The following is a 141,569-nucleotide window of genomic DNA, read 5'->3' on the forward strand; positions in this document are numbered from 1 at the left end:
AACCTTGCATATATAATTTTTTTTATAAAAAAAAAATCTGACTCACAGCGGAGCGTAGGTCACATAACTAGTAACTATATTAATACTCATATTTATAGTTTTAAAACTTGATATAAGAATAGATGCAACAGGACAAGACTCTGGCTATGAGTTGATATCTATTGTTAGTCTAAAAAAAATCAAAATAATATTATTTTAATAAAAAATTAAAAAAATTAAAAAAAATCATAACCAGGGAAGACCTAAATCGACAAGACCACCATGCCAACTTGAATTTTTAACAAAGTCATTTATTTATTTATTTATTTATTTATTTATTTCAACTCATACTGGTTTTGATTCCGGACCAACCGAGTTCACGGTCAACTTCATAGCGTATACGGGTTTTAAAACGCTGCTTATATTTGACCGCGGAGACCCAGAAGCCTAAAAAACACGCTTTTGCATGTTGCCCGGTGATGTTGCAGGGAAATTTGATTTTGATTACCAAATGCACGTTGAAGCGTGGTCGAGTCCAGAAAGTCTCAACAACAGTAACAAATGCTAAAAATAATTATTATATTAATAAATCGATGAATGTTTGGTTATAATTATATTTGTGTAGCCACGTTTAAAATAAACATTAAATAGTGTAATAATAATTTTACTCCTCTACCTTAAAAAAAATTAAAAAACTAGATTTCAAAGGCATTAAAGTCCCTTCATCACTTGTGTATTTTTAAATTGATAGAAGATAATTAAAAATTTTTCTATTTTTATTGCATAGTAAAATGACCAGAATACCTCTTAGATAAAAAAAATCAAACCCGATGTGAAAGGGTATTTTTGTATTTTCACAAAGTTTTTTTTGCTATTATAATCAAAGTTGGGGGGCACTTTGGTATTTTTAAAAATATAAAAAATAAAAATAATTCAAATGAACAATGAAACTACAAAAATACCCTTAAAATAAAAAAAAAATTAAGTCCAATATCAAGGGGCATTTTAGGATTTTCACAATATTTTTTATATATAATTAGAAAGTCAACCCAGTAGCAATTCTATATTTATCTAAATACAAAAAAAAACCAAATAGATAGGCATGCGTGCAGCACACTTGAGAGCGTGTTAGAGGCACTCATGCCCTTTGAACGGTGTATACAGCACCTCCCAACATCCAAAAATATCATTTTGTTGTGCCAATAAAAGTTTTGTTGGTGTGACGTGTGTCTTAGTTAGTGGTCGAGTTTAATGCTAGTAGGCCTTTTTTCTTTTGTTCTTTCTCCTTCCACAAAAATTATAGTTTGACTCTCTTGGTTGTTGATATTTTTATTTATTTTCAACTTTATCCTTCAATTCTAATTTATCAAATATTATATTCTTTAATGCAGTCCTCGTTGTTTGAATTTCTATTTTTTATCCCTGAATATTTTGTAAAAGTTTTAGTAGTTTTCAATTCACATTCAATTAAAATTAATGGAAATAACAATTTTATCCTCCAGCCTCAATTTATCAAATATTATATTATAAATGTGATTCTCATTCTTTAAATTTTTAATATTTATGTTTGGTTTTTTTATAAAATTTTTAATATTTTTTAATTTTATTATTCAATCTAAATTGACAGTATTACTAATAGTATTATTTCTTCAAATATCTCTAGAAAAAAGATGGGTATATAAGTATTTTAGAAAATATAGTTTCAACATTAATTTGTTTTTTTTTTTTATAATTGTAAATTAGAGGAGGGTATGACGTATGATTTACTTTCATGATTGACAAGTATGGTTAGAATTGTCACTTCCATTTTTCACGGATTTTCTCTCCCTCTTCTAAAAGTCATGGCCAGTGGCAACTTTCCTCCTTAAAATCATTATTTCTACAGAGAGAATAATCATTTCTATATTTGTTTTATTACAATAATCTTATGAAAATCTGAAATCAAATTACTACTATATATATATATATATATTAGTTTATTTTTTTATTGAAAAAAAAGAAAAAAGAAAAAAGAAAAAAGAAAAAGAAGTCCACGATGGAGTTGGAAGAATATAACAACAAAATCCAAACCCAATATCTAAAATAATTATCATTAAATGTGGCACCAATTTTATGAGGATAATTTTATATAGAAATTCACACGAAAGAAAGACACCTTCCATTCATTTTTTTTATGAGACCTTCCATATATTCAGAATTACACATGCCTATCCCTACGTGTAAGGTTTGAAGATTTTCACAATTAAAGGAAAAATTAAAATTCGTTCATATTTTACTATTAATACTTCCAAAAGTTTTTGCAAAGAATATTTATTTGAAAGTGTGATTATGATTATTTTTTAAATAATATTTTATATTAAAATATATTAAAATAATATATTTTTATTTTTTAAAAATTATTTTTGATATCAAAATGAATTGAAAACATGAAAAATATATTAATTTGTAGTAAATAAAAAAATAAAAAAATTTTAATTTTTTTAAAAGCGTTTTTAAAATACACAAACAAATAACTTTGTTGATTCTTATATATTTACTTTGAGAAAAATTATTTTTTAAAAAGAATTTTTTTAAAATTCATGAGATTTTCTCGGTGTAAGAACAAATTCTAAAATAATCTTTAATAAAATTAACATTAATTTATCATAAATTATAACTATATTCTTAACATACATGTCTGTAATATTATTATTGTAGTTGTTATTATAACAATTCCGTTATTGTCATTCAATAATTATGAAAACAAAGAGTATTTTTTAATGTCTCAATGTTAATTTCTAAATTTAATCATTTAAATTACATAAGGAAAAGAAAATACAATAAATTAAATCGTTATCATTTTATTACATATTAAATTACTCAATTTTAATTTAACAATTTAAATTTAAAGAATACTGAAATAAATACAAAAGAATTTTTTAAAACACAAATCAATTTGGTAGGTTAATTTAACTGCCGGCGGGTTGATTTAAACTCAACTAATCTAATCCTATATATATATATATATATATATATATATATATATATATATATAAAATTAAAATAATATTATTTTAATTTATTAACCCGGCCATGTTTTAAAACTACGATCGCAATACATATCCTCCTTCAATTAAAGTCTAAAAAAAATCCCAATTATTAGTATCAAGAAGCAAATTTCATATAAAGTCAGTACCATATTAGAAAAAAAAAAGGAAAAAAAAAGAAAAAGAAAAAGAAAAAGAAAGAAAAAAAGATAAGGTTAGGAGGAGGAGTGTTACTCTCTACTAATAAAGGGGGTTCTTCTTGTTAATCCTCCAACCAAGCAGACATATTTATAGGATAGCCCTCTCCCTCCCCCTGACCTCCTCCTCTCCTGCATCAGCATCCACAACCCATCTCCCTCCCTGTCTCTTACACACCCTAATCCCAGATCTCTCTCCAACAAAACCAAACATGAAAAACCCGGTTCTTCTTTTGCCTTAGAACTCTCAGATTTCCACAGAAAAAAAATGTCAGCTATTAAGAGCATAATTAACAGGTCAAGATCACACAGGGTGGTCCAGTACAGCTCAGCGCCAGACCTGAGTCTGTTTGGAGGTGGATGTGGTGCAGAAACCACTTCATGTTGGGCTAATTTGCCACAAGAATTATTAAGAGAAGTGCTTATTAGAATAGAAGAATCGGAGAGCAGTTGGCCACCAAGAAAAAATGTGGTGGCTTGTGCTGGGGTTTGTAGGAGTTGGAGAGATATAACTAAAGAGTTAGTTAAAGTCCCTGAACTTTCTGGCAAACTCACTTTCCCGATATCTGTCAAGCAGGTAGCTTTATGTACTTTGGTTTGCTTTAATTCTGAGTTTTTGTAAGTTAATTATAAACGGGATTCATGGTTTTGGTTTCTGTGTTTTGATCTTTAATTTATCTGGGAAAGTGTTTTTTTTTTTTTTAAGTTTAGTGATTTGATAATGGATTGATGACGATTTGAATTCATTTCTGGGTATCTATAGTGGGTTTTAATTGGTCTTGGCTATTGTTAAATGATTGTCATTTTGAATGGATTTATGAGATAAATTTTTTGTCTTGAGATTTGTATGTTATTCTTACCTTGCTTTTGTGAAGAATGTTATTCAGACTTTGGACTTTCGAGTGATGGTTAAGGTTGCAAACTTACAATCAAGTAGAAAATGTTTGGGGCTAAAGATGCAACAGAAGAATTCATTTGTAGACCACGATTTTATTTTTTATTTTTTTCACTGGTGATATTAGATTTGTGGTTTGTTTAATAACTGTGATTTGCTCATCTCCCACAAACTTTTTTTCTAATTGATTACTTTTTTTCTAATTGATTACGATTTAGGCAGGTTGAGTGGGAAATGGTATGTCTGTTAAACGATGAGCAGTGGTGTTTATTGAAATCTCGCTTGTTTAGGATATTTCTATGCTCGGGTTTTCAACCATTTAGTCCAAATACTAATTACAATGACAAGGGATTTGGGACCGCTTGTTTTCAGAATAAGACAATTCCACTACCTTCTGCAAGTTTTAGGGAGGAACTTACTCGAAAACACCCTTAAAAGAGTAGGGCATTCCCTGTTGGACCTCCTTTTGCTTCGACGGTGTAGGTCCACAATGATGAATAGCTTCCACTTTTGTGTAGTGATGCTGATTTTGTTTCTTCTTTGATATCTAAATTTCCTCACCATGGTTCAACGTCTGTAACTATTATGCCCTGTGGTAAATACATTGGATTGATGGTAGTAGTGACAACCGTCCAATTGATTTAATGACAGCATGATTCTGATATGGAATTGGCGTTATTGTTTGTAATTTGGGAATTTTTTGCCTGGCCACCTCATGAGTCTGGGTTTCACGATTGGTTTGTTCTTTTCTCCTCTTGGAACTCCTTTCGTGCATTGTCTCATTTGATTCTTATTGTTTGCAGCCTGGTCCAAGGGATTTTCTCCTTCAGTGCTTCATAAAGCGGTGCAGATCCGCTCAAACATACCGTCTTTATCTTGGTCTAAATAATGGTGAGTAGGATCTTAATGGTGGTCAATATGTTCCTAAGTTGCCCATGTAGCGAACTAGATTCATGGTTCACATTATCCGTGCATCGTTGTTAATCCTTGTTTTTTTTAAGATTGTTTGCCGAGGCAGTCAATTTGACTGACCACTGAATTTTAAGAGGGCCTGGCTTTTACTGGTAGCTTTTTGAGCTTTGGAGAATTTAACTTTTTGAATTTGTTTGTTTCTTAACACAGCATTAACTGAAGACGGGAAGTTCCTTCTTGCTGCGCGCAAGTGTAGACGCCCCACCTGCACGGATTATATCATTTCTCTAGATACTGATGATATGTCAAAGGGAAGCAATGCTTATGTTGGGAAACTTAGGTATGATATAATTGGCCTGCAGAATGAGTTTTCTTGGCTCTCTTACTGGCTGGAATCTTTAACATTTTCTCTCCTTCTGTGAAGATCCAATTTTCTCGGAACCAAGTTCACGGTCTTTGATGGACAGCCCCCTCATGCTGGAGCCAAGATGACAAAAAGTCGCTCCTCAAGGCTAGTAAATTTGAAACAAGTTTCTCCAAGAGTCCCTACTGGCAATTACCCAGTGGCTAGCATCTCATATGAATTGAATGTATTGGGTTCCAGGTAAAGATTTAGGCACATCCGACAATTTACAGACTTGTCTTTGGAAATAAGTGAATGGATTGCTATCTCCTTCCTGTTTTGGCCGTTTCCATCAAATAAAATTGTGATCTGCATTAATTTTTTGGACCATGAATCACTAAGCATGCTTTCCTAGAAGCTTAGCTAATTATTTTAAAACTCTCACAAATCAAGCAGGGGTCCTAGGAGAATGCATTGCATTATGGATGCCATCCCTGCTTCTGCCGTTGAACCTGGTGGAATAGCTCCCACACAGACCGAGTTTTCTCATCACAATGTAGATTTCTTACCATCACTGCCCTTTTTCCGGTCAAAGTCAAACCGAGTTGAGAGCTTTCAATCAGGATCCTTGTCCAGTCAGAGAGAAGGAGCTTTGGTGCTGAAAAACAAGGCTCCAAGGTGGCATGAACAGCTCCAGTGTTGGTGTTTAAACTTCCATGGACGGGTTACAGTTGCTTCAGTGAAAAACTTTCAGTTGGTTGTTTCCCCAGAAAATGGACCAGCCGGGCCAGAACATGAGAATATCATCCTCCAATTTGGCAAAGTTGGAAAGGATTTGTTTACCATGGATTACCGCTATCCAATCTCCGCATTCCAAGCATTTGCACTGTGCCTCAGTAGCTTTGACACCAAAATAGCTTGTGAATGATGACTCATGATTGAGCAGGTTTGAATTTGCCTCTCTTAGAAATTGACACTCATTGGACCCTGATTTTGTTATAATTTATTGAATTGCAAAAGAAAATCTGAACCTTCCAGAACCATGATTTTACTGGAGCATAGTATAAGCTGCAAAAGGACCCTGCTCCGCTGCACAAGTATGAAATGTAATCCTGAAAGTAACAACAAAAGCATGTGTCCTTTTGTCTATGTCATGGATATTTCATTACTAGGTAATAGGTGGTCTCTTGGAATTGGATTGTCGAACTTGCCAAAACTTTTAAATGATTGACCTTTAAACCAGAGTCACCTTAACTGGGCTGCTAAAAGAATGACACCCTTTCTTCTGCCTGCGTGTGTGTTGGGGGGGGGGGGGGGGGGGTTTACATTTTGCTTTTCGTTCTTTTCCACCTCCTTCTACTTAGTCTCCTGCTGTTCAAAAGCCTTATTGGCTTTCCTGAATGCAATTGCTTAATGCTGTAGAAGCATGATCATAGGCATCTCTTTATTGAAGATAGTATCGGGGCTATATGTCCAGTGATGGGTCTTTAGTGCCACCTGCAAGCCTTTTTCCTGGCCATCAACAAGTTTCGGTCTGTCATGCATGTCCAGGTGGGATGGAGTTTTCTCCATTGATGGCGGTGCAATAAAGTTTGCGGGGGTGACTGATATGCAAATGAAATGCAGATATGCTGCTTGCTTGTTTGAAGGTTTTGAGATGATGGCGTGGATTCTAACTCCTATTCAAGATGTAGAATGAGATGTGGCATTTATTAGGACCGGAAGTGTCATCTATAATGCTCTGTGTGTATATATTTTACTCAGCGTTTTCTTATCTTTTTATTTTATTTTCTCCTATTTGCCTTCTTTCTTTCCCTTTAACTTGTTTTTATTTATTTCGTGGCCGTGTAACTATTTGTCACTTTAATTATTTGTTGAGACTCAAGATACCAACTCTACTTGCTTATTTGTTTCCCTATCCAGAAAAGAACCCTAAAATAATATATGTTAGTACATATCACTAATAAAAAAATAGAGTGGTTTTTTTTTTTTAAAGAGTTGATTTATACGTAAAAAAATATAAAAAAAGTCCCTTAAAATTGAAGTTGCATGTGTTCAATTGGGACAGGAATTTTGAAGTTTAATATCTTCGATAGTCAAAAAGGTTTTGACATTTAGGGCTTTAAAACTCTTTATAGTTTACGCGGGCAGAGCTCAGCTTTGCATATTCACACCATAAACAAGGTGGTGGTTGCCATTAGTCATGTTGCGTTTATACCATCTTCACTACTATCCTGATCGACAAAAACAGGATGGAAGAAAAAACAATCAAAATTATATTACAGTTCCATCTTGAATAACAGAGTTCTTTAATATGACCGTAACACCAGATCGGATGTAGAAGCCTTCCATGGATCTATCGGCCTCTTGTATGCCCTGAAAAATCCGTTCACAAACAAAAACTGGCAACTAGTAAGCAAGCTTTTCGACCAAAACTGTTTGATAAATGACAATTTCTTGATACAGTTGCCAAAAAACTCAGGGGGTAAGCAATTGAATCACTGACGATTTAAGATTTAAGTTTTTCTGATATTTAAATTTTTAAATTGAGATGATTATTCGTATTAAATTCTTAACAATAAAGCAATCTTATTCTATCTAATTGATTTAACACAAGTTAAATGAAAGATAAAATCATTTTTTGTTGAAACATACCTCTGAATTTGCAATAACGACATTCTTCCCAATTCTGGCATTTTTATCAATTATGCATTCTCTGCAAAACAAAATCGTTCATGCTCTAAGAGACAACAGGAAACATAAAACAGTTCCATTTAGCGCGTTCAAAAGACAAGAAAGGTTTCATATAAGCTTGTTCTCACTTGATTTTTGTGTTTTCTCCTATCCCAACCGGTACACTTCCTTCCGCAACCACTGATGCCACTTCAGCTTCCGTTTCATAAAAGTCAGCACCAAGCATTACTGTATCCTTCATTTATTTGGCCGTCACAGAAAATAAGTTTACATGGGAACATGTGTCCGCTCAGAACAATATTAGCACACAACAGAAATAGCAGAAACTGCAATACTAGCATGTTAAAACTTGGATTTGCTCGGAGGGTCAATCCAATAACATGCCAACCCGAAGCCTAGCTTTGGTCGGTTTCATGCCGAACTTATTTTTTTTAATCAAAACAATGTTGTTTTGATGTTTTTTTAAAAAATATTTAAAACTCAAATCAATCTACCGACCCGTGAGCTGACCTGCCGAATACACGCCATAAGTCTTGGGCCAGGTCAGAAGTCAAGTTGGTCTTATAACAGTGTTTTCAGAAACTAGCTCATCGATGCTATAATTAATTGAAATAATATTATAATATTATTGTGTGCAAACCTGTAAGTGGGCATTTGAGTTAATTCGAGATCGGATACCAATTACACTGTGTTCGATGAAGCAGTTGTTTAAGAAACTTCCATGAGATATGATTGAATCAACTATCTGCATGAAAAAAAAATTGGGATAAAATGACAATGCACTCGTTTACTTTACCTTATAGCAGCGTAGCACAAGTAACATCAGGAGAACACTTGAACTGTAACTTGTCGATTAGGGAGCTTTAAGAGGCAACATGAACGCCCTTCTACTAACCTTGCTATTGTCAATCTTGGACGGGGGCAGGTTTCTTCGTGATGTATACATTGGCTTTGTTGCATCATAGAAACTAAACCTTGGAGGCTGCAAAGTTATTAAGACAGCATCATCATGTCTCTCAATCATGAATATCAGTAAATCACGAGTAATGCTACAGGCATTCAGCAGCAAAGCAGCAGTTTGCATTATTTCTAGATTGTATTGTAAGATACTATCACTCATAGCCTTGATAAATTTCTTGTTTTTGCTGCTTTGATATATAGAATCGTCAAGTTATGATTACTATTTTCTTGAATTTACTTCTCCCAGTCCAAATGTAGCCTATTTGTGCCCAAAAAGATTAGGAAAAGTGTGGAGATTTGTTCAGGTACTTACATGCTCAGTGAGGGCAAGATTTGCTGCAAAGAAGGATCTGATGGTTCCTATGTCTTCCCAATAATCATTGAAGAGATACGCCTGCTCAGAGTCAACATTTTTTAAAAAAACAATAGTGATTTGTTGCGTTTGGTTAGTGTCTGGAATAGAAAAGATAGGTATAAAAAAGATAGAAAAATATTTTATTAAAGAGACAGAGACGAAACTTAAAATAAATTGATTTTTAAAATAATTTTAAAGTGATCAATTTCTGTTTTGAAAAAATAGTAAAACATGTCTATCTATAACTACTATCTGGTATTCCTACTATTTCCGTCTCTTTGATCCTGAGACAATAACGAAACCCTAAACGTGCATGAGTGTTCATTACATGTAAATATAGAGGCATATTCTCTTGAGATATTGGGGGTGAATACCTTGGGGTGCTCTAACACTGGTTTTGAAACTGATCAAGTCAAACTCCAGAAGAATTCAGTACATACCTTCATATAAAATTCTTTTGCCGAAGCTGGAATTATCTCTGATCCAAAGTCATTTGCAGTTGGAAAACGCCACCTGACTCAACAACAATTTATAGCACTCAGTAGTCCTTTACTCATGATAGGTATAGCGTATGTTTGTGTGCATGTTTACATGAAAGAGCATCGATTTTTCTTTCCTTTTCTTGTTATTAAATCCTGGTAAAATCATACGAAAATATAAAAATAACTTCAAATGCTCAACATCTGACGATCACTGATAATGCAAATGGCTAGTAGTACCTTAAAAGGTTCAAAAGTATCTCCTTCTTGAAGACATACACTCCCATTGAAGCAATGTATGGTTTCTTTAAAGCCTCTTCCTTCGAAAGCCCCAATACTGTCGTATCGACTTCCTGAAGTGTAAGTAAATGTAGCGTAAGCATAAGTGCTTAACCACTCAGATTTTATAGGTTTGTTCAGCAATGCAAAATCTGAAACTTACCATTGCCTTCAGGTCAACCCCCTTCGGTTTTTCACTGAATGAAAGGACTCTCCCCTTATTGTCAATCTTCATGAGACCAAAATCTGAGGCCCGGCTATCATGTAAATATTGGAAAGTCTCAAAAACACGATCCATCAACTTTGAACATGAACTCAGATATTAAATTTGCCATGAGTAGATATAAGCAAAGTGACAAAAGGGTAAATATCAGAGTCGAGTCCCCTGAAATGAGAAATTGCTATTGTAAGAGCTTAGCTTGGATTAAACTTATGCAGACCTATCATCCATCGGTAGACAAGAGAGAGTAATATCTGCACCACCCTGCCGATGATTCTGGAAACGAGAGACTAACATTAAAGTCTGATACTTATAGATTAAGTAGAACTTGATTTCCACACTCAATTTTAGTGAATAAAAACCATGTCAAGTGAAATGTACTTCTTCTCACCTGCACAAAGTCCATGTAGTCCATTCGATACAAGTGATCTCCAGAAAGAATTAGCACATCCTCAATCTCCTTGCTTCTTGGGCCCTTTGAAGTTAAAGTAAATAGTCAAAACATATGTGTAACATCCTGAAAAGTTTAAGATTTGTTCTAAAATCACCAAATTCAGGATACGGGAAGATAGCAGAGACAAAAGTATAAACCTCTTAGCAGCGATTTTTCATTGAGGTAAAGTCTCAGTGGTCGATAAACAAGAGGCAAGTTGTAATTTTATCTTCCAAGGCAACATGAATTACGATATGGCCATAAACCTTCCAGTTGAAGTGTTTCATATAATGGAGTTACAGCTTCTTCCACTATTGGAACTTAAAGGATTCATATTATCCGAGGGAGAAAAGAAATCTCAAAAAACAAGGAGGCACGAAGGGTAGTCGCTGGTTCAAAAACTGGTTATTGTGTAATCTCTTGCTACTTCTGTTCTGCCTCTGCTTCGATGCAATACAAACTAACCTGTTGTTTCTATATACAGCATTCCTTATGAAATACTCTTCATCTTCTTTTGATGTAATAATCAAACGTTTATAAACAGCATGCAGGCTAGTTTATGCAACAAAAAGGCGAGAAAAAGAAAATGTGGATATGTCCTCGACTCAGTGAATCACCCTAATTCCCTTTAAGGATTCTGAGAATGGAAAGCCTTACTGGCAATCTGTGCTCTTTAAGTTTCCAACTAAACCGGTACGTGCTCGTGGTAGAGAGTAGAAATTTATTGTAGCACCAGGTATCCTCTATTTTTTAACCTTCCTAGTCCTCTTCTGTACGTTTTCATACTGTAACAGGGAAGAATTGCATTGCCTGTGGTTTGAGTTGATTTCAAGCTAGTAGGATTTCACGTGCAGATTACATCTAATATATAAATGATTACCTCAAAAAGCCAATGAAATTGCCGCACAGCATCAGCGGTGCCCTGGAACCACTTTTTACCTGCCTCTCCAGGAGTTTGAGTAGCTGCCAGGGCCTGATGACAGAGAAACAAACTTTGACTGACTTTTTATAACATAAATTTTATTCCCATTTCATCAGAACATTAGCAAGCAAAGCATGTCCATGCTTGAGTTTATAGACAGTAATCACTTGCTATAAAGTAAAAGGAGAAAAATAAAAAAACAAAGTAGTTACCTCTACAAAACCATCTCCAAAACTGACTCCATTACCGAGGTTGTAGGCACGAGCAAGATGCCTATTTAGTGATGCTGAGTTGTATTGAGTGAGGATGTATACCTTGTTGATTCCACTATTGATGCAGTTGCTCATTGGCACATCTATCAGTCTGTATGAACCTCCGATTGGGACCTACAGATATCAACAGTAAATATCCAACTATGGTATCAAACCATATATTTTCAACTATAAGCCTGCTCTTTCAAATTTGATAGCCCCACAAAACTTAACGAATAGGAAATGGCTCCCACGAAGCGTATGTCAAATTTAATTAATACACATGAAGTCGATGACGATGAAAAATGTGATAAAGAGAAAGGCTTACAGCAGGTTTGGCTCGGCGCTTTGTCAGAGGGAAAAGACGAGTACCGGCTCCTCCACCAAGAATAACAGCCACGACTGTCCGTGGATCCCTTTTTTCCATCTCTAGGTCCCTCAACTGCGTAGTGCGATAGCCAAATGCATTAACTATTAATTGGAAAACAAGTTTGTGTGTGTGTGTGTGTGTGTGTGTGTTTGCTAAATTAAGAAAGGCGTAGCTTAATTAATGAGCTAACCCTGGACTCCATTGCTACATCAGTAGTAAGAGACATGCAAACTTGTTGCTTAGAAATTCTAACAGCAAGAGTACTAGTTCCTTGATGAAGTTGGTTTAACTTCAACTTATTTCCCATCAACTCTCCATTGCCAAACTTCACAAGTCTCGAGCAATATCTCCTCACTCCCAATCCTCTGGCGCCATGCAACTGGCCAGCAGCTGCAGCTGAGAGGGAGAACCGGACATCGGCAGAGACTGTCATTTCCTCTGAAACTCAAGGAGAAAACTGGAATGCAAAATCAGTAAAGAGCTTGCATGTGATGCTTGCAAGTGCAGGCCATTTCGAGGGTCCTGAGTAATGTGGAGGCTTCTCTCTTGTATGAGGCTTGAGAGGGGGAGTTGCTTGCATGGACTGCTTGCTATTGGAGGATTGATGCCACGTTATCCAAAACCAATAGCATCCACCAATTTGCTTGTATCCGGGAGGATTTTCCAGTGATTCCTAGAATGTCCACTGCCCCCACCAATAATTACGAACCCGAGGGATATTCCACAGTTTCTGCTTCTTTAAAGATTTTTGGTCTCCGTGAAAGCTAGACCATGAAATGATTAACGGTTTTCTTTTATCGATTATTTGAATTTTCCTCTCAAAATTAAATAAAATTGACCCCTAACAATGTAGGTGGAAGCACAACAGCAAGCATAGAAAAGTAGAAAATAGATTTAAATAGGGTTAGAATACAAAAAAAAAACCTCTAAAATCTTATTTTTATTTTTGAATATTAATGTGGCCATGTTTATCTCTCTAGAAAGTTTAAAAATTTTTATATAGGCATGAAACAGAACTTACAATATAGAAAAAATATCATCATTTCTTACCATATGACCATCATTTCTTACTATTTTTTTTTTCTGTGTGTAAATGATGTTCATGGTCATGAAATATAGTAAAGAGGAAACATAAAAGATTGATCATAATAAATTTTTAACTATACTAATTAGGGCCAAGTCAACTCAAAATATGCTACTAAACTTGTAGCCAAGATTATATGATTGAAATAAAATAATTAAAAAAATAAATAGAATTATAAAGTTTTATTTTACAAAAAAAAACATGTTAATTTTTCAAACTCGTAATTTAAGTCATTAAACTCGAAACACCAAATCTAAAAAAACCATGAAGTCTGATTCTCAATCAATTAAATATTGAACAATAAAATTGAAAAAAATCATTTTAATTATACTAAATAATTTTAAAAATAACAATTAAAAAAATAAGAATCAAAGTTAAAATACAAAATAAATTTTATATTTAATTGAATGGTAAAATTGAAAAAAAAATCAATTTACTAAAAGGGATTTTTTTTGAATAAAAAAAATGAGGATCAATATTGATATAAAAAATATTAACAATATTGTAATTAAAGGGTGAAATTGCAAAGAATAATAACTTTTACAAAATGACCAAGAAAAAAATAAAAATCAAAACTAGATTGAAAAATATAATACCATCAATTTAAATTGAAGAATGAAATTGAAAATCACTAAAAGTTTTACAAAATATTAAAGGAAAAAAAAAGAAATTCAAAGAATGAGGACCACAATGGAATATAATATTTAGTAAATTGAGATTGAGGGATGGAATTAAAAACAAATAAAATTTATACAAAATGACCAATACAAAAAAATTAAAAATCAAAAGAAAAATGATTAAAGGTTAAATACCAACAATTAAAAGGGTTAAATTGTAATTTTTTTGAGAATAAAAAAGAGAAAAGGAAGAAAAACAAATGCCCATTGTCACCAAATCAAACCATCATCAGTGACACACGTCGCACCAACAGAAAAAAGATACAGAAGTGTTTCCAATTATATGATAGAAGAATATTTTTAAATATTACAAGAAGCTGTACGACCAATTAGAGCCTGGAAGGGCTTGGGCACCTCCCAACTTTTTATTTTTTGTTTTTTTTTTAGCCAAATATAGAATTAACTCTGAATTAACTTTATAATTACAAAAAAAATATTGTAAAAAAACAAAAACACCACTTGATCTCAAGCTTTTTTCTCCTTTTAATTCATTGTTTTACTTTGCATTTTAATTATTTATTATTTTTTCTATTTGAAAAATATCAAATTGTTCCCTAATTTAAATTTTAATAATAATAAAAACTATATTGAACACACGAAAATACCCTTTGACATAATTTTTAAATTTTTTACTTCTAATGGTATTCTAGTTGTTTGATTGTGCAATCAATATAAGAAAATATTTATTTGTCTTATTCTATTTAAAAATGACAAATAAATAAAGTAAAAGGAATTTAATATTCTTGAAAGCTAGTATTAAGTTTTTTGGATGAAGAGAAAAAAAGTTATTATATTCGGGTGAACAATATTTTTAAGTGTGAATATAAAAGTTTATTGTATATGCAAGTTTAAAGAAGGATTTAAATTTACATTTTTTTAAAAAAAATTTCTAAATTCTAGTTTTTTAATTTCTAAATGATATTATAGAAAAATTTACATGTGGAAAATAACATTTTTATAAAGCTAGCACATTTTTATCTTACATTTAATTTTCAAACGAAAGAAGATATGCATATAAATGCTTACTGTATATGTAAGTTTAAAGAAGGATTTAAAATGAGTTAAATTACTATATTATATTTTTTTAACATTTTCTAAATTCTAGTTTTTTAATTTCTACATAATATTATAAAAACAATACGTGTGAAAAATAATATTTTTATAAAGCTAGCACATTTTTATCTTACATTTAATTTTTAAACGAAATAAGACACTAGGCATGGAAGCTAAATGTGAATTTTTTCTAACAATATCACTTGATATGTGGCTTGTACGATGCCTTATGCCAATAATTTTCTAATATAAAAAATATTTAGACAATATTGATATTTAAAATAATAATAATTTGAGACTCGGATTATTGATTTAATTGAATTCAATAAATTTAATTAATTTAATAATACTATTAAAAATAGCATTGACATTAAATAAAGCAAACAATAAAAATTGACCATTACTATAAAAAATAAGCTTTCAATATTATACTTAAAGGAAGAATTTCTTTTAAAAAACTAAATTTAACAAAGAACAAAAAATAAAAAGATCCAAGATAATTTAAGTTATTTTCAAGATTACTGAAAAATCCTATAGAAAACAAAAAATAAAATAAAAATACAGCTTAATTTCCAATTAAATAAATATTTAAGGATTAAACCGAAAATACATGAACTTATAAAAGGAAGAAAAAAAAACCTCCTAAACTTAGGTCAATCTCTCAAAGTTATAACTCGTGAAATCCTAAACCTGGACACAATTAAGAAGCTTAATTCCTAACCAATTTGATGTTGAAGAATAAAATTAAAAAAAAATATCAATTAAAAATTTGTCAAAGTAAAAAAAAATTACAATAAAAAAACAAGAATCAAATATGCTAGGAAATAAACCGAAGAATGATGAAATCGTATAAGAAATCACTTTTAAAAATTATCTCAGATAAAATAAATAGCAATTAATAGAATGATGAATAAATCTGATAAATAAATAAAATTAAAAGAGGATGAAAACTAAAAAGAATTTATAATTTTATAAATTATATCAAATAAAATAAATACAATTAAAAGAACTTGGACCAAATCTGAAGGAAAAAAACATTGAATGATTGCTTTGAAAATTTAGATAGTTAGGTGTATAAATCTAGGAGAGAGAAAAAAAAAATTGGTGGCACCAAATTATATATTCATATGCTACACACGATGACTAGGGATAGATAAGCTATCAAAACAATTCAAATGTCATAACATAAGATAATGTTTGGCTATTAAAAAATACCTCACGAAAGAATACATGCCTTGTTGTGCTTTAAGAAAGTGAACATAGAAAAAAAAACCCTAAAAATAGTTAAATAATTTTTGTTTTTAATGAAAATTTTATAATTTTATTATACTTTAAAATGTGCAAAGACTAATAAGCACTCTGTGAAAATACATTTTTATCTCTCTAATAGCTGGTTTTATGATTTTCTCATATAAGGATAAAATGATAATTGTATTGTTGCAATCCATTATGTAATATATTTTGGTCTATAGTGAAATATGAAGGGAGTGTTTGGGATTGTGATTTTAAAAATTTTAATATTTTTTTTTGTTAAAATAACTTTTTTTTATATTTTTAGATTGTTTTGATATACTGATGTCAAAAATAATTTTTAAAAAATAAAAAAACTTCATTTTGATACATTTCTAAATGATAAGCACTTTAAATCATCACCACCATCACAATCTCAAATAGATCCTAAGTCATTTTAGTTCTTTTTTTAATACGAACTAAAGTATATTGTATACATGATCATCAAAGTGGGGCACATGAGCTCCCCTAGCTGATGATTTTTTTTTTTTTGTCATTGCACTCATTTTATCAAGATTTTTTCAATACTACCGAGAATACTGTATACATCATTTTTTGCCTTCTTCCTTTTCCTCCATGGAGTGTGTATCAGCACATGTTGATCATTTATTTAAAATTTCACATTTCTTCACTATGAATTTTAAAAAAGTCAAAATTCTCACGTGTGACTTCCATCAAACTGTGCTCTTTTTTTTTTTTTAAAAAAAATAACTGACTGTTGCTAGTTTTCCAAGAAAACATTAAAAATAAATGCGTGAATTTTCAAAAAAAAAAAAAAAAAGGGGGCAATCGTGTTTTGCGGTAAGCGGTGTCGTTTTTAGAAAGAAAAGGAAGACGCGCGGCATGCAGGCAGCATGTACGAGAATCGCGGCAGTATTATTATTATTGTTGTTGTTGTTGTTGTTAAGGACCACTAAAACGGCAGCGTATAAATCTGATGGCGGTGGGTTGGACAACGCTTTTATGAATAAAGAAAGTGGGAGGAAGAACGTCGCAGATGCACGGTAGCTGTCGTTAGTTACCCAACAAACAAGAAAGGAACAATCTATCTTCCAAGCTGCTCACTTCCTCATTTACTAGGAGTAGTTTCTTGGACTCTTTCTCTTATATACATTCATCACCGACGCCGTTCTCCTTTGAAAAACAACAGTAGCTTCAATTAGCAGCAGCAGCAATGGCATCTTCAAGATTTTCTCTTCTCTTCCCATTCTTTGTTTTCTTCATTATTCTCTGCTTGATCAGTCACCCTGTCATTTGTGACGGTAACCATTTTTCTTTTCTTTATTTTTGGGATTACTTGGTAATTATCTGCTTTCTTTTATTTCTTTTTTACATTATCTAATTTATCATGTGAGATCTGATTACTGATTCTTGATCTAGAGATATCTCTGTGTTCTTGTTTGTTTGAATCTGTCGTTTTAGCTGTAGTCTTGTAGATTCAATTCTATAATACATATGTGCATTACAATTAATCTGGATACTTTTAATTCATCTGTATTGCTTACAACTTTCCAAAACGCTGGAATTGGTAAATGGCCTTGAATTGATTTCATTTCTACTCAAATCTGATGTCTCCAAACGGGCTGTTGCATTATGCAGTGAATTTGCCTTTGCAAGATTGCTTGTTATGACCCAGTTAACTAAGAAATAGCTGTAATCCAACTAGTATTATAGTTTGCTTTCATGATTTGCATTGGCAAGCTCGTCAAGTCTTTGCTTAATTTTTTCTCTCCCATTAATCTGTTTTTCCGTTATATTTTTATGCAATTTGCTGATACTTGTTCTTCAGGTCAAGAAAATGGTTTTAAAAGTTGTTGTCCTCTTGCTATCAAAAGCTAGTTTTTGCTGCTTGTTTAGAATGCACACGAAGTTGGAAATGATCCCAGATCCCAAGTGGTCTGGGCTTTCTTTTCAGTACAGTCCCATGAGTCTATTGCTCCATGTTAATTTGCCCAAGTTAATTTTTTCTTCCCGGCTGATATCTTAACACTAAGCTTCTCATTCCACCACTTATTTGCAGGTGATGAGGAGGATGCCCTTCTTCAAGGGATTAACAACTACAGGACATCCTTCAATTTGACTACCCTCACAAAAAATGATAACGCAGAGTGCCTTGCTGAGGAGATTGCTGACCAATTTAAGAACCAACCTTGTACAAACACCACGGGTTCCAACACAGTACCAGGCACTGAGCCGCAGTTCCCCAATTACCCGAGCCTTCTAGCCAAATGCCATTTGAATGTCTCCAACACAAGGGATGGAGCTGTGATGCCTGCTTGTGTTCCCCACCTGGATCCAAGTCTTGTGCTCACTAACTTCACACGGACTCCATACTCCGATAACCTTAATGATACTAAGTTTACAGGAGCTGGGATTGGTTCTGATGGTAACTGGATCGTTGTTGTTCTGACCACAAGCACACCTGAGGGAAGTTATGTGACTTCCAAGACAGACGGTTCGGATTACAATGCAGCCAATTTGACCGCCAAGAATACTGGTCTAATCTATCACTTACTGTTTTTGCTAATAGGTTCTCTCTTCTTGTTGTGAAGAACCAAGTGCATGGCTAACACTAGCTCACATGAACGCAACTCGGTTGTCCAAGGATCCAAGTCTTGTATTCCCTTTTGACATTTCAGAGGGACTGATTATTTGCATCGCTGTTTTTTCTTGTTCATATCGAGACAATAGCTGAAGATTATGTACCATATTTGATGAACTCTTATTTTTCGAACATTATGGGTCGCATTTGATTAACATAAGAAACACAATAATTTTTAAAATATATTTCAAAATTTTCATAGAAATATTTGTTTTATATTTCCTTGTAGGTTTATTGATGAACTAATATAAGTATTGGATTGGTTAAGTACTTTTAATACATAGTAATTCTGATTTTTTCTCAAGTCCTCAATTGGAAGATGGAAAGGAGCCTGGAAGAAACATTGTGGAAAAGTTTTCGAAAACATGTTTATTAATTAAAAATTAAATGTTGTTTTCTTGAGAAAACACATTTTTTATTTTTCTAGTTCAGTGAAATACCAACAAAGGCTGTTTTCTTAATTCTTCATCGTAAAATTCACTATGAAATTAAGGGATTCGTCTGGCTTATCAATTTTTTTTATCTTAATTTCTTCTATTATTTGAAATATAAGTAAAATAAGGATATTAATTGTTTTTTATTTTAGAAAAATTGTACTCAATAAACATTATTAATTGAATTTTGATTATATCCAAGAAAGGTATTTGAATTAAGAATCTGAAATCCATTCTCTAATTTATCACTTGTAAGGTAAAATATTTTATTTTATTTTATTTATTTACTTTAAATTATTTTTTTGTGTTTTCAAATAGTTTTAATGTAATAACATTAAAAAAAATTAAAAAAATATTATTTTAATATATTTTAAAAAAATATTGTAGCAATCATTACTACAATATCGAACAAGCTTTTTAGTGCTAAATATCCAATTAGTTACTAAATTGAAATATATAGTTTTATTATGGAGTTTGATTAATAAAAAAAAATAAAATTATTTTCAAATAATTAAAACACTTATATAAAACAATTATAATTATGGCAAAAATTATAAAAATTCAGACGCATGGATACCTATTGATAAGAATTCAAAGATTAAATACTCAATTGTTACAATCAAATAATTTCAGTCACTCAAACTTTAACTCTTAAGAAAAAAAAAAAACACTTAGGCGAATATGCCCAAGCACCTCCCGTCCCGACTATCGAGGCCATACAACACACCAGCTCCTTAGCTTCAGATCCAACGGTCGATATCAACCGGTTACAAAAGAATAGGAATCCTTGAGACCATCCAACACAACAGCAGATCCAACGGTCCATATGAAACGGTTGCGAAAAAGTAGGTAGGGTTCTCTCATTTTTTTTTCTTTTTTTTTTCTTTATATTTCTTTATAGAAAACTCTGCTGGTGCAATCCAAAGCTCTCTCAGTATATTTTTGTTTCAATACCATTTATTCAAAAAACAAAAAATCATGGGAAAAGGCCCAGGTCTCTACGGCGATATTGGCAAGAAAGCTAGAGGTAACAGGGATTTCATTTTTTGCTCACTCCTTATTTTATTTTCATTTTGTGATTATTTTGATATTTTTGTTCTTAATTTCTCGAAATTTCCAGATCTTCTCTATAAAGATTACCAGAGCGACCACAAGTTCACTGTCACTACTTATACCTCAACTGGAGTTGTAATTTTCTCTCCTTTTCCTTTTATTTTTTTTATTAATTATATTTTTTAAAAAAATTGTGGTATTGATGTTCTTTTTTAATTAACGGACTGCCCAGATGAATCCTCATGTTTCCCCCCCCTTAATATTCCATGTAGAAGTTGTAATCTTAGGCCTGGGAAAACAGTTAAGTTGAATAATTTTTTTATTGATGAGAAATGAATTGGTCAATCTCCATTGCTAAGTGCTGGACGATTAATTTCTTTGCACTTAGAGCCTGTTTTTGTGTTTCAGATGCATTTTTGAAAAAAATTGAATTTTATTTTTAGTTTTTTCTTTGCTTCAAATTGTTTTTCCTGTGTTTTTTTAAATCGTTTTGATATGTTGATATCAAAAATTAAAAAAAAATATTTACATGCATTTCCAATCGAAAATTATTTTGAAAAACAACCATTATCATAATACCAAACTGGCTCGTAGCAGCAGGATTTGGATTCTATATTATTTTGATAATTTTATTTGCATTTATGGATTTTTTGTTCAGCATCTCGTTGTGGCTGATTTAATTGAGCTGTTTGTACAATTCACAAACAGTAAAGGAAAATAAAGCAACAACCATGTGTGTGCAGCCTTGAAAATAAAAGGAAACACTGCCACGATTATAATTGCATTGATTTGTTTAGTTTACGATGATTAATTCTTTCGCAATTATGGTATCGGTGATATGGCATATGGGTTTCGAATTGGCGCGAGACTCTTTAACTCGTTAAATATTACATCTGAGAATGGACCATCTGTTTTGGATGTGCAGATGTGAAATCCTTTAGATTGGATATTTAGTTTTGATGTCTTCTATCAAGTTAATTGCATTGAAGCATATGTTCTTGTTTCTTTTGAAAACAACCTTCTATAATATTATCATCTGACATTATATTTATTTTGCATTCCAGGCACTCACTTCAACTGGGATCAAGAAAGGTGATCTGTTTTTAGCAGATGTCAGCGGTCAGCTAAAGAACAAGAACATCACAACTGATATAAAAGTGGACACAAACTCCAATGTAAGACATTAAAGCTTGCCTGCTCTCCTTCTTGTTCTTTCACTTTTAACAAATCAGAAATGATAATTATCTGTGCTTGTGATTTGTATATTATGCCCTTGTTTGATGATCCTGTTTAGACTTCAAGTCACTATCAGAGGTACTTTCTTCTCTTTTGTGCTCTGGGTTGGTGAGCTATGAAGCTCTACATTTCTTGAGTACTGGTGTAAATTGTTTGAAGATGGGACTTTTGTATTCATCTCAATTATATTGTCAAACACGTTGTATGTGATCTCTTATCCCAGATATGGCGAATTATTGCATTAATTAACCAGTATACCACCATGATTCAATAACTCCTTTTCATTTAAGGAGGTGTTGGTAGCGGTGAGCATTTAAAAAAACTACTAATTTGGGTAATAAACTTTTAAAAATTGCAGAAAATGGGTAATTCGGGTTAAACAAAAAAAAATCAGGTTATCCAATAATAATTCAAAAATTTGTAAAACTAATAGGCTTGTAATGTTCCTTAAACCTAATTCTTATGTAGTCAAAACTTTGGGGAAGAAAACTTAATGGGGTAATAGGTAAAAAATTCAGGTAATTTGAGTTATCTGAATTACCCAAATTGTTTGATCGGGTAAAAGAAATAGGGTTAGGTAAGGAAAAAAAATATTTTGGATAATTGGGATAAGTATTGAAAATGGCAATTTTTTCCCCCCTTGAATACCCCAATGCTCACCCCTAGTATTTGTTTTACAAAAAATATTTTTCATTATAATTTACATTTGAAATATTTTCCGTAAAACATTTTACATAGAACAAATTTTATGATTTTTGGTAAGTAATGAATTGAAATTATAGTGGTAGTGAAACAATGATGATGTGTTGTGGTGGTGGGGTGGTAGAGGTGATAGTGGTGGTGATGGGATGGTGGTGGTGAAGGTGGTTGAAATGGTTGTGATGGCTAAAGTTTATTACTGTTTGTAAAATATCTTACAAAATTTCATGAACTGAAATTTTTTTCCAATAAACGAACTAAGTTTGTGGGTTGACCAAAAAATATTTATGTAGATCAAATTTTATGTAAGATATTTTACGTGAAACAAATCTCTCTAAATACAGCGTTTACTTCAGTTGACTATAGATGTGAAGGATAGAGCATTGCAGGGTTGCTTTATATTACGTGTATTGCTGTCTTATTTGTTAGATTGTTCTTTAGGACGATACCTCATGCCTGTATTGTTGGACCAAAGCATGATATTACTATAAGGTTGTAAAGCAGTTTGTTTGCATTCTTTTCAAAAGATGAAATTCCTTTTGGCATTCATCGCAGCTAATTAGAATAACTTTTTTCCATGCAGTGAACATTCGTTGGATAATTATATAACTAGTAATATGATGCTTTGATTGTGCAATTGATAGTTGTGTGTTCATCTGTAGCTTCTCACAACTATTACTATTGACGAACCTGCTCCTGGGCTCAAGACCATCTTTAGCTTCAAAGTCCCTGATCAGAGATCTGGCAAGGTAAAAGGGTTCTTTCCTTGTTAATTAACTTTTATCTTGTCATTTTCAGTTGTTTCTACTTCCTGCTTTGCTTGGCTGTTGGGAGCATCATTATTTTGCGGTTATGGTTATTGATTGCTGGTCTGATTTTTTGTATTTGTCGTTAAACATTGAGGTCATGGTTGTCTTGTCTATTTGGAACTTCCTACTGCATTAATGGGCAGGCCACAGTGTTAATGAGGCTGTTTTTTGCCACCCTATGATCTGATTTAATTTCTTGTGCTAACAGGTGGAACTCCAGTACCAGCATGAGTATGCTGGGATAAGCACTAGCCTTGGGTTGACTGCAAATCCCATTGTTAACTTCTCAGGGGTGATCGGGAGTAATGTTGTTTCTCTAGGGACGGATCTCTCATTTGATACTGCTACTGGGAACTTCACTAAATACAATGCAGGGTTGAGTTATACAAATGCTGACCTGATTGCTTCTCTGACAGTGTGAGTAATTCAACGCGGTGAAAGAAGTTACATTTTAGTTAATTACTCTAATAGCTGCTACTTTCTGTTGCATTCATTGATTATGTTCACTGAGCATTGAGCTCTACCTTTTTAAAGACTGGCCTGAGAATTCTTTTGCTGGCACTATCCCATTAACGAGCTTGAGCTGTAGTTCAATGCAGAGAAATGCAAGTTTTGAAGGCATTTGCTGGTGAATAATTATTTACTGGCAGTATTGCTAAAGATGCTCACTGAACTAATTTCTCTGATTTTTGTGGAAGGTCTACTCTCTTGTATCATCTAGGACAACCATTTTTACTCTGAACTTGGGATAGCTCGAGGTTAAAGCATTAAAGTCGAGTTATTTCAGCTGTTTGTGCATATTTTTTATTTGAAGTCTCCCTTTGCTGATGGGAATGTTTTTGTTGATGACCACAGCAATGATAAGGGAGACACCCTTACTGCTTCCTACTACCACACAGTGAGACCATTGACCAGTACAGCCGTTGGTGCAGAGCTGACCCGTAGTTTTTCAAGCAATGAAAACACATTGACCATTGGCACGCAGCATGCACTCGACCCCCTGACTACAGTGAAGGCTCGGTTGAACAACTATGGGAAAGCGAGTGCTCTTATCCAGCATGAGTGGCGCCCCAAGTCTCTCTTCACAATCTCGGGGGAGGTTGATACGAAGGCAATTGAAAAGAGCGCTAAGATTGGATTGGCCTTGGCTCTCAAGCCCTAGACCAGGCAACTGCTGGTGGTGTGACTGTATCTCAGTTGTTTTGTTCGTTGCAGAGAGCAATAATACACTGAAGGATGACAGACTTCCCATCAGTTTCTGTGATGTGTTTGGGTTTCACATAGTTGACGGTTATGGTCTCTTAGAAAATAATTCTAATTGGTGTCAGGCACCAATTTACTCTTCAAAATTTTGCATCCGCCCTCAACAAGAGGGTATACATGTTCTGGAGCAGAGTTGCTGCATTTGGATATTTTTGGTTTAACCATATTAAATTTTTTTCTTTTCATGGTTGTTGAGTATCGCTGAGTCTCCTCTCATGTCTGTAATATGGTTGTTGGAGTTGTTTTTTAAAGTTTTTTTATTTAAAAATATATTAAAATAATTATTTTTTTATTTTTTAAAAATTATTTTTTATATTAGTTCATTAAAATGATCTAAAAATATTAAAAAAAATTATTAATTTAAAGTAAAAAAAAATTCTTAATTTTTTTTAAGAACATTTTTGAAATACAAAATCAAGTAAATAGGATTTAATTTAACACAAGTACATTATTTATGGTAAGTATTTATAAAAATTTATTATCATATATCAATAATCATGATAATCATATTATATAGATTGATTCTAGTTGTGATAACTATATCTTTAGTGTCAATTTTTTTTTTAAGAAAAAATTAATTTATTTTTTAATTTTATTTTTTAATATTAGATTTATTAGAGAATAAATTTTTTTGATTTATTTTCTATGGAGTTGTTTGAGTCTTATGATTTAAGTCTTGACAGATTAACTTGGTAAACTTTTTTTATTAATTTGTTTTTTGTCATTTAATATTGGATAGATTGAGAATTGATCTTTATAATTTATTTTGAATTTTTTTCTATCAGGTTCTCGGTTGCATGATCTAAGTTTAGCAGGTTGATTTTGTTTTTTTTTTTTTTAATTTTATCTTTTGAATGTTATGTTGATTGAGAATTGAGTTTTAAAATATTTTTTTATTTATTTTCTATGAGGTCATTATGATCCATGATTCAAGTTGTAGATTATACTGTTAATTTGAGTTTACTTGAATTGATTTAATATGCTGTTGTTTTTTTTTAAAAAAGATTTAATAAAAATTGTTCGGGAATTTCTTAAGTCAAATTATGTTTCTTTTAATTATTCAGATTACTTTTAGACTTGTAGAATTAATTGGATCATCTTAGTTGGTTTCCAGAAGTTCTATTTTTTTTTTCTTCTTGAAACCATTGGATATTTTTAAGACATTTTAAAAAAATTTGAATCCATCAATGAACACTATAGAGTGAGTAAACAATATACTAAACCCTTTAAGAACTTATCCAACAACAATTATATAATACTAGTTGCTATGCCTGCGCGTTGCCGCGGTCTTATAGCGGGCTTGTGCGTTGTCATGGATTTGTAAAAAAAATTAAAAAATTGTTTTTAAAAAATTATATGGAGGAATACTATTACAATCCATAATGTTTTCAAGAAAAATTAAAGTATAAAGCTAAATTCTCAACCAGCTAAATATTTAAAAAAATAAAATAGACAGATAATTTAAAAAAAAATCATAAAAAACAAAAGGAAAAAAAATCATGTAGGGAAATACTGCAGCAATCTATAGTGTTTTGTGAAGAAATATACAATTGTAATTCTTAACCAACTCAATATTAAAAAAAATTAAATCAATAAAGATAATTTTGAAAAAAAATCATAAAAAAAACAAAAAGGAAAAAAAAAACTATGCAGAAAAACACCATAGTAATCTATAGTGTTTCATGAGAAAATCTACAGTTGTAATTTTCAATCAGCTCAATATTAAAAATAATAAAATCAATAAAAATAAATTTGAAAAAAATTATAACAAAAAAAATCATGTGGGGAAACACTTTAGCAATCAACGTTGTTTTAAAGAAAAAAATTACAAAACTAAATTTTCAACCAGCTCAGTATGAAAAAATAAATTCGACAAAGATAATTTTGAAAAAAAAATTGATAAAAAGATATGTGGGGAAACACTGTAGCAAGAAAAAATCATATGGAAAAACACTGTAGTAATTCAATGTTTTTTTTTTCAAGAAAAAAACTACAAAGTTATATTATCAACTCGCTTAATATAAAAAAACTAAAATTGACAAAGACAATTCTGGAAAAAAACAAAGAAAAAAAAAACTATATGGAAAAACATTGTAGCAATTAACAGTGTTTTAAAGAAAAAACTACAAAGCTAAATTCTCAATCAGCTTAATATTAAAAAAATAAAATTAACAAAAATAATTCTGAAAAAAAACAACAACAAAAAGACAATTTTGAAGGAAAAAAAGCAAAATAAAAATAAAGAAATAAAGAAAAAACATGTGGGGAAAGTTAAAGCTAAATTCTTAACCAGCTTCAATATTAAAAAAAATAAATTCAACAAAGATAATCTTAAAAAAAATATGTGAAGAAATATTGTACCAAAAGAAAAAACATATGGGAAAAATACTATAGTAATCTATAATGTTTTTTTATTAAAAAACTACAAAGCTAAATTTTCAAATAGCTCAATATAAAAAAAACTGAAATTGATCATTTTGGGAAAAAAAATCATAAAAAAATCAGTAAAAATAATTTTTTAAAAAACATACAATTTTTTTTTAAAAAAAGTCAATCATAAGAAAAGAAAAGACGTGGGGAAAGCTAAGTCCTTTCCCCGTTTTTAGAGTATTGTTAATAATAGATTGATTCTAGTTGTGATAACGATATCCTTATCCATACGTGTCATTATCTATGTATTATGGTTATCATTGTCGGTAAAGAAGTCTCCCTTTTGTCGACCTCTTAATGTGACAACATATGGAATGATTTTATTAAAGCTCAACTCTTTATTTTAATGCTACGTGGCAGATTTTTAGTGCTTGCCTCTTGAATCTGGGAAGGCAATAATTTCTAACCTATGACCTCCCTTCCCCTTCCAACGGAGGATCAAATAGGCAATTTTTTTATTAGTGTTTTAATTAATTTTATATATTTTAAAGTTAATGAATATGTAAGTCTTTAATAACTTTAAAAAGATATAAACTCGTGATCATTGAAAATAAAATCCAAGACCTGACCAATTAAACTACTTCTCAAAGTTAACTTTTTTTATACTTAATAATGCCACAATGTAACCAACCCAATCCTTTAAAAAAAACTTGATTTTACAAAAATAAAACCAAAGCATAGAAAACAAAGTGCATAAAACCATAAAAATCTACAAGTCAAAAGATTAAAAATCCATACATAATATTAAAAATTAAAATTATAACATAAAAAAGTTAAAAATAATCAGATCGGATAATAATATGAGTGAAACACAGCCCCACTCGAGTGAAATTTTATTCATTTTAAATTAAATCATATAAAAATTTAATTTTTTTAGATTGAATAATATTAAATATCAAATAAATAGAATAAAATTATCATTTTTTCTTGCCTTCATGGATGACTAAGTTGGTAAAGTGAATGAAAACTGAGAGATATACTCCTTATGTTATATCTAATTTGATTCCCTTTATTAACTAATATTGATGGTTGCGGACCCGCAAAGTGTAAATCTTGTTCGAGGTATAAAGACCTAATTTGATATAAAAAAGAAAAGCATCTCTAATGTTGTGTTTTTATATATTAGCATAATTTCTTCATATTTTATATTTAAATTTAATATTATGTATATGTATAATTTTAATTGAAAAAATCAATTAACTACTCAATTCACAAAACAAATAAAACTTAAAGACCCCACAATTGACAATTAAGTACTGTACAAGAAAGCATTAATCAAATAATCGACATTAGGATTGACGGATCTTTTCTCACATTCCTCCATCTGATATTTCAAGATCTTTTCTTTTGTATTACATGTGAACATAATCTTGAAAATTGAGTTTGGTTATTTCAGATTTCATCTATTTTTACCTTAATTTTTAGTTAATTATTTTTAGATTAACTTGGTAGATTGATACAAATTAATCTATTTTTTATTTTTATTTTTATTTTTTATTGGCTATTTGTAATTAATTATTTACTATAATTGATAAAAACTGAATTCATTTTATTTTTTAAAATATCTCTAAAAAATAAATATTTTTTAAAAAACTAGTTTTAACATTAATTTTTTTTTAGTATAGTAAATAAGAGAAATTGGTCTCTAATTTACTTTTATAACAATTTTAAAGATTAATATTTTTAACACTAGAAAATATTTTAAACAAGAAATCTCATTAATTTTTTTAATTAGATTCAATTTAAAAAATCCCAAATAACCTATAATATCATTTTTGAAAAAAAATATTATCGGTCTGATCCGGGTGTTATGCCCATGAGGCATGAGGTATGTTATGGTAAATTTTAAAATAAAATAATATAACAATCGAAAATTAAAAATAGTGTGCCAGTAGGCACGTTTGCGCTTTTTGGAGTGAGATCGCCATCCTCGTCTATACCAAAAGAAGAAAAGCCTATCAGGAAAAAAAAAACCTTCGGACCGAAAAACAAAAGCCATTCTCGTCGGAGAAACTAAATTCAACGATGACGACGAAGATGCTCTCACTGTACTCAACAACGATGACGGAGAAGATGCCCTCACTGTACTTATCAACGATCAATCCTCACTTTTCCATAATCTCATGGAAGAAAAAATCATTTCCCGTGACCGGAAGTCGGAATCTCTTCACCACCACCGTTCATGCCTCAAGATCTAAAGTTGATCATCAGATTTCCAGATCTCAGGTGATTGATTGATTAATAATCAAACTGGACAGATTGATTAAATCGATAGAGTTAATTAATTTATTTATTTATTCAAAAAAAAATGACAGGGACATGAAGAAGAATCATTATTGTTGATGAGGAGTGTATTAGGAAGCATGGAAAGGGTTTATTTGAAGAGAAATCCAACAGCAAAAGCTATACTAGACTTGGTTAAGTCGGTTGATGATGCTGACCATATCTGCTATGATCATCTTGCTTTCAGGACCTTTGGGGTATCTATTTTTTTTTGTAAATTACATAAAACTTGAAAAGAAACTAATTGATTTTGATAATTTTTTTTAATTTGATTTGACTTATTAGTATTATTATTATTATCATTATAGGTGAAGGGTCATGGGATTGAGTCCATGGCAAGTTTCTTCCTGGATTATGGGTATAAACAACAGGAGGAGCTGAGATTTCCTGCAAAAAAGTTGAAAGCTCTGTGGTTTTCACCTCCCAGTGGCCTCCCGCATGAGGATGCTGCCACTGGCAGTGGTGTTAATGGCCCTTTGCCAAGAATTTTTATATCAGAGCTTCTCGTTGATCAATTAAGTCCACAAGCTCAAGTGAGTAGTGCTAATCAAGTGATGGTTGGTACTTCATTGTATCATTAATTATATTAATCCATCCTCTTCTGTGTAGACTGAAGATTTAATTAACTTCATGTGTTAGGAAATTATTGAAAAATACATAGAAACATCAGGCAGTGGATACAAGCATGCAACTCTTGCTAGTGCTCTGGGGTCGTTAACATGGAAGAAGCCCTTCTTTTCTGACTTTCAGCAATTGGCAAAGTAGTAATTTAATCTTTTGACTTGTACTTCAATTTTCTTTTCTCAATACAAGATTTGTGTTTTAACTGGTGCTGTTATATATTTTTTTTGATGCCTAGGGAGAGTGAATATGCTGCCTGGACACTTGTCAATGGTTATGCACTCAACCATGTCACTATTTCCACTCATCGCCTGAAAACTCACTTGACAAATATCAGAGCCCTCAACCAGTTCCTCCAAGAGAATGGATTCAAACTGAATTCTGAAGGGGGTGCTCTCAAAGGTTTGGTAACTCTTTTTTTTTAATCTTGCGTCCCCGTGCTAGTTTTCTTGTAAGCTAAAATTGTAGGAAATTATCTTGTCTAGTGCTGCTGATAATAATTATGGGTGAATGTTTAGTACTAGATTTCCTGTTCAAATAAAACTTCACCTGAATGGATTAAGAGATGTTTTGTTTGGTTTCTATAACTATGACCTCAATCCAATACTAGAAATTTTAGCAACTTCATTTTTTTTTCCTGCTTCCCATGCATCTCAGCTACTTTTGAATTTGTTTTAGCACTGCCTGCCAAGGGACCATAAATAATGGTCTTTCTCAGAGATTGTGGAGTGACTTCATCTATACTCTTATTGTCATAGATCAAGTATAGTATGTTGTTCTAGTTACTGTACTAGTTATTTATAATTGGTTTCGAATTGCATACTCCTTCTCTGAGAGGTTTGATAATAATTAAATGATTTCTTTTCCTCAACTGCTAGTGAGCCCTGATGGTCTCCTGCTTCAAAGCTCAACTGTAGCCGACTCAATCTCTTTCAAGTTTTCTGATGGCTTCACTGAATCAGTTCCCTGCTCATACATAGAGTTTGCCGAACGCCTTGTGTTGCCACAATATAAAAATCTACGCAAGGAAGAGGTAAAGGATTCCCTTGTGTTCTCCTTGAAATGATATTTTCCTTCACTTAGATTCTCCCAAGCCTATTGAGATCACTGCCATATCGAGGATTGTTACCAGAGCAGTCTGATTGATAGACATCAAGATCCTCATTAATCTGACTGTCAAGAAATGAATTGTTTCCTTTATGCTCAATTACGAGGTAGTAACTTCTATCACCATCTTCAACAGGTCAAGGAGTTTCACAGGCGAGATGGGTTTGAGGTTGGAAATGCAGATAAGATTTTTGAGAGCACATCCAAAGAGCAATTGACAAGGCGAACTGGGTGAGATGAATCACTATTTAGACGACAAAGAATGATCGCTAGAAGTTACTTAAGAAGTGGTCTTCAAGGCTGAGATCCTTACATAAGTACATATATCATGACTCACAGTACATGAATAAACTTTATTCACAATACCTATATTATTGGACGTTTGTTGTAACATGCTATAATCTTTTAACCACCCTTCTCACCATTTTTTGTTGATTGAAAGAGGCAATTTATACCTGTCCGGCTGAATAACGTCGAGTTATTATGGAACATGGAAACAATCCCAATCGGATTTTTCCGATCGAGTTATGAAAAAGATTTAATCAGACAGGACCTAATATTCCTTAACATTTTCTGGACTGTAGAGGGCAATCGACTAACATTTTGCGCCATAAGCCTCATCATTATCCCGTGTGTGAAGGATGGTCATCATTCTAAATACAACATATAAGGACATGTTCCTCCATTGCCTTCTCAGTTGTACAAGAACAAATGCTTTCACAGAAAATACATCTATAGTAAGAAAAGGGTGAAAAAAGAAATGAATGAAAAGAGGCAGCTAAAAGAAGCAGATACTTCACTGATCCTGTGCTATGGTTTGCCACTGGGTTTTGGAGATTGGTGGGGATATTGATGGTGGAAAGGAGAAGCATGGGGACCATGTGGTATTGAAAAACTCCTTTGTTGGTGCCCATTCCGAGATAACAATCCAGCCTGTGAGCGGACACCATTTTTGGCATTTGGGCTAGACCCAACCCGGTCACCTTGCATGGTCTGGAAATAATACGATGAGCTTGCCATGTCCTTGAGGTTGGGCAGAGGCTTCAATGTGTCGACCACTTCACTCATTAGAGGCCTGGCTTTGGGATCCCTGCTAAGGCAATGAGCAGCCAGCTGTGCAGCTTTCTGGGCTCCTTTTATTGAAAAGTGACCTTGAAGTCGAGGGTCTATCAGCCGGTAGAATCTTCTTCTCTCTCCTAGATATGGCCTCGCCCACTCAACAAGATTATGCTCTCCATTAGGACGGTTCTTATCCATGGATCTCCTGCCGGTTATCATTTCAAGCAAGACCACACCAAAACTGTAGACGTCGCTCCTTGATGTAAGATGTCCTGACAGAAGTGTTTTAGCCTGTTTAGCCTTGATGTAATGATGATCACATGCAGCAGCAGAAGAATGTTGCGAACCTTTCCTACCTAATATGAACTGAACTGACTACCTGGAGGCACATCAGACTAATGGACTGCATACAATCGGATGCCTACTACAGATACATGCAAATCCAATATTGTCTGTCATTTTTACCTATTATCTAGAATATAAAAAAATTTACCTAAACAAGGACAGAAGGATTTGTAAAGGTACAGAGAAGGAACGGTAGGATTAAATGCCCTTCTCTGGTTCAAATGTGTCAGTCTAGGAGAGGGGAAGGGGGACCAGAGATAACTGATGAAGAGGATATCTTTAATGAGGGGAATGTAGTTCCTTTCTAATTTTAAATTAAGGGTGTTTTGTTATTTAAGAATAGAGAGATTGAGTTGGATTTTTTACTGCTTTCGACTCCCAATTTGAGGGTTGATAGTTCTTATTATATGAGGGGCATGCACCTTTCAAAATCCTCCCCTTCCCTCCCTCCCTTTACACCAAATCCCCCCCCAGCCAGTTTTGTCAGCCTCGCATGGAGTTTGATTCAACTCAGGCACTGAACAGATACAGAATCCTAATATAAACACTTTGGTACATGCAGAGAACAGATACAAAATCTATCCTCCTAATTCATGCAGAAAAGCTTTAAGTTTTTCCCAGAGCCAACTGGAATATGCCTGTAACGCAGGCAATTAGGGTTAAAAAGAAAGCTAGATATGCTTATCTAGGCTTTTAGGGAAAAGAATAAGTCTTTCATCAAATTAGGATGAGAAAATGACTGAGGGATTAAGAGAAAATCATGCTTACCGGTCATTACATACTCTGGGGCTGCATAACCATAAGTTCCCATCACCCGGGTTGATACATGGGTCTTATCTCCCTCAGGAGCATCTTTGGCAAGTCCAAAATCAGAAAGCTTGGCATTGTAATCCTGATACAGAATTTGATTAGTAGGATGCACCAATTAAGTGAAGAGGAGGAAGAGGAAAAATATTGCTATAGTTATATTATGTACCGCATCTAATAATATATTGGAGGTTTTGAAATCACGATAAATCACTGGCCTTTCAGCTTCTTCATGAAGAAAGGCAAGACCTTTGGCAGCACCAAGAGCGATTTTCATTCTTATAGACCATGGAAGAGGTAGGGACCCTGCATATAAAATTTCCATAAAAAATGAATGATGTTTAATAAGCAAATTGCGCAACACAGCAAAACCTGGCAATGTCAATACAACTCTAGCCATGTAAGAAAAAGCATCTGCGTATCAAAATCATATATATGAAAGAGTGGTAATAAAACAGCTCCATTTTATAAAATTCAGCTGTTTCATTGTGTTACTATTTCATTGTTAAACTTGGCTGTTTGATAAAAATCTAGAGAAATCTGATACAAGTTTGATGATTTGCTACAACTTTCAATAACTTTGTGGCCTTAGGTAAACGTGACAGAATTCAAAATTTTCACAGCTCATCCTGAGCTTCATCACCAACGATCTAGCATGGATTTGATTCACTTCTGCAAAAACCGTCATCCAACATAAACACATCCAGTCTCTATAGAATAATACTAATACACAAAAGATTCATATTTACATACAAGCATCCACTGATAAATAGAGATATGTTCATGCATACACATAAATACACACAACCAATCTCCAGTGCAAGCATTGCTTATCTGATGTCCCCAGCTATTTTATGTAAATGCTTTTGTAATTTCTATTCTGGAAAAGTCCATTACTGTAGAGAAAAAGGGTAGAGAGAATAATTTTTCACCGCACATTTTAAATTACTTTCATACTAGAAACCATAATTTTTTTTAAGGGAGAGAAAAAAGGGCCAACAAGAAAAGCAAAAGGTGGTTGCATACGTCGAAATAGGTGGTTCTCCAAGCTTCCTCGAGGCATGAACTCGTAAACTAGCAGCCTTTGATCATCTTCAATGCAGTAACCAATCAGTTTAACCAGGTTAGGATGAACAAGATCACCAAGGTAATTTACTTCAGCCTGCCACACAGATCCAACAATTAAAAGCAAACCTAGGAGTAAGAAATCCAAACGATTTGGAAACAAAATTATTGAAAATGAAAAGGCATGGAAAATATGATAGTGAACTTTTATATGTGAAGTAAATAGATTAGGAAAGTCTGGTACCAGCCATTCTTTATGACCCTGGAGCCCATCATGATTAAGGGTTTTAACAGCAACGGTAAGGCCAGTACCAGGTTTCACCGGAGCAGTTCCATTTTCTTCAATCCATCCCTTGAAAACACAACCAAAGCCACCTTCACCAAGAAGACTCTCAGGTCTAAAATTTCGAGTTGCCAGCTTGAGATCATTAAATGTGAACTTCCGCAGTCGAGAAGCAACTTTAAGCTCCTCTTCAAGTTTGGAAAGGGATGAATTACTTTCTGTGTTGCTTGTGGTTGACGATGAGACAACAGGAACAGCTGGTTGGTCTGTGCTTGTATCATTTATGGATTTACTTTCTGTTGATTCACAAACTTACACTATTAGAATACAGACTACTGTAAAATGAAATCTTAAGGGATGATAATCATAACAATGAAATAGACAAATAAAGCACCGTGCGCTACAAGCCCTTCTGGATACAAGCACACCAGCTTTTCAATGAAATGCTAAACTGCATGCCACCGTGTGCAGGTTTGACAAAGAGATGAGACACCCAACCCAGATCATAATTAAAATGGTAAATAAGAAAAAAATTGAAGCATAAACTACAGTGCAGCATGTACATTTATATTCAACAAAAATGAAACTACACGGTAATACCATATATCCTTGTAATGATAATCGTGGTTTCTTTTAACTTGAACTCTCCACATACACAAATCATAGATTCCCACATTCTGCTATTTAAACTAACCATGATAGTCACTCTTCCAACCTCACACAGCCCCTATCGCAGGTGCCTTTGAAACCAAAGTATCTGTCCTTCACCTGGTAAAATTTTCCTTAAATCCATTGGGCAGCTCAGCAACCCAATCTTTACCACTATTATCACCACTAGAATGTTTCCATTACACACCTACCAACTCATCAGTCATGCTACCATCACCAGCACACTAATGATTATTCCAAACTCACTGCCATTTTCCTGAGATTCTGGAAATGGCTGCAATCATTTGAAGGAGTTTGTTTCAAATAAACTGATGAAACAGCTGGTCCTACTTTCTGCCAAAGCCATGAACTATACACATCTTTTCAACACTAATATGGGATTGAAGCTGATTCGAACTAAGGCAATGTTTTCAACAAATAAGAAAAAAATCATTTCTAAGATGGAAAAAAAAAAAAGCAACTTCGATAAACTTAAATCAGATTATCTACATCACTAAAAGGTTAAGACTTTGGTCAAGCCTGCTTTTGGAAACGAGGAACATAATTGTTATAATAAAAAAACTAACAAGGAAATCATGATACCAAGCATTTATTGCAAAGCTCTGACCAGAACACCAAGGTAAAAAGAAATTAAAGAACCAAATCTAACCAAAAACATCAAGTCCATCAAGTAAATGAATGACTCAGTCCAGTACCAACATGGAAAAATTCCCCTCCTTTATTTTCCGCTTGAACTAAAAATAACGGCTTCCCCAAGCTAGCGGATATAAAATAAACAAAAAACTGTTAGAGATGACTCTCCAAATAGTAATTCTGCATGTTTGCGATAAACTGCGGGAAAGAAAACAACTTATGTCTAGCATGACCTGAAGTAGTTTCTGCAAAATCTAAGGACTCCAAGTTTTCATAGAAAAACCTTCACCCTGTCAATGGATCTCACAGCCAAGTCAGGCTTCGGTATTCATGCAGCTTGTAAATGGTGCAAGCAGTGAAAATAGCTGTTGCTAGTTCCTTTTAAAGTCACTGTTATGCACACACGCACGCACATAGAAACTAAACATTCGGTTGCAAAACCATTCTTGGTTGAACAAACATCCCAGGAAGGAAACCATGCCAATCTTAACTGACAAACTGATTGAACTAAAACAAATAATCCACATTGATCAAACCCCAAAAAAAAATTGAAGTGAAGAGAAATCGGAATTACCAAAATGGGTACTAGTCCCACTAACAGAGCTGTCAACTTTGGATCTTGACGAAATGCAGCTCCCAACAAGCCTTAACTTGACCCAACATCCCGCCTTTGTACCATCTTTCTTCTTCCTCTCCTTTGATTTGCACACATCCCAAGAAGACTTCACTTTACCTTCTTCACTGCCTAAACCCATCCTCTCCTTTCCTCTTCAAAAACCCTAAATTCCAAAACCCACTTTTCATCAAACCAACACCCCAAATCCCACCACTTGCCACATCCAAAAAAAAAAGGTTTCAAATTTAGCAATTTCTCTTCAATACCCACAAACCCAATTGAAAAAGGAGAAAAGAAGGGCTAGATCACGTCAGGTACATAAAAATTGATAGCCCCTTTTTAAAGATTTTTAAAAATAATCAAACTGTGGAAACCATTGAGACAGACAACAACATGGTTTGGTCTTCTATTTTTCATATTTCTAATCAGTTAAGACCAGGAAATGTCCGCTGCTCTCTCGATAATAGCACGGAGGATTAATTGTACATTTAGTCCTTTTACTCTTTATATTTTCATAATGTGCCCACCTTACTATTTTTATTCTTACTTATCTCGAAGTATCCCTCCATCCAATTTACGGCCTTTTGTTTTTTGATTTCAGAAACGTTTTTAAAAAAAATTAAATTTTTTTTATTTTTTCATTTTAAATTAATATCTTTTTAATATTTTCATGTTATTTTGATATATTAATATAAAAAAATTTAAAAAAATAAAAAATATTATTTTAATATATTTTTAAATAAAAAATACTTTGAAAAGTAACATAACCAGTTAATTACAAGGTTGTTTCAAAGATGATCAAAAATGTTCATTTATTTCACTGTTTTATAAAAATAATTATGATTGATGAATTTGTTAATTACAAGGTTGTTTCAAAGATAATAGAAAAGATTCATTTATTTCACTGTTCTATAAAAATAATAATGATTGATGAATTTGTTATTCTAGTTCGTATAAAAATCTTAGTTAATTAAGTAAAAATATATACATGTAATGTAATGTTATTGCATCATTATTTATTATAAAAAGAACTAGTTATTTGATCCATGTTTTACCACGGATTAGATAATTTTTTTAAAAAAAATTAATTATACATGCAAGTTCTTCCAACGTATTTTTATAGATAAAAAACTTTTAAGCACAATTTAAAAAATCTATGCATACTTGTAATCAAATAAATCAAAAAATAAATATATTAATAAGTGAAAAAAAATAATCATTAACGATAATTAAAAATAAAACTAGAAAAATAAAATAAACATGTAAATCAATATGTTTAATTTCACGAGACAAGACATTTACCCGATTGTATTTGCTAAATTTTTTTATTAAAATATTTTTTTTATTAAATCAAACGATAATAAAAATAGATACACATATTAAATTGATTGAATAAAAAAAATATTATGTGATATTGCATATATTATAAATATTAAATTGATTGAATAAAATAATAATAAAATATTTTCTTATTATTTTTTAAGAAACTGTTTGGGAACGCTGTGCAAACCGCGTTTCCAAAAAATGAAAATTTTTTTTCTATGCTAATTTCAAAAATAATTTTTTAAAAATAAAAAAAATATCATGCATACATTTCAGCATGAAAAATTATTTGGAAAGCAACCTTTACCACACTGCCCAACATACTCTAATGAACGAACAACCTGTTATTTGTTCATATTGTAAGAAAATACACAGATGATATGTTGTCTATAGGTCCAGATTCCAACCACCATTATATTGGCTGAAAAAATAGTAACAATATTTTATTTGCTCTAAAAACTTTTTATAAAACTATTTCAACCTAAAAAACTTCATTAGCACCCTTTGAACACCTACAAACAACCCGTCAAACCAAAAAACACAAAAACTCAAAATCAAACTAGATTAGATTTATCTCCCTTGATTTATATTTGTTTTTTTTTGAAGCAATATTAATGTTTTAAAACACCACCATCAAACCTATCTCATTGTATGAAAGCCAAAAAAATCTATTTTGATGGTCGGAAATGACTTGAATAATGACTTTCTCCCATCATAAAAATCTAGTGACCTATTTCTCCCTCTTTTCTTTTAACCTGTAGTGAAAGATTATATGGATAAATTTTTGTACAAAGAGTGATTTTTTGAAATTTAAAGGGATCTAAATTGTATAAATTAAGTTATATTTAAAGATTGAGAGCTTAAATGTATTTTTCATGAAATCCCTAGCATGTCACCCATGTTTGGCGTCGTTTTTATTTTGATCCCTCTTTTTTCAATTTCATCCTTGTTTAAGAAATAAAAAAACAATTGGTCTTCAATTATAATCAAATCACCCAAAATAAAATTTAAAGGACCAAAATAAATTATTAATAAATAAATAATAAATGTATGGTGTGTTAAATTATAAATAAATAATAAATTATAATCAAATCACCCAATGTTTCTTTTTGCGTTTCAAAAGCGTTTTTGAAAAAAATTATAATTTTTTTATTATAATTTTTTTATTTGCTTCAAATTAAAATTTTTTATGTTTTTAGATTATTTTGATGCGCTGATATCAAAAATAATTTTTAAAAAATAAAAAAAAAAAATATTATTTTGATATATTTTTAAGTAAAAAACACTTTAAAAAGCAACGCAACCACACTCCTAAACACACTAACAACTATCTACAGTAAAAGAAAACATATCTTTTAATGTTTTTTACAATAAATAAATAAATAAATAAAAGATAGTGACAGGTGCTTGAATTGCTTTACAAGTATCTATGTTCATTTAAAAGGAAAGAGGATAATATTATTCCAACCAGTAGATTAATTTTCACAAACATCAAGAAATAAGATTCAATAAAATTTGTAGATAATTTTGTTAGATAAAATTTGATAGATATTACAATGGTGAAAAAGTCTATCTTTAACTGTTGAAATGGAATGATTGGCAGAGCGACTCGAGGACGTTATAAAATGAGATTTTATATAATATAAAATATATGAATATTTATTCTGTTTTTTTTAACTAATATAAAACTCGGACATACCGGATCGGATGGGATCGGATGGGATGATATTGACAACCATTGGTTAACTGGCACGAACATCCTTGTCTTTTCACTTTTTTAACGAGGGCCCTTATTAGTTAATATTCTTAATTTGACCCCTTTTATTAAACTCTGTTACTGAATCACATCCTTTCGTTTACTTTTACACGTTAAATATCGATGGAGCTTGACATTCAAGTCCCACCGCTTAGTATCTCTCATCTATCATGATTTACCATTTTATTTTTTATTTTTTTTTACAAATTTTATTTTTTTCTCAATGAGAAAAAAAGCTAAAATGATGAATAATACAATAACATTCATTTATAAATGTGAAAAAGCTTTAAATTGATTTTTTAAATATCTTTATCTTGATGTATTAATATTAAAAATTAAAAAAATATTTTAATATATTTTAAAATAAAAAACATTATTAAAATTTTTTCTTGATGAGAAAAAAAGCTAAAATGACGAATAATACAATAACATTCATTTGAAGGAAATCCTCCTTTCCCCGGAAAATTTCAGTGCACCCCTTTTGTATTAGTAGTAAACAAGGTTTCTGAAAGAATATAATACACAATTCGATTTATCTACAAAGAGTACAGCCCTCTAAATCTCTTCACATGGTTGAAGATAAACTCTGGTAAGCAATGGAAATTAACAAATACATCTTCAATCCTAGATGATCCTTGTGGAAATGCTGGAAGTTGCATTTATCTTCAGGGCGTGCTCAGGAATACAGGTTAGACCTGCACAAAAAGAAGTAGTTGCCCACAAGAAGTGTAGATCTTGATAGAAGCAGAACCTGCCAGCATGTAGATTATAGCAGTACACAGATTGAATACGAGCAATTATCGCAGTCAACTCCAATAGTGAACATAAGCAACAGATGACAACAATTCTACTCCAATATGATGCCAGCAGCTCTTATATCTGAAAGCCAAGGTAAGGTGAATAACAAACAAGGCCAGTCAAATACGGCGACCTTCAGGATCAACACTGATAAATATGCATGCTTATGCATTTTGTCAATGACCCAAACGTGGAGAATCATCTTCAATTCCCAAAACATTCAATAACATTACAGGATGGCATTAGCTTTCATGTTTTATTTGAAGAGATGGTGAGAGCAGACAAGTTATACACAAGAAAATTCAGCATTTGAGAGCAAGAGGGCATACATTACGCAGAAGACCACTTGGAGCATGCAGTTTAAATATAGAATTTTTTACTTTCTCAGAAAAATATCAGAAGACATTCTTGCAAGAGATATCCTTCTATGCCTATTATAAAGGAAGAGGATGGCAGTTTGCATCAATATTGATCAACATTTTTTTATAAAAAAAAATGAGAATTCAGTATAATAATTGAATGGTTCAGCTTTTAAAGGAGAGGGTGGCAGTATTTGTCAAAATTGGTCAAGTTTTTTCTGGAAAAAAAAAATCAAGTAAATGAGAATTCATTTATAGTTAATGAAAGGGTTCAGCTTTTGACAGCAGAAGAAAAAAAGAACAAACCTATTTTATACAATCCAAAAAATTTATGAAATCCACGATATATGTAAGTTGATGATACCTTTCTCCTTAACATCTATCTGTAAAGTGTCGAGGGAAATTATCCCATCAGTCAAAGGAAGAAGCTCAAGCTTGATGGTAGTCGTAGATTGAACAGGAACACATCTGTATAATCACCAAAGTTGTAAAAATATGTCCAGATCAGAGTCCAATAAAGAAATGAGCTTAAGAGTGAGATATACATTACCCTAATGGAACTCTACTCTGCAGCCACAGATGCGTGCAACCCAAGCCTGTACTCGAAATAACATCAGATATGGGAGAAGACTGTTCGATAAAAGAAACAGACTGAACTCCACCATCACTATTCCATTTCATATTCTCTGACATGGTAGTCACAGAGGACAGTGCCTGCACTGCAGAGCCATATTTCTCACCAGTTATTATACCTGCAGACTCGGACAAACCAAGGATGAGATTAGAAGTCAAGGATCCCACTGATGGAGGTGAAGTAAGTGAGGCAGGCACCGTCAGAGTTAGATCTTCAGATGTCAAATTAGAAGCCTGTAGTGCTAAATGGGAATTTGACAACAGCTTCAGAAGATGAGAAAAAAAAAACATTTTAAACAAAGTGAAAAAAATGCAAAAGAAGAACAACCTGAACAGGAAGCTGAGAGACTTTCCCATTGGTCCAGAAGATTGTCCCGACATTTCAGACGCAACAGAGATCAAAAGATCCCTTGAGATATTTGGTCGCCAACTAGTTGGCTGCTTAAAATACAGCCTTGACTCTACATTCAACACAAAGCATGAAACAAAAGGTTGGTGAAAGTAAATAAACAAGCACTTCAAATAGTTTAGATGGTGAAGCAAACCACAAAAATAATGAATAGCAGTGTAGTTAGAGCGACATGATACCATGATTGCATGCTGATCAGCATTCAACGCACTTCTTCCTTCCACAATATTTCGTACAAGATGAAGACCGCATGATGGGGATAGCCTTTTTTTGTGAACCTTGGAATCCTTTTCAGAAGATGCTGGTTTGAGAATGAATGAGTGCTCCTCACCTCTCCTGCCATGGAAAAAACTTAAATAAGCTCATGGTAAAGAATGAAACTCATGAATCAAGATTGTTTCCCCCAATGAAGTTATACAAGATACCAGTCAATATAGCTAACACTCTTTTGAGTGTTCCATGTATGCACTTATAATTCAAAATTTACTAAGAATTCTATGGTTATGATCCAGAATAATAGTAAAAATAGGTAACTTCTGTAAATTCAAAGAAATGTACTGAAAAAGTTTCATTCATAATTTTACTTGATCATTCCATATATCACACACATGAATAGCAGCATACAATTGCAATCAATCTCTTTTCTGCCTTTGCTCGTTTTCTCTTCTTTTCCACATAAAACTGAGAATTAACAGCATGATCTTATGCTTTTTTCCTTCTCAATATATATCAGAAAAGGGCATTATGAAGTTTTTGTAGATGATGATTCTCAGGCTGCTGGGAGACTACTAGCTCAAGTCAAAAACATGAACCAGAAGCATTGTCACGCATCACTCCAACAATTTCAAAACAAATATTAATTAAGCCATAAATTGTCATTGAATCGCTCACTAAGCACCCACCGAGAGATAGAAGCAAGCTTCAGCCTAATCCAGGATGATTGAGCCAAAGGAGTGAGAATGAACAAGTAAATTGGATGAGAAAGCAAACGAGAAATAAATTTATCTTTCTTGTGTATAGAAAAGGACTTTTCCCAAAGTAAAGCCAGATTGTCCAATCAACTCAAGAACATTATCAAAGATGTACAAACCACCCCCCAAAAGTGTAAGCAAACTGGATTAACCTTGGCAAATGCAGTTGAACCAACAAATAAGAGTACATAATGATACCTAGAATAACAATCACCTGAGGGCTAGATTTGGCAAACTGTGGTCATTTCCAGCTTCAGTGCATGCAAGTGGTAATGATGAAGGAAGTCCATTCTTTGAGGCTTCCTCGAAAACAATAGTTATAGTATCTATGTATACCACAATATCCGGTATATGTTCTGGAGAAATGTTCTGCAAAATAACTTTTAGATTTATTAGTATTGGTGGGATTTGGCACCAAATATATGAACACATTACAAAATTTGGCACGGTAAAATTCTTGATGCACACCTTTATCTGAACACAAAGAAGGTCATCCGTATTGCAGTCAGCAGCAAAAGAATGGATTTTACAGGTTGAATTATTTCAAGTTTCCTCCACCATCTCCTTCCTGGAACGTAGATGCCTTGCAACCCACAGCAAACAGAAAACCTCTCTCTCTCTAATGACACGCCCCGGAATGATAAGCGCTCTTCATGTTTTTGACTTTTCCATAACTTCTGAGATGATTACTGATCCCAATCTTCAAGGTCAAAGTTGGAATTAGAGCTTTGGGCTTTAACAGGTTGCGGAGGTGGAGCAGAATTTTGAGGCAGTGATGACATGGAGTAACTTCTAAAATGAGAGAAAAGCTGAGAAACAGAAGAGGAAGACTTCTGTGATGCGGATCCAAATCCAGAATTGGAACTTAACCGAGGAGGAGGTAATGAGCAAACAGTAGAAGATAAGGTGTTATCCACATGAAGCAACAATTTCAATAGTTCTCTACATGGGTCATAATTACTGCAATTTAAGTTCTCCTGGTTCTCAGGAAACCAATTTCTCTCCTGATATTTCTCAAATTGAAGAATCTCAATGATCGGGTCTCTGAAAAAATGTACACCGACATTAACTTGTACAAGCACCAACACCCTTCCAAACAAAGAAACGTAAGTTTGTTTGGAAGTGTGGTGAAGATTGTTTTTTAAAGTGATTTTTGTTTAAAAATATATTAAAATAATATATTTTTTTTAAATTTACTTTTGACTAACACATTAAAATGATCCAAAAACACACATAAAAAAAATTTAATTTGAAGCTAAAAAAAATTCAAAAATTTTCAAAAGCAAGGTATTACCACAATATCAAATGGGGCCGGACCAACTATATGGGAGCTGAATGCTGGCTTTCAGATGAACATCAACCAAAAAAAATTGCACGCAAAATAAGTAAAAGCAATGTGATTATTAGGCTTAAAATACTGTTTTAATAACCTTTTTCCATATATTAGCAAATAAACTGCACCACTTAAAATATTTTGTTGATTCTACAGAAATACCCCACAGACATTCAGTTTATAAACCATGACTTAAACTACTAGGGAAACATGCAAAATCTTTCACAATTATGGACTCCAGAAAAATTACGCATCTAATACCAGAAATAGACTAGAATACTGATATTTAGAGAAATATATGTTCACTGCAATACTTTTGGAAAAATAAATTGCATTGCTGAATGCACGGAGTGATCATTTTCTATCTAGCTCATAGAAAACAAAACAAAATTTGATCAGTTCAAACTGCAGAAATGAGTTTACAGATTCGATATGCTATTTATAAATCATCTAGTTCAAAACTTCTAATAGACCATTTATTATTCAGTACTGCAAATCCAGCATATCAAAGCAGAATTTTCAAACATAATGCAACTCTATTGCTAAATTGGCGTGTTGTTTGTATACAAAAGCAACTTGCAAAGTGTTGGCATTAATTATAAGCACCCAGCAGGGAAATAAGAGCATAAAAGTCAAAGTCTGCACTAATTTTCAAAAGGAAATCAGATGGGAAAAAAAATTATAAGCATAGAGGTTCTTGGTTGCATACCACTATATCTCCATTAGAAAGAGAGCAACAGCTAACACCATTTCTTGCGGCACTACCAGAGACATTGGCATCAAAATTTCCTCTATCAATAAGAGCACTAAGATGGAATGTGTTATCTGCAGTTTTATTGGTTCTTTGTGATTTGTTCTGACTATCCATCTCAGAGTATTCTGGGTCAAGCACAGTTTTTTTTTTTTTTTACCAAAGTGGTTCATCCAACTCTGCAATCTTAACAAAAAAATTGGAGTTCTTAAATTTCCAATAACACTTCAGTTTGTCTTTTGTAATCCTCTATTCTGAGAAAGGATTCACTAGCAGAAATATCCTTCTGTGGATCAGTCTTCTGTTTTGATGCAACATTGTCATTAAGGCCTATTACTTGACTGTTACAACTTACTTCCCCTTGTACAGTTACGAAATCACTTCCGCCTTCCAAATCTCCATTTTGTTTCTCAGGGCTTTGCCCTATTCCATTTTTAGACATCACTGCAGCAACTTTAAATGGAGTGATAATTTCCGTATCCTGCTTGTATGCTGATAAACTTGCAAGAATATGAACTTGTTCACCTAAAATAGACATGGATTTGAGGTGTGTATAACGGACATAGAATGTCCCAAATGGATAGTAACCAACACATGATAAAAATGGAAGAATCAACAGATTAAGAAATATATAGTAACAGGAAAAACAAATGACCTATCCAGGGAATGTAATGAGTGTATATCTGGTGCATTCTTCCAGTCATCAAGAAGTTCCCCTGCAAAACCATATCAAAAGCTAAATATGATAGAAGAAAACACAACAAAGTTATTTAACTACATGGAGAAATCATGTCATTGAATAAAAAACAAGCATAAAAAAAAAACTGGAACCAAAAAAGGGCAAACCTCAAATATACCCCCAGCCATTGGGATAGTATCAATTTTGCCCCCAAACAAATTTTTTGTATCAAATTTGTTCCCAAATAATTTGGATTCATCAAATGGGTCATTCTGTTAGAATTCCTTAACTGAAAACATTAAGTTCCCTACAAAACGACATCATTTATTACAAAAAAGGTACAATTTGGAAGGAATTCATGACAAAAAATGAATGGAAAGACTTGATTGAGAGTTTCTAAAACTTGAGGGACAAAATTGATTTGTTTGAGGCCAAAGTTCTGATGCAGGTTAGAACTTAGAAGCCCACATAGTAGTAGAGAAACACAAAATCACTTATTCTAATTGCCTGGTGGCATGGGAGGTATGGTACAAATTCTTTATCAGATTACGTCTTGGACAACACAGCAAAGCTGAGGAAATGATATGAATGCGCTAAACAGATTTTGGGTGAGGGAGGGAAGGATTGTAAAATTTTGTAGAAATTTATGATGTTTGAAATTGTTTGCATCAGCTAATAAGATGGAAAATTGAGAATCTCCAAGGATCAAGCTTGATCAGAGAAACTGCTATGGAAATTGACATAATAGATTATTTGACCTCCTTATGGAGGTTTGCATCAGGGCACTTTCAAGGTGTTTAATTGACCATGTTCAAAGGGACCAGAGAATAGCGTCTCAATGTTTTGTTTTGTTCTTTTCAATACCGTGGGAGGACAATTCATTCTCCTTGCCGTTGCTACCCATTTATTACCAATAATAATAATAATAATAATAAATAAATAAAATACATACAAGGAAATAAACCTGAAGCAAGCTCAAAAAGAACAGCCCAAGTTTAATGATGGAAGACAAGAACACTAAGTGAAAGTTGGTAGACCAAAATATCCAAATTAGCAACCCAAGGTTTTGATTGACAAAGAGGCCCATCACTAAAAATGCTTTAAGTGTTTAAAAATTCAAATTGAATTTTTAAAGGTTCAATTAAATTTATTAAGGGTTTAATTGCAAGGAAAATCAACTTTTAAGAGTCAATTTTGATGTCAATTGAAACAAATGAGGTTTAGGGACCAAAACTGAATTTTGAAAAGTTTAATTAGTCAAATCAGGGGCTTAATTGCATAAAATTCAAAGTCTGGTGAGCAAATAGGGACTTAATTGAACAATTTGTGAACCAAAGACCAACTTGCAAAACACGGGCGACTTCAAGGACTGAAATCAAGAGAAATCGGAGGTCAAATCAAAGAAACTTGGAAGTTTGGTGGTCATCTAGGGGTCTAATTGAACAAATCAAAGACTAAGGATCAACTTGTAAAAGGCGCTCAAAATTGAGGCTGACAAATGAATCTAGCAATAACACAATTGCATGAAATTAGGAAGTTAGAGGGAAATTATGGGTAAAATCAAATGAAATTGGAAGAATAGGGATCAAATTGAAAATTGCCAGATCCTAAATCAAAAAACCCTAATCTATAGGAATTAGTCAAAGCGGCGTCGTTCAAGATACTATGCATCTTCTTCTTCAGTTTTTGGCTAATCGAGTAGGTACTTTTAGACGAATGAAAGTGAAGTTTCTGACCACCCCGAAAGCTACAACCACCATCATTCAACTGAGAAACACCCCCTCTACAACCCCATGCCTTTAAAATCAAACATTGACATCCCATATTCTCCATTGATCTCAGCAACATCTTATCCCTAGTCATCCAACATTACAGTTTCAATCATCACTTTGTTTGAGTGAGCACTTTCAAGCGTTTGAACGTGGAGCTACAAATCTTTAAATCAAGCACGAATGGATCCGATCGAAAGGTGTGCACCTCCTCTACCAAGTTCAAGTGGTCTCATGCAACATTGACGTCAAAGTTGCTCCAGCGAAGCTATGAAAGTAATCAACCCAGTCAGCCTTGACAAGGACATCCATTTATAGAAAACCACCTAACTTTTTCATGTGCTACCACTTAGAAACCCCTGGAAGGTGGATCAAGGGTATAAAACCTTTCTCTCTAGATCTAAAGGCAGAAAACACCCCACCTTGGTCTCCAAGTTTCCTAAAAAACCACCTAAACCCAAAACCAGCTAGGTTTTAGTCCGTGAGAACCCAAACAAACCCATCTAGAAGACCTGAATCCACCTACAAAAGGAAGCGATTCAGGAGCAGCAAAGGCATCAAGAAAAAGGGGAAGGAAAAGAGTAAAAGAAAGAAGAAGAAAGAAACTTCGGTTAAGGTGCAAGGATTCCATCCAAGAGGATTTGGAAGGTTCAACCTTGTCTAAGGAGGCTTGAAAATAAGAAGGAAGGAAGGAAATACCAAGAATCGATTCAGGGGATTTCTAAGCTAAGAAGGTATATACATTCAAACCTTAAAAGTGGAGTCCATAAGGCCTGCCAGATCGATTTCTTGTGTTCAATGCGAAGTTTTGAATGTCTTGATATGTTGTTGATTGCCTTTTTCCATTATATTGCATGGTATTTTGATTTAATGGATGCCAAAAGTAGCAGCAAAAAGCCCCGAGCACCTTCTATTAATGAAAGATAGCCCCTGCTTCTGGGTGGCTGGTTTGGCCTTTGAAGTGATAATGGTTGGATTTTTAAGCTCATTTTGTTCAAGGATGTTTTTTGTTTTTGAGTTGGTAGCTTTTGGGATTGAAAATCAATCCATTTTTTGAGTTTTAGTATTGTTTTGTTGTTTCTTTGGCCTTAATTATATTCATCATCAATAATATGGTCCGTAGGAATAAGGAAAACATGCTTTAGAGGCTAAAAATTGTCATTCTGGGTTTGTTTTCTGGGTTTTGGCAGATTCATCCATTGAATCTTGTCTTAGGTGTTAGTTTTAGAGTTCGTTCGGTTTAAATCCCAATTCACACGGGTTTGTCCACCACTGTTAGTAAGTAATCTAGGAATTTCATGCATCAATAACAAGTTTTAGCAGGTTTTAATTCTAGGGTTTCCATTTTGAACCGAAACTCATTTAAACAAAATCATGTGGATTTGTTGACCATTGAAGCAAACAAACCCCTAATTCTTGTTCTATGCATGATGGCGAACAAAACCATGTCCTCTTTTGTGTGAGATCTGGTCTAGATTGAGGTTTGCATTTATGAAATGGGAATGAATGTTATTCATTTTCTTTTGTTTTTTATGTTTGATATGTTTTGGCTGAAATTTTCTTAAGTTTTTATGTTTTTGCGAAGTTTGATATGTTTTAGTTTTGGTTTTTCTATTGGGTTTCTTTCTGAGTCAACTCGGTCGAGTTAACCCTGTCGGGTCCATCTGACCGGGTCAAAGAAAAAATTCAGATTTGCCTTCGGGCTTTGTTTGGATGTTTTTTTTATTTGGGTTTAAGGATATGTTTAGGAAGACCTCTTTTAATTTTTTTTGGATAGTTTTTATTCCAAGAAGCCTACAAATATACAAAAAAAGAAGTCTTTTTGTGTGTTGCATATGATCAAATCTCTCAAAAATATAAAAAATTATGTTGTTTAGAATTTCCATATGAAAAATCAAAAATACATATTTGCATGCATTTTGGGATTTAATAATCAATTTATTGAATCCATGAGAATTTGGCTAATATTCCAATAATCACCAATTTTTTAATTCATAAGAATTAATGGTTAAACATTATAGTATAAATGTTGAACCTCCAAGCGAGGCTGATATTTAAATATGAGGAGTTAACCAGAAAATTCTCATAATTATTCTAAATATTCACTAATTTTAATTAAGAGTATTTTTTACCATAATATACAAATTATGAAAAACCTTTTTCATAAGAATTTATTTGGGTATACAAGCCCTTAATTTCAATCCTAAGCTATAGATAGACAACCAATCAAAAAATCATCAAATCCTTTAAACCACACAAAGCAGTTTACCTCAAATGGGTGCGTTAAGGGTGCTAATACCTTCTCTAGCCACAACCAGTCCCTTATCCTTTGAATCTCTGATAAAACCAGTATACCCGGGCTTCCTAGCACCCTAAACCAAACAACTAGGTGACGACTCCCAACAACCCCCGACGCCTCTCGCCCACATGCGACACTTGCCATGCTCATCTCCTCTTGTAGATGAGAGACTTCATACATTATTCTTCTATCATATATGCATGTAATTACAATATACATCAAATAAATAGTGGAAGTAAAAAGAAATCTCAAGGGGTGGGTTGGATGAGGGCTAAGTGATACAACCTTCCTGATGGTGATTCCAACCTAAACCAACCCAAATCACACTCCGACTAGATACCAGCCGACAAATATCTTACAATATTGATTTTTTTATAAAGGATCTATAATTTTTTTTTCTTTTACTCGATGAATAATTCTGGCATTACCTTCCTATTTAGATTAAACAAAAGAAATAAGATGTGCAAGTATATTAGGGCATGAAGCTTCACAACTTTATTAGACTTGACGCCACGGATACATGGCCATGTCAGATGATAAAGCAAATAAAAGAGCAATTAACAGATTCCTAGAAAATGCGATAGATATGAGAATCAATCTAGCACAGTACTTTTCTTGATGAAACAAATTCTGTGGAAAAAAAGAATATCCTCTGAAATTTTCCAATTCAGTCTCGTTAACAAAAAGCAAGAAGTTTGGCTCTTAGTTAGTAGCACAACATCCCGTGCAAAAAGAACCATGCATCCAGGAAAAAATGCCTTAAATCCTGCCCATCTAATAATAGTTTGAGGAATTCCCTTCCAAGATCATCAGCAAACCCCTGAATAAGTATTAATTGAAACTCTAAACATAAAAATAAAAAATGAAAAATAGTTGAAACTTAAAATAGCGGACAATATAGTTCTCACTTCCTAAAGTATGCTAGGATGTCACATATTCAGATTTGATTAGCTAAGAAAACAAGTAAATTTGCCGGACAAAGGAACTAAACACAACTTTAAAGAAACCAAACCCCTAAACTAGCTAGAGGTTGTTGATGGAAATTAAAAGCATTAAATAACATATAGAATTACTAATCACCCATATCCTTAGACAAGGACCACTGTATAATGTATATTCAGCGAACTTTAATGCAAATTCTGCTTTATGGAAAAAAACTTGGATCTCAAATCTCCCTGTTTGCAGTTTATTCGATATTAGAACCAGTAATAAAGTTTGGTGGGAACACTATTAAAGAACGAACCTTGACATTTGGGGGCACTTCTGCTTTTCAGAACAGCAGAAACAAATGGTTTTCCAAATTAGAATTGCCACTTAGGACATTATTAGGTTCCAACGATATGAACTAGAAGCAGGCAAAACAGCAAAATACTAAATATATTATAACAGGTGATGAGAACAAGAGGCTACTAAGGTACCATGATTCAATTTTTTAAGAATCAGAAGCTCCAAGTCATCAAAACCTAAAAGAAATAAGTTATGGGAAAAAAAAATGATAACATTTTTTACTGATTTAGAGTATATGAAGATCGCTTCCATTTTCCCACACCATGCACTTGAATTTTAAATATGGGCAGAGATGCAACATTGGCTAAATAATTAGCAGCATGGTAAAGCCAACTTTCATCTTTAGACCAAAAACTCTATTTCAATAACAGTGAAGTTCGCCGATGATCGAGTGCATGGTGATCTAAGAAGACGCATTCCAAATAACCATTGCTGCTATCAAAACCAAGAACCACTGATAAAACAAAATGCTCTACAATCTCAGATTATTATTATATTTTCCCAAGCAACAAGAGGGTAATTGGCTATCAACAGCACATGTTCCAAATGCATAATTAATTAATTGAAAATGAAGTCAGTGGTTGTAGTACCGTAAGGGATAATGATCCATCCTTCTTCTTCAGAAACATCAGAGTGGTTCTCCAGGACAAGTGATGATTCATTCTTTGTATCAACAACAGAGGCATTTCCACCACCAATAGCAGCAGCCATATCACCATCTTCGGCTATAAGACCCTCCAGAGTCGCAACTGCAGCAGGAGATTCATCAACATCAACAGAAACCGAAACCTGTTCTTTGACAGTCACGTGCTGAGTGGTAGGACGCAGCAGAAAATTCATTTCCTCTGTAATCACAAGCAATATTAAGGAAGAATTGAATTGGATTCAACACATTGTTGATTAGTTATTGTCATAATTACCTGATCGATCGATCGCTCTTTATTGCAGTCGCAGATGGATGGATCCAACCACAACGAAGATTGTGGCTAGCTGCCCTGTCCTTGCTAGCTTTCCTTCATCTCTAAATTATTAATTATTATTAATTAACAAAACAAAAAAATTAAAACGTGGGGCCATTTACCGTACATCATTTCACTTGTGCACTCCACCTTGGAGCAGTGCTATTTTTTTCATTTTGTTCATCATTTTTTTTTAATTTGATTTTTTATGGCTAAATTGATGTTTAAAATAATTAAAATTTATTCAATCACTCAATTTTATCAAGTATTGTTTGGTTAAACACTATTGGTTAAACACTATTGATTAAACCTACTTAGATCATTATCCATGTTATAAATTTGAGAGATTAATTCGAATTAACTAGAGTCAATAAAAAATATAATCATTCTAGTATGTATAAAAAAAATTAAAACAATGTTGATCTGATTTTTTTATTTATTGAAATCAAACAGGATTTTAACATAGTTATATCTAGTTAGACAAGTGTTGGATTCAGAAGGTCTCCAAGTTACCTCACCGATTGAGTTGGATTTAGTGACACTATTAAAAAGTTATCTACGATAACACACTAACTATGTATTGTTCCTGTATTTGTTATATATCTACATCGAATTTAGTTATTTTTCATTAAAAAAACAATAATTATTGCAAAAAAAAGATCAAGCAAAAAAATAAGGTGTCTATGAGATAAAAGAGTTTTGATTCGAGAAATGTCTCTTGCCCCTCTTAGAAACCATCCGGAATTTTATTTTATTTTTTCAATAGCTTTTTTATTTTTATTGAATGAAAGATATATAACAAAATAGTCACATTTGTTCATATAAAAAAATAGAATGGAGAGATTATACTTTTTTTTTTTCAATAGAATATTGGTTATTAAATAAAATTAAGCTTTCTCTTTTTAAGGTCTATTTTGAAGTGTGGTTGTGATTGTTTTTCAAAATACTTTTCATTCTAAAATACATTAAAATGATATTTTTTATTTTTTAAAAAAATTACTTTTGAAATCATCGCATCAAAATAATTCAATATATAAAAAATATTAATTTTTAATAAAAAAATTTTTTTTTTTTAAATATGAGTTAACCAATATTTTCAAAAGCTCTCTTGAACAACAAGGCTTGCCGAGCCACTAGTCCCAAGTGTTTGTCCTGCCATTATTTATTTTTCCTTTTAAAAAATTAGCTCAAACTACATAATTATATCTAGTTTATGTTTTGTTTTTTACGACAAAATATCATTTTTATATAAAATTACAGAACAGCTTTTTTGGAAAACCTTATGTGATTCTTTTTTATTTTGTTTCGTTGGATTTTATCTGTTATTTTTTTACGTAACTTTTTTATTACTATTGCATGATTGCAAAAGAAACATACCTTAAAACGTTACAATGTACTATTCTTATATTTAAAAAAAATCCATGGTGTATCATTAAAATATTTTTTTTAATTAAAATTCACTTTTATGATTCTAATAATTATTGCAATATGAGAATTACATTAATCTTTTAGCTTTTTTAATGAAGTCTTTATTTATATTAATATCTCTTTATAATATTTATTTACTCATATAATTTTTAATTTATTTAATTGAAGGCAAATGTTATATGCACGCGCACACGAGTATCATCAACCAGTCTTTTTTACTCTAAAAATTATACTTTTTATAAACCAAAAAGTCAACACATGCATGCACCCGCACACAGATACATGTATACACACACACTGGATCGGTAGCCTCCACAACGCTGCTAGCTAGGCTAAATTCTTTTTAGCCCAAAAAAAAATTAAAAGACGATTATGTTTTAAAGATATAAGAAAAAATTAATAATTGAGTTATGTTTTGATTAATTTGATAATAAGATTAAAAAATAAGGCGGGCAAAACAATAAAAAAAAATATATTGCATTGGACAAAACTAGGTTAATACATGAAATCCATGACTTAAACATGAGATATATCCAAATTATGTGTCTATTTTGCATCCTAGATTAGTAGGTCAGGATAACTCGATAAAAAAATGACGATAAATATAACTAAAACAAACAAATATAGATTAATGTATTTAAAAGTACAACACAAGTTTTTTATCCGACCATGTTAGATGAATTTATTTATTAAAATCAATTTATAATATAAATTAATAAATACATAAAATTTATTAAATAAAATAAAAAGAAAACAATACTTGTAACGTTGCACACATTGAAAATATCATGAAAAAATACAAAATTTTAATTTTTAAGAATAAATTTAATCTATATGAAATATAAAAAAAATTACAAATAAATTATATTAATCTTAAAAAAATTAAAAACACTTAATATAATTAAAAAATAATCACCATTGTAAAAAAGCTAAAAGATCCCAAAAAAAATGACATAGGAGGTGTAATAATAAAAAAAACATTTTAAAAAGACATAAAAAAAGGTATTGCTTGGGAAAACAGTATCAAACAAGGAAAAGCTCATGCATGTGGGTTTGTTACTTTTTTTATTTATTTAAAGGGCTCCACCTCTGTTGTTTATTAAAAAGAAGAATTAAGCAGACGATACATTGTTTGTTGTAATAGATGACATGTTATTTATCAGATCAAATTTTAAATATTATTATGGTTGCTGAAAAACTAAGCCTACTAGTTTTTTATTCATAAAAACATTTTTTTAACACAAAACACTCTACAAGCACAAATGGAACACCAAGAAACCAACATTTCAACCTAACAAACCCAAAAAATCGATCAAAACCACAAAATCAACATGGAAAAAATAATTTATACTTGTTTTAGATTTTATTTTTTAGACTATAATGAGGCTTAAAATAACTATTACAAAATTTCTCTCATCTAGTAGAACCTATTGATATCAATTTTAACTTGTTTGGTAGCTGAAATCATCCCTAATGAAGAGTGTTTTTTTTCTTTTCACTGGAATTCGATTACTTCTCTCTCAGCTCCCATGAAAAAAGAACTAAAAATAACGACAATGAAATTTTATATCAAAACATAATTTTTTCCAATTAAAAGGATCAGTCTCATAATAACAAAAAAAAGTTGGGATATTAAAATATACTTTCCAAACAACTTGCAAAGCCACCTCCTATATTATTTGTGTTTTCCACTTCAATCTCATATATTGCAATTCAATTTTTCTAAAAAAAAATAATAATTAGATGTTAATTTGAGCCAAAAAAATATTCAAGTGTATAAAAAGAAAGTTTAAAACTAAATTAAAAATTAAAAAAATTATTACTCCAACACACAATAATACATGAAAGGATGAAGATTTTTTTATCCTATAATAAAAGCATTACCCTTCTAACATATATTAATATTAAAAATAAAATTTATAATATTGCAGATAAATTATCTTGTAAATCTAGTATTAGGGGATATCATGGTAATTAAATTCTCTATCTTCATTACATGAATGGTCTGTTTGGAACAGTGTTTTAATAGTAATTTTTGAAAAATTAAATTTTTTTATATTGTTTTAATATATTAGTATTAAAAATAAAATTTATAAAATAAAATAAAAATATTATTTAAATAATCATTTTCAAAATCTAAGCACTTCTGGGAAGAAAAGCAACTGACCGTGTTCTTTCAACTAGCTTGTCAGAGTACAAATCACATCAATCACCCTTCGACTGATTAGAATCTTTCTGTCTCTTAAAGTTTTCGACTTTCAAATTGCAAACTCTTACACAAACCCGTCAATCTTTCTGTATCAAAGCAGGGTCCATCCTTTATCCAAGGGCCAAACTTCAAAGTTCAAATGAGCATTACCAATTTCTCACCTCCATAAGTCATTATTCATTTGATCTTTGAGAGCGTTTGATGGGTGTGAGCTTTCTTCGCGCACCATCACAAACTTTCCACATGGCATGTATCCTCGTGGGGACACTTCCACCTTCTTTCCTCGTAAGTTACAGACTTCTGTTTTTATTTTTAAATGTTTTTTTAAAGAACATTTACATCACATTCCAAACACCAGTGACCTTTTTCTGATTCCTTTATCCGAAATATTATTTGGTTGTTTAAGAGACCAGAAAGAACATCGAAGGCAGGATTAGGCTTTAGCTTTCATGGGGGGTGATAAAGACCCTGGCAGTTCTAAAATGACCATTTTTGTTCGAAACGGCAGGCTCCCTCCTTGTGAATCTCTCTGTATTCTCACCTCTTTTAGCACTCTTCATGGTACTCACATTCTTTGAACTTAATTTTCTTGCTGCCTTCCTTTTCCATCTGATAAGCTACGATCTGTTTTAAGTTTCATGCTTTGTGTCTCGTGGGAACTGTAATATCAACTCCTTTTCTTTGCTGTTTCAAGTTTGTAATTTATCTGTTTTCTGCTATTTGGTGATATATGCTAATGCTTTATGAGTGAAATCTTTCGTTCCGAGGTTGCTTATCTCTAAATCTCTATAGATTCCAGAGACTTACCTTCTTCTATTAGATGTCTTGAGAAGAATTTTCCCTTGTGCTAGCCTACAAAGGTACTACTACTAGTTTCTTTTCTTTTACTTTTTATTTACGATGCCTTTCATGAACAGAGTGCTTTTGTTATTTCATCATACTGTAAAGAAAAGATTGAAGCTTTTGCATAGAAATATAGAATTCTCACTTTAGAGTTTAGGCCAGTGGCATAAATTTCTGTTTTTCTACATCTTGGAACTAGCCTTGTCGTGCATACATGGGCTTTCCGAAGCTAGTTTCGCTTACAGATTGAAACAAATTTGGGCCATGTTCATTATTAGCTTTTTTGGTTGGACTGACGCTAGATAGCGACTATTCATGACCATGCTGCAAGCGATAACAGTGTTTGCCATCATTTGTTCCAGGTGCAAAATCTATGGTTAATTTTAGGAATGATGGAGGAGACACTGTAGATATGTCTTTTTTCCAACCACATGTCAAAGAAGAAAGTAGCGATGAGGATTATGATATGAAAAGAAAAGGCGGCTTACAGCTGCTCAAGTCCAGTTTCTTGAGAAGAGCTTTGAGGCGGAGAATAAGCTTGAACCAGAGAGGAAGATGCAGCTTGCTAAAGAACTCGGCTTGCAGCCTCGCCAGGTTGCAATATGGTTTCAAAACCGTAGAGCTCGGTTCAAGAACAAGCAGTTGGAAAGGGACTACGACTCCTTGAGAATCAGCTTTGACAAACTCAAGGTTGATTATGACAAACTCCTCGAGAAGCAGAATTTGAAAAACGAGGTAACCCTTACCTGTAAGAACTCAACAGTAGCATCCAGCAACTAATTGGCTTTCAATTATGATTTTTTCACTAAAGCTTCCGTTTTTATGATTCAACAGCTTCTTTCACTGAAAGAAAAATTGCTTAGCAGAGAGGAAAGTATGGAAAGTTCAGAACCATTTGATGTCATCCATTCACCGGATGCAGAACTTGAGCCTATTCCTGATACAGTGTGAAAATGTTTACGCCGTTGTGCCACTGGCGACACCCAAACAAGAAGAAAGTTCAGCTAAAAATGATGTTTTCAACTCAGACAGCCCACGTTCATTTTTGGAGCCTGGTGATTGTTATCGTGTTTTCGAGTCAGACCAACCGGATTCTTCCCAAGTTGAAGAAGATAATCTCACCAGGAGCTTTCTACCCCCTGCGTACTTTCCAAACCTCTACCGAGAGCCACCTGCAAGTTCATGTAATTTTGAATTCTCAGCGGAAGATCAGCCTTTTTGGTCCTGGATTTACTGAGTTATCATACCATCCAGTAAGCAAATTAAATTTCACTGTAGTGATCAAGTACTTAGCCCCATATATCAGAATATCACGACATTTCATGCTTGGCCTAACTCTAGGGTTAATATTTTTGCCCTGCGTTGTTAGAGTGTGTTAGGTATTGTGGTTGCTGTTGTGGTTGTGGTTTAAAAAAAGTTGTTTTATAAAAAGTACTTTTAGTTGAGGTTGACTTGAAAAAATATATGTTTGGTTAAAACTGTGGTTGAAATTGAGGTTGAGCAAAAAGTAGTTCAATGTGTTTGGTTAATAATGCTTTTGAAATTGAAATTATAAAATAATTTTAAAAAATTATCATTAATATTGATGATTTTTAATTTAAATATTATAGATTTAACTATTGTTATTACATTATGAAATAAATAATACTTTATATAAGATATTTTTTATTATTCCATTAAACTATCTACAATTCCATCACATATGAAATACATCCAACAAGGACTACAGTTTTTTTTTGTTTCTTAAGCACGCAACATCAGGAAAAATATAATCAGGAAAAAAATTGGGATTGCGATTAAATTCTGCAAATGTTACGTTATCAAGCGATCTATGTCTAATTTATATAGTATCATTGAATAATGTTAAACACTAGTTTTTTGAATAAAACACAATTAAAAAATAAAACACAATTAATTTATTTTACCGTGTCGGACTTGGTTCAATGTATTTTGAGCTTGAGACCGGTCCGACCGGAACAATATAGCTGGCTACACTGTTCCTTTTAACAGTGTCGGGCTTGGCTACACTCTAACCATAATAAAAAATGTTGTTCCTTTTAACAGTGTCGGGCTTGGCTACACTCTAACCATAATAAAAAATGTTACTAGAGTAGTCTTTCGTTTCTTTTCTGAACAAATAAGAGAACCTAATGGATTGATTAGCAATAACAGTGGATAGCCATGCTCCACTGTTTAATTAGCATGAACAGTGGAGCATGGCTATCCACTGTTCATGCTAATTAATTAGCATGAAGCGCGCAGGAAGCAGCATTCGTCTGCTTTTCTGAACCCTGCGTTTTAAACGTAAAAACAGTGTGGGACCCATAAATAGTAAGTTGGTTTTTTCCTTTACCAAACGGGTTGCATCTGCGTTTTATTTAAAACGCAGACACATCCTCGTTAACAAACACCCTTTTAGAGCAACTCCTGGGATGTGCTCCATGAAAAGTTAAAAATTAAAAAATATTATTTTAATTCTTTAAAGCTTATTTTATTTCATGCTTAATTTATGTGCTTCAATTCAAATAAAGTGCAAAATAAAATATTAAAATGTCTTTTCTCTTCTATAGATGTTATTTTTATATATTTTTTAAAAAAGCTAAAACCAACAAATTAAAGCTAAAAAAATTCAATTAAATATAGTCTTGTGGAAAGAAAATGACATCAAACTCATTAAAAAAATATTTATTTCTCTCACTCCAATATAATTGGTTTTTTAAATAGTTATTTTCTATTGAAATATACATGGTAAAAAAATTTATATTTATACTATTTAAAATATTATTTTATCAATTAAGCTCTTTAAAATAGTATATTTCCTTGAAAATGCTTTTATAAGTCATCATAGGCCAAATTGATTTTTTTGTGGTATAAAAAATTAATCGTAAAACGCTGCCAATATACTTTAAAGAATAAAAAAATCATGGCTAAACATCATAAATTTTTTTAAAAAATAATGATTATCAATTCTTAATAATCAAAACATAAAACATAAAAGGATAAAATTGAAAAAAAAATCTTAAAAAACAAAACACCAGCAAAATCATGTGAGGTTGTCAAAACTTGCAAGTAGAAACATGCGGAAAAGGTAATATAATAGAAGGCAAAATAAAAAAAATAAAGTTTAATTTTAAAGAGAATTGAGTTTTAAAGGACAAAATAAAAAAAGAAAAAAAGAAAAAACAATCTAAAAAAACATGGGTCATTGGACATACCTCTCACCTAGATCTTGAGATAAGGATGGCGTGATTATAAAGAAAACCGAAGAAAAATAATGAAGTTTATTTTTCAAAATAAACAACTTTAAAGGATGTAATCGATAAAAAAAGAAGACATCAATCCTTGTTAACTTTTAAAACTTATGACCCTAACTAGTGACTAAACTAGAAGCACTGCATATAGAAAACTACAATTTTAAAACTTAACTTGATCTAACAGGTTTACTTGTGACCCATGACTTAGACTAGACCGAGTTTGAAAAGAAATAGGGAGAGAATAAATCCAGTATAAGACGGTTATAAACCTGAGTTGATCGGTGTTTCAGTTAACCCGGAGCAAATCCAGTCAAAATAGGGTCAAAACTCATTAACTATTTTTTTTTTTCGAAATAATATTGTTGACTTTTTTTATATAAAAAAATTTGGTTGACTTGAGTTAACTCGCTCAACCAATGACCCGATAGTTGTCTTGGATTAACTTTCGGGTAGGGCTTAGAAACAATGAAAAAAACCAAGGAGAGCTAATCCCAAAAAATCAAATGTCGAAAGATGAGAGAAAAAAAATCAATGGTAAAAAAAAATAGCAATTAAAAGAATAAAAACCTCATATGAGAAGAAAAAAAAATTGAGAGAACAAATTAAAATTTCGAATTGAAAAAAAATCAATTTAACAAATGAATAAAAAAATAGATTATAAACCAAGGATAAAATTGAAAACAAATTAGATTATGATAAAAAGACTAAAAATCAAAATTAAAAATCAAAACATTGAGGGTCAAACCTTAAATATTATCAAATATTGAGTTGAGGTGCCAAATTGAAAAAACAAACAAATTCACAAGAGAATCTAAACAAAAATAAAAAATCAAGAAAATGAAAACCAAACATGAAAAAAACATAAGATCATGGATCCAATGATGAAAATGAAAATACATTAAAATTTGATAAAAAGAAAAGCCAGGAATTTAAATTAGAAATTAAAATATTGAAAGTTAAACCTGAAACATCATAAAATAAGAAGACAGATTTGATATAAAATTCAAAAGTTAAGGGATCGAAATGAAAAACTAAATAAATAAAATCTGATATAATTAAAAAAACAAGAACCAAATATGATAAACTTAACAAATAACACACTTTTATGATTTTTTTGCAAGGGCTACACTTTTTCCAAGGTTAGAGAGAGAGAGAGAGAAGAGATGAGGGGGGAAGAAAAATCATCAGAGAGGGGGGGGGGGGAAGAAAAATCATCATAGCAAGACGTATTAAATGTCATCCCAAAATGTAATGTTCAGTCATTGGGAGGTGCTGCACGAGCTGTCCAAAAGATGCAGACACCTCCTACATGCTGGTGCTTGTAAAGCACGTGCTAACAACTTTTTTATTTAATTTATGTAAATACCAAATTGTTCTTGACTCCACACAATGTTAATGGAATAAACATAATAAAAAAAGACTAATAAAAATCATATGATCTTAGCTTTAGATTATTATTCAACTCTAAGGGCACTTAAGCAACTACACTGTGCTAAGAAGTGAAAAAAAAACACGATGCCCGTGTTAATAAAAAAAACATCAATACTTTTATTGTTAAGGAAATTTAACTTTTAAGGATATTTTAGATATTACAATATGCAAATAAAAAATTAAAAGACCCATTTGTCCTGTCTAAACTTGTAGTAGCAAATGTGTTTCGGAAAATATTATATTATCCTTGAAATCATTCTATAAAACCTAAATTGTTTTAGGGAAAAATGATAGTTTTATTATAGAAATTCACAGGTATAGCAAAACAATTCTTTTTGCTTTTGTTATGACGTTAGCTTTCAAGTTGCTTGAGTTAAAAATAAAGAAGAAGAAGATTAACCTACAGTTCATTGATGCTTAATTAGCATTGGGTATTTTGTGATTTAAAAATAACCTTTTGAGCCTCCATATATAGTTATTATGAAAATCTGCTTGATATATATTATTTATTGATGTGTGTGTGGGGCCCGCTCATGGGTGTAATTGTTTAGAAAAAAAAATACATGGTTTTAAAGGTAAAATAGAAAGTCTTCCTAAATTCCTCATGAATTTTGAAGGAGGAACCAGATACCTTGTTTTGAAGGATGAAGCTGATACGATAGTTTGATTTTATTTTCAAGTGCATGATTGAGAAATTAAGGGGGAAAAAAGGTAGATTGATGGATTTTTTTTTTCTTTTTTCAAGTAGAAGTATATTAATGTTACCTATATTTTCTTTAGAATTATTAGTTCATTTGCAATTAAGGGGAAAAAATAAGGGAAAAAAGGTAGATTGGTGGATTTTCTTTTTTTTTTCTTTTTTCAAGTAGAAGTATATTAATGTTACCTATATTTTCTTTAGAATTATTAGTTCATTTGCAATTAAGGAAAAAAATGTAATGATTTTTAGTTTTTATTGTGCGTCATCTTATAAAATACTATTAATTGCAATAATATTTTTTTAAAAAACAAATCTACGTTTTTTTTGTCTAATTTCATCATTCAACATTTTATTTATTAAAAATTGAGTTTCATGATTTGTTAAGACGTGCTTTCTATGTTGTTATCTCAATCTCATAATTTATATCACCGATTTAGTAGGATAACACATCTGACTTGAGTTTTTTTTTGTTTTTTATAGTTGACCTTTTCTTTTTTCAATTTCATCATTCAACATCTTCAATATTAGGTTGATTAAGAAACTGGTTTTGTCATTTATTTCGGTTTATTTTCTATGAGGTTATCATAGTCTTACAAGTTAACTCGGGTTGTTTTATTGTATCATTTTTTCAGTTTTTTTTTTTAATTTCATCATTCAATAATGAGTTTATCGGAAATTGAACTTTATAGCTTGTTTTCCATGGAGTTGTCCCAGCTCATGATCTGGGTCGCGAGTTTGGCAAATTAACTCGAATTATTTACTTAGTTTACTTTCTACGAGGTTATCTCATTCTCATTACCCGAGTTGTGAGTTTGGTGGATTAACCAAGGTTGACTCAGGGTTTTTTTTGAAGTTGATTTTTTTTTTCATTTTCATCATTTAACACTTGGTTGATTAAGAATTAGATTTCATAATTTATTTTAATTTACTTTTCATGAGGCCATCTTGTCTCACAACCCAGATCATGAATTTGATAATTTATTTTAATTTACTTTTTATGAGGCCATCCTGTCTCACGACCCAGATCATGAATTTGACAAGTTAACTCAAATTAACTTAGATAATTTTTTTAGTCATTTCTTTAATTATTTTTCTCAATTATATCCTTTAATTTTTGATTGATTGAGAATTGAGTGTTATAGTATATTTTGATTTGCTTTATACGGAGTTATCATGGTCTCATGACTCGGGACATAAATTTTAAAAGTTAACTCGAGTTGGCCCGGGTCGATTCAATATGTTGTCGTCTCAATTTGTTTTTTAAATGATGTCGTCTTGAGTGGGTGAAACCATGTTTTCGTCGATCGTCTATGTTGTATTTAAATTCACCAAATCAACCGGATCATATCAAATCAATTTTTATATAGTTTAGTTCCTTTTCCAACTAGAAATATTAGCTACGTATAAGAAAAAAATTTCATCTGACTCGCAACAATATAACGCTAGCAAACCTTCTGGTTGAAACTTAAAAAAAAAAAAAAGGAAGAAGAAGTAAAACCACAATGTTTGCTTTGCTATTTAATACATTGCGTGAATCTACAGCATTAAAATAAAAAAAAAGAGAAAATGATTGTAAAACTTTAGTTAAATGTCTAGGTTCTTTAACCCGTAAGTATCTTTTAACAGAGCCATTTAAAGCACACCCCTTCTCAATGGAGATCATATAACCAATGCATTAAAATATAAAGGAAAGAAAAAACAAAGAGAGGTTTGAAAAAGAGCAAGAAAGAGATATTCTGATGCTCCCCAGAAGCTAAGAATCACGTGAAGTCTCGCATCATCCCCTCCAAATCACTCTAATCCTACTAATCAATCTCAGCAATTTCACAATCTCAGCAATTTATTTTTATAAATGTATTAAAATGATATTTTTTTGTTATTTTTTTAAAAATTATTTTTAATATTAGCACATTAAAATAATTTAAAAATATCAAAAAAATATTAATTTAAAATAAATAAATAATTTTAATTTTTTTTAGAAAAACACTTTTAAAATGTTTAAACAAATAGAGCTTTACAAACACCTGGCATTCTATTTTAAATATTGATGTCGTTAAATTTAAGTGATTTGCACTAAGATGAAATTTAATCGAGTTGATTCTAATTTTGTTTTTGTACGTATAAAAAATGTATAATATTTTGGACAAAATAAGTGATTATCAAGTTTGTAACTCCATCAAATAACTCAATAACCCGAGCTTTAAATTAAATAAGTATTTGGAAGCATAATAAATCTTTTTATAGTATTAAAAACCTAAAATATTTTAAACAATAGAAGTGATTATGAAGTTTGTAACTTCATCCAGTACATCAATAACATGAGCTTTAAATTAAAAGAATGTTTGAAAGTTCAGTAATTTTATTTTTAGTATGTTTCTTTATGTGATGTTCTTTTAATATTTTTTTTATAATATTTATATTAAATCAAATATATATATATATATATATAATTATTTTAATATATTTTAAAATAAAAAACATTTTATACTACACTACAAAACACATTTTAAGTCGGACAACAAATCAAATTTTACGACAAGATTTTATTGTTATTTTGTTTGAAGGGGGAAGTAGTTAAGTGTTGTCTCCTTCTCCTGTGACAAGCAAAACAGATCAGACTGGATCTTGTCACCAATCACAGGGCCACTTGCACCTCATCCACACACCCTATCCAAATAAATCACACTTGCCCAATCACATGCTTTATTTTCTTTTTCTTTTTCTTTTTTATTAATAGAAAAACTCTATTTTGCCCCCTGTTTTGTGTGGGAGATTCAGTTTTCGTCCTTTTTTTTTAATTATGACGACTGCTTTGCTATTTTTCTTTAGCCTTTTTCTTATTGGTATTTCATTTTCCTTGAAATGTTATTATAACGACTATTTGATTTAGTTTTTATGATACAGTGATTAATCAATTAATTGCGGTAAACTACAGGGACTAGTTTATAACTATCTCTCCTACTTCACTGGAATGCGTGCGCCGCTTTCAAGGAGGTATTGTTCGTTGCTTGTTCTTATAACACACTCTCTTACCAGTCTCTCTTTCTTTTATCTAACCGCGCTCCAATTGTTCGTCGAAATGCCTGAACCATGCTCCACTCAATCACTCACGCACCTAACTACTCCGTAGATTTGATCCCTCGGGTCTTTCTTCCCTCCATGCAACTTGAAGCTACATCTAATAGTCATAATCTTCTCAGAAAAGGAAAAGTAAGCAACCAAGAGTTACGCTTTCTTGCAGTGAAGGAGACGAGTGGATTTCTTGAACTGAAAAGAAGCTGGTGGGGTTCTGGTGGTGGGTTTGTAAGGAGGTGTAATAGAAGGGATTGGGAAAGTTGTGGGAGCGATATTGCATTGGAGACTGAGATTTTGGAGTTCATGAAGAATTCAGAAAATCCACTGATGTTTCCCAGCAAGAAACAGTTGATTGATGCTGGAAGAATGGATCTTGTTGACGCTATCTTGAAGGAAGGAGGTTGGCTCGCGCTGGGTTGGGATTTTGATGATAATGCTGATGATGCTGATGTAGTGGATTGCTATTCTTCTTTAACGGATAATAAAGAATGCAGTACTGCAGAAATTCAAGATAAGGCTTTAGAGTATAATAAAGGACAAAGCTCTCAGGTTTCTTGCTCGTCCTCTAGTATATCACTGTGAGGCTTCTAATTTTTGTTAAACATTCTTGTTTTTAGTTTCAATTGTTATTTCTGTGGATTGAGAGTCAAGTGTTTTTAGATGAGCATGAGTGCAACATGAAGTTGAAAGCTCTCAATTTTTTCATTTCCCCTTCGTTTGCTCGTTGCAAAATATTCATGCTTTTCTATCTTCTTCTTTTTAGTTTTTTCCTTCCGTATTCTTTTCTTCATCCACTTTTCAGTTTGTCAATTGGGAAACCACTTATCCAGAATTAAAAGAAAACTAACAGATATTCATGACTTTTAATGGCCATTTCCATGCCAAATTCCCACAAATTCTTAAGTTATCATTTTCTCATCAATTGGTAGATATTATGGGTAGTTTTTGATCCACCAATTCTGTGCTCTCAGAGAAACAGCGACTGAGGATGATGCTGGGATTGGGGGTATACTGTATCGATTAGAGAAAGAAAGGAATATGAATTTAGGGTTTGCTTTGAAAGAGATTGAAAGCACTACTCGTGTCCAAAGTAGCGACATTAACCATGATTGGCTCCCTAAAACCACAAAGAATGAGGTAAGTTTTAATTTTTAATTTAAACCGGTTACCTGTAATTGTTCTTAAGTTCCATGTCTGATAACGCAGCCATATGTGGATTACTTGCTATTGTAGATGTGTGGGTGCATTTGTAGAATTTTTAATGTATCCCATTTAGGTCATAAATATATCATCATCTCCACCACTTCAGTTATAATTTAAAACGTAATGTGAGTACATGTATACATGTAGCCTTTTGGTATGAAAATGATTTAGTAGCTGGACATTCCTCACAAAACCTAACTCATACTGTTTTTTTTTTCTATTGTAAAAGACAGTTGCTGGCCTCAATGCTAACAATATACCTGGATTATTAAACCCCAACAGTGGTGTAATCAATGATTTGGGAGGCGAGCTTGATCATAGCACATCTTTCTCAAATACTGATGGTTCTGGAAATTCGCTAAATCCAGATACGTGGAGAATTTGGAGCATTAAGAGGGCAGGGTTTTCAGACATGCAATTTGAAGGTATTATGTGAGCTGATGTTCAGGAGGTTTGATTGCATTACATTTTGTATCTGCTAACTTCTGTATGTTTATCGATGTACAGCTGAAGAACTTAGCTCTAATAGAACTCATACAGGAAGCGAGGAGAATGTTTTAGGAGATGAAATACTTGACACAAAGGAGGGTTCTAGTGAAACTGTCAGCAGAAGTCAAGAGAATTGCTCTGATGGAGGGATTAATCAGAATCAAGTACGAAGTCGACTACGTGATCTGGAGTTAGAGCTTTCCTCCGTGCTGCAGGCATTGAAGTCAAACACCAGTGAAACTGTATCACAGAAAGTGGTACCTAAACTATGCCCCCTTTGAATGCAATTTGTTTAAAACTAGATTTTGGAACCCTTCTCTTTTTATACTTTTTTTTCTTATAAGAAAAAGCTGGAAGTCAATGTGGAACTGAACTTATAGCTGTTTATTGTTTGTTACACATTGATAAGTCAATATAAGCTGATCCTGTGCCTGAATTCTGTCTGGTGTTTGTTTGCACCTTATTTGGTAAGTCATGCAATGCATCTTCCACATGCTATTTAATGAAATAGAAAAGGAGATAAAGTTTGAATAGAAATCACCTCTATGTCATTTCTTTCCTGAATAGAGAACACTTGTGAGGGATTTATTTTGTTTCGTCATCAATCTCTCTCTCTCTCTCTCGCCCCTTTCTCTGCTGTCGAATAAATAGTTGAACTACAAAGGTATTAGTTAACTTGGTCAATCAAAATTTAAATGTAAAAGAAGTTCATCACATATTCTGGCCATCAAATTGGAAAAGGCTTTCTCATCTTTTGTATTTTTAGGATTTAATTTAAAGGAGCATTTGCTAGAATAAAGTTTTATTTCTTACAAAAAAGAATTAAGCTTGCAGATTAACAATCTTCATTTTTGTTTTGTTTTCTCAATTCAGGTAGATTTGATCGTCCATGTAGTTTCTTTAGAACCTTATCCAAAGCATATCTTGAACTCTTACAAATCATGTTTTATACTCTTCACCAGGATAATGGAAGCTCCTCTGGTGATTTGCTGAAGCTTTCTGATTCTTGGGAGTTCCAGGAAAATGAGATCATGAATGCCCAGGATAAATTACGGTCAATAAGGGCAAAATTGGCAGTGCTGGAAGGGAAGATGGCACTTGCAATAAGGTATGCTTAGCTCTCTTCATCTAATGGCACATAGAAAAATAAATGGTACATGGCTCTAATTTGCTTTATCATTAATGCCATATTTCTATTTAAACAGTGATGCACAAAAGTTTGTGGAAGAGAAACTGAAAAGGATTGATGATGCTTCTAGAGCTTTGCAGCTTCTCCGTGCTGCTTGTATAGTTTGGCCTAGTTCTGCCTCAGAGGTGCTCCTATCTGGATCGTTTGATGGCTGGGCAACCCAGGTTGGATCCCATCTAAATTGATTGATCAGAAACTTAGAATTAATGGTACTGGCTCATCTAAATTATAGCAAGGAGATGTTTTGCAGCATCAAATGCATTTGCATTTATTTTTGTACTAAAGCGAAATATCCTACATAACTTTGCTACTCATATTGAGAGACGTAATATCAAAAGCCTACAGCCTAATGGGATGTTGGGACTTGGTAGTTATTTGGTTGTCTGGCACTGTACTGCCCTGTGTTTGTGGACAAAACATGTTGCACAACACAGGCAGGCATTATTCATATTAGTTGGGCTTAGTTGAATAACAAAAGCTGTAGTTTACCCAGAGAGAGTTGGGTCTGATGGAACGGTTGTTTCCCACGAATACATGGATTTTGGTTTGTAGATTTATTGATCCTTGCGATTGTTCTGCCCGCCTTTCTCTATTATGTTGCAACCTCTAGTTTGGGCACGTGATGATATAATTTAGGCAGGGTGGGCTGGGGAGAAGGACATTTAGCTCCAACCCATGCTAATGCCACTGGCAGTTCTAGGTTTGACCCCACACTGCCACCAGCCTGCACAAAATAAAGAATAAAAGAGACCTCTTGGTAGTAAAATTATGTCTAACTGTTTGAAATATTTTCATATTTCTGGGATCATACACTGTTCCTAGAATTGGACAATTATCTCCCATATTTTTGAGAATTACGGGTTGAAAGCTGTCAAGACTGCTTATTTTGTGTTAGCTACTGTTACAGATCATTTTTATCTTTCCATTTCTGTTGCTTTACTTGTATTTTTTATATGTTGTTGCCTCGGCAACCAGATCTAGACCTATGCATGTCATCCGTTTGCTTTACATATAAATAATGCAATGGCATGCTGTTAAATTTCCGCATTTCTCCTATTGATTAAACATGTCCTCAATGTGATCATTTCAGACGAGAGTGAAACTTGAATTTCTATTTTGCAGAGAAGGATGCAAAAGTCTAGTGTGGGTATCTTTTCTTTGTATCTGAAACTGTATCCGGGCAGATATGAGGTAAATCTTTTTTGCCAACTTACATAATCAGGTCCCTTGAACACAGTATATCTCAGCACTTTACCTTTGTGGTACAGATCAAGTTCGTTGTTGATGGTGAGTGGAAGATCGATCCCCTACGCCCTATTGTTAACAACAACGGATACGAGAATAATCTGCTCATTATCAAATAAAAACACAGAAAACATGCAACGATGGACACGAGAAGATATTCAAAATCCTAAGAAGGTAAGGAGGCACGCTCGGCAGATTGCTTTTGTGTTCCTCCTTTTCTTTTCGACTCTTCTCTTGTAAACATATTGATTGAGTGAGACATACCATTTCTTTCTCTCGTTCATTCTCTTACTACAGGATTAGGATATGTAAAAAGCACTGCAGACACTTATTTTTCTCACATGTTTTCTTTATTGATGTATAGACATTGTGTATTAAGATGCAATTTCAGGCCTGTATGTTTTATATGAAAGATGATTTTTTTAAAATCATTTCTTAAGATTTCACGAGGTTGTTTACTTTTAAAAAAGTTTATCAACGAGAGAAAAATTTAATTTGATTTTTTAAAAAATATTTCTTTTTATTTTGGCCGGAAAGTATTTTTTTGAAGTTATGAAAAATTCAAAAATATCTTGTTATTTATTAATTATATTAAATTTGATATATAATTTTTTTATTGCTGTATATTTTATTTTGAATTTGTTTTTCAATTTTATCTTTTAAAATTTAATTTAATTTGATTTTCATACTAATTTTAGTTTTTATTGATTTTAATTTTTATTATTTTTTTGATTAAATTTTTTATCTGTTGATCATTTTATACCAATGGTATAACTCAATGCTTTGTTAGTGTAGTGTTTTCATGCGCTTGTTAAACTAGTCATAGGTCCTAAATGTTTATGGAAAGATGTGCGTTTTAGGATTTGTTTTTATTTAGGATTTGTTCATTTCATCTTTTCCTATTAGAAAAACATTATTCATTTTTTACTTTATGTTTATCTATAAATATTACTAATTGTATTTGTCTTTCTAATTACATCTAACTTTTTAATCACTATATTTATTAATATAACATTCAGAATTTATGTGACATATATTTAAACACACCAAGCATAGTTTTAAAATCCAGTATGGTGGATTAACTTGGGCCGGTTTAAAAAAAACATAAGAGAAGTTGAAAACCCTAGTGACCTGATCAAAAACTCGGGTTGACCTATTGATTTAGTTGATCTGGTAAAAAATTAAGTTGCAATCCATTGATTATTTTTTATAACAAAAATAATATTGTTTTGCTTTATATATAAAAAAATATTTAGGGACAACCTATGATAACCTAGTGACCTGGATAAAATCTATGATCCGGGTTTTAAACTGAATCGATTACCTGATTGAATTTAAAAACTATAATGCCAAGTTATTTAACATAATTAATTTTTAAAGACATACTTGATTTGACATTATTAATCAATCTCCAATGCATCCCATTTATATATATACAAGTTATTAATATTTTTTTGATGAAATATTTTAAAATCCAGTCTGGTAGATTGACATGTAATTGCTTATATGATGGTCATTAGAGACTTACATGGTTGTTAATTTTAAAATCTATAAAATTAGTCGAGGTACACGCAAACTAGCTCGGACACCAACGTGAAACTAACAAAAAACTTAGCAACTTGAACCAAATGAATCTCTCGAGTTCTTGCACCATATACCATTTTTAACGTGGATTCCAAGCATTTTGAATAAAATAGTGGGAATAATATTGATTAATGGATGAAGTCAAGAAGAGGGTGTGATAAAAAGTTTTCTTTTATCTAAAAGTTCATGTAGTCAAGAAACATTTTATACATGCATAAAGTTATAACATGGTATTTTTACTATTCATAAAAAAATTGTTCATCCTCTAATATTTTTATGTGAATTACAATAGTGCAATTTTTGATAATTTTCAATTTGACCATTAATTTTTTTTTTCACAATTGAACTATTTTTTAGATCAAAATAGAGTTTAATTGCATTTTTTTTTAAGAGAGGGTTGAATTGAAAGAAAGGAAGCTGAAGTGAAAAAAGCATGTAGCATAGGTTATGGATTGAAAATTTCAATCATAAATTCATCTGAGTTACCCATCTATTTTATCTATTAGATGATCGATCCCTTGAATTTTACAAAATTCAATTTGAATACCAAACTTTATTTTACTAATTTTTCAGTTCCTTTTTAGTTGGAGGAGAGAGATGAGGTTGTTGGATTCTAGTTCAGAGAAAGAAATTGTCCGCTGGTGAGGAATTCGACCACCAAAATAATAGTTTTTTTTTGTGTCAAATGGTTCTATATGATGAAGAGAGTTAAGATTACGTGTTTTTTTTATATTGAAAACACTTGAAAAGTCAGATTTGAGCTAGGGAAGTTTTTGTGTTTTCAGGTGGATTTCAGGTTTTAGGGTGGTTTTTTACGTTTTCCATGAACAAATATTGGTTTAACAAGGTCTTTAGGGGTTTCCCAAGTATTTTGGGCAAAAAATAGGTTGAAAATGAGTTTCTAGGCAAAAAAATAAAAGACTATGTTTTTTTGGCCACCATAGTAGCCGCCTAGCCGGATTCTGGGAATGAACAGACGACATGTCATTTTGTTTCCTGATGAATGGGGCAGACGACGCACTGTGCGCCCAATTAAACTTAAAAAAAAATACAGGCCCATGCGTTTGGGCTTGGTCTAATTTAAAAAAAAAATGAAAAAAATGCATTAGTTGATTTTTTTTTGAAATAAATTTTGGGTTTATGTTTTAATTAGTTTGTGATTATTTTTTAATGATATTAGATGTGTTTAATTTTTAAAGAGGTAGGTATGATTTATCTGTGATTTTTTCTAAATTTTTTATATGTGCAGCCTTGCATTTATTTTTTGTTTTTATTCAATAAATTTTATGTGTGTTGGTTTTTATTGCAATTTTTATGTGTTTTTCTATTACACATTTACTTTGATGGAGAAATTTATTAAACACAATAAGATAAATTACCCATGTTGCGATGTTAAATATTTTGATATTCATTTGTCGCTTAATTTTTTACAGTAACTAAGCATTAAGTTGGTGTTTTATTTCACGATTGTATTTTTTTTTTATCATGTAGTTAAATAAAAAATAGTTTTGGAAAAACAAATCTCACTAGAGTCTATAACCCGTTTCATGGGTTTGGCATACTACCCTGAGTTACCTGGTTCATAGGTTTAACGAGTTTACCCCCTAGTTGATTTTTTTTTTGGTTTTTGATTCGTTAATTATTTTTAATTGTTTTTTCTTGATTTTATTCTGTAATATTTGATTGGTTGAGAAATATATTACTTAATTTATTTTTTTTACTTTCTTTAGGGTCATCATTGTCTTGAGTAAGTTTTTATTTTTAGATCGGTGCTTGATTTTCTAACCATATATTTTTATTTTATAATTAAAAATAATATTTTATAAAAAAACAAATTATTAAACTCAATGGAGTCCATGACACGATTTATTTAGGGATTGAGATCGATCAAATATGTCGTTGTCTCAATAAATTTAATGAATTTTTTTTTTATCTTGGAGTTTTGTTAAAAGCTAAACCATGTTTTTAATAGTCGTTAAAATTACATTTTGATCTATGAAATTAATTAATTTAATTTGGATCAATTTTCACGTAATTTAATTTAAAATTCAAATTAAATAAAAAGTTAAATTGTGAGATTTTAAATTGATATATTAAATCAGATTTAATAACACGATAAAAAAGTTTTCATGGTATTAATAATTTTTAATATTTTAAAAAATTTATCCGAGACAAAAAGCTAATTAACTAGTTAAAGACTGAAATTTGACTAGAAAGTGCAAAATGTCTGTGAAGGTGGGTCTTAAATCATTAAAATTTAAAAGACTTGAGCAAATGATTTTATAATTAGGGTTTTATTTTATAAATTTCCATCGTTGTCGAAAAAAAAGGTAATCTTTGTTTATAACGTTACAAGTGTATCCTTCTTTTTTTTTTTTTTAATAATATGCTATGAGTGTATAGCTTAGAAATACTTAAATAATAATAATAATAATAATAATAATAATAAGAAGTCATTTTTCTAGTCCTGCGAATATTCAAAATATTAAATAACTAACATTTTTTAAATTATAAAAGAAAATTGTATGTTTTAGTTTTTTTTTTGAAATAACTTGAAATCCTAGAGATTGAAAATTCTCATCATGGTTATCAAAACTAGCTTGACTTAACAGGTTTATCTAATCACTTTTCAAGTAAAACAAGATGAATTTGTTTTAAAATTTGTTTAGAAATTAATTCAAACTCGAGTAATTATATAGATTAACATGTGATTTAGTGATTTAACCAAACCAAAGTGAGAATTAATTAAGTCAATATAAAAATTTTTTATTCAAAAACTATTTTCTTTTATATTTTTTTACATTTTCTTTCAAAACAATTTTATTTTGGAATGATCCATAACCTACCCGAATTTTTTACCACATTAAATTATCTAATAACTATAATTCTGATTCATTATACAAACTTGTGTGTTTTTCAAAATAGATATCAGTTTAATGCCTCGTTTGTTTGCTGAAAAATAATTTTATTTTATAAAATAAATTTTAAAAAAGTGAATTTCAGTAAAGTGAATTATTTTTTGATGTTTGATAGTGTAATGAAAAATAAATTGGAAAACACTTTTCAGTATTTGGTTATGTAATAAAAAATAAACTAAAAAATAACTTATTAATATTTTATTTTTTTGTTAATTAAGGGGTCAAAATTCTGATAATTTTAAAACACTTTCTTTATATATTTGAGTATGCCGTTGAAATTATTTTTTTTTCAAGATTTTAATTTTTTTAATATTAAAAATATTTTTTTAAAAATAAAAAATATATATTATTTTAATATATTTTTAAATAAAAAACAATTTTAAAAAATACCGTTTCAACAATTCAAAAAAATTAAAAGAAATTGCTTTGCGTTGTTTTTCCTTATATAAAAATATTATTATAAAAACTAAAACAAAATAAAATCCAAAAAGAGTCCTCACATCTTCCACATCTACCCAAACCAGTCATCTAAAGTTCTAAACTAAAACCCACGCTTCTAGCCTCTCTCTCTCAAATCCCAGCCCGCCGCTTCGTATTTCCACCTCCGGCCTTCCTCTCCAAAACCTCGGCAGAACCCTTATCCACCCCCAACACCACTTGGTGGTGTTTTCTAGTTCACAAAAAAAGTATATAAAAATCTCCCCCCTCCATCCATTAGCAAATGGCGGCCGCTTCTACCTCAGAAATAACAGAGGGACCCGTCCTTAGCCTGATCACCAAACGCCTTCGCGGTCTCAAGAAGAAATTCAACCGAATCGTCCAGATGGAAGAGTCAATCGCCCAAGGAAAGCCTATTAACAAAGAACAAGAGGACTTCCTCCGTTCCAAACCCTCTGTCGCTGCCGCAATTGATGAGCTTGAGAAGCTGCGCCAGCCTCTCTCTGTCGCTGTGTCCGAAGAAATTGAGCTTGCTGCCCATCGACTCAACCCTAAATCTGACAGCACAGTTGTTCCGGAAGCAAGTAATGGAGTGGTGGAGGATCTGTTGCATTTGTTTTATTTTGGGTGCTTGTTTGATGTAAGGTCCCAGAACGATTTCACTGCCACCATGTTGACTCGGACGCATGAAAGAGGTTGCTGCTTGACTTATGATTATGTCACTGATGATGCTACGGATCTGCTTAGCGAGAGGGATTTGGATATGATTTCTATACTGGGTGGTGGTTTGCTCATTTCGCGCCCTGTCAATTCTAGCTTATCTCATAAGAATGCTTTGCAGCGATGCATGGAGCATGCCAAGTTGTGGCTGGCTAATTCTGACCAACCAATTGATTCGAACGTCAACGTTTCCTGTCTGTAATCCCTCTTCTTCTTCTTCTTCTTTAAATAATTATTATTTACGTAATAATTTTTGTTTATTAATTTATGGGGATGCTGTTTCTTTATGTAGATGCTGAATTGAGGGAGAAGCTCAATAAGATCATGGCTTCTGATTATTTCACTACAACACCAGAGATTAAAGCTCCAGTGGAAATGGCTGCTGCTGCTGGCAATTATGTGCCGTTCCAAGTTCCTTTCTCAGCACATATGGACGAAGACTCTGTGGCGCAATACCAGCCAAAGGTATAGAACAGCATTTACTTGTAACTTTCTTTTTTTTTCCTTGTTAAATATGCTTTGGATATTTGATCGTAATGCTGTTATGATTAGTTTGATTTCGGATTTTATGACGTGTTTATTAATATCTACAGTCATGTGAGCTACCTTTTGTTTCCACTTGTTTTTGAATGATCTCATGCTATCCAATATTTGGGCTAAATTTCTTGTTGTCACTACAATAACAAAACTGAGGCAAAGGACATAGTGAGCTCCCCCAATTTCCCCTTACTTCTCAGTTAATATAGTGTTTTTCATAGAAATCAATTATTATTACTCTAAGAGCATTCATAATGGTGGTTTTGGACCCAAACATCGGCAGTAATTAATCACCCAGTGGAATAAAGTGGTTTGACATGATGAATGTTTTTGTCATGATTAGTTTCTTAAGTATTCTGTCACATGATCATCACTATAGGATATGACCAACTATGACATGGTGATGTAGGAGCAAATCTAAAGTAACATCTGAAATCTGATAGTTTACTGTAGCGCGTTACTGTAGCAGGTTTCTTTTAAATAGGTAATTTCAATTTCTAGTTTATCTCATACACTTTATTTATTGTATTTGGGTGGTAGAGATTTAGTTATTTTCAAGGGTTAAGACTTCTTTTTGTCACGGTTGGGCTAGCTATTTGAGGACAATTGACGTGATGAATATGATTGGTATTTTTATGGTAAAATGACATTACATGGTGAAAACAAAATAGAAGGTAAAATGATTGAGGACGGTAAGCCTCACAGGCTCACACTAATAGATTCCAGGAACCTCTCCTTGAATGAAAGCATCACACTTCTCGCATTCATGTTTTAAGCAGAGGCTGCACTTTATTCAATACTGTAATTGAAATGCTATAAGTATAAGTACAAGCTTGAGTTGCCTCTAATCCTAATTATACGTGGGTTGCTAAATAAGAATCATAGAAATTCCTACTTGGCTAGTCATATTTTAGAAGCTCTAACCCTAATCCTTGAAGGAAAAGTAATCACTACTAAGATCCCTGTCGTATGGGCTACTATGGTAAACATCCTCTTTTTCTTTGGGGTGCTTTTATATGAACAAGTTCTTGTTATATTTATCAAGGTTGGTTTCAGCATTGATGAATGAAAATGTTAGAGCTTGATGCCATATTAGTACTTTTTAATAATTCAATTGCTATTGAGAGCTAACTTGCAGTCAGATTTTCAACAAGTAGGAAATTAGATCATAGAAAGTGGTTTTGGACACTGTAACCCCTTTGCATTTGTGTGTGTAAAGGAAATTGTAAAAATACAAAATTGCTCTACCCCATTACAGAATACAGTATGTATGTTATTTTGGCAAGATGACTTCTTCATTGACAGAAGCGAACAACTTGATCTCTTCTCTATTTTATAGAATACAGTATATATGTTATTTGCTTTGCCCTGTCATAGTTCAGTGAAATAGTTTATTTTCTTAGTTAATAGAGCACTGGCTTTGTAATAACAACTTGGAGAATTTATTTATTGAGGATGAAGGGAGGCTAGATTCTTTGATAGTGTGCGTTCTTAATGGTGATTTGTTGTACTTGAAATGCTATTTCAAGACAATCATCTACCTCGCCTACTACTCTGTATATAAGAACTCTCCATGGCTTTTGATATGTTCTTCGATGGGCAAGTTTAGATGAATGTCCTTAGCTGATTGGTCCCTGATTTCAGTAGTTGTTTCTTCACGACAATGTCTTATCCTTCACGATCCTCTCTTAATAAAATTCTTCTATTAGAAACATCATAGAAATAGATCTTTGTAAAACTGCTCTTGTTTTCTAGTTTAAAATTCACAGGGCAATGTTAATTATCACACATGGTTGTGCATTGTATTTCTGTAAGAATCTGTGTCAAATTGTTGCTTACATGTGTGCTAGTTTTGCTTGTCAACAAGGATACTTGAGAATTATATTGCTATTTAAGATATGGCTAAAGTATAGCTGTAAACATCAGCATGCTTTTGGATTTATCCCTGTGGGTATCATTCCATTGTGGATCTTCCCTGAGAAGGGGCTGAATCAGTGGAAGCTTCATGGCAAGAAAGCAGTTGCTATTTTTAGGAATATAGAGGACAGGGCATGGCTTAAAGATTTGTTGATTAAATATCAGAAGTGAACCTATTAACATGGGAGAAGGGTTGGGGTGTGGGGGAGCAAGCGAGCATCCCATTTTGGTTTTTTGTAAAGGGATTGGGAGTATTTACACCATCCTTTGTTGTTGTGAACCATTGATTTTGTGCATAAGCTGCTTGCACTTGTTTTGATTTTATGGTGCTTTGGAAGGATTTGCTCAATTTTATTCTCTTTTCAACTTTATAATTGATTTTTTCAACCCAAAAGAGTGCTGTATTCCTTTTCTCTGTTCTAGTAGAAACTATTAGATTTGCTTAGGTGATTTAGAGTCTTTATTTTTCAAATTATCTAGTATGGAGAGACATTTCAAAGCTTGAATTTTCCATGTAGAAATAAAAGAATGGGAAATGCTTTGTTCAGGCAGTTTTAGTCTGTGTGAGGAGCAGAGAAGGGAAGGCTTACAAAGGACCCTGGTAGTTAAGGAGGTTTGCTTGAAAGGCATTCTCTATGTTGGCGAGAGGGTAACACATCTGTTCTAAGTAGTTACATGTCTTTAGAATTTGTGAATTGTGTTTGAAGCAGAGTTCCATGAAGTTACATGGACAGGAGGTTCCTGTTACACTTAAAAGCGGATAGGATGAAAATTTTAAACCACCTTTTATGATAAGATAAGGCGTTGCATGTTTTACACGTCATCCTATGAAGTAATTAGGGATCTGTTATCTATACCAGCAATTTGAAGCTGCCTTTATTGTAAGTCAAATCATATCATTCTTTCCAGATGTGATATCTTTGAAGCCATCTTGCAAGTTTAGTTTGTTTTTGAAAAATAAAATTAAAAATAGCTTTTACCAGAACATGCTCCTGTTTTCAGTCCTTGGTTTAACAACTATTTTATGACTGCATATTATGTGTATTTTTTTTTTCATTTAAACGAGTTAGCTATGGTTGTTTGCTTCCAAAATATGCTACTCTGTCCGTCCTGTTAAATTAGATTGAACCATGTGATTTATTGTTGGCTGTGATTTTCAATTTCTTAAATCATCCTTTTATTTTGTTTCACTAATAATCTCTTTTGTAAGCCATCCTTTCATTCTGACTGTTTCCTAAACCTATTTCTATTCCAATGGAGTATGTACTGTGCTGGTTTTTGTCGATCACGGAAAGGTGCAACAGATGATAATTCAAAATTGCAATGATTCCAGGCTTTCATTGATTCTCAGTTGGAAATTTAATCAGTTTAATGTTGATGCTGTGTCTGAATTCGTAGAAATTTGCATAACCAAGCCACATCTATCCTGATTATGCTGTTATTGTTTGCTTGGATTTTTGTCAGTCAGTTGGCGAACTATTTTCTTTGGGGAAATCTATACCCATTCTGTTCTCCTCTCCATAATGTGAAAGCAATTATCATTTATATTTTCTTCTGGCCATTTCCTTTCTAGCTTTGTATATTTTCCTTAAGACTTCTAAAACTTTTATTATCATTTATATTCTTAGGAACAAGAGACAGAAAATATCCAACATGAAACTGGTGATGATCAATCTTGTCCTGCTGAGGAACTTCAGAAGGTGCTTGCACTTGGGATGATATAATCTTCTTCCTCGCCTGTGTATTTTTTGCTTGAATGAATGTGGTTGGTTTCTTTATTGCAGGATGAACAAGAGACTGAAAACCCAGCAGTTGTCTCGGATCAAGAAGAGCAAGACAACCCATCTAGAGAAGTTGAAGTATATTATAATCAGAGAGAGGTAGGGCATGTAGAAGTTGATCATAATCAGAGAGAGGCAGAGCCTAAGGAGCAACAATACGTTTCTCGAAGGAACTACCAGAACCAAAGAGGTGGTCGCGGCGGCGGCAATGGTGGTCGCAGGGGTTATTCAAATGGTCGTGGTGGTCGAAGTGGTGGTAGAGGAGGTGGTGGCTACCAGATTGACCGCAACCAACACTATGATCAGCCTGGAAACTATTATCAGAGGAACAACTATAATAATCAAGGAAGGGGTGTCAGAGGTGGTGGGCACACTTATAACAACAATGGTTCTACAGGTGAAGCCCCGGCTGATGTTGGGGTGGCTTCATGATGACACTCGTTGCTTGTCCGTAGGGTGTCGAGTTCCATGTTTTTTAGGCTGGTGGTGAAAACATTTCTTTTGCTTTATGTGAAACTTGTCCAGAATGCAGGTTGATGTTTACGAATACACCACCCAGGACACCCCTCCTTTTTGTAGTTCAGCCTGCGAACTTCCATTGAAAACTTTTAAGAAAATGAAGTTCAGCTTGATTTGCTAAAAAAGGGGTTAATTAGCGAACTTTTAGCGGCTTCTTGTTGATGAACTTGATCGGTGTTGGGTTAGGCAGGCAGGCAGATAGGTTTTCTTGGTATATGTGGCAGAGCTGTAAGGTTTATTGTTATTTAACTCTACTTCTCTCGCCGTTCACTTTGATTGACCAGTGAATATGCGATCCGGTATCCATCAACAATCCCCGTTGCTATCTTCATCTTTTTTTTTAAAAAAAAATATCTAATATAATTTATATTATTTTTTAGTATATATTTTCAAATGAAAACCCTCTAGCTTGAAACTTATATTAATTTATATTATTTTATTTTATTAATTTTGTTAAATAAAATAAGGGCTGTAAAATAAAATGAGGCTGTGGGAATTGACCGAGGTGGTGACATCGATAAATTTATCATTGGACCGTTATTAATACGCACATGCCCTTATAGGATGCATGTAACCCGGGCTAAAATAAGTACCCACCAACGATGAACAAGTTAGCTTTATCAAATTACCAATTTACCCATTCGTTTGAGAAATTTTATATCCCTTGTCAAAATTATTAATAATAATTGTGTATCTCAAAATAATTACCCACCAACGATGTATAAGTTAGGCTTCGGGCCCAGAAAACAAAAAAAGTGATTAGGCCTGTTTGGTATTTAATAATAATAATAATAAAAGAAGCAAATGGGTCTTCCGTTTAAATTCTAATTTTTGTCTTAAGAAAGGTGTTACCCTCATGTCCCGTTGACTTTTCTTGCCATTTTTTTGTGTGGGAAAAACATTTTCCTTAAAAATGAGTTATTTTTTATTATTTAGATATATTAAAAATAATAATTAAAAAAAATTATGATGTTTGTGATAAAGAAGAAGAATAAGAAGAAGAAGAAGAAGATAATGATTATAGTTATAATGGTAGTTATAATGATAATATTTGTGATGATGATTGTAATAATAATAGTATTGATTACGATGATAATAATTATATAATAATGATTGTTGTGATAATAACTATGAAAGTATTGACTACTAGTGACGAGATGGGGCTTTTTTTTTTTTATCATGGAAGTGTTGATATTAAAAGGTTATAATTGTAATATTTATGGTGGTGGTTGTGATAGTAATAATATTGATGGTAGTTATTGTTGTTGTAAAATAATAATTGTTATGGTAATAATTATGATAATGCTGATAACCAAAGATGAAAATTGAGATGGTGATTTTTTATTATGACAATGATGGTTAAAGATTAGGGTAGAATGATGATAAAACAGTGATTCAGTTGTTATTATTACGATGGTAATATTATTTCTCCAACTAAAATAATTAAATGATAGTATATTGAGAGTTGGAAATACTAAGAAAAATACTCTCCCTTCTTTTAGAGATTACTACTCAAGGGTTAATAAAAAAATATTTTTTATTAATTTATTTTTTAATATTTATTTCTCACCGACAAAAATACTCTAATACTGCTTCACAAGTTAATACTAGGACCGTTGTTTTTTCGACAAATTAGTGCACAAAAGCACCTTTGCATTATGTGGACCGTTGTTTTATTATTATTATTATTCTCTATGGGAATATATATATATATATATATATATGTGGCTGGAAGAATATAGGCGCAAGGTAAGTGGCGGACGTAAGAAAGGTGCGATGATATGAGCCGCAGATATAAATTCACCAATGAATCCTCTTATTTCTGATTCCCAGCTGTGCAATCCTTCTTTTTGTCTTTTGGCCCCCACCACCACCGCTTTCTTTCTTTTTAATTAAAAATACACCATCAACTTTTTTTCTTTCTTTCAGCGTAAATTACACTCATGGCCCCTCTTTTTCTGGAATTTGGACGGTGCCAATTCTTTGACATATTAGTCCCTCTTTTATTATCCATGGTTTTAAAACTTGGATTAGCCTAAGAATCAATCTAAATCCTTGCCAATTCTGGTTTGGATTCATTCGAGTCATGGAAGAAATAAGAAATGAAATGAAATCTAGTTATCCTAATTAAAAACTTATAATTAACTTTGATAAATCAAGTTATTAACCCACTAACTATTTTAAAAAAATATTTTTGATTAAAATGATATTATTTTAATTTTTTTAAAAAAATTAGAGTTGACTCGAGTCAACCATCCCAACCATGCTTTTGAGAATTTTTTTAATTTTTAATTGTTTTTATTTTTATTTTTATGTGCTGATATTAAAAATAAAAAATATTATATCAATATATTAAAAAAAAACCCCTTTAAAAAGCAATTTCTATAATCCTTCCCCATTTATAATTTTCAATCCTCCCAGTTTCGATGCATTGGCTCCCATAATATATATATATATATATATATATATATATATATATATATATATATATATAGAGTTTTCAATGCTTTTAATTTGGATGGAATGATTTCCATCCCTCCCTTTGGATGTATAGTAAGTCATTCATCATTTCTCTTCTAAATCTTTTCACTTTACCCATGAATCTTGAAAAAAATAGCATAAATTTGTTCTTAAAATTGAGAGAAAAAGAGTTCAAATTTAAATTGTAGAAAGGAAAAGTATTCTTCTCTCCATCTACAATGACATGTCTCAGAAATCTCGCAACTGGGATTCTATTTTACTTGGGTTTTTTTTTTTTTTTTATGAATTCTACTCTCTAATTTTTTGGTTATTTCAATAGAGATTTTTGTTTGTTTGAATTGACACCCCATTATTATGTTAAATTATTAATAGATACTTTATTTTATTTTTTTGTTCGATCGACACCCTTTATATATATATATATATATATATATATATATATATATATATATATATATATATATATATACTATGACTAAGGGCACTTCCACTTATGAATTTGGGTCAGGTTTGCCCCTATGCTTCAAAGAGTAAATTGCATGGCTAATAATATGATAATTGTCGGGTTTGGGATGCGTCGCTTTGAAGCATTTGGGCAAATCTTTTATTTTCATTATTTATTTTTTAATTTTATTATTTATTATTTATTTAATTTTATAAATTATTTTAATTTATTTTCTATAACATTATTATAATCTTAAATAAACTTCTCAATATTTAGTTTGTGCTTTATTTTCTAAGTATCTATCTATATTATGGTATAATTAAATAAAAAATAATTTTTTTTAAAAAAAGTTCTTAAACTCAATAATATCTATCATCCAAACCATGAATTTTAAAGGTTTAGCCTTGAGATTCTAGTCGATCTAATATATTATTATATCAATATTAAAAAATAATTATTTTAAATTTATTTTAAAAGTCAATTTCTTTTTTTTTTTGGACCTCTAGTTTTCTGTGGATATTACAAATCAAGTGGTCAAATCATGAGAACTTTCATTTCAAGAAAACTAAATAGTTTTTGAATATTTTGTTTATTGAAATCTTTGTTGATTCAAGAGGAAGGGCGACCCTTTAAACTAGCATTCTGTGCATCAATTTTGATAATAAATTTTCTTGGATATTTGATATCAAGATTCGAAAGTAGCAACTCAACGAAGGAGGCAAAACTTCTTGACCACCTTACCAATCCTACGAAGTTGAAGTGCTTACAGCTACTCAGGTCTTTGTTTGATTCCAAAATACTTAAATGTTTTGTTTTCTTATTTCTTAATGGCCTCCACTATAGTAGAACATAGATTCGGAAAAAAAATACCACTCCACAGGACAACAACGCAGACGCAGTTTCTGGACAATAATTAATTGTTAATTTAGGTGAAATGAAGTCGAAGGGACTTCCTAGAGCCTTTCTTAAGCCCTATCGGCGGTCCTTGTAATGGCCGGTCACCTCAAAGAATCTGATTCCCTGTACTGGAAACATAATTTTCCATCACTCTGGACCTTATATAGAGCACTCCCACCAAGTCCTACTTTCAAGACAAAGCCTTTCCTCCATTTGCAACAGCTTTATTTGGAGTAAAGCATTCTAGCTACGTGAGTCAGCTATGGAGTTTGGTTGGCCAGTTTTTCAGCGAGGAAGAACAGTGCAAACAAGATTCTTTAATTTTGATCACTCCAATGGATTTGCATGCACAAAGCCAGCTGCTGGGGTTGTGGATGTCCATTCTGTAGACGCATGGAGATCCTATTTCGAGGCCAACAAGCAAAACAACAAATTGGTAAAAAATCTCATTCTTTTCTGTTTTTTCTATTTCCTCTGGTACCTTACATTATGCATGCTAATTGTAAACGTTAATCTTTCCTTCCCTGTTTTTTAAAAAGTTATTTTATTTAAACAATATTAAATTGATATTTTTTTAGAAGTTTAATGGTTTTGATATGTTAGTGTGAATTTTTTAAAAAAATACAATAAAATATTATTTTAATGTATTTTAAATTAAAAATTAATTTTAAAAATATTACATGTTTGGTATTTCCATGCACAATTTCAAATTTTTTTCTAACTAGAGGTGTTTTCAACGTAAAAAAACACATCATTCTCAAGTTATATGACTTGCATAAATCTGGGTGGAAAAAATAAATGAAACGAGAAATCGGAAAAAGGATTTATCTCCTCTATCATCTATGTGATTGATAGCACAACATTTATTTTCTTACGGTTTCCTCTTCTGGTGTTAAAGCTGGTGATTGAATTCACGGCGACATGGTGTGGACCTTGCCGATACATGGAACAGACCATGAAGGACTTTGCTGCCAAGTACACAGACGTTGTGTTCATCAGGATTGACGTTGATGAACTGCAGGTAACAACACTCTTATCCTTCCACAGCTAGCTACTGCACGATGATATATTGGTTTGGCTTGTTGCCTTCTTAATTAAACCATGACAAAAATGTACATTGAAACAGCATGTGGCTCAGCAATTCAATGTGACTACCATGCCAGCATTTTCACTCTTGAAGAAAGGGAAGATAGTTGACGAGGTAGCAGGGGTCAAGAAGAGTGAGCTTGAGAACAAGATTGAGAAGCATGGGATGATATGATTGCCACGATACTTAACTATTAATGCCATGTCCATGGCGAATCCCTGCTGGAATGTATATTCCAGCAGAAGAGAAGAATAAAACAAGGCCTCAAAAGCAATTTGCTGAGGCAAAAATAAGGCCATCCTTTTTTCTTTTTTCTTTTCTTCTTCTTGATTGCTATTATTTAATATATGTATTGTAATGCCAAGTTAATTTTTATTTAAGAAAACTCATTTTCTCTCTGTCCACTGTTATCAACAAGTTAAGGTTGCTTGTTGAATATAATTGACATGCAGAATTGCACTTCCTCCATGGAAGATACTAGTTAGGAGTGGAACAAAGCCTCAAGCATGATATAAAAACATCAATCATCAAACCTAGCTCGGAATAGTGAATCAAGCTCGGAATAGCAAGTCAGTCCCGAAACTCAGTTGACCCACCACCTATCTGACTCAATCAACTCATTAACAATTTGATGGAGCTGGATCAACCAGAACCCATGATCTTCAGTTTCATTGCTATGCGAAAAACAGAGATTGCTTTACCAAATTGATAATTCCAACCAATTATGTCAATTATGAAAACAGTAGCAGTACTTGTAAAACTTGAAATTGGAATGCATTGACAAATTCCAGAAACTAGAAACGATATCATGCATGGCACAAAAATTTTGAGCAGAAGGCGCCTGTCATCTGGCGGCAGCTTGGCCAATAGTCAAGGATTACAGGTTCATCCATGCCACATTATACCAATGATAGCGCGGAGATTCACAAAAAGCTTCAAGCTTTCTTCCTAATATGCACAATCTTACTCTAGAACAGAGCAAAAAAATTAAAGTATTTACATTCAATTGACTTAAATTGATAATCAGTGTTGATGTAATTAACTTAAATCGATGGCTGGTGTTGAATGGACAAGTGACAGCCCAGATTTTGAACTCTGAATTAATTGTCAGATAGTGCTTTCTTGAGGTCAGATTTCTGCTCCGCGGTAAGTCTTGATGGAAATGTGATATCAAACTTGATTCGAAGGTTTCCTCTCTTGTTGGGCTCTTTTGAGACGGGCATTCCTTCATCCGAGATAAGGACCTCGTGACCCGGTTTGACAATATCCGATACAGGGACTGTGAGATATCTTCCATCCAAGGTTGTCAATTCGATGGTTTTCCCCGTGAGAGCCTCCAGTAGTGACACTTTCTGATTGACCACCAGATCATTCCCGTCCCTCTTGAAAACAGGATGGGGCTTCTCATCCACCACAAAAATAAGATCAGCGGGGATGGTACCAGGTTCTTGATTGCCTTTCTCAGGAAAAGTGATTTTTGTGCCCTTCTTCCAGCCAGGTTTGATGTCTATCTTTAAGATTTCCTCGATTGTTTTCGGCTTCCTGCAAGAGAGAGTTACGAACACATCAAACCAGCAGCAGCACAGCAAATGGCAATCAAAAGGGGAAGGAAAAAGAACAACAAATCGGTAGAAATCAGCGCGCCATAAAATCCTCAATGTTCACACATTTCGAATATCTGTAACCAAGACGGGTCATCCGTGGAAAAGATATTAAACTTCTACAGTCCATTCCAGCTCGTTTCATAGTGTCTAAAGCTGTGTATGGCAGCGACATCATTTAACCTAAGTGCCACAGAAACTGAAATTTAACCTTTTGCATATCAACCCTGAATGACTCACTCAAAGCCTTAAAGAACAGATTTCTCTGATTAACATAAACCAACAACAATCCATCCAATTCAGAATTTCAATCTTGCATAGCACTGCTCAAGAACAGCCAACCTATGGGGCTGTCATCAACAGGACTAATGGATGAATCCACGTTTTGGAGGTTCGTACAATTTAGCTATTTTATCCCCCAAAATTACTTGATCTCTGCTGCATTTTCATCCAAGCTATCCTATTGAAAAACTCGCAAATAGGTATTCATTTATCAATACACTGATTCTCAATATTCTCTCATCCTCGGTATATCCTCATAGCTAAATTTATCAGCAACCAACGAATGAGGGCCTTTTTTTTTTATTCTCATAATAGAGGGAAAAAAAAAATACAAGTCTCCATCACAATACTAATTGGGTTCCCTTTACGCCATTTCCCAAGATCATATTTTTTTCTTCTATAAAATTAACTAAAGTGAAAATAGAAATAATAAAAAAAGGCATAGATTAACGAGAGATAAATAAATATAAAAGCGGAAAAACTACAGAGAAGAAAAGAAAAGAAAAGCAAGGGAGGGGCTAACCCGAAGTCATCAGGAACAGAACGGGAAATCCTCATCTTTCTTCGGGTACCTTTATAAAGCTCCTCCAAAGTGCAAAGCAACTTGCTCTCAACGGGCGCCGCTTTCCTTTTAACCTCGGACCCATAACTATTATGATTATTATTCCTAAAATAACCCTTACCAACACCACCGGATCCGCCGCTTCCGAAGAATTCGGAGAAAATATCATCGGCGTCACGCGGATTGAACTTGAAAGAAGCGCCGACGTTGGTATTGGGAGGGGGGGCTTGATCGAAAGACTTGAGGCCTTCTTCACCGTAGAGATCATAGATCTGACGCTTGTTAGGGTCTGATAGGACATCGTAAGCTTCGGAGATAAGCTTGAATTTGGCTTCTGCCTCTTTCTTGTTTACAGGGTTCTTGTCTGGATGCCATTTCATTGCCAGTCTCTTGTAAGCCTTTTTCATGTCCTCTTCCGTTGCGTTGCGGTTCAGTTTCAGTACGTTGTAGTAATCAAAACCCATTTCTTCTTTCTTTCTTTCTTTCTTATTCGAACAGCAAAATCAAATGCAGAGAGGGAGAGGAACAGACTAGACCAGAAGACACAGGGTGTATGGCTCCTCCCGTGTTTGTGGGGTTTTTTCCTTCTTTTTTTTTCCTTACTTGGACTAGAAAACCGGCGGTCGGCGGGGTGTGCGAACCAGCAGGAGGATTAGAGTGCTGTTAACGCGATCCGATGGATATTTTTAAGAATAATATATATCACTCAGTCCCTGCTTTTATTATAACTCTGTGAATTAATCCCTTCTTGTTCTAGAAATAAGAAGTCAGTCCCTGGAATATTTTCTTTTTCCTAAATCCTCCTTCTGAATGCCGAAGTCGTGGGTTGAGTGGCCCGGTGACGCAACGTTGTTTTAATAAAAAAATATTAATTTAAAATAAAATTTAATAAAAAACAGGTTTTAATTTCCGAGTTTACGTGTCGAGCCGGATTATATTTTATAATTATGTTTATAATAAATGATATTGTAATATTTGGACAAGAATAAAGGATATTTAAGGAAACAAAGAGAACGATCACACCGCCATAGAGAACATAGAGAGTCGACATGGGGTAAAGGGATCGGTTAATTATATTTGTAAGAAGTGAGGGACTATATCATAGTTTACACTGTTCGATTTTAAATAGGCAAATGCGATGTGATGCTGGTGTGACAGCTTTGAGGCAAAGAAAAATCTGTGACCGACCAAGTATATTGAAGGACAACCTTACTTAATATTCTCTTTTACCTTTTTTTTTTTTTTATTTTTTTAATTGTGGCTGTCGAATCTGATTTGATCGTTATTTTTAAAAATATTTTTTATTTAAAAATATATTAATGTAATATTTTTTATTTTTTAAAAATTATTTTTATATAAATATATTAGAATAATTTGAAAAAATACTTTTAAATAAAAAATATTTTTTAAAAAAACCTAACTCTTGTTTGGAACACAATACCAAATAAAAAATTAATAACCACCTGTCTTTTTGAAAAATTTTAAATTATAAGTTTTTGAATTTTTAGGTTATTTTAATGTATTGAAATATAAGTAAATTTAAAAAATAATAAAAATATTATCTCAATATATTTTTAAATCAAAATTATTTAAAAATTAGTTGGAAGTGGGGGTAGATTTTTAAAAATTAAAAAATTAGCTGTGAGTGGTGGTAGATTTTTATTTTTAGAATTTTTCAAGTATATTTATTTTATAAAAATATTAAATTAATATTTTCTAATCATTTTAATATAATAATATTAAATAAATTATTTTAATATATTTTAAAAAAATTTAAAATTTTTATACCAAACACACACTCGGTGTTTTGGTAAATACGGTGTAAGGTATTTCTATAAAAATATTTTTTAATTAAAAATATTTTAAAATAATATTTTAACTCTCAATATTATCCAGCTAAAATTATTAAGAATTATCTAAAAAATATTGATTCGATATATATAAAAAAAAAATCTGAAACTTTTAGAGAACCGGATTGAACCGCATGTGGCATGACAATTAAAAGCACTTTATGAAAATAAGAGCATCTTGGCTGAAGAAAGGTGTTTGGTGACGACGGCTGACCAAAAGAATAAGGTAGAGAGAGAGAGAGAGAGAGAGAACGTGCAATCGAGTCATGGTAGAAAGCTGGACCGCTGCTGACGCGGGAGTAATGTGTATGTTGACTTTTTTCATGACATGTCAGCTTTATCAGAATCATGTATTACGCGGCTGTACTTGACAACTGGGAGTCATGTGTGTATTGACTTTTTTAATGCCACGTGTGCTTATCAAAATTAGGTATTGCCCTGCTGGTCCTAAAACTACCGGGAGAGTGGGTGGGCAGTGGAGCTTATCTTGTTCTTTAAGTTTTCTACTCTTTTTTTTACCTTTTAATTACATCCTTCCATGAATTTTTCTTTTCTAACCTTGTTTTTTTTTTAATTACATTCTTTTTATGGACTAATTAAATAAAAAAAAATTTAGGATTATAGTGAAAAAATCAAAATAAGTGTTAAAGGACTAAAAAGTAAAATACGGAAAAAAACATTGCCAGCCCAAAATTCATTACCTTTCTCTACTAAAAGATTTGGCATGCTTCTCTCTTTTTTCTTCTAATTCACCCTACTTTTTTTTTCATTTTTTTTTTTTATTATCTTTTAATTTCATCATTTTTTCCCCTTAATCATCCTTATATATTTTTAAGAGTTTATTGTGTTATCTTTAATCCAATCAAGTTGACTGGATTATATTATAACAATTCTCATATATTTTATTTTTTCACTTAGATCAAGCAAGTAGTTAAATTAATAGATTTTTTTCCTGTTATTTTTTTTTAATTTTTTACCTCAAGATTATTTTACATGTTAGGATGGGTTGCTTTTATAATAATCAAGCCGATTGAATCATATAAGTATAACTTTCACATAATTTAATTTTAAATAAAAACTAATTAATAAGTTAAATTAAGAGATTTTAAAATTAGTTTACCAGACGAGGTTCAATAATAATGCCAACTAATTTTTCATGGCTAGACTCTTTTGTTACAATTTTTTTTTTTTTGAAATGATACCCAATATAGCTATAGCTATGATATATAAACTAGTAAATCCAAAGACTAATTTCCTTCCCATTAGATTTATATTAGATCATTTACACTTGGACCTGTATATTTATAAGATTATTTTTTATATTATTTAAATTTCAGTGTAGATTTTATTTTTGAATCCAAGAAGAGAAAAAACCCATTAACCTAACTATTTCATACATTCAAACTCGATTTGATTTGAACTTGAACTTAAACAAGGAGCCGTGGTTAAGCCTAGATTGAGCTGGACTTAGGCCCAAAAATCAATCTAAGGGGCCCATTCATAAATGGGTAAGCACGCACTCGATGAAATATGTTGAAAAAGGCCCATAGATAAAGAAAAATGCTCACTAAAAATCAAGCAGCTCAAAGTGCAAAGTGACCAAGAGCCGCCCGTGAAAGATTGATGATGAAATATCAAAAATAACTTTTTTAAAATAAAAAAATATATATTATTATTTTAATATATAAGATCTTCATAGTAGCTGAGACGTAGCTTAGCACAGCAAGAGGCAATCTCCAGTGTTAAATCTCAAAATCCCACTTGGCAGTTTGTCGTCATTTGATTTAAGGTGAAACATGGAGAGTAAGGAAAGTCCTGGGCAGGGAAGAAGCCTCTCAGTGTTCAGAAGCAAAATGGTTGCGCTCACAGAAGTTGAGTTCTAGGAGAGAGCAAGTATAAGATTGAAAGGAAAAATGGAAGAAGGGACACACAAACTCCACAGCAATCAAATCTCTTCAAATCTAGGCTTCAACATCATCTCCATGGCTAAAGCAAGGTGAATGCTCATTCTCAAATCTCACATGTATAAGAAACTGTTTGGAAATCTAGTGTGATAGTTAAAAAACAATAACTATCACACTATCTAATTTATCTAATTACGATGATTAGAAATTGAAGGTATACATCTCTCATTAAAAAAAAAAATCTTTTCTCGACAAAACTAATGATGGTGCTATGTGTTTGGAAGTGACACAACACCTCTTGGGAGGCCAATCATGTAATGGACACCGCTACGCGCTCTCTCTCACACTCCCAAACCCCTCAACTATAGCTATAATAATATCAATATCCCATGTCGGCAAAGAATGCGTCAGCTCCAAGTATATTTTCAAGACAAAACTCATTGTAAAACTATGAACTCAAATATGAAAAATACCTCTTGCAGAGCAAGTCTTGCATAAAATCTAGATTAACATCATCACTTGATATGATTCTTACACGGAATGAGAACAGGAATAGAGACTGGCTCAACCCAAACTGCTTGAAAAATAAGATTCTGATTAAAAAAATGATCTGCGTGATATATATAGACTGAAAGTTCTGTACAAAGCAGGACACCCCTCCAGCAATAGTCCAAGCTCTCCATCTCAGTTCTCAACTAAAATAGATAACCTTGTACCAATTAACACCGTACTTCTTTTCACAAAAAGAAACCCAAGATTAACACTTCATAGGCTGTAACAATTATTCATCGAAACATTCTTTTAGATGGAAATGATTCTTTGACATTCACAAGCTCTATAAGAAAAGATAGAAACACTCAATTAAGCTATAAAGAAATTGTGCTATAGAGTTGTTCCAATCAGACTAAAATTTTGGAGCATTATTTATCGAGGCATGGTTTAATCAAGCACCACATCGATCATCTGCCCCCAGCAAGAACAAGAGCACTTTTGCTCGTGGCTTCCTTTCTCTGTTGAAATAGGCATCCTGTTGCCGTTGAATCACCGAGTGCTTTAAAAACTAGCATATTTCAGAGGTCCAAATAGAATGTACACTACACTGCACGTACGAAGTCAAGCGGATAAAAAAAATTGTGATAACCCGTCCATTGTATATCAGAGAGGGGTTCGTTGTTCAGCAAAATCACTGGCCACTGAAACAAATAAAGAAAACAGTCATGCAAAAGTTCAAAGACAAAAACAAAAGGGCAATTCTATCGGAAATGCAAATGGGAAATGAAATTTGAGAAACAAGATTTACAGCATCATTGTTAACCAGAGTTCGATTAGATGGACAAAAAACATCATAGATTACAATCGGTGACAGAAATTTAACAAGCTTATCATTTTCTCCAAGGCAATAGCTACTACATGGCCGTTCAACGTGTTCAACAGGCATTGACACTTGCATGCATAATCTAGTTCAACAGGCACTTGATAATAGCAATCTCGATCCTAAAAGGAGCCATCTAATGGAGATATATTCGATTAAATCTTGGTTTATAAGAGATTGACAGTCATTTCTTTAATAATCTGGTTCAAAAATCATACCCCTTCCCATGTTCTAGAACAGCACAAACAAAGCCCTTCCAAGTCCCATGTTATTTTAGTTCAATCCAAAACTATATTATTGCCAGCTTTTCAGAATACCAAATGACAATCCTACCAATTTGTTTCACTTCAAATCCATCTAGCCTCCGATCTGATATAGAACAACAAAAAGGTTTATCCCCAAATCCATTCAACATGCTCACTTGCAACTCTTTCTGGAACCATGTTTAGTACCATACAATTCTATACAAGCATACAACAATTTGAATCCCAAGAACTTGGGAAAGAAAACACACTGAGTTGTCTTTGATGGCAACCAAACAGAGCATGTATCATGAAATGCAAGGACTCTCGGTAAATGCAGCGGCAACTACACATAAAATGAATGCACCTCATTCATTTCTGATAAGCTGAGATTTCAATGTTAATAATCTATAACCCACATAGCATTGAATTGTGTATATCAGAACAACATTAAAAAATGACAAACAAGTTCAACAGCTACGCTTTGCATTAGCAACACCAGAATGAAACAAAATATATTGAACTTAAGGCATCATAAGCTCACCTTTGGACGATGGCTGAACTAGAATAACATGCATATCTGCATTGTTTGGAGGAAGCTGCAATCGAAGTGGATAAAGCTCTCCATTCAAAGGACTGCGAGTACACACAACAATATCCTCAAGTCCCGTATCTTCCTTCAATTTTTGTGTCAACCCATCCACCCCATTTCCCTTAAAATTCAACGAGCAACGCTCTGTTGCATCATCATCAACCTCACCGCTCTCATCAGCCACATGGTAGTATATTGTCCTCCCGTCAGACTTCCGAGGCGAACTAGCATTAGAATCACTCGACTGAACATTCCATAAACAAATTACCACTAAGCAGATGAAAAAACAAGAAAGAAAAGATATTGCAGGACTTCAATCAAATCATTAAGAAAAGCAGGAGAAGATCAGAATTACCCCCTGTCTTAAATAATCTCCGGATTTGATAGAGATAGAAGGTGGAGAGGTGGATTCGGAATCCAGAGAATCAGACTGAGAAACAATTTTCTGTAGATAATGAGCATGGCCAGTAGGAGACTGAAGCCCTCGAGTCTCCACAACATCAACATCCCAAAGGATCCAATCTTGTGTAGCACTCCTATGAGGAATGTCATGAGTAACCGAGTTTCTCCAAGGTGGCAACCCCCCATTGGCTCTCAAGAAGTTCCCATACCGGGTCTTGAGCTTCACCTGGCCCCCTTCTCTCACGGGTTCCCACTCGACGGACGAGTCAAATCGTCTGGGTACAGTCTGAAGGACCTTTCGACCAGTCATGCCCAAAAGAAAAGGCTCGTTAGAGGCAGTGAGGTATTTATCATTGCAGGACTTGAGGCGGATAATGGAGTCGGATCCAGGTACGGGTTCGACAGTCCATCTGGCTGTCTTGGAGGATCCATTTCGGTCTTGGGTTACGGACTCCTCATCTTCCTCCGCGAGGAGGTACTTGTCGTGGTGGCTGCGGAGACGGACAGTTTTGGCATTGAGGAAGAAATCCATCCCTGACCGGAAGTGGTTGGATTTGGTCTGTGAAATTTATCAATTAACAGTTAGTCAGTCGTAGGTAAAGTTTGAGGACATGAGAGAAGTTCAGTGATGTCTTGTGCTGAGCTCCTACTTTGCTTCGGTTTCGTTGGGTTTTTCTTGTCTTGTCTTCGATCTGTTACACGAGTGGAAACTTAAGGAAAGGGTGTTGAAATGACTTGCCGTAATTCGGAAGCGGCAACACGTGGCAGTTATCCACAGGATTTAAAATTAACTCTTATTATTTAATATTGAGCGAGGGAGGGGACAGACATCTGTCTTCCCTCCCCGAGATTGGCGTTTCACCTGAAGCTTCCTTCTTTGCGTACCAGAAAGATGTTGCTTCAGTATTAAAAATATTCCATTAAATTAAACGTTATGATCAACAGAATTCCCCCTGCCGACTGATTTCAGACGTTTTGAAAAAAAAAAAAAAATCAGTTTTTCATGTGAATGTTATTAAATGTGTTTTGTTTTTTTATTCAATAAATATTTTTAAATTACTTTTTTATATTTTTAAATTAATATATTTTCAAACAATAAATATTTTAAAAAACAATAATCACTATATTCCAATCACATTTAAAAAATAAAAAAGAATTGACTTAATAAAAAACTTATATTTATTTGCAATTTAATCCAAACTTATTGTTTATTTAAAAAAACAAAATTAACTAATTCATAAAAGCAAACAATTTAATTTATTTTATTTTATGTGAGTGGTGGGATGTTAATTAATTTCTGGATGGTTAAGTTGTTCCTTCTAATTTTCTTCCGTTTAAGCACTTAATTTCCATTTCTGGACGAGGGTGCGTGCAGATTGTAATTGCCTTTTGGTATCATTTTCCAATTTTGTCAAGACGTATTCCTAACGTGGACGTGTCCCTGGTAAATTGCCACCATGGAAATTAAGGAGCCCAGACTTGACCAAACATTTATTTGGGGGTTTTTCCTTGCATTTCCAAAATATTTTTTAAATACATTAAATAATTCTTTTTATTTTTAATATAATGCCTCTCCTAGTATATTCATTCACTTCATCATAAAAAAAAGAAGTAAAAATTTAAAACCATGCATACATTTTTAGCTCCTTCTAAATGAAAATTATATATATATATATATAGTTGCTCATATATACTCTTTCTCCTCTCTCTGTTTTTTGTTTTTATTTATATATTATGGTTTTGAATCGCATGATTTGTTTATTGCGATGAATGGACAGTGCCCTCTAGGCTCTAGTCTCCAAGGTTTATTTTATTCTCAACAAAATGGCTTTTCTAAGACCAGAAAGAGTAACCCTAGCCATTTTATATTGCACATTTTTTATTATCCTATTAAAATAATTATATTGTTTACTATATTAAAAAAAATATGAAGTGTGGCATGCAAACCACGTGGCACACCTTTTTTTAAAAAATTTGATAAATAGGTTTAAAATTACCGTCTTTTGATGATAGATGTTTACAAGTGTATGAAACTTTTCATTTCGAAGAGAGGGCTCGTTGTTGACTCGTAACATGAACATAATAAAGATGGATGGAATATGTTTTTTTTTATATATAAAAAAACATAAAAATCCACTTTAAGATTATTTTAATAGACTAAGTTCTTATGCGTAATCTAAACAATGGAAGAGAATTAGCGTGGTGATTAATAAAAAAATTCGGAAAAAAAATCAGAATTCTCCAATAATTCTAACCAAATTCAAAATAATTAAGATAATCAACAAGCTGCCTAGCAAATTAACCAGAAACAATTTACCAAGTTTAAGGAAAAGAAAAGCATACCTTATTATTTGGGGACGAAAACAATCTTGGAAACATTGACTTTGCTAAGGTCAATCTCGGAATCCGCGCAGCCGGTACAATCGATAGCTGAGAGGCTCGTTCCGGGCTATTATAATCACCGGATATAGCTACAAGAACATCATCGGGTACTGTAGAAAAGCTCGACATGGATGACAAGTAATCCACCAAGGAGTCGTTTTCAGGCACTTGTACTGCCTCAATATCCCAAAAGATCCATTTTTGTGTTGAGCCAGTGGGAGGCTCATCGTGAGTAACTGCGTTTCTCCACGGCGGCGCCCCCCCGTTGGCTCGCAAGAAATTGCCACACCAGCTCTTAAATTTAACCTGAGACCCGTCTGTTATAGGCTCCCACTCCATCTTACAGTTGTCTGTAATATCTTCAGGCACTGTTTGCAGTATTTTCTTCCCAGTCACGCCTAACAAAAAGGGCAAGTCGGAGGCTGTGAGGTACTTGCCATAGCAGTTTCTGAGACGAATAACATGGCTTTTTCCACCGACCAGCTCCACAAACCATATGACAGCTTTCCGTGATATGCCGTGTCGTGTTTGACGAACAGTTTCTTGGTCGAAGTCCGCGATCAAGTACTTGTAAAGGTGGCTCCGGAGCTTAATTGCCTTTGTCTTGGTAAAAAACTCCATCAGCAATCCAAAGTGCTGTCCTCGCCTGTTAATTAAACAGCCAGAGACAACTTCGTATTGCTGTTTGTTCTTGAAAGACTTGATAAAAGTATATAGCTCAAGATTCAAGGATTAGCGAACAGGAAATATGGAAGGGAAAACCAGAAGAAGGGGTGCCCGCGTTTGTGATTTTTCTCTAGACAGACATGGTGGGGAGAAATTTAAAAAGGTATTTTCAGAATATAATAGTCAATTTGATCACTTGTGTCTTGTCTTTCTTGCAGTTACTGTACTAGCTGTAGTTAGCTAGCTAAGAACACCGTGCTCTTTGTTTCTTAACTTGGAAGGTTGCTAGGGCAGAAATGAGGGTGCGATCAGGTCCATGGACCTTGATAATAATGATGAAAGACCCAAGATTTATAAATTATAGGGTATTTATTGGGTTGATATAAATTCAATGCTCGTTTAGAGCTTTTATCAGTATAGGATAGTGAAAGAAATAAAGAAATAAATTAATTTAGTTTAATCCGATCAAAATTTATGTTGACCAATCAGAAATTCATTAATTTTTGTTTTGAATTTTTTTTATCATTTTATTTGTATTTTTTTAAAAAAATTGAGAGTTATACTTTACAACCTTATCTCGTATCTAGGTTGGATCTGAAATATTATATTTGATTTTATTTATTTATTTATTTATTTGAAGAAATAGTAAATTACGTTGATTAGTCAAATTAACGGAAGTAATATCCCAAAACAATATCGGCCACAAGGTGCATTTTCGTCCTCCAACGCGCGCACATACAAGGCTTATTGCTCACGCGCAAAAAGCAGAAACGCAAGAGAAGGACACTAGGGATGGATTAGGCCACGGGGTAATTATTGTCCACGCGCATCAAGAGCGTAGCGTCAATGCTCAAGTGGAAGGAGATGCAACCTAGTAGGCTGGTTACCACGCGGGGGCCTGGGCTCTACCCTTGACGTCTTCTTCCTCTAGAAGCTTTGAATCACTAGAAGAAACTAATAAAACTAATTTGAATTTTCGGCCAGCGGAAGATTATTTTTTATTTCTATTTCAATTTTCAAGTTTTAAAACTCATCATTCAACTCAGAGAATTTAAAAAGCTAAAATATTAAAAAATTAATTTTACCTCATGAATCAATAATTAAGTTTAAAAAAACTAAGAGAGTTTTTTTCAATAGAAAAACTAAGAATTCTTCAAGATTAATTCTTCATTCACTTATAATTTGTTTATTTAAAACAAATTTTCAACAGCCCCTACATGAATAGAAATTGTCTCACTAGTTTAAATATAACCCAAATATTTATAGAGATATACTAATTCGATAGATTACTATATTAGAATAGTTAGTTTTTAGCTTTAAACCTTACTTAGTGAAATACTATCGAACTTACTTGGCTAAATAGTTAACGTAATATCTTGAACTATTCACCCTTCTATGTAAACTAAAATAATAGCACTCGCATAGATCTTTATCTAAAGATTTCTTTTGGTTCTTACTGTTGTGTTTTTTTTTACTATGAATAGCTATTGGATTCATGAACGCTTTAAAAAAATCAAATTTTATTAAAATTTTTAAAGAACAGTCACATTTCTCACTCATATAAGTGATCTTTATTAAGAATATTCTTTTATACCCCACTTAGTGTACTAAGATATAAAAATCATTAAAAGCACCCTTTATCACGTTGCAGCTAGCACTTATTTCATCATAGGAATAAGCAAGAAATAATAATTTTCTAGTGCTACCAATAATGTTATATGACTTAGTTTTTTATTTGAACCTAGATCTTAGGATCTCCAATCAACCAGGTATGATTGTCATCATTACACTCTTTCATCTTTTAAAGGCTTAAGCCCACTTACCTCGATGAAATAGACAGAAGCTCCCTCGATAAATCTATGGTTAGCAAATCCATAATATTTTTCTTTTACTTTACAGAGTCAATGTAAATAATTCTATTTGAGAGCAAATATTTAATTGTATTATGTCTACGTTGTATATTTTTAGACTTATCATTATATATACTACTTTGTGCCATTCTATTGCCGATTGACTGTCGCAATGGATTGACATTGATTTTGAACAACATGGAATATTCTCTATGAAATACCAAATCCATTCAGCTTCCTCTACAACTTTATCACGAGTAATAAACTCTGATTTTATCATAGATCTAGTGATACACATTGGGCAAGGGGAAGGCACATCACTCCTAGTGCATCCTACCTATGGTGAACTGTATTGTTGATTGATTATTAATCCAAGGCATGTTTCTATTTGCTGGTCTCATCTAAGGTTTAAGGTAGATTTCTCTTCGTAAGGAAGTCTTTACCTTATTAGGTAAAATCCTAATCGTTCTAAGTCCCTAATTTTAACATCGCATTTATTTTCTATTTTGTATCTTTAATACTTAACAGTGTAATTTTATACTCTCAAATATTAAAGTCTACAGCTAAATCCTGATATTTTGAATAATAAACTAATTGTTGTAGGATTTTTTTGTATATTTAAAACATGATAAAAATACAATTTTATCCTTTGTAGAAAATATACATGAAAAACCTTTAGAATTTGGTTGTACACATGAAACCAAAACATATTTTTGAAATGAGAAATTTCTTTTGATTTTTTTTATATTTTTTTTGAAAGTTTAGAGAAAACCGAATATTTTTAATATCGGGTCTATATCTTATAATATAAGTCTACAACCCAATATTAGATGAAAGTGCTGGAAAATCATGCTAGGGACTCACAAATATTTTAAGATGGTCTTTAAATTTTTTCAGAATTTGTTTTTTGAATTTTAAGGGGTTGTTTGGCTAAACATGCAAATATAGACAAATTATAGCTAAAAGAAAAAAAGGCTTAGACAAACACACCCTTAGCCTAAAATCAGAGGCATTAAAAATTCTTTAAAGGCGTGTTTGACAAACATGTCCTTAAGAGCCAAACATGGGCTTATTAATTAAGGAAAAACATGGTGAGCTAAACAAGCCCTTATGGATGAGTTTGGGCTTGACCCAACCACATGAGCTAGGTCTATTGAGTTTGGGCCCAATGGCGCATACGAGCTAGGCTCATGCCCATCCCAATCCGATTGTTAGGCCAACATACTCTTTTTTGGGCTGAGCCAACCCAGCTATGCTGGCTAGGCTGAAACAAAGGTCCAACCCCATTACTTAGCCACCACTGGCCTGACCCAGTGTTGGCTAGCAAATGCCAATAACATGAATTATTTCTTCATGTTATTGGCATGGTTTAACACTCGTTCTAAAAAGATAAAGAGCAGGGAGAGGCTTACCTAGCTAGATGGGGACATTAGTTGGCTAGTGGAGCTTTAGACTTGGCATGGTGGTTTGCTGGTGGAGCTCATAGTGGATGTTGTTGTAGCTGAAGAAGCTACGATAGGGAAGAAGAGGTAGTTGTTGTGGGATATGGTTGGTTTTGGAGTTCACGTTGTTGTCTTAAATGACTCGGCCAAAAAGGAAATAGGTTGTTGTTGCTAATGGTAAGCTATTGACTGAAATTTACGTCGCTTACGGTGGTGCTGCCTAGATTAATGGTAGTGCTATTATGGAATGAGATGAAAATGGTATTTGGGTTGGGTTTTTTATTGGTGCAAGTGGAAAATGGTGGAAAGACAATGAGAAGATGTTGGAAAGTGTGAAGTTGGGGTTGGACTAGGGGTGGTTTTGTCTGGTGTCTATGAAAAAGAAGAAGAAAGAGCGGTGGTTGTGTTATTTTCTCTCTCTTTTTTTTTAAAAAAGCTGGTGCACAAGGTAGGTTTATGCTTCGGTCTCTCCTCCTCCTCTAAATGGATTTCATCATCATTTAAAAGGTATGAGATGTTTATCTAGCATGAATCGTGACCCTTAATTGAAATGGAAAAGATCCTATCGTTGGCCAAAAGTAAACATCACAAGCTACTAAAGCTAGGTTGCACAAGCTGATCAAGTTGTTGTCTTTAGGACGGCGCTGCGACTCCTACAAAGACGACCACCCAACAAGAATTAAGATGGGGTGTAGTACAATGTCTGACCATGAGAGTGATGCTTGTTTGTTTTATTTGGTGGAGAAATGATGTATTAAATATCTTTAAAAAATAATCATTCAGACAGCTTTTCAAGTACAAAGATTGAAGATGATAAATAGTGTTAAATGATGTTTTAATTTTTTTTACCTTTGTTGACCAAAACGACGTCGTTTTGATCAAAAACACACCGTTTTTGTCAAAATAACATCGAAATGTATCATTTCAATTGAGTGTGTTTGGTATTGTGGTAGCTGTTGTGGTTGTGGTTTGAAAAAAGTTGTTTTTATAAAAAGTGCTTTTAGTTGAGGTTGGTTTGGTATTTATGTATGTTTGGTTAAAACTGTGGTTGAAATTAAGGTTGAACAAAAAGTAGTTTAATGTGTTTGGTTAATAACGCTTTTGAAATTAAGGTTATAAAATAAATTTAAAAAATATATATTAATATTTATGGTTTTTAATTTAAATATTGTAGATTTAACTATTGTTATTATATTATGAAATAAATAATACTTTATATAAAATATTTTTCATTGTTCCATTAAACTATCTACAATTTCATCATGTATGAAATATATCTGACAAGGACTACAATTTTTTTGGTTTTTTAAGTGCGCGATAACATCAGGTAAAATATAATTAGGACCAAAATTGGAATTGCGATCAAATTCTGCAAATGCTACATCATCAAGCGATCTCTGTCTAATTTACGTAGTGTCATTAAATAATATTAAACACTAGTTTTTCGAATAAAACACAATTAAAAAATTAAAAATAATTTTTATTTTTTATTTTACTAGGTCGGACTTAATTCAATGCATGTTGAGCTTTGGACCAGACCCGGTCCGGCCGGAACAGTATAGCATGTTACACTGTTCATGCTAATTGCACTGTTTAGTGAACAATGCAATTAGCATGAACAGTGCGCGAAAAGCACGAATTCCCTGCTTCCTAAAAATCGAGGTCCTGTCGCATATAAATGGTGGGACCCATGTTTTTTTAATTTTTTAACAATATGTAACCAAATGACTAATTAATGCGTTTTTTAAGAAACACGAACGCTAACACGTAGACAAAATGAAATGATGTTGTTTTGGCATTTAGGGTTAATTTAGGTTTAAAACTCTCATATTTCAATTTCAACCCTCAATCTTCTAATTTATTCAATTAAGTCCTCAATAGAATTTTGATTCTAAGAATCAATTCAATTTCACCCTTACCAAATCTTAAAATGACTCTATGAGTTTAACGTATTTTTATTTTGATTATTGGTTTTGGATTTATATAAATTGATACTTAATTGATAATTTAACTTTCAATTTGCTTAAACTTCACCCCTATTTTCAACCAAATTGGGTCCTTAAAGTTTAGCATTTTTTTTTAAAAGGTTATTGGTTTTGGATTTATGCAAATTGATCCTTAATTAACCACTTAACTTATAATTTGCTTCAACTTCATTCATGTTTTCAATCAAATTGAGTTCTTGAAGTTTAACGTCTTTTTTAGAAAGGTTCTCGATTGTGATTTTCTTCAATTTGATCCTTAATCTTAAACTTTGATTTTCTAACAATTTTGTCCCTAATTTCAACAAATTAACTTCGCAAAAATTAAATTTGGTCCTCTAAAATTTTAATCTTCTTGATTAAGTTCAAATTAAGCTTCCAAACTTAATTTTTCACCAATTAAGTCCATAATAAAATTAATTTGACCTATTAAGAGTATAGTCAAGTCTTTACACCTAATTAAATCTTTTAATTTGATCCAAATTAATTCTTAAACATAATTAAACCTTTAATTTGGTCCATGATCAAATAAAATTGGCCTAAATTAGATTCGATTACTATTTTTGGGAGAACTAGGACGCTGTAATAATGGAAAGGAGCTTGTCAGAAACTCTCATGACAAAACTCAGTGTTTTTATTATTATTTTAAAGGGTGTTTAAAATTATGTTAGCTATTGCTTTTAATATATTTTTTACTGGAAAAATATTAAAATATTATTTTTAACATTAGGATATCAAAACAATCAAAACATATAAGATAATTTTTTTTTTTATAAGACTTCTCAAAAGGCACCCGACTATCCATATCCGTTTCATTAATGAGAGTTAATTATAAAACTTAGTCCTTGTAGTTTACTAAAACTAACTAATTAATCCATGTATTATTTAAATAATTAAATTAGTTCTTTGACCAACAATTGACCACTCTCTATTTAGTAGTTTTTTTGTTTCAAAATCTACTCCTTTACTAATCAAAATTTCTCATTTTTCTCTTTATTTTTACTAATTAAAATAAATAACCCTTTTCAACCCTAACTTAAAAACCAAGACCCCTCTCTTTCTCACGAACAAATTAATAGAAGAAGAAGAAGAAGAAGATAGCGAGAGCCTTGTGATATTGAAACCTTAACTGGTAAAAAAACCCTGTGTGTTATTCCTAGGGGTGAGCGAAAAAACCGATTAAACCGAAAAACAAAAAAAATAACCGAAAAAATCGAACCGAAAAAAACCAATTAAAAAATCACAAAAAAGTTCCGGTTCGGTTCGGTTTTCAAAGTCTGAAACCGATTGAACCGAACCAAACCGAACTGGTTCAACCAAGCTAACACTTAAAAAAAAACAAGTATAAATAGAATGTTTTTTCTAACCCTAAACCTAAAGTAACATTCACTAAAAACAAAACCAGCTGCCGCCCTTCCCTTTGCTCTCTACATCTCTACTTCTCTGGATCTTAACCAGCAAGCCCCCCCTACAGGCACACACACAAACACCTATTTGATGAACCTCGCAGACTCTTCCTCGATTTTTTCTTCTTCTTCGTCGAACATGAACACACTAAATTTTCAACTCGAACGAGCGATGACTCACTCATAATGAGCTTTTTCAGTTGCTATTAAAGTTTTCATGGGGAATAAGACAAGCTTGTAACCCCAAAAGTTGATGGGGCTAGTTGCTATTAAATGGAATACTCCAAGCACAATAAGAAGAGATGTTGCGACAACAACAAAAAACGAGGCAGTCCTCTATATACAAAAGCTTATGCCATTGCTGATGTGTTAAGGAACTCAATTTATGGCATTATGTCTGCTTTCCATGAAAAGATGCTCACAAGCATCGAAATAAGTCTTCTTGATAAGGATTGAGTTGCTAAAATCAAACCCCTTTTTGGAACCTAGGAGCTGCTTGTATAGAAATTGCATCATTTTCTAGATTTTCAAGTTAGCGAACCAAACCGACCGGTTTGGAAGGAAAAAACTGAACCGAAACTGGTCGGTTTAAACCGGTTTTTGGTTCGTTTTAAAAATTTGAAAAAAATAAAAATTTTAATTTGGTTATTTATTTTGATCTAGAACCGGACCAAATTGAAAATACCAAGCCCTAGTTTTTCCCATTGCTATCCTCCTCCTCCTCTCTTTCTATATAATAATTGAAGCGATCCATTAATTGCAAGCCAAACGAGAAGAAAGAGAAATAGAATTGGTCTATTTGCATGCTAGAAATAGTGATTATGGCTTTTGACAGAATGTAGTTTGTGAGTTGTCTGCTACTTTTGGTTCTTCTTCTTGTTGGTTCTCCTGATCCACTACTTAATTTCAAGCAATTTGAGCCATGGAGCTCTCAATCTTTCTTGCCTTCAATGATGTCCTCGTATAGTTATCAAACACTCGGCTGGGTTTGCTTTCCACAAGCAAAACCGAGCGAGGTTCAATTTCAATGATTTTTTATTTTATTTTTTTATTAAATTATTTAGTTTCAATATTTTATTTTATTTGAAATAACATTATTTTATTTAAAAAATTAAATAGTAAAATTTTGATACTGATCTTATCAACTTTAACCTGAGCTTGAATCGAGTCTGGAAGCAAATTATTTGAAAAATCATAGAGATTAAAATGAAATTATTTTACTAAACATTTATTGCATTATAAAAAGTTTTGCAAGCAAATAAAGAAATACAATAAACTATCATATTACATTATATTATATTAACAAAAACTAATTGAGGAGGGGAGGGAAAATCATTGTTCTCTTATCACAAACAGTATTTTATTTTCTTTTTTCTTTTTCTTTTTTTAATTTAATCTTTTTAATTATTTTTTTCAATTTTATTTTTTAATATTGAATTTATTGAAGATTAAACTTTATAGTTTATTTTGCTATATTTTCTATGAGGTTATCTCAATCTCATGACCCAGATGCGAGTTTAATGACTTAATCTAGTTGACTCAGGTTTTTTTTTTAATTTTTTTTTAATTGATGTTTTTATTTTTTCTTTCAACATTGAATTGATTGAGAATTAGATTTTATAATTCATTTTAATTTTTTTTCTATTGAGTTATTCAGGTCTCATGACTCAAACTCGACAAGTTAACCCGAGTTGACTAAAGTTTTTTTTTGCCTTTTTTAATTTATTTTTTTAATCATTTTTCAATATTAAATTGATTAAGAACTGAGTTTCGATATGTGTTTTGATTTACTTTCTATAAGATAATCACAGTTTCATGACCCCAATCACAAATTTTACGTGTTAACTTGAGTCGATCCAATATGTTGTCGTCTCGATATTTTTTTAAAAAAATATCATGTTGAATTTTTTTAGTCAAACTATGTCTTTTTGTAGTTGCCTAAGTTATTTTTGAACTTATCAAATTTTTTAAAAAATATCATTTTAAAATTTTTTATAGTTAAACTATTTTTTTATTTATCATATTATCTTTAAACTCATTAATCATCTACATCATTTTAAATTAATCCCTACATAATTTTAGTTTTTTTTTCTTTTTAAAATACATAAGTGATGCATGAATATTTTTATTAATGTTTTCTTAAAACTTAATTTGACCTAGCATAGCGGACAAATAATCTAGTTATATCCAATAAAATATATCATAAATATTCATAAAGAATAAATTACAATAGCAAAGGGTTTATGCTAAAACCCTACCCCATAATCCCCTCTATCATGTCCTCCTTTCTTCTCCAGCCAAAAAACGAAGTCATCATCGTAAGATAAAAGAAAATGCTTCATCATCGCTCTCCTGCTTCAATGCTCCATTCCTCGTATAAAATACTTGCTCCATCTTCACTTCCTCCACGACAACCTAAACCCCTTTCCCAATTAAAGCCCTCCTTTTCATTTCTATCTTCTCCGCTTCGAATCCGCTTGTTTTTCCTCAACCCAAGAGCAATTCGAGGATTCGCCACTGCTGTTGTCGCCGAGACTAAGGCAGCCGAGACTAAGACAACCGAGACCTTCTTTTCCGACCACGCTGTTTCCTGGGCTTCCCTTGGTTTGTCTCATCCGCTCTCTCGAGCTCTCTCCAATACTGGCTTTTCAAGACCCTCTCTTGTTCAGGTGTCTCTTTGAAACATATATGCGTTTCTTTCTTTTCTTTTCTTTTATGTTAACCATATCTCTATGATAGATAATAATAATCGTTAAATGGTTCTTAGGCTGCGGCTATACCATCAATACTTTCGGGAAAGGATGTGGTTATTGCAGCGGAGACTGGTAGTGGTAAAACACATTCCTACTTAGTTCCTCTAATTAACAACAGGCTATCTGCTTCTGCTTCTCAACGAGGATTGACTCCAACCCCATCTGGGCTTTCTCTTGTTCTTTGCCCCAATGTGTTGCTATGTGACCAAGTTGTCAGGATGGCTAGTGGTCTTTGTGATGATGATGGCCACCCACTTCTTAAAGTTGCAGCTGTCTGTGGCCGACAGGTAAGTGATCACCTAACTCTTCTTGTTTGATTACAGATGTGCCATGGCTTTTTCTTTTTTTTGTTCTCCATGTCTGTGACTTTTTTCAGATTCATTCTCGGGGTTCTTTAAGAGTATTGTGAATATGATTCTGCTTTGACTGCAGGGCTGGCCAGTCAATCAGCCGGATATTATTGTATCAACACCAGCTGCCCTTCTGAATAATATTGATCCGAAAAAACAATCCCGGTCCAGTTTTATTCGTGGTGTAAAATATGTGGTATTTTCCTCGTAACCCATGCTATTTGTCAAAGTTGGTTGAGGAACCTTGTATTTTTAGTTTATTTGTTGTCTGTGATAATTGTTAGGTGTTTGATGAAGCAGACATGCTTCTCTGTGGGGGATTTCAGAATCAAGTTATCCGTCTCATAAACATGCTTCGTTTTGATGAGAAGCAGCTGTCCCGTGCAAATAAATCTGCAGTCGAGGTTCCTCAGGGAATAGGTTCTGATTCTCTAGAGCGTTTCAGCTCAGAGGATGTAGAAGGCCAACAAGAATCAGTCTTAGAAGAGGATGAAGAAGACCAACAAGAATCAGTCTTGGAAGAGGATGAGGATTTTGTTGCTGAGTTTGAAGTTGATGACATAAAAGAGGAAATTGAGGCTGGGTCCATTGACAGAAAAGACTGGAGGAGGGTGAGAAAAAATTACGAACGCAGTAAGCAGTACATTTTTGTCGCAGCCACCCTACCAGTCAATGGAAAAAAAACTGCTGGAGCCATGCTGAAGCGAATGTTTCCAGATGCAAATTGGATTAGTGGAACCTATCTTCATTGTCACAACCCTAGGTGCCATGTTCAATTGTGCTTGCTAGTTGTCGTTCACATATGTTTATTTTTCTTGTCTACCAGCAACTCATGTGTTATATTGCTGACTTGCTGTCATCCACTGCATGTAAAACAGTTTATTTCGGAATTCATATTGCTGCTCACACCTGCATAACTAACATGGAGAGAAATGATGATATAAATCTATGGCTAAAGTATTATACCAATTTGCAACTCAGGAATTCCCTGCATCAGTCATGGACATGTTGAGTTGCGTATGCATTTTCCTGATATTGGTTGGTCACTTGAAAATAGTCGGATCTTAATTTTTCACTGCCATGCAGAATAATGGGTTTTTTTATGCGAGTTTCATGTTCATTGGTCCAATATTCCCTGTCCTTGTTGGAAACATGCACCCATGGTTGGTTGGGTTTCGTTGGTCTATCAGAGTTATCTCCCTGAACTCTTGTTGGCTTGTTGCTTCCTTCATAGGCCTTGCTCGCATTACCTATAATTGGGTTTGGGATAACTTGTTTTTATCCTGCTGCTTGTCCAAGTATGATGCTAGTCAAGCCACCTCCTCTTGCAATGACATGGGGCTTCAGAGGCTCTGTCCTGCTGGCAACCTGTAATCGAAAATCTAAATTTTAAGTATATGCACAATTTTTCAAACATGTTCCTGCTACACATGGTGGCGTCATTAATTTGTAGTGTATCACATTTGCTCTCTTCAGTATGTTGATTTTGTTACCGATTTGTTGTTTCTTTTGCCTTTCAGATTGGAGCGAAAGTGGGTTGAAGTTACAGTTGATACCCAGTTGCATGCACTCATTGAGGCTGTGAAACAAGGATTTAGATCTGACATGTTAGATTATGGGGCTGGTGTGAGTAGAACTATGGTTTTTGCAAACACTGTTGAGGCTGTTGAAGCAGTGGCTAAGATATTGGGTAAAGCAGGAATTGAGTGTTTTCGTTACCATAAGGACAGCTCTTTGGAGGAACGTGCAAAGACATTGGTTGATTTCCGAGAAAAAGGTGGAGTTTTTGTGTGCACTGATGCTGCTGCACGTGGAGTCGACATTCCGGATGTCTCACATGTTATTCAGGTTCTTCTTCCAATCAATTACTTGTTACTTGTATCTATTTCTTACATTTTTATATTGATCACATTCATTATTCTCTTCAAGACTCGTAGGATTGAATAGTTTTCTTATATTGATCACATTCATTATTCTCTTCAAGACTAGGATTGAATAGTTTTCTCAGCCTCATCAAGGACTTCTACTTTTGTGGCTTTGCAAAAGTTTTTTCAGTCAATATTCAGTGGAAAGTCACATCATTTTAGTTTCTTTCTTTGTGGAGGATGTCTCATTCTTCTTATTGTGCTTGTGACTTGTTCCTTTTTTAATCAATTTCTCTTTTCTTTTTATAAAAAATGGTCATGATAGCAGGAAATCCTGGCAATGTTTGGTATTAAAAAAAAGTGAAATAAAATTGTAAACTATAGTGAAAAAACAATCGCAGACATAAAATTAACAAAAACATACCACTGCCCATGGAAACAAGAGATATTCTCATCTCATTGATAGTATCAAACATGTAGTGCAACTTACAGGTAGCCATAATGGAAGAATTCGCAACCGTTGGAGTTCTATTGGTGTTTGGATTACGGGAAGGGAGACTGAGATATTCCACAAGATTGAAAATTAAAAAACGGGATGCAATTTTTAGGAGATAATTATCACAGAGAAATATCATTTTCCAGAGTTTCCCTTTAATTTTTTTTTCTTAGGATGTGTCTTCTCTAGTTTTGAGATGATAAAGTTAAATGCCTAACCAGTGGTTAGTTCTCCTATAGAACACCCTGTTACATTTATCAGACTTGGCATTAGTTGAATTGAGTTAATCAGATTACAGCTTCATTTGCTTGAAATCACAGTGCATAAGCCGTACATTTGAAGCTAACTGTGGTTGTAATTGGTACATTCCAGGCAGACTTTGCCACCTCTGCTGTAGATTTCTTGCATAGAGTTGGTCGCACAGCCCGGGCTGGTCAACATGGACTTGTCACTAGCCTGTATACTGAATCCAACCGGGATCTTGTTGATGCTATTCGTCAAGCAGAGAAACTGGGTCAGCCTGTGGTAATTGTCAAATCATGCACTTCTGGTTCAAGTAGTTTACCAGCTTAACCATTCTAATATTCCCCATGCTTAGTTAAAAGCAACAATCTTTTCTTTGCTCACTCCTCCTCCCTCTTTTTTGAGGGATGAGGATGCAACACCCTGGGCTACTGCTCTGCAATAACTTAGTGGTCATTTGCTGATTTAAGTGCAAGTCGCCATTCTGATCCATGAGGAATACTGATTAATCAACAAAAATCAGCGCTGGAGTCCTAGTGCCTGAATTAATTTCTGTATTTTTTTCTCAGTTGCGCATTTTTATCTTCCTAATTTCATGTTTTTGAATGGCTGCAGGAGACTGCTTTTAGCCGGAAAAGGAGCTTCAGAAACAAACTTAAGAAGAGAGGTAGGTTATTTGTTTAATGCCGTTTTATTTTAGCGCAAGGGAAGGGAACAAACTGAGATTTCTAAATCGGTCTCCATTTTGGTACCCGGGAAGAAAACATTCAAAACCATGCAAGATTCCCAATCCTCTTATATTTACAGGGGAAGGAGATTGATTTGAGAATTGCCAAGGCAAAGAATTTGCCTGGCCCTTGGTTAACCAAACCATGCCCATAAAAGCTTCCTTGATGAAGTGGAAAATCAACCTGTTATTTTCTTGGTAATTAAAGAGCAACAAACTCAATAGTTTCAACTCTAAATCATAAATGACTTCCTTGAAATCCTTCCCTGGATGGAAACGTTGAATCTATTATCCTCTTATGAAAAAACCTTTTCATTTGCTGAGGTGCTTTCAGAGGTCAAATCTCCAAAGGAGCTTGTGATCTAGCAAACCTCCATCCAATTTTATATTTAACCTGAGGATATTTCTTTGTTATGGATTAATTAACAATGCCCAGTACCAGCTGGTATGGTGCAGTTTGATTGTCATAAAATTTCAAACTGATTGTCATTGTGCTATTTTATCAGGTTTTAGCAAATTGATAGACAAATCGACTGCTGCATTGACGAGTGCTTAAGGAACTAGAAGCAGATACCCTAATCAGTTTGTTTTTCTTCAATTAGTTACCTTTAATTATCATAATACCCATGTAAATGTATTCTTGGTTGAATTACATTGATTATGTCTCTCACTTTGTCTTAAGCAGCCCTTTCCATGATCAGTTCATTGATTGTATACCAAAATCTTCATAGCCTCTGCACTTTGTTGCTTAGCTGTAGCAAGTTTACCGTGCAGATAAACTTCTTTCCTCTTTGGTACAGGAAAGGGTTCCAAGGCCCAGCAGCCAAAACTCTTTAACATGGAATTCCAGCTATCAAAAAAAAAAAAAAAAAAAACCCTCTGCATTGTCTCTAGAATTACACTTTTCCCTTTGAAATTTAGGGCTGCCGCTGCCCGCTGGTGTGTTATTCTGCGATGCCCCCCTCCTCAGCCAAGTTTTTAGGATGTGCTCTATCCGTGGGGAGTGAAGCTGTAACACCACCAGCCATAATCACATCTTGCCCCCCTCTCATTCTTTCATGTTTTTCTTTGCCCAAGAATTCGTTTTTATGTACTTTCAAGTCCCTCTATTCTTAAAAGATTTTATTTTAATTTGTTCCATCCTTTTTATCATTATTTTTTTAATTCATCTTATTTATGGATCAATTTTTTTTTTATTTCACGAAAAGATTAATGGCTTCATCTACTTGGTGAACAAATTGATAAATTAATCATCTCCTCACCATGATATTTTTGCTAGACAAATGAAAATCTAAGGGCATGTGACGGCATGCTTTGCCACGGCATCAAGGAGTTGATGGATCTAGGGTTCTTGGCTTGGAATGCCACCAAGGAAGAAGTTTCTCCATACTTTTGCGGGTTTAATAACAGCGGGTGTATTTGCGTGAGAAATTTTATTGTGTTAAAAACTAATTATATTGGTTATTTATTAAAATTTATTTTGAAGAAAAAGATAAACAAGTAGGAGAGAAATCTTAGATCAAAGTATTTTTATTATTTTTTTATAAATTATAAATTTTATTCTCTCATTATATCTGTATTTTTTTCAAAGTAAAATTTATGGAGTATTAATAAGATATTACAGGCTATTCTCAATACACCATAAAATATTTTTGTATTTGTGGTATCTAGTTTTATTAAAAATATTTTTTTAGCTTTAATTTGAAGAATTGAGTCTTTATGGTTTGCTTCTTTAAGCCATAGATATTAATAGATAATTGGTATGTTATGTTGTAGGTTGGATCAATTTTTTATATTAAAAAAATATCTTAGCATGTTAATATTTTTTCTAGTTGAAAAAAAATCTAAATTATATGGAAATTGATTTGATATAACTCAGTTGGCCTTGACAATTCAAAAGCAGCCTGAATGACCGATAAACATAATTCGACTAAAAATCAATATTTAAGATAGATTTTTTAATAAACACTGACACAAAAATATTTTGGATCGATTTAGGTTAACCTGTCAATCTATATATTAAGTCATGGGATCATCATGATAACCCTATAGAAAATAAATTATAAAATTTAATTCTCAATAAACTCAATATTGAAGGATAAAACTGAAAAAAAAATCAATAAAAAAAAATAATCTAAGTTAACTCGGGTTAACTTGTCAAACCCACAACCTAATGAGATCATGATAACACAATACAAAGCAAAATAAAAAAAATAAATATGAAGCTCAATTCTCAATTAACTCGGTGTTGAAAAATAAAATTGAAAAAAAATATCAATTAAAAAAACACCAAAAATAACTCAAGTCAACCAGGGTTAACTTGTCATACTTGTAACCTAAGACATGAGATGAGGATAATCTTATAGTTTGCATATCAAAACAAATTATGAGGCTTAATTCTCAATCAATCTAATATTAATGGATGAAATTAAAAAAAAATCAATTATAAAAATTAAAAAAAAAACTCGAGTCGACCAAATTAACCGGTTAAATTTTCGATGAACATTGTTAATATTTTTTATGTTGTATTTGTTAATATTTTTATGCATTCCTCAGAAGTTTTATAAAAATAATAAATTGAAAATCATAGCTATGAAAAAAAAACATATTTACTTTGTCAATTGTGTTTCATCAATAAATCCATGGCTTTTATCTTCATTTAGACCATCTTTTAATTTACAAGACTCAAATCATCACAATAGTATTTACTAATTAGTTTGCGATAAGAGAAATTAATCAAATTTTATTTATTTTTTTATTTTTAAAATAAAATAGAAAATTTGGCTAGCGTGAAAAGTTGTGAAAAGGAAATCCCAAGTGTATTATATTATGTTGTAAAATTCCTCAATTGGGTAAGTTTGGTTGAGATTTTGGAAAATTCTAATTTAGGATTAGGATATAAAAAAAGAGTGAAAGAATATCTATTTTTCATTTTATCTCTTTTAACTGTTTTTTCACTAATCATTATATTTGTCTCTTTTTTCTTTTCTTAATATACATTTTGCTAAGAAACCGAACCCTGTTTGTTTTTACATTTTAAAAACGTTTTTGAAAAGTATTGATTTTTTTAACTTTAAATTAATATTTTTTGGTGTTTTTAGATCATTTTGATGCACTAATATCAAAATTAATTTTTAAAAAATAAAAAAAAATATTATTTTGATATATTTCTAAGTGAAAAGCAATCGCAACCACGTTTTCAAACAAGCGATTAGGCCTACCACGCTGAGCTGCCTCACCATTTTTCTTTTTTCTTTTTTCAAATTCTGCTTTTTCTTCGGTTTTCTCTTTTTTTTTCTATTATTATTATTATTATTTGATTAGTTTCTTTGATCTTCATAAGATTCTTGAAAATCTTTGTTCCCTTCAAATAAAATTTGAGATAAACTAAATATGATTTTTCTATTTTTAATTTGAGCTCAAAACCCATCTTTATAATTGTATTAAATGCTTATTTAACAATTTAATTTTTTTTAACTCATTTATTTCTTTTAGATCCACCCATCCTTATCTTATATAAAAAATTACATCAAATGTTCCGAACTTATTTTAATCTAAGAATTAATTGATCCTTCCTCAATGTTTTTCCACTGCTTCCCTTAATTTAAGATTTTATATAATTTCTTTCATCAATTTCTTTTCATATTTAAAGTTTTTTCTTTTAATTATGAAAACCCTTTTAAAATAATATTTAGATTTCACCATTAAATTTATAATTAGAGTAAAAAAAAATAGATTTAATGCATATAACTATAGTATCGATTTAAAATGGGCTTGAATTATAATTTATCCAAAACTCTCAACAAATTATACAGTCCCGCAACACTGAGCGTGCTTGCTAGTTATTTACTATGAGCAGATGACTGCTACAAGAAAGCTTGTAAACTAATTGTAAGTCGGAAAAAGTTACAATGACTCTATCATATGATCTCTCAACCTCAAAATTTCCAAATGTTGGATCCATGGATGTTGGCTATAGCTCAAAAATTCGAACTTCACATATGAAGTATCCCCTAAACTAGCCAGAAGAACAAGCAAAAAGAATGGCTCCTGTTCTAATATACGATGACAAGCTGCTTCCCTGTTCGGCGATCGATTTTCTAGAAAAGGATGTTCACTTCCTTTTCATTCATCTCATATACATGATCCCTTGCATCGGTGAGAGCACTCTGCATGGTATAATAGTTTTCCTCCATTAAAAACACCAGAAAAACAAAATGACAGACGTACATTGAAGGAAGTGAGGGGGTTACCTGCCCAAATTTTGTAAGGAAGTTATTTCCGAGATTTAGAGAGGTGATTTTTACATCTTCATTTGCCTTGAGGGCTTGAGCAATGGCAAAAGCCCCATCATCCTGCATGCAAAATCAATATGAAACGGGGCAAAATGCTGCTGATTTGTAAATAAAGATTCGATAAAAGAACAATTCATTACTCTTATTTCATTAAATCCTAAGTCAAGCTCGGTTAGAACTTCATTGACAACTTTCAAGCTGCGCGCCAGACAAACTGCACCCTGCACACATTTTAATTTGATGGAAAATGGAAAATGAGTAAATAGAATTGAGTGACCAAAATGGCCCAAAAGCCCTTAAAAATAATAATCTACAGGGACAAACTTCATCTCTGAGCCCATTTCCTCGCAAGTCCAGAATCGAAATTGTATTGTTGTATTTCAAAGTATCTGCAATGTACTCTGAGCCCTTTGCTCCTATCTGCAATAAATTTACATGTCATGTTATTAATCCTAATTTCAATAAACTATATAGATTGAGTCATGCTATTGGCAGTACCTATACTTTTACAAGCACATTCTTAGTTTCTTAATGTGCTGCTTATAAATTAGGAAACCATCAAAGTATTATGAACGTATATGGATCTACCTGGCACCAACCCAGCTTTAGTGCTTTCACATTTCCATGAAACTTAAGAATTTCTGATAACACCTTCATTCCATCTGGTCCGAAGGGATTATAACCGATTTCCAACTGAGAGAAGGGGGGTGAGGGTGGGGGTGGGGAGAGAGTTATCATATCCAAACTGAAAGAACAAAAAGATCAAATCATGGTAAAGGACTTACCGTTGTGATGACAGTGTTATCTTTTAAAACTTGAGCTATTTCACTTATTCCCTTGGCGTGTATGTTATTTCCTCCCTGTAGTCTCAGCAATAATTCAAGAGCTCTTGAAAAAGTGATAAATGGACGCAAATGAGAGATTATTACAGTAAGGCATTCTCATCTTACCAGGTCTATAATTGCTACACTACGGTTTTGCTTCAAAGCATCAGCAATCTTTTCAGCACCCTGAAAAAATTACAGGAAATAATAACATAGTGCAAGTCAATGTTAAAGAGCAATTTCAGCATTAAATCGATTACAATAAAAAACGAAGAAAAGAAGCTGTATAATAGATGTGGATATTCTCACTGTTTCATTACCTCATCACCTATGTCATTCATGTACATGTTCAACCAAAATAAGCTCTTGCTCCTTTTGACATACTCGGCAACATGAAAGGCACCTTTTGCACTAATTGAGTTGTTGCCAATGTCTAGATGCGTAAGTTTTGCTGAAGAAAAAATATTTTAGATTTTTTTTTCTTTTTGGATAATTGTAATTGATAACTAGAATTATATAAGTTATATGTCTAGATGCGTATACCTTTGGTTGAAGATAAACCTGACATCAAGGCACGAACTCCTTCATCTCCAATAGAATTTCCTTGCAAGTGAAGTTCCTGAACAAAATAATCTAGCTATGAATCTCGTTTCCATGTTAAGGCAAGATCTATATAGCACTGGTATTTCATCAGAAACTAACAAAACAAAACTAAGACAAGTATTCAATAGGGAACTTCCCATATTACCAAATAAAGATAAGAATACAATGCAAAAGCTGGTTTCACTCAACCTGCAGAATTACTACATCCTTGTAACCTTTTTTTTTGTTTTTCATTGTGGTAGGTGTAACGTTTTCACTGAGAAAAGGGTTGTCTGCAAAATTTTTTTTAAAAAGAATAAATACTGAACTCATCCATTTCTATTGGGAGAATCTCTATTTGAATAATCCACATCCAGTTGGAATATCTAATTCAACTATTTGATTCAGGCCTGTTACAAAGCAAATCTTTATGAAGACTGAATGATGATATTTTTCCATCCCTTCAAAAACACAAGCAAAGACAGTAAATCCCATATTACATGCCTTGACTTTTACACAGTTTCTCAGATAATTCTCAATATCATCTACATCATCAAAGTCTCAATTCACTGGGAACCTGTTTTCCAAAGATTGCAGCATGGAGGCTAATAAATTGATCCTCTGATCTAAACCAACTTCAATTGTTTCTAATGTAACAAGTTGTGATTAATTAAACCTGAAAAACTAAAATTATGGATTGGAAACTATCCACATCCAAACTTTCTTGATGTCAAGGTTTTCAAACTGAACTTCATCAACAATCAGTGAACATAGGTAACTCATTAAACTGGCTGTTGAGCTATGTATTGTACATTTGCAACTTATGAAACATGACTTGTAATTTTGATGATTCTAGTTTAGTGTTACAGATGTAATTATTAGGTAGAATATTCCACATACACAAAATGAAACATATAGGAGCACAACTCCACCCATGTAGAATATAGAGAATTGCAAAAAAAAAAAAATACAGAAAATTTACATACTCGTAAAGACTTGTTCCCCTCGAGCCCTTTAGCCAAAGCATTAGCCCCCAAAGCGCCACCATAATTTCCACTTAACAATAATAGAATGTCAATCAAAATAACATAAAGAAAGAAGTTAATATGAAATACATATCTAAAGCTGTCAAGAACTTGTCCAGCTAAACACACAATTTGATTGGATAAACAGGATATCGCATAATATTGAATAACAAAATTTAAGGTCTTCCACTCACTTGAGATATATACTTCGTACAGCATTATTCTCAAGAAGTGCTCCAGCAAGACTTGTAAATCCCTACTTGCATTCCAAAAGGAAAAAAATAACCAAAAACAGTAAACATAGCAGCTTCAGATATCAAAACCAGATTTTAGAACATGTTGAGGTAACAGCATACAGAATAGTCAATCATGTTGTTATTAAGTTCAACCACACGCAAGGTTGAACTTTTCTTCAACAAGTCAGCAATAGCCTTTGCACCCTGCAAATAAAACAAGTGACAGTTAGGCACATGGCACAGTATATGCCTTAAGTTGTACATATTAAGTATAACTCTAAAAGGCGTGGGTTTTTCCCTGTGCAAGGCTCCACTATTCATCATTTCACACATTATTATGGATGGGCCCGTGCAAGAATTTTTTTTTCAATTTGGTCCACAATTTTTTTTTCCGGTGAGTTAGTTCTAATTGAAAACCAATTGATTTTAATTTCTTATGAAAGAGTGGAAATGAAAGAAGAGGAACCGAAATGAAAAAGATGTCAAACATGGGTGGCGTGTCATAAGTTTCGCAAAAGATGCACTTTGGTCCTTGAATTTTAAGAATCATGCAAATTATACAATTTCAATACCTCAATATTTTTCCAATTTAATTTTGGTGAAAAAATTCATTTTTTTTTATTTTTTAGTCCCTAGTTGAGAGGGGGGGGGGGTCACCAGATTCCGACAGTAAAAAGAGAAAAGTGCCATTGACACCGATTTAGATCACCAAAACAGACGATATTTGTATCAAATAGTTCCATCTGATAAGAAGAGTTTATATTAGGTGTTTTTTTACCTTTAAAGTTCGTGAAAAAACACATATAAACTCAGGTTAATATTTTATTTCGGGTTGATTTTGGTTTTTGGGGCGGTGTTTTAGATTTTTTAAGGCCATAGATAGATTTATCACGGTTCCTACATTGTTTTATAGGTGTTTAGAGTCAAAAAGGGGTTGAAAAACAGGTGTTTGAGTAAAAAAAACTAAAGCCTTGATTTCCTGGCCACCATGGTAGCTAGAATTTGAGCAAATCAGACAACGCGTCATGTACCTCAGCAAGCAACATGTCGTTTGATTTAAAAAAAAAATTAGGGTGGACGACTTGCAAATTAAAAAAAATAAGGGCCCATTAGTGCAGGCCTGCCAGGGTAGGCCCGAGCGTTGGATCCAACAAAATGGGCCAAGCAGGCAGGCCCAACAGTGCATGGCCTTTGCTTTTTTTTTTCCAATTCTTTTTTTAAAATTAATGATTTTTTTATGGTTTTTTCTCTAATTTTTTTTTAATTTATATTCAAATTAGTACCCCTTATCTCTTTCATTTTGTTTCGAGACCCTCTTTTAAATTACGATTATTTTTTTAGCTATGCATTTAAATTTGAAGAGTTTTTCTGATTCATCTATATTTTTTTATCTTTTGTATGAATGAGCTTTATTTTTTAAAATAAAAAACTTTCTTTTCAGATAATATTCCTAATATATATAGCCTTGCATGATGTTTTTTTTCTTTTATTTTATTCAATCAATTTAATTTATGTCTCTATTTCTATTATTGTTTTCTTGAATAAAAAATTATTTTAATAAATAAATTTACCAAACACAACGGGGTAAATGTTTCGTCTTTCGAGATTAAATATCTTGATCTATACCTCTCTTGATTTTTCAAGTTTTATTTCTAAGTATCGTTAATGATTTTTTATTTATTTATTCATACATATAGTTCTCAATTTATTTGATTACATGTATACATAAAAAAAATTATTTGAACTTAAATTTTGTAAATTACAGAGGTGCGTTGAGAAAATCTGCATATACAATTTGTTTTATAGGAAATAAAAATATATGACCTACGACGGAGCATGGGTCACATAACTAGTGAATTTTCAATGCTTGTGAACATAGTTGTCAAATACTAATTTGAAGCTAATAGTATGCTTACCTCATCACCTAAATCAGCACTGTTCAGCTGGAGCTTTTCAATACCAGCATTATCCACCAATATCTCACACAGGATCTATTAAATAAAATGAAAACATCATCAATCACATGAACCCGAGGTTGTAAGAATTAACATCAATAATATAAAATCCATGGAAGGGAAAAGGTACAAACTGAACTTCGAAGAAATTCTCATGAACATGAATATGATCAATTTTTTAATTTTTTTGTGCAGGTAGCAATGCACTTGAACTACTCAAAACCACAAGAAGCCTATATTGATGTCAAACTGAATTCTACTTTGGAGTATGACCAGATATTGAAAGGTAACAGGAACTCTTTGCATAGGGTACGATATCTGAAAGGCAATGTTGGATGCGAGTACTTAGAGTTTCCTTGAATAGTCAGAATTAAAATCCATCAGGATTGTTGGTCATCCTTATACATTCATCTTCAATATGTCTCTTTAGCAGATGTGTTTTGACAATCAGTTCATCTACTAATTTATTGGAAAAGTAAGGAAAATCAAATGAGAGATTCATGTAATTCAGCTTCTGGCCTGCATCAACAAGTAAAGGCAAAAGGAAATTCACAATGAAAACTATAGACTCGGCTTCAAATACAGACTAACCCCAAGGCCTCTCTTCCCAGAGACCTCTCTGTCAATATATATCTTCTCTTTCTTGGTTTCTATGTAAAGAAAATTCTGGTGTGTGTGGATTTAAATTATAAGAGAAAGTCCTAAAACCTAATGCACTAACCAAATGGTCCATGATTTGGTTCTAGTGAGAGGTATTAAGGTATCACAGCAAGGCAACGTTAGGTTCATAGTAATCTTAACTGCATTTAGGTGGAGTGTGCCCATAAGCTATTATTAGTAGTTGTACTTTCAGTTCATTATTTTCAACAAACTAGGGCTTCTATTTATGGAAGAAAGTTAATCTTTACATGTAATTGCTAAGTAGCTGCACAGAAAAGGTATGCTAGCTTGGTTGGAACAATATGTGAAGTAAAATATATCATGTCCAAACTCTGAAAAACATGACAATATATTGCGGCAGCCTGCAATAAACATTAAAATACCCTTTCCATCTAATTGTCCAGCTTAGGAGAACATACCATATAACAACACAGCAACTCATCTAAGTTCAAAAACACATATTAATCTGGAATCTTCTTCATGCCCAAAAAGGAGATATTCTTTTCTAATGTCTAATATATCAAGTATCCAAATGACCTTCTTCCTATTTGCAAAGTTATTCAAACAAAGGTTAGACTTGAGCTGACCTTGGCTCCTTCATCACCAATAGGATTTCCAGAAATGTTGAGAGTTTTTAGAGAAATGTTTGATTGAAGTACACGGTCAAAGGCTTTTGTTCCTTCTGCAGTTATTCCATTTGCAGCAAAACTCACTTCCTCTAGAATCTGAAAAGCAGTACATTAGAAAATTCATAAAGATAACAATATCAAACTTGCAAAATGTATGACTAGGACATAGAAAAATGCTATTCTAATGATGAAGAGACCAGACATAGCTAGTTGAAGAAATCTAACCTGATTGTATGCTAAGCTCTCAGCAAGGAAAAATAGTCCTTCATCTCCAAAATTACATCCTGCAAAAGACATGGAAAGGTTTGCATTTAAATGTCTACTTGCTAGGAAAGAACTAGAGCGGGGAGTGGCCACCTGGATCCTAGTACAAGGTACTTAGTTTCTCTCGAATTTCATTTCCTTGGAAATTTTTAGTATTTTTATTTGTATCTTATCTTTTTTGCATCAATAAGCAGCGCTTAAGCCGCTCCCCCCCATGAGGTACCAGGATAGATTATTAAATGCTAAAAATAGAAATTGCACTGGGAAAGCCTCAAGAGTAAAAGGCGCAACATACCGGACATGTCAACGCTTCTGAAAGCCCTGAGTTGCTTGGCAAATTCATTAAGCTTCTGCTTGGACTCCCTGTCGACTTTGGCAGTGAAACCTGATAGTAAATTAGTGCCAGGGGCAAAGGACCATTTCATTCCTTTTTCAGGAGACTTATTTTCTGCTGCTGATAAACTAGACCTTGCTGGCTTCGGCATAAGAAGTTTCTCCACCAATTTCCACAAAACTGTCAGCTGAAGACACAAATTAGCGAAACATTTTACTTCAAATTCTACACTGCTGCTATTCTATCTATAAACCAACTGAATCATGGGTTGGAGGCAATGAATCTTTTTTTTTTAAAAAAAAAAAAAATTGCATACCGAAAGTGACAGCTACGAAGACTCCGGCGGGGACGATGAAGGAGGCAACCTGCTTGACGGGAGCATTAATCAAAGGAGGCTGAGACTGACTGTACACTCTGCGGCCACGTCCAGAAGCAGCAGCCGCCTTCACAACCACACTCCTAAACCTCAAACATCTTCTTCGAACCGTTAAAGGGTTCGCCTCGGATTGGAGTCTGTGCTTTAGCGGATGAGAATGAGAATGGACCGCCCCAGCTGAAACCTGTTGACAATTATTATTGTTACTTCTATGCTCCGAGAGAAAAATAACAAGAAACATGTTTTTTTACCTTTGGATGTGAGAGGGAGTATAGAGAAAGAGCCGAAGTGAAGCCCATAGGTGAGGGATTTTTATTAGATGATGGTGGTGGTGGTGGTGGTGATTATGCGCATAGGAAAGGCGAGGGGGGTCTTTACTGCTTATACATACGGTGGCCACGGCTTAACCTTAAATGATGATAAAGCGGCGGGTCTCCGGGATGGATGTTCTAAAAGGCTACACGACTCAGGTCAAAACTATAGAGATTCGACTTTCGAGAGAGAGTGAGAGAGGTACTCTGAAACTAACACTATCTTCTCGAGTCTGTCAACTAAACCAAAGAAATTAAACCCGGCCAGTTGCTGATCCAATCCAAGACTTCGGCCCAGTTGATCACCCAATCCAAGACTTGGATTAAGAATTAAAAGGGTTAATTTTGATTGATGTTTTACGACATTGTTTTATTTTCGTTAAAGTGAAGTTGTTTTATCTTGGTTGTGAGGTTGGATAATCATGTATAAAAATAATTAAATAAAATAATAAAATTGATAAGAAAAAAAAATCAATCAAAAATATAAAAAAATTAAGTCAATTCAGGTTAACTAAACTAATATGTGATATGAGATTGAGATAACCTTATAAAAAGAAAAATGACAAAACTCACGAAACTGAAGACCTAATAGTAACATAATGTCAAATGATAAAAATAAAAAAAAAATCAATTAAAAAGAAGAATCTAAAAAATACCAGAGTCAAATCAAACTAATCTTCAAAATCTATGATCTAAGTTATGAAAATGAGTTACCCCATAGCAGGCAGACTTGAGAAATCATGAAGCAAAACTCTCAATCATCCAGGAAAAAAAAAAAGCAAAACAAATGGCAATCATAAAAATAAAGATAAAAACTAGTATAAAAATAAAAAAAAATAATGAAAGGTCGAATTAAAAGATAATATAAACAAAAAAAAGGATAAAAAAAACAACAATTAAAAGAAAAGTAACTAAATTTGATTCAAAAATTAAATGAAATAAAATGTTAAGGGATGAAATTAAAAATAAAAACTTCAAAGGACATTAAAAACAAAACAAATAACAATTAAAAAACGATGGGCAAAATTAATACAAATACAAATTAATATGACATATTTAATTTTTTTAAATGCCTAATATAAAATATAAGGCAATAATAAAGTAAACATGAAAGAAAAGAAAAAAAAATCAATAAGAGCTCAATCAAAGCTCCTCTATGCACACGCGCATGATTATTAGAAAGAAGATGGCATGATGCTTCTCATACCATCACTGGAGGTAGCTTTTGATCACCGAGAGACACTACAGACACTACATGTGCCACGCAAAAAGCACAATCGCTTTCCACTTATTGTCGCGTGGCTTTTTATTTTGAAATTATTTTTATACTCTTCGTTTAAATTAATTACTATTAAAAAATCATTAGAAAAAATACAAAAATATCATCACATCACATGTAATCAAAGAGTAAAAAGCCTAAAAGCCATCAACCCTAGTTTTTATTTTTTATTTTTGTTTTTAAAAGTATTTAAATTATAAGAAAATATAAAAAGACTGATGTATCTATGATCAACATAATAATGAAGAATACAATTCATAAAAAAAAATCCAGTTTACTTCTAATAACCAGTTTAAAATCCTTTATTGTGAATGACAAAATCGCCCCTTCAGTACTGTAATCCACGAAACATGGCGACACTTGTAATAACTAATCTCTAGAAGACACTATTTCCAAAGTTATATCAATCCATACATCAACCCTAATTTATCAATTCGAACCCACAACTATCAATAAATAATTTGACGTTCACATCAACAGGGCCATAGTACACTTGACAAGGTCGCTTGAAATTAACCGCTTGATAAATTTATAGCTTCTGCCAACCATCCGGCCCAGTAAAATAAACACGAGTCCAGGCTCCAAGGTGCTTACCACTGTGGATCATCTTTGAAATGGAGGCTCTGTGGCTCAAAGCCTCAAAGTAGATTTTAAACTTAAAACCCACTTCTAGTTTTTTTATTAAAATCCAAAAGAAAATATCTGGTATCATAGGAAGAACAATGAAATGGGCAATAAAATCAAAGACGAGAGAGGAACCAAACCATAAATCTTGAAAAATATTTTATCAAAAAAGAAAACGTAATGTACCCTTTGATATAGTTTGTTTACTAGTAAAATGTCAACGACCCTTTGGTTAGTAGTATTTTATTTGATTTTCCGAGAGAATCAACCCTTAATTTTTGTTAATCTCAACTCTAACTAAGCTTTGTAATCAGCGTACGTATGGCCGGCAGCAAAGACAAGTACTATCGATATCCATCCATAGAAAATGGAGTGCGCGTTGTCGTACATCTCTCGTGTATAAACTATGAACACAAATTTGCAACCATAGGTTTCAACGACATCGATTGGGAAGGATAGGCTGGCCATTTGCTACCATCCTTGACCATAACGAGCACAGATCAGGGGTCAACTAGGCAAGGCTCTCTCTCTCTCTCTATATATATATATATAAACATTGGCAAACCCACTTGTAATAAATACTCCGACATTCTTTCTGACGACTAAAGGCAGATATTGCAGAATGAATTCATCAAGGATGGCCGTGTCAATGTTGGCTGCTTGTGTCGCTGTTCTGGTAATGGCTTCTGCTGCTGCTGCTGATGAGGGCCATGTTCATACACCTGGCATGGAAATGTCCCCGGCCGCAGCGCCAAGCTCAAGCACCCTCGTGTCTCCATCAATGGCGATTGGAATCGCCCTTGCTTTCGTTGCTTCCCTTGTTGTTGTTAGAGAGCGGGTGTGAGCCTTCATTTATATATCGTAACTCCTCCTTCTATGCATGTACATGCCTTTGGTCATTAGACCTTGGCTACAGGTTTGGTGTTTGTCGTAACTCGTGATGTTAATTTATGTTGTCTGTTTATTTTAATTGATTGCAAGGTCGAATTTTCTGGTGTCGCAAACTTTGCTTTCAAGTTTTTTCTTTTTAATAAGCAAATAGAATAGTATAACGTTTGATTACTATTCATTGAATATATATATATATATATATATATATATATATATATATATATATATATCCTCATGTTCCTTTTATTTTAAAAGAATACAAATTCATTTAATAAATATCTAGAGATAAATTTATCTTTTATATTTAATTTTATCCCTTTCCTCGATCTTGATAAAAAAACAATGTAAAATAATCTTTATTGAGAACTAAAAGAACGAGAATCCACATTAACATTTATTAAATAAAGATCAAAGACAAATAAGGAGAGAATTAAACCAATAAGTACGTACCCCTGTCAATGATTCAATTATTCAAAGCTAAGAAAAACGATACCATTTCGAGAAATAGATATATTGCCTTATTTCTCACGAAAAAAAAAGTGATGAGATAATGGAGATTTTTATTTTATCAAAATTGTAATGAGAGAAAAAGATGAATGAAACCCTATTTGGAAAATATATATTAAAAACAAATAGGCAAAATAAATTTATTCAAGAAATCAAAATCCCTGTTGAATTTGAAAGGTATGAATGTGCAAATGCCACATATATTGATGCCCCGATAGGAAACACATCCTCATCAACGGTAAATGAAGGGCGATGTGGTTGATATATGCTCCCAATCTTCTCATTTCTCGTGCCTAGAAATAAAAAAGGATCCAAGAATTAATTTTATCAAGATAGATCAAACAAAATCTTCACTTCCCATAAAGCTTGGAGATAGCTCATGGTTTCCTTCTCCTAGTATACCGATTGAAACTCGCCGAACATGTTCGGAAATCTTAGCATCATTTACTGTTGGAGGAATTGAGGGATGTTCTGTTCCTGTGAAATCTACCTCACAAGTGCACCTATGTACAGCTGCTTGCCCTTTGTGAAGTCTCATTATACATATAACTAAACTGTGTGGAGGTTTTACTGTTCTCCACACACAAAATATTGTGGATTATAATAGTAATTCACAGTAATTCTTCTTTTTTTTTTTTATTTTTCCCTTTCTTTTTTTTTATTTTTTTTTTCAACTTTTTTTGTTCAACTTTCTTATTTTTTTTCATTTATTTTTTTTCAATTATTATACATATAACTAAACCGTGTGAGGAATTTACTGTTTCCCCACACACAAAACACTGTGGATTACAACAGTAATCCACAGTGATTCTTCTCCCCTTTCTTTTTTTTTTTGCTTTTCCCTTTCTTTTTTTTTTCAACTTTTTTTGTTCAACTTTCTTATTTATTTTTTCATTTATTTTTTTTTCAAAATTATTTTTGTTGATTTTACCTTTTAAATATTGACCTGATTAAAAATTTTGCTTTGTAATTTTTTTCTTTAAAATACTATGGATTGCTGTGATGTTTTTCCACTTAGTTTTTCTATTTTATTTCTTTATTTTTCAAAATTATATTTGTTGATTTTTTTTTTAATATTGAGCTGATTGAGAATTTGGTTTTGTAATTTTTTTCTTTAAAACATTGTTGATTGCTACAGTGTTTTTTCCCACATGGTTTTTTTTTATAATTTTTTTCAAATTATCCTTTTCAATTTTATTTTTTTAATATTAAGTTGTTTGTGAATTACAATTACAAGTCATTACAAATAAGGCAAAATCATGTGGGGAAGCACCGTAGCTTTCATCACAAAACACTGTGAATTGCTACATGTTTCCAACATGATTTTTTTTCTTTTTTTGGTGTTTGTTTTGTTATTTTTTTTTTCTTAAATTGTCTCTGTCGATTTTTTTTTAATATTGAGCTGATTAAGAATTTAGCTTTATAATTTTTCTCTTTAAAACACTGTGAATTGTTGCAGTGTTTTTCCATGTGATTTTTTTATGATTTTTTTCAAAATTATCTTCATCGATTTTTTTTTAATATTGAGTTGGTTAAGAATTATAATTACAATAAAATTAAATCATATGAGGAAAGAGTTGTAGTTTTTCTCATAAAACACTGTGGATTGCTACAATATTTCTCTAAATGGTTTTTTCTTTTATTTTATTGGGAAAAACGTTATAGTTTTCCTCACAAAACATTGTCAATTGCTACAATGTTTTTTCTCATGGGTTTTTTTCCTTCCAAAATTATCTTTGTTGGTTTTTTTTTAATATTAAGTTGGTAGAGAATTTAGCTTTGTAATTTTTTTTTCTTTTTATTAATTGAAAAGCTAAATCATGTGGTGAAAGCACTGTATCTTTCCTTACAAAACACTGTAAATTACTACAAATCATTTTGTTCAGTCTCTAAGTTTTGGATCACTAACACAACTTTTTTTTTCGTCATGAAATATTTGCTCCATCATGCCTTTAATTTCTATTACTTATCTAGCGCTGGTTCACAATTATAACACTATCAAATACATTTGTTTTATAAGCCCGCGGCAGCGCGCGGGCATGTCATCTCGTATATATATAAAGCAGGTTGACTTTCCCTAGATGTTTTTTTCTCCAATAATTAAGCCATCATCTATCAATACTAACTACAATCTAGGAATATAAAAGGAACATTGTTATATACAAAATATTTTTTATATATAGAAGATATGTCAGGTTATTTTCCTAACACTCTCTCTCAAGTTGGAGTGTGGATGTCCTGTACTTCCAATTGCGAATCATAGGAACAAAGACTTCTTTCCCCAAAGCTTTAGTCAAGACATCTGCCAATTGATGTGCATAATTCACGAACCTTGTAACAACGAATTCATCTTGAATCTTATCTCGGATGTAACGACAATCCATTTCAATGTCTATGGTCTGCTCATGAAAAATTGGGCTTGTCGCAATATGCAATGCAACTTTGTTATCACAGCATAACAAAGCAGGATCTTGAAGGGATACTCCCAAATCTTTGAGAAGATATCTCAACCAAGTTAACTCACAACAAACACCTGTCAGAGCACAATATTCTGCTTTAGCTGAAGAGAGTGACACTACTTTCTGACATAATAACCTGTGGTAGACCTTCTAGCAATTAGACAACCTGCCCAATCTGAATCACAATAGGCTCTTAACCTGAAATCACTGCTTGAGGAGAAGAACAATCATTGGCCAGGTGCGTTCTTAAGATAACGCACAACACGAAGTGCTGCCTCCATATAAAGCTTACGAGACTGATGCATAAACCTGTTTAATACATGTACATAATATGTAATGTTCGGCCTTGAGACAATAAGATATATCAATCTACCAGTCAACCTCCTATAACGACCCGAATCCTCTAGTAAATCAATTTTTGTTAGAAAACTTTAAACCTCACTCATAAGAGTATCAATGGGTGTTACACCTAACAATCTCGCATCCTCAATGATTTCTAAAGCATACTTGCATTAGAAAATAAAAATCCTATTCTTAGAAGAAGATACCTTAATGCCAAGACAATATTTCAAATTACTAAGATTCTTAAAAAGGAATTGATTATGCATGAATTTCTTAATTGCAACAATACTCACATAATCATTTCCAATAATTAAAATATCATCAACATATATCAAGAGGACAGTGAAGGACTTGATTTGTGTTTTTGGTGAATAACGAGTAGTCGGCTCGAGATTGAACATACCCTGCAACTTGAATAGCTTCTAAGAATTTTGAGAACCACTATCGAGATGCTTACTTCAAACCATACAATGACTTATGAAGTCAACACACCAAGTTTTCCTCCCCTTATCTTCGAAGACTTGGCGGTGGAGACATGTAAATTTCTTCATGAGGATCATCGTGAAGAAAAGCATTATTAACATCCATTGGTGAAGTGACCACCTTTGAGTTGCGACCAAAGCAAGGAGATAATGAATAATTTTAGTTGTGGGAGAGAATGTATCTTGATAATCAACACCCTTCAATTGTGTGAATTCTATAGCAACTAATCGTGCTTTGTATCATTTAATTAAACCATCAAAGTAGTGTTAATCTTATAGACCTACCGATAATCTATAGGCATCTTCCGGCTAAAAGGGATGTGAAAGTCCAGGTACCATTGTCCTAGAGAGCCTATAATTTGGACTGCATCACCCTTTTCCATTCAGAATGGATAGCGGTATCATAATAAGTTCTAAGCTCTATAACTTGACTAATCTGAGCAACAAAAGAGTGATGTGCAAGCTTGTGATGATGATATGAAACATAATTATCCAAGGGATAACATGTACTTTCAGTTGGATCTAAAAGCAAGGAAGTGGATCGATTAGAGCAAGCATGTGTGATGTGAGAGCACACATAATCCTTTAATTTCATCAGTGGATTATGGGAGTTACTAGAGCGATGAAATGGCTTGGGTTCGGGTGATGGTGGTGGTGTAGACGAAACAAGCGAGAGTAAAGGAAGAAAGTCTAGTAGAGGATTGAGTGGGTTGAAATATATCGTCTGAGAAGATGGTGCTTGGAGATCAGAAGGCAATGAGCGTGTGGGTGATTGTGGTGGTGTTGATACGGTAAAGGAGGGGACAATGAGTTTTGGTACAATGGATTGGGAAGAAAAAGAGGGCAAGGCTAAGAGATTGAGAGGAGATGGTGTTAGATCGTGTATTGGAAGAGGGGTCGTGCCTTGGGAATGAATTAAAAAAGGGCCAGAAGAAGATATAGGTTTGGCAGATGCATTTGGAAAAAAATTTCATGAAAAAAAACATCTCTGCTTGTGAAGACTTTTTTTGTTGACAGATTATACAATTTATAGGCTTTTTAGCTAATAAGATATCTTATGAAAATACAAGTTATGACACGATAATCAAATTTGTGAGAAGTATGAACATTGGTAGCATAAGCCAAACATCTAAACACACAAAGATGATGGAATATAGGTGGTTTTGAGTATAGACGCTCAAATGGATTTTTGAAGGAAAAGACGAGTGTAGGTAATTGATTGATGATATGCACTACAATAAAGGCGCACTCCCCCTGAAATTAAGTATGAAGATGAGCATAAAATTTAAAGCGTAGGCCACTTGTAAAATATGACGATGTTTACGTTCCATAACCCCATTTTATTGGGTTGTGTAAATGTATGAATGTTGAAAAATAACACCATTATCATTAAAAAAAGATCAGAGTGAAAGGAATTATTGATGAAAATTATTGTGTGGATTGCATAAAGGAAAAACAGAACAACATGTCAAAGAAAGGTGTCACTAGGAGTTCAGACATTTTAAAGATCATACATACTGATATATGTAGTCCAGACTTGGACTCACATGGTCAGAAATACTTCATTTCTTTTATAGATGATTACTCATGATATATGTATCTCTACATGCTTCATAATAAGAACGAAGCATTAAATGCTTTTAAGAATTTTAAAGCTAAAGTGGAGAAACAATATGGTAAGTAAATTAAGATCGTGAAATCAGATAGAGGTGGAGAATATTATGGTAAATACAAATAGGATGGACAACCACCTGGGCCATTTGCAAAATTTCTTCAAGAACATGAGATTTTGCCCAATACACCATACCTGGTTCACTGGATTAAAATGGTGTAGCAGAAAGAAGAAACCGAATATTATTGGATATGGTGCAAAGTATGCTCAACAACTCCAAATTTTCTAAATCCTTGTGGGCTGAAGCACTTAAGACAACAGTGCGTATATTAAACCGAGTTCCAACCAAGGTTGTTCCCAAAACACCTTTTGAATTACTAAAAGGTTGGAAACCGAGTTTACGATATATGCGTGTTTGGGGATGTTCGTCTAAAGTGAGAATTTATAATCCACAAGAAAAGAAACTGGACCCAAGGACCATTAGTGGATATTTCATTGGATATGCTGAAAGGTCTAAGGGCTATAAATTTCATTGTCCATCTCACAGCACTAGGATTATGGAATCAAGAAATGCAAAGTTTCTTGAACATGACTTGATCAGTGAGAGCGAACAAACTAGAAACATTGTTTCTAAGAATGATCATTCATAATCTCAATCTTCCACTTTAAGTGATAGATTGATTATTGTTTACAACACCCCTCAAGTACAAACTGGTGTTGAACAACCAATCATTGAAGTTTCGCAAGTTGCTGACGATATTCCAGTAGATCAAGTAGTTTAAGAGTTGCCAAAAACTTTTGAACAATAAGTTAAACCACATACTTCTCAGGAATATGATGGTACAACATTAAGAAGATCTATTAGACCAAAGAGATCAGCAATTCCTAATGATTATGGTGTGTATCTGTAAGAATCTGACTATAACATTGGAGCTGAAAATGATCCTGAATCCTTTTCACAAGCCATGAGTTGCAAAGAAACAGAATTATGGTACAATGCTAAGAAGGAAGTGATGAATTCTATGAAGAGTAACCGAGTCTGGGATTTTGTTGAGTTGCCTGATGGTGTAAAAGCCACTGGATATAAATGGGTCTTTAAGACAAATAAATACTCATTTGGCAACATTGGGAAATACAAGGCAAGACTCGTTGCTAAAGGATTCACTCATAAAGAAGGAGTCGATTACACATAGATTTTCTCTCATATATCTAAGAAAGATTCCCTGCATATTATTTTGGCATTAGTAGCCCATTTTGACTTAAAATTGCAACAAATAGATGTGAAAATGACATTTCTCAATGGAGATCGAGAGGAAGAGGTTTACATGAAGCAACCTGAAGGATTCCCCTCTAGTGATGGCGAGCAATTGGTTTACAAGTATAAGAAATCCATATACGGTTTAAAACAAACATCCCGCCAATGATATTTAAAATTCCATAATGTAATTTCTTCATTCTGTTTTGTAGAAAATGTTATGGATCAATGTATATATCAGAAGGTCAGTGAGAGTAAAATCTATTTTCTTGTTTTATATGTGGATGACATTTTGCTAGCAACCAATGATAAGAGTTTGTTGCATGAGGTGAAACAATTCCTCTCTAAAATTTCTGATATGAAAGATATGGGTGAGACATTTTATGTTATTGGCATTAAAATCCATAGAGACAGATTTCGAGGTATCTTAGGTCTGTCTTAGGAAGCCTATATTAATAAAGTTTTAGAGAGATTTCAGATGAAGGATTGTTCTCCAAGTGTAGCTTCTATTATGAAGGGTGATAGGTTCAATTTGAATCAATGTTCGAAGAACGACCTTGAAAAGGAACAAATGAAGAACATTACATATGCTTCTGTTATTAGAAGCCTCATGTATGCTCAAGTCTATACAAGACTTGACATTGCATTTGTTGTGGGAATGTTAGGATGATATCAGAGTAAGCTAGGTTTAGACCACTGGATAGCTGCAAAGAAAGTGATGAGGTACATTCAAGGAACCAAAGACTATATACTTATTTATAGACGAACAAACAATCTGGAAGTAATTAGTTACTCAGATTCTGACTTTGCTAGCTGTATGGATTCATGTAAATCAACATCAGGATACATATTTTTGATGGTCGGTGGAGCTGTATCATGGAGGAGTGCTAAGCAGACTTTGACTGCCACTTCCATTATGGAAGCCGAGTTTGTCTCTTGTTTTGATGTTATTTCACATGGTGTATGACTTAAGAGTTTCATTTCTCGGCTTAGAATTATAGATTCTATCTATAGGTCATTGAGAATGTTTTGCGATGATTCAGCTGCTGTTTATATAGCTAAGAACAACAAAAGTGAAAGTCGAAGTAAACACATCAACATTAAGTATTTAGCCATAAGAGAACGTATTAAAGAAGAGAAAGTGGTTATGGAGCACATCAACACTGAACTAATGATCGTCGATCCTTTGACTAAGGGCATGCCATTGTTGAAATTCAAGGATCATGTAGTGGATATGGGACTTGGTTCCATTATGTAATTTTTTTTACATTGTTTGAACAATGTTATTTTCCTAACTATTCTGATATTTTTCTCATATTGATGTGCACCTTAATTTGATTCTAAGAAAAATTCATCTGTGTTGGACCAAGAATAAACATAGAATTTATTTATTAAGAACTTGTTGCCACATAAATTATAATGATTAAAGAAATAAATACATAGTAATATATGGAAGATAATATTCATCAATCAGAGGACCTATCGCCATGATTCATGTATTTATTACTAAAACAGATTATCAATGGGTTTAAGATGAAATATTAGATTAGAAATGTTATATACATGTTGGCCGTTTATCACATAACCATTCATAAGAAAAGCTCTCCAGCTCTCCTTCATACTTATGAGCTTTTAAAGTGATCAACTCTAAGGTTGTAACCTTTATATTTATGAGCTATTAAAGTGATTCACTTTAAAGTTGTAATTGCCCATGATATTGTAACCTTTATATTTATGAGCTCTTAAAGTGATCCACTCTAAAGTTGTAATTGCCCATGATATACTAAATACGTGGGACATGTAGCCATTAAAGCTTGATGGAAGCTTTGGCTATAAATATTGTTATTTGATCCTCATACTTACTAACTAAATTTCCTTCTATTTTTACACTATCTAAATAGAGTAAATAGAGTTTGAAAGTGCCAAAAATATATAAGAAAGAGCATCAAAAAAACATGAGGAACATCAATAGCTAGAAGTATTGTTTCCTTGTCATTAAGCTTTACGATTTTATTATAAACATGTTTAATCTGCATTATAGAATCTAATGATAATAATAACATTTTGCACCTTGGCATTGTTCTTCAGCAGGCTGAAGGATAAGCACGACGGTTCCCTGCATTTATAGTTCTTAAATTTCGTGGTTGTTAGTAATATTAATATAAATCAACAAGTTACCACAAAATCACACCTTACCTGCGATGTGCCTTGCAATTGTTTCAGGATCCTTGCAGCTCCGAGGAGCATTGTAGCATGTGCATCGTGGCCGCAGGCATGCATCTTGCCATCTACTTTAATTACTCTTGTGCTGCCACTCGGAAAAATTCCTATTTAGAGAGAGAGACAGAAAATTATATTAGGGTTAACCTGTAGGGTTTGTTTGGAATTGTTGTATTTGATGTGCTTGAACTGCTGTGGGGTGTTATGTCGTGTAATGGTGAAAAATAGTGTTTGATAATTGATTAATATGCTAAGTTTACAGATATTCAAAATATTTAATTAGTGTTTGAGTAAATTTTATTGTTGTGGTTTTGATGAGATATAAAATGATCATAAACAAGGACGGCAATATATTAAAATAGTTTAATAAATCTATTTCATTCATATTAAATAATTTATATATATTGTGTTCGTGTATTTGTTAAGGTTAGTCGTAAGTTCAAACAATAAAAATTAAAGATTAAAGATTTATAGTGTAAATATACACACACACCATCTTAATAAAAATGTTTAATATATTTACTGATATAAAAAATAAAATAAAATAAGTCACATAAACACTAGCATCTTTAATATATGCGTGTAATTTATTAAAATAATTTATGAAAAAATTGTTATTTTAAATAGAAAAAAAAATTATCCCCACAAAAGAAGCAGTGGTTTTGGTCAAAATCACGAGTTACCCTATTTTATTTAAAAAATAAAGCAATTTTCTTTTAAAATCACAAACACTTTCTCTCTAAAATAAAATATAGATATTAATTAATCAAATACTACTTTTATAACAACTAAAAGCAACTACTCTTTAAAAACAAATAGATATTAAATGATAAAATTAAAGGGAGTTAAAATAAAGTTTATGATAATTAAGAGACTAATTAAATTAGATAGTTATATATGCTATATATATGATCAGGATAATACATTTATTATGATGTAGCATACTACACACAATAAGTCAATACATTAATAATATAATATTTTTTATTTTAGCGCATAGTTCATAACAGAGATTAAGGATACAAACCAATGGTAGTTGGTTCAAATGGTTCGATGCTTGTTCTGCTTAAACAAGATTTTGAGTTCAAATTTTGTGAATGAAATATATTATTATTGGAAGAGATTTATTTCTTAGTAGGTCGTTTTGATTTAACTAGATAAGTTAGAATCTAATGGACTTCTAGATAGCAGGTGAAGACATAAAAGAAGATTAAGGACATAGCAATGAAAAGAAGCAAAATACCAGCACAGACCACCCGATTGTCAATGGCCATAGCCAAGTTTAATTTTCGTTTGCCTTTGCTTGGCATTGAAGAAAATGTGCTACGTGTCCATGGTTTTGGTTTTTTTTTTTATTAATTTACAAGGAATATAATATATATGTGCTGTGGAAAATATTTATCATAAGGTTCTCTCCTCTTGTTTATTTATAACATTGATTTCTCTATATAAATAAAAATGAATTAAAGATATAAAAAATATATTTACATACCACGTTAACATCATGTAAAAAAAATATAATAAAATTTTTATAGCATTTATATTATATATAAAAAATCATATACATACATTTTAAATTTAATAAAAAAAAGAAACATCGATGGATCTATACAATTGGGAAAAAGTTTTACGATCTTAAGCAATTTTGCCTTGTGTATCATCACATGGCTCAAAAATATTTTGTCATGCCCACCACCATTAATTACATCTTATTCAAGCTCCATTCATTTTTGCAGGATTGCCCTAAGGGCCGTGAGAATGTGCTATGTTTTATTTATTTATTATTAGAATTTAAATTTTGAATCAAATGATTAGAAGTAAAACGTTGACATTCTACTGTTTGACTAGACCTGAAAACTGGCCTTAGTTAACGTACGAAGCTTAGCTCAAAAATACGTATGGTTATGGAAACTGATATTTTTTCCAAATTACGACCAATATTTAATATAAAATCTTCTATGACACATGCTCCATACATATTTAATAAATCATTTAATACATTTTATGCATGTAAAAATTATTTTAAATTATTCACGAAGAAATAGATTTATTTGTTTGTTTAATTAAGCTTTTTTACGTAGAGTTTGATTAAAATAAAATTTAAATGATTGTGCTGAAAATAGGGATATAAAACACAGGAGCATCTGCCCTTGTTTTACTTTTTTAAGGTGATTTCTTTCAATTTCTAATATTTGTATTACGTTTTTTTATTTTTTTTATTTGCTATTGATCATTGAAAACCACCATGGCATGCAAGTCCTTGATCATCACTGTCTCTAGAGGAGGAAAGGGCAACCTGGATTTTTATTATTTATTTACTTAATTATAGGTAATTATAGGGCAATCTGAAAAGAAAAAAAAAAGTGTTCTGACATTGTGGATACATCAGGGAGAGAACTTCTTGAACTAGAATCACAATCAGGAGTTCTATGAAATGGGTCTGAAACTTCAGATCTCGCTCTTGCTTTAACATTAATTCTAGGGTTTAGTTACCATTTTAAGATGTAAAAAACGGTAAACACAATTAAAACAAAGAAGGCATATCTCTCTATATTTTTATTTTGGAAAGACAAATTCATTCCAAAACTGTTAAAAACAATATTTTTATATCTCCGAAATCAAACACATTTCTGTTTATTCTATATTTGCCCTTTCAATCCCAGCAATATGCTACACTCACAATCAACCTAGTATTCAAAAAGAGAAGGATCGTCTAGTAGTTGCCACTGCCTATGATTGCACTATTAGCAACAACAGATTTTGACGAAGGAAAAACAGAGAAGGGGGGAAAATTATTGTTCCCACTTGTGCAGTACTAACTCCATAAAGTGGTAGTGTTCTTCCATTTTAAAAGCAGAAGCACTGCCACAAGTTGATGAAAGGATCTTATGAATAAATGATGCAATTTACAGGAATGCGTTCTTACAATCTGAGGGAAAGAACAGTAGAATGACCAAACGACTGAAAAATGGAATTTTACAATATTAATGAGATGTTTTCTTTCTTTGACAAGCTGCCAGAACATTGCAGCAAAGCAAAACAACCATCTGCATTTCACTTTGACAAATGGTCGAGAAATTGCTTAACCTCTTACTTTGCTTGCACTAGTGCCAGAACATGAGCAAATTAACGAGTGCAGACGGTTAATTCACTAACACAAGCACATCAGATTCAGCTTCTCATGCACAGCTAGGATTTAGGATTTCACATTCGCAGTAGTAGTACAATTAGACTAATGTGAAAGGCAAGGACACAATATGCAACAAGAAAAAGCAAATGCTGATCTTACCATAATTAGCAAGGCTTTCTTTTGTCAACTTTTAAGTGGATGTTGAACCATTTCTTCTTCTTAGGTCTATCCCTTGTAGAAGGTTTCTTATCTCTTACTTGTGCATCTTCTTTGGTCTCCCTGATGGAACCCTTATTCCTCCGTTTACTTGAACTCCGCTTCATTGGCGGAGCAGTGGTGTAGGAGGCATGAATTTCATTCCTTTGTCTAAGGAACTCATCAATCTGCAAAACCAATATCAATAGTATAATGTCAGAAACCATCAATTTATTCACACCTCATCCTCAGAGATATCAGCAACAAATTTTGACAAACTCACTGCTTGCATCTCTTGTGCATATCTACTGCTCATCTCGGTAAATTGTGCCAATACCTGTCAAAAGACCACACAAAAATCAGTAAAAAAAAGAGCAAGCGTATACAAGTATAGACTGCTGAAGTTAAGTGCAGACCTCTCTATATTCAGTCTCAAACTTGGATATTTCTGCCCTCTTTGCAAGAATCTCAGCTTCAACAGCTCTAAGATTTGCCTTCTCTTCCATAAAAGGTGCAGCACAGAGAGCTTCTATTGAGTAACTTGCGCTTTTAAAAAAATTGTCACCTGGAAGAAAAGGCCAGAACCAGAAGGATGCTGTCAGCCCATTCAAACATGTTTAATCAAAGAAGCATGGTGCCATAAACAAGAAAATTGTAGAACTGACCATAGACAGCGAAAACATGGGTGCCAGCCTTCAGTTCAGTTATTTCATATGGCTGAAACCCATCCAATTTTTTGAAGAAGGCAGCATCAGCATCTTTTGCGGCTGCAATCTGAACCACAACAATTCCAAAACCAAAATGAATAAGAATGAGCCAAATAAAAGAAAAATATTAAGGCTGACACTTGACTTAAATCACAGCTTACAGAGCTGACAGTGTGATCCAGCCGGTAAACAGGAAAACAAAGAAAGTACATTCCAGCAGATGTAACCTTTCCTGTTTTAGCACTGTCCTCCTGTGCCAAAATGTGAACAAGTAAAAATGGGTTAAAAGTAATGACATTAAATGTGTTAAATGTAAAATAGTAAATTAGATTCTATTGAGCTAGAAATTTGTCAAACATGCAAGGAACATGTGAAGGCAGATGAATTCCACAGATAACTTCCTTAGTAGTAGCTCCTGTTTTGACCAAGTAGTGTCCATCTTAATTAGGGATCTAGTCATCTATACTTCACTTGAGAGAGGTCTGAAATCTCTTGTGGGAAAATATCCAGTCTGCTGGTCGTGATATAATAAATAAAATCATGATGTTCTTTAAGATCCATCCAGGACTAGAATCAAAGCAAGAATATAGAAACTGTTGGATATGATTTAACAAGATCAACATGAAAAGAAGAAAAAAACACAGGGGAAAGTGCACCATACCTGTAGAGCAAGGCTTAATCCACCACTTTCTTCCTGATCAAAATACAACAACTGCACAAATGATAACCAATCAGTCAGCCTAATGATCATTTTTCATGCATAAAGAAGTTATAGTTAGAGAAAATTGAATACTTGTATCACTTGAGATAAACTGTTACAAATGGAATAAAAAATGTGGACATCTGAAGATTGTTGGGAAACAGCAATTAGGAAGGTATGAGAAATTTATGGACTGGTTATAAATTCATTCAAACATACAAGTCGGTGTTTTCCCCCTCAAGATTTTTTTTAACATAATTCCCATAAGAAACAGTTTCAAGTAACATAAACTGTATAAACCCATAAATCTGCTCCTACAACGCAAAACCATAGAAAGCCCAAGCAATTAAAGGCAACATCGAACCATTTGATGTATAATCTGTTTCCCTTGAAGGCCAGGACGTCTTATTTTCTCCTTAAAATAAAACTGATGGAGATGATTGAAGATTTTTTTTTATGCATCTAGTTATTCTAGTAAGTTGTATTTTCCATTTAGTTTCAACTGCTTATTTTGTATTTTTGAGATTGAGACAACCCACCCCCACCCCCTCCCTCCATTTATCAAGTAGTATCAAGGAGCAGATTTCCATGCCCCAAAATGAAACCAATAAATTCTAAATTCAGTGGTGTCAAAAGTGAAAGTCCCTGTGATTCTCTGACACTAAAGAAAGGTGTAAAGAAAAACAAATGCAAAAACAACAGAAAGTTTCAGACAGAGGTAAAGAAAATCAATTTCGATGATCAAGGAAAATGCAAAGCCATACAGGTAAAAGAAAAATGTTTACAGAAAACTCTCAGCATCAAATTAGGAACCAAATATCTTCTTCCATTTCTTATAAAAAATGAAAATTAACAAGACTCTCCACCAGTGGGGTTGTCATCTCTATTTCAGTATTTATTCAGCACCCACAAAGGCAATCAGAAAGCTCCTCTTGAAGAGAATCATAATGCCCAAAAAGACTGACCAGTCAAGAATCCAGTAATATGGCAATTAATCGTTATTTTCCTATAGGAAATATTAAATCACGCACCTCCCACATATCAATAAATTCACAATCAACTAAAGTTAAAGCCTTAACAGATTTTTTACCTGTGCTTCCAAACCATGAAAAGTTCCACTAACAGTGAGGAAGAAATAAAAAGCTGGACTTTGAATAGAAATGCTGTCTATTATTCATCAAAAACTACAGAGTACCAATCTACCAAAAATATACCTCTCCCCACAGTGTTACATATGCAATGTGCCTGTCTGCTTCAAAGAAAATTTGGGAAAATGAAAAGAGTACTCTGTGGATTCTCAAATCTGCACTTCGGTGACCACGTTTTTGGCACTTCAGTGACCTGTGGTTCTCTGTTAGCATCTGTCTTTTTTTGTCATTTAAGTTGCTAAATTTAAATCCTCCTACTTTTAACTATTTTAAACTACATACCAATCCTTTTACAAACAAATCAATGTTCGGTTCACCACTGACACTTTTTGTACATGAAATCAATCAATATCTATAAATTTCATAATCCAGTTACCTAACTGCACAACAAAAAAAGTGAAATATATTCATAAAAACAAGAAATACACTGCTTTTTATAATACAAAGAAAATCATCCATGGCATAGAATACGTACATAACTGAGAAAACCACGTGAGTATTGATACATATTCGAGTTTGAGTTGATAGCATAAATTTAATCAATTGATAAAATTATAGCAATTAGAGAAAAATAAAAAGTTGGAGGACTGGTTTTAGCGCACTTAACCAACAGAAAAAGGTAAATGCAAAAAAGTAAACCACAAGTGACTGAAGTTCAAAAAATTGAAACTCGATAACTTGAAATGGGCCAACCATGTGATTTGTTTACACTTTTCCCTAGAAAATTATAATATGTGCCATTATATGATGCAATTCACAACTGACCAATTACTATACAAACTTAAATGCACCAAAAACCTGAATCAAGAGCACACAATCCTTGAACCAACTTCCTTTACTTGCTTCAGGTCAAAAACCTGAGCATCCCCTGCTAGGGAACATTCAATCACAAATGGCATTTCCAGAACTCCAATCTAAAACAAACATTCAGCATGCTCTTTTGACCTTTTCAGGCAGCTTTGCAACACCATAATCTGTGACTTTCACACCATTTCTTTGAAATGTCTCTTTCTTACCTCTTGTTTGGTATTGATGTGCAGTGGCTGCATGGCAGCTTTTGGGCCACTACTAAGTGTTCCACAATGAGTCAGTTTTTGAAGAAAGCATTGTTTTATCTAAAAATACACTATTTTTCTAAAGGAAATAAGTAGGGGAGTGATTTTGCCAACAATCTCGTTTTTGCTCTCTAAAAAAAGACTGACGGTATCAAGAGGCACACCTTTCATCAGAAGTTCTTCCCTGTATCTTGCTAATGGAAGATGATAATTACTCCTTGACTCCATTCAAAAGTTCTCATGCAAACTTAAAAGGGTGACATAAAATATGTTTAACGATTGCCAAGTTTAATGCTAGCAATATGTTCCTTTCTCACACAAACTTTAACTTCATTCTCTCACACAAAGATGCTAGCACTATGTTCCCTTCTAGCACAAACCTTAACCTCATTCCCTCACACAAAGATGTTAAAAGTAGGCTCTGGAAGAATACAGTTTGGCATGGAAAAATTGTGAGAAAAATACACCGTACATATCCAACTTAAATAACAAAGGATTTGTTTATGATAATTTAAACCTTGAACTTGCTTTTGTCAGATGATTGGACTCGACAGACAAATCCATCCCTTGCCTCCTCTTCTGTTATCGTGACAGAATAGAAGTGGGCACATTGCTTTTCAACCTGTTAAAAAATGTAGAATTTTACAATGAGACCTAGTACAATCGCTAAAATTGACACATAAACTAGAAAAGAATACCTCACCTTCCGACAAATAGGCAACTCAAGTGGAAGTGGATGAATATCAGCAACACCATTAAGCGCCTCCTCCAAGACAGTTGCTGATACAGTGGTCTTAATCGGTACTCCAAGTTTACTATCATGCAAGAAACACTAAAATTAGAAATCAATACAAAACCATCATCATCATCACGATTCATGAGAATTATTCCAGAAATTAAAAAAAAATATATTTAATAATTAACATTACATGAATTCATTATAAACTTGCCTAAAGAGTGCCGCAAACATAGTATTTACAGCTCCCAAACTTGAAAGATCTAGTTCGAGTTCTTGACTTTCCAATTCAACAGCCTGATCATAGAACAACAAGATCATGCTTCATATTACATCATCATATAAAAAAATGTATAAAACTAAATGATTATAATTCTAACAGAAATTGAAGTGGCTGGTATCCAGATAGCCCAGAAACTGCAGAATGACCGCATAAAGTCAGAAGAAAGAAGATAATCTATGTTAACATTTGAATTTGATTTGTGTTTTATCTGCCACCAAGACTTCTCACCTCAAAACCAGCTGAATCATATTGGCGCCGCTTGTCTGGATCAGACAATATATTATATGAAAATGTAACCTCTTTAAACATATCAGCTGCTTCAGGGTCATTTGAATTTTTGTCAGGATGGTACCTGAAATAGCATGTGAAAGAGAATTTCCACGCCTTTATCAGCAATGGAAGAAACAAAGAGAAAAAAAACGTAGAGGGTATTTTAACCAAAGCCAACCCATGATGCTACCTAACTATTCCGAGTCTGCCAAATCAAACCTTGCTTTCCAAACAAGTGATAAATTCCACTACCCGCTTGCTCGCTGGTCTCTTTGGAATCACCATAAACCCAATAGTGTCGCAAAAAGTCCTTCACTTACCTCTATATTTTGCTTAAACAATAAATTTTCATCTTGTAAAACCTCAACCTCAACCCAAATCCCAGATCCTTTACTGATGGTAGTAATGCAAATATTAAACCATCTCACAGAGATTAAATTAGGAAACAAACTCAAAATCTTTTGTAATTCTTCCCATTCTCACTCAAAACAGAATCATGCTCTGTTTCACTCTACTCCTCTTACGGCTGACACACTCTGAGGATGAAATCAGATTCAGTAACAAAAGCTCTCAAAATCACCATAAATAAATAAAAATAAATGCATTTCCATCGCATCTAAAATAATAATAATAAACATACTTGAGAGCCATTTTACGGTAGGCGGACTTAATTTCCTGGTCAGTGGAGTTCCTGGAGATGGCAAGGACTTCATACGGGTCCCGCCGCACCGGCCCTGCTGCTGCTTCCTGCTTCGATAGATGAGACGGCATTACGCTATTCTATTTATATGCAACAATAACCAACAAACCCTAAAAAATCACTACAGCAACCAAGGAAACAGCCAGATGCTTTTCTACGTGCTCTCTCGACTTGTGTTGGGTAGAGAAAGTTGAGCGTGTAAGGAAACCCTAGAGAGAGAAAGAATCCATGGATTGGGACCTCTCCTGAGTTGTAGCTTCGCGAGAGATAGCGATAGAGACAAACGAACATAAGTTAGTCCCCTGTTTTTCCAGCTTCTACTGTTTTAAAATAAAGCATCAAAAAATTATTTAGTTAGAATCTTA

At 32.7% G+C, this 141,569-nt stretch overlaps 14 protein-coding genes and 2 pseudogenes across 29 annotated transcripts; 9 read left to right on the top strand and 7 right to left on the bottom strand.

Moving 5' to 3' along the window:
• Nucleotides 1–3,217: 3,217 nt before the first annotated feature.
• On the top strand, nt 3,218–7,258 carry LOC133705882 (tubby-like F-box protein 3). Of its 5 annotated transcripts, none has more exons than XM_062131304.1 (6): nt 3,218–3,779; nt 4,901–4,988; nt 5,220–5,349; nt 5,434–5,613; nt 5,806–6,298; nt 6,789–7,258. In XM_062131304.1, exons 1-5 carry the CDS (start codon nt 3,471–3,473, stop codon nt 6,278–6,280), a joined length of 1,182 nt encoding a protein of 393 aa, XP_061987288.1. In that variant the 5' UTR covers nt 3,218–3,470; the 3' UTR covers nt 6,281–6,298; nt 6,789–7,258. The 5 variants fall into 5 exon arrangements, with proteins under 5 accessions (XP_061987288.1, XP_061987286.1, XP_061987289.1 ...); XM_062131302.1 differs by having other exon boundaries at nt 3,219–3,779; nt 6,775–7,258; XM_062131305.1 differs by having other exon boundaries at nt 3,219–3,779; nt 6,904–7,258.
• Nucleotides 7,259–7,511: 253 nt separating this feature from the next.
• On the bottom strand, nt 7,512–12,937 carry LOC133705881 (glucose-1-phosphate adenylyltransferase large subunit 3, chloroplastic/amyloplastic). The gene is made up of 15 exons (XM_062131300.1): nt 12,506–12,937; nt 12,274–12,387; nt 11,907–12,080; nt 11,653–11,745; nt 10,731–10,814; nt 10,560–10,615; nt 10,283–10,376; nt 10,081–10,193; nt 9,802–9,874; nt 9,320–9,400; nt 8,942–9,028; nt 8,687–8,791; nt 8,175–8,281; nt 8,008–8,068; nt 7,512–7,728 (listed from the first exon to the last, which is right to left on the bottom strand). Exons 1-15 carry the CDS (start codon nt 12,746–12,748, stop codon nt 7,627–7,629), a joined length of 1,587 nt encoding a protein of 528 aa, XP_061987284.1. The 5' UTR covers nt 12,749–12,937; the 3' UTR covers nt 7,512–7,626.
• Nucleotides 12,938–17,408: 4,471 nt separating this feature from the next.
• On the top strand, nt 17,409–19,204 carry LOC133704190 (uncharacterized GPI-anchored protein At3g06035-like). The gene is made up of 2 exons (XM_062128965.1): nt 17,409–17,681; nt 18,440–19,204. Exons 1-2 carry the CDS (start codon nt 17,594–17,596, stop codon nt 18,967–18,969), a joined length of 618 nt encoding a protein of 205 aa, XP_061984949.1. The 5' UTR covers nt 17,409–17,593; the 3' UTR covers nt 18,970–19,204.
• A 1,120-nt stretch (nt 19,205–20,324) lies between these two features.
• LOC133705897 (mitochondrial outer membrane protein porin of 36 kDa-like) lies at nt 20,325–24,700 on the top strand. Its single transcript, XM_062131328.1, has 6 exons — nt 20,325–20,482; nt 20,576–20,643; nt 21,573–21,683; nt 23,106–23,192; nt 23,461–23,669; nt 24,108–24,700. The coding sequence occupies exons 1-6, from the start codon at nt 20,434–20,436 to the stop codon at nt 24,412–24,414; spliced, it is 831 nt and encodes a 276-aa protein (XP_061987312.1). The 5' UTR covers nt 20,325–20,433; the 3' UTR covers nt 24,415–24,700.
• A 4,124-nt stretch (nt 24,701–28,824) lies between these two features.
• Nucleotides 28,825–31,380, top strand: LOC133705160 (2-oxoadipate dioxygenase/decarboxylase, chloroplastic). The gene is made up of 7 exons (XM_062130282.1): nt 28,825–29,171; nt 29,261–29,425; nt 29,537–29,761; nt 29,868–29,989; nt 30,088–30,251; nt 30,728–30,882; nt 31,093–31,380. Exons 1-7 carry the CDS (start codon nt 28,971–28,973, stop codon nt 31,189–31,191), a joined length of 1,131 nt encoding a protein of 376 aa, XP_061986266.1. The 5' UTR covers nt 28,825–28,970; the 3' UTR covers nt 31,192–31,380.
• A 167-nt stretch (nt 31,381–31,547) lies between these two features.
• LOC133705159 (serine/threonine-protein kinase PBL34-like) lies at nt 31,548–36,874 on the bottom strand. Its single transcript, XM_062130281.1, has 6 exons — nt 36,392–36,874; nt 34,477–34,811; nt 34,194–34,329; nt 33,337–33,473; nt 33,129–33,252; nt 31,548–32,287 (listed from the first exon to the last, which is right to left on the bottom strand). Exons 1-6 carry the CDS (start codon nt 36,570–36,572, stop codon nt 31,767–31,769), a joined length of 1,434 nt encoding a protein of 477 aa, XP_061986265.1. The 5' UTR covers nt 36,573–36,874; the 3' UTR covers nt 31,548–31,766.
• A 3,049-nt stretch (nt 36,875–39,923) lies between these two features.
• LOC133705191 (uncharacterized) lies at nt 39,924–51,834 on the bottom strand (annotated as a pseudogene).
• Nucleotides 51,835–55,704: 3,870 nt separating this feature from the next.
• Nucleotides 55,705–57,574, top strand: LOC133705103 (homeobox-leucine zipper protein HAT5-like; annotated as a pseudogene).
• A 7,024-nt stretch (nt 57,575–64,598) lies between these two features.
• Nucleotides 64,599–69,237, top strand: LOC133704262 (protein PTST homolog 2, chloroplastic-like). 3 transcript variants are annotated; one of them, XM_062129043.1, is made up of 8 exons: nt 64,599–65,277; nt 65,671–65,836; nt 66,132–66,327; nt 66,443–66,648; nt 67,354–67,499; nt 67,597–67,744; nt 68,703–68,771; nt 68,849–69,237. In XM_062129043.1, exons 1-8 carry the CDS (start codon nt 64,715–64,717, stop codon nt 68,942–68,944), a joined length of 1,590 nt encoding a protein of 529 aa, XP_061985027.1. In that variant the 5' UTR covers nt 64,599–64,714; the 3' UTR covers nt 68,945–69,237. The 3 variants fall into 3 exon arrangements, 2 of the variants coding, with proteins under 2 accessions (XP_061985027.1, XP_061985026.1); XR_009844030.1 differs by having other exon boundaries at nt 64,601–65,277; nt 66,410–66,648; nt 67,597–67,789; nt 68,849–68,956; XM_062129042.1 differs by having other exon boundaries at nt 64,602–65,277; nt 66,410–66,648.
• A 4,593-nt stretch (nt 69,238–73,830) lies between these two features.
• On the top strand, nt 73,831–79,509 carry LOC133705868 (uncharacterized). Of its 2 annotated transcripts, XM_062131275.1 has the most exons (4): nt 73,831–74,679; nt 74,778–74,950; nt 78,568–78,639; nt 78,724–79,509. In XM_062131275.1, exons 1-4 carry the CDS (start codon nt 74,049–74,051, stop codon nt 79,150–79,152), a joined length of 1,305 nt encoding a protein of 434 aa, XP_061987259.1. In that variant the 5' UTR covers nt 73,831–74,048; the 3' UTR covers nt 79,153–79,509. The 2 variants fall into 2 exon arrangements, with proteins under 2 accessions (XP_061987259.1, XP_061987260.1); XM_062131276.1 differs by lacking the exon at nt 78,568–78,639.
• Nucleotides 79,510–82,797: 3,288 nt separating this feature from the next.
• Nucleotides 82,798–84,547, top strand: LOC133705340 (thioredoxin H-type 2-like). Its single transcript, XM_062130475.1, has 3 exons — nt 82,798–83,498; nt 83,961–84,083; nt 84,189–84,547. Exons 1-3 carry the CDS (start codon nt 83,325–83,327, stop codon nt 84,321–84,323), a joined length of 432 nt encoding a protein of 143 aa, XP_061986459.1. The 5' UTR covers nt 82,798–83,324; the 3' UTR covers nt 84,324–84,547.
• A 426-nt stretch (nt 84,548–84,973) lies between these two features.
• On the bottom strand, nt 84,974–87,265 carry LOC133705339 (uncharacterized). Its single transcript, XM_062130474.1, has 2 exons — nt 86,556–87,265; nt 84,974–85,691 (listed from the first exon to the last, which is right to left on the bottom strand). The coding sequence occupies exons 1-2, from the start codon at nt 87,056–87,058 to the stop codon at nt 85,250–85,252; spliced, it is 945 nt and encodes a 314-aa protein (XP_061986458.1). The 5' UTR covers nt 87,059–87,265; the 3' UTR covers nt 84,974–85,249.
• A 3,680-nt stretch (nt 87,266–90,945) lies between these two features.
• On the bottom strand, nt 90,946–96,356 carry LOC133705896 (uncharacterized). Its single transcript, XM_062131327.1, has 4 exons — nt 95,300–96,356; nt 92,910–93,515; nt 92,507–92,798; nt 90,946–91,541 (listed from the first exon to the last, which is right to left on the bottom strand). The coding sequence occupies exons 1-4, from the start codon at nt 95,957–95,959 to the stop codon at nt 91,504–91,506; spliced, it is 1,596 nt and encodes a 531-aa protein (XP_061987311.1). The 5' UTR covers nt 95,960–96,356; the 3' UTR covers nt 90,946–91,503.
• An 8,557-nt stretch (nt 96,357–104,913) lies between these two features.
• LOC133704073 (DEAD-box ATP-dependent RNA helicase 22) lies at nt 104,914–109,818 on the top strand. Of its 2 annotated transcripts, none has more exons than XM_062128813.1 (8): nt 104,914–105,353; nt 105,452–105,724; nt 105,870–105,983; nt 106,072–106,550; nt 107,308–107,635; nt 108,521–108,673; nt 109,007–109,058; nt 109,622–109,818. In XM_062128813.1, exons 1-8 carry the CDS (start codon nt 105,018–105,020, stop codon nt 109,672–109,674), a joined length of 1,788 nt encoding a protein of 595 aa, XP_061984797.1. In that variant the 5' UTR covers nt 104,914–105,017; the 3' UTR covers nt 109,675–109,818. The 2 variants fall into 2 exon arrangements, with proteins under 2 accessions (XP_061984797.1, XP_061984798.1); XM_062128814.1 differs by having other exon boundaries at nt 104,915–105,353; nt 109,625–109,818.
• A 3,058-nt stretch (nt 109,819–112,876) lies between these two features.
• On the bottom strand, nt 112,877–120,839 carry LOC133706011 (uncharacterized). 3 transcript variants are annotated; one of them, XM_062131504.1, is made up of 18 exons: nt 120,550–120,838; nt 120,239–120,482; nt 119,884–120,102; nt 119,550–119,608; nt 119,283–119,420; nt 117,997–118,071; nt 116,201–116,284; nt 116,039–116,100; nt 115,806–115,875; nt 114,781–114,856; nt 114,558–114,688; nt 114,364–114,423; nt 114,199–114,273; nt 114,002–114,106; nt 113,738–113,833; nt 113,554–113,634; nt 113,372–113,473; nt 112,877–113,287 (listed from the first exon to the last, which is right to left on the bottom strand). In XM_062131504.1, exons 1-18 carry the CDS (start codon nt 120,595–120,597, stop codon nt 113,219–113,221), a joined length of 1,794 nt encoding a protein of 597 aa, XP_061987488.1. In that variant the 5' UTR covers nt 120,598–120,838; the 3' UTR covers nt 112,877–113,218. The 3 variants fall into 3 exon arrangements, with proteins under 3 accessions (XP_061987488.1, XP_061987489.1, XP_061987490.1); XM_062131505.1 differs by lacking the exon at nt 114,002–114,106 and having other exon boundaries at nt 120,550–120,839; XM_062131506.1 differs by lacking the exon at nt 120,550–120,838 and having other exon boundaries at nt 119,884–120,109; nt 120,239–120,377.
• Nucleotides 120,840–132,158: 11,319 nt separating this feature from the next.
• On the bottom strand, nt 132,159–141,532 carry LOC133705384 (chaperone protein dnaJ 16-like). Of its 6 annotated transcripts, none has more exons than XM_062130545.1 (12): nt 141,145–141,532; nt 140,463–140,586; nt 140,166–140,248; nt 139,919–140,030; nt 139,733–139,837; nt 136,974–137,024; nt 136,474–136,563; nt 136,271–136,379; nt 136,022–136,170; nt 135,889–135,942; nt 135,570–135,793; nt 132,159–132,176 (listed from the first exon to the last, which is right to left on the bottom strand). In XM_062130545.1, the coding sequence occupies exons 1-11, from the start codon at nt 141,273–141,275 to the stop codon at nt 135,575–135,577; spliced, it is 1,227 nt and encodes a 408-aa protein (XP_061986529.1). In that variant the 5' UTR covers nt 141,276–141,532; the 3' UTR covers nt 132,159–132,176; nt 135,570–135,574. The 6 variants fall into 6 exon arrangements, with proteins under 6 accessions (XP_061986529.1, XP_061986528.1, XP_061986530.1 ...); XM_062130544.1 differs by lacking the exon at nt 132,159–132,176 and adding an exon at nt 135,153–135,469; XM_062130546.1 differs by lacking the exon at nt 132,159–132,176 and adding an exon at nt 140,332–140,368 and having other exon boundaries at nt 135,153–135,793.
• Between the last annotated feature and the right edge of the window lie 37 nt (nt 141,533–141,569).

This window comes from Populus nigra, chromosome 10 (assembly GCF_951802175.1).
Source record: "Populus nigra chromosome 10, ddPopNigr1.1, whole genome shotgun sequence".
Classification (NCBI taxonomy): Eukaryota; Viridiplantae; Streptophyta; class Magnoliopsida; order Malpighiales; family Salicaceae; genus Populus; species Populus nigra.

Coding starts and splice junctions, on each gene's coding strand:
- LOC133705882 (XM_062131304.1), top strand. CDS start 3,471: ATGTCAGCTATTAAGAGCATAATTAACAGGTCAAGATCACACAGGGTG. Junction 4,989..5,219: donor TTATCTTGGTCTAAATAATG/GTGAGTAGGATC, acceptor TTCTTAACACAG/CATTAACTGAAGACGGGAAG. Junction 5,350..5,433: donor GCTTATGTTGGGAAACTTAG/GTATGATATAAT, acceptor CCTTCTGTGAAG/ATCCAATTTTCTCGGAACCA.
- LOC133705881 (XM_062131300.1), bottom strand. CDS start 12,748: ATGACAGTCTCTGCCGATGTCCGGTTCTCCCTCTCAGCTGCAGCTGCT. Junction 12,388..12,505: donor ATGTAGCAATGGAGTCCAGG/GTTAGCTCATTA, acceptor CGCACTACGCAG/TTGAGGGACCTAGAGATGGA. Junction 11,746..11,906: donor TTGGAGATGGTTTTGTAGAG/GTAACTACTTTG, acceptor CTCTGTCATCAG/GCCCTGGCAGCTACTCAAAC.
- LOC133704190 (XM_062128965.1), top strand. CDS start 17,594: ATGGCATCTTCAAGATTTTCTCTTCTCTTCCCATTCTTTGTTTTCTTC. Junction 17,682..18,439: donor TCACCCTGTCATTTGTGACG/GTAACCATTTTT, acceptor ACTTATTTGCAG/GTGATGAGGAGGATGCCCTT.
- LOC133705897 (XM_062131328.1), top strand. CDS start 20,434: ATGGGAAAAGGCCCAGGTCTCTACGGCGATATTGGCAAGAAAGCTAGA. Junction 20,483..20,575: donor TATTGGCAAGAAAGCTAGAG/GTAACAGGGATT, acceptor CGAAATTTCCAG/ATCTTCTCTATAAAGATTAC. Junction 23,193..23,460: donor CTGATCAGAGATCTGGCAAG/GTAAAAGGGTTC, acceptor TTGTGCTAACAG/GTGGAACTCCAGTACCAGCA.
- LOC133705160 (XM_062130282.1), top strand. CDS start 28,971: ATGACGACGAAGATGCTCTCACTGTACTCAACAACGATGACGGAGAAG. Junction 29,426..29,536: donor TTGCTTTCAGGACCTTTGGG/GTATCTATTTTT, acceptor TTATCATTATAG/GTGAAGGGTCATGGGATTGA. Junction 30,252..30,727: donor TGAAGGGGGTGCTCTCAAAG/GTTTGGTAACTC, acceptor CTCAACTGCTAG/TGAGCCCTGATGGTCTCCTG.
- LOC133705159 (XM_062130281.1), bottom strand. CDS start 36,572: ATGGGTTTAGGCAGTGAAGAAGGTAAAGTGAAGTCTTCTTGGGATGTG. Junction 33,474..34,193: donor GGAGAACCACCTATTTCGAC/GTATGCAACCAC, acceptor TTTTATATGCAG/GGTCCCTACCTCTTCCATGG. Junction 33,253..33,336: donor CCAATATATTATTAGATGCG/GTACATAATATA, acceptor ATTCTGTATCAG/GATTACAATGCCAAGCTTTC.
- LOC133704262 (XM_062129042.1), top strand. CDS start 64,715: ATGCTCCACTCAATCACTCACGCACCTAACTACTCCGTAGATTTGATC. Junction 65,278..65,670: donor TCGTCCTCTAGTATATCACT/GTGAGGCTTCTA, acceptor CTGTGCTCTCAG/AGAAACAGCGACTGAGGATG. Junction 67,500..67,596: donor AAGATGGCACTTGCAATAAG/GTATGCTTAGCT, acceptor CTATTTAAACAG/TGATGCACAAAAGTTTGTGG.
- LOC133705868 (XM_062131275.1), top strand. CDS start 74,049: ATGGCGGCCGCTTCTACCTCAGAAATAACAGAGGGACCCGTCCTTAGC. Junction 74,951..78,567: donor TGGCGCAATACCAGCCAAAG/GTATAGAACAGC, acceptor TTATATTCTTAG/GAACAAGAGACAGAAAATAT. Junction 78,640..78,723: donor CTGCTGAGGAACTTCAGAAG/GTGCTTGCACTT, acceptor TCTTTATTGCAG/GATGAACAAGAGACTGAAAA.
- LOC133705340 (XM_062130475.1), top strand. CDS start 83,325: ATGGAGTTTGGTTGGCCAGTTTTTCAGCGAGGAAGAACAGTGCAAACA. Junction 83,499..83,960: donor ACAAGCAAAACAACAAATTG/GTAAAAAATCTC, acceptor CTGGTGTTAAAG/CTGGTGATTGAATTCACGGC. Junction 84,084..84,188: donor TTGACGTTGATGAACTGCAG/GTAACAACACTC, acceptor ACATTGAAACAG/CATGTGGCTCAGCAATTCAA.
- LOC133705339 (XM_062130474.1), bottom strand. CDS start 87,058: ATGGGTTTTGATTACTACAACGTACTGAAACTGAACCGCAACGCAACG. Junction 85,692..86,555: donor TCTGTTCCTGATGACTTCGG/GTTAGCCCCTCC, acceptor TCTCTCTTGCAG/GAAGCCGAAAACAATCGAGG.
- LOC133705896 (XM_062131327.1), bottom strand. CDS start 95,959: ATGGAGTTTTTTACCAAGACAAAGGCAATTAAGCTCCGGAGCCACCTT. Junction 93,516..95,299: donor TTTCGTCCCCAAATAATAAG/GTATGCTTTTCT, acceptor TAAATTTCACAG/ACCAAATCCAACCACTTCCG. Junction 91,542..92,506: donor AGTTCAGCCATCGTCCAAAG/GTGAGCTTATGA, acceptor TATTTGTTTCAG/TGGCCAGTGATTTTGCTGAA.
- LOC133704073 (XM_062128813.1), top strand. CDS start 105,018: ATGCTTCATCATCGCTCTCCTGCTTCAATGCTCCATTCCTCGTATAAA. Junction 105,984..106,071: donor TTCGTGGTGTAAAATATGTG/GTATTTTCCTCG, acceptor GATAATTGTTAG/GTGTTTGATGAAGCAGACAT. Junction 108,674..109,006: donor AGAAACTGGGTCAGCCTGTG/GTAATTGTCAAA, acceptor GAATGGCTGCAG/GAGACTGCTTTTAGCCGGAA.
- LOC133706011 (XM_062131504.1), bottom strand. CDS start 120,597: ATGGGCTTCACTTCGGCTCTTTCTCTATACTCCCTCTCACATCCAAAG. Junction 114,424..114,557: donor TGAATGACATAGGTGATGAG/GTAATGAAACAG, acceptor TAATTTTTTCAG/GGTGCTGAAAAGATTGCTGA. Junction 113,635..113,737: donor GAAATGGGCTCAGAGATGAA/GTTTGTCCCTGT, acceptor AAATGTGTGCAG/GGTGCAGTTTGTCTGGCGCG.
- LOC133705384 (XM_062130545.1), bottom strand. CDS start 141,275: ATGCCGTCTCATCTATCGAAGCAGGAAGCAGCAGCAGGGCCGGTGCGG. Junction 139,838..139,918: donor AGTTGCCTATTTGTCGGAAG/GTGAGGTATTCT, acceptor ATTTTTTAACAG/GTTGAAAAGCAATGTGCCCA. Junction 136,171..136,270: donor CCATGTTTTCGCTGTCTATG/GTCAGTTCTACA, acceptor CTTTTCTTCCAG/GTGACAATTTTTTTAAAAGC.